Source organism: Balaenoptera borealis, assembly GCF_965194805.1.
Source record: "Balaenoptera borealis genome assembly, chromosome: 1".
Classification (NCBI taxonomy): domain Eukaryota; kingdom Metazoa; phylum Chordata; class Mammalia; order Artiodactyla; family Balaenopteridae; genus Balaenoptera; species Balaenoptera borealis.
In genome coordinates, this window is record NC_138860.1 from 146549922 (window position 1) to 146655016 (window position 105095).

At 43.3% G+C, this 105095-nt stretch overlaps 1 protein-coding gene and 1 long non-coding RNA gene across 2 annotated transcripts; one reads left to right on the top strand and one right to left on the bottom strand.

Moving 5' to 3' along the window:
* Window positions 1-15344: 15344 nt before the first annotated feature.
* PLPP3 (phospholipid phosphatase 3) lies at window positions 15345-100485 on the top strand. Its single transcript, XM_082358953.1, has 6 exons — window positions 15345-16290; window positions 59504-59661; window positions 73722-74002; window positions 74408-74465; window positions 84926-85102; window positions 98540-100485. Exons 1-6 carry the CDS (start codon window positions 16152-16154, stop codon window positions 98663-98665), a joined length of 939 nt encoding a protein of 312 aa, XP_082215079.1. The 5' UTR covers window positions 15345-16151; the 3' UTR covers window positions 98666-100485.
* Window positions 62547-73715, bottom strand: LOC309613397. Its single transcript, XR_014235704.1, has 2 exons — window positions 69705-73715; window positions 62547-67729 (listed from the first exon to the last, which is right to left on the bottom strand). It is a non-coding gene; the product is annotated as an uncharacterized lncRNA (long non-coding RNA).
* Window positions 100486-105095: the final 4610 nt, after the last annotated feature.

The following is a 105095-nucleotide window of genomic DNA, read 5'->3' on the forward strand; positions in this document are numbered from 1 at the left end:
ATATGTTGTCTACAAGAGACACACTTCAGACCTAGGGACACATACAGACTGAAAGTGAGGGGATGGAAAAAGATATTCCATGCAAATGGAAATCAAGAGAAAGCTGAAGTAGCAATTCTCATATCAGACAAAGTAGACTTTAAAATAAAGACTATTATAAGAGACGAAGAAGTACACTACATAATTATCAAGGGAAAAATCCAAGAAGAAGATATAACAATTGTAAATATTTATGTATCCAACATAGGAGCACCTCAATACATAAGGCAAATACTAACAGCTGTAAAAGGGGAAATCAACAGTAACACAATAATAGTAGGGGACTTTAACACACCACTTTCACCAATGGACAGATCAACCAAAATGAAAATAAATAAGGAAAAACAAGCTTTAAATGATACATTAAACAAGATGGACTTAATTGATATTTATAGGACATTCCATCCAAAAACAACAGAATACACTTTCTCCTCAAGTGCTCATAGAACATTCTCCAGGATAGATCATATCTTGGGTCACAAATCAAGCCTTGGTAAATTTAAGAAAATTGAAATCATATCAAGTATCTTTTCTGACCACAACATTATGAGACTAATTACAGGAAAAAAACTGTAAAAAATACAAACATATGGAGGCTAAACACTATGCTACTGAATAACCAAGAGATCACTGAAGAAATGAAAGAGGAAATAAAAAAATACCTAGAAACAAATGACAATGAAAACATGACTATCTAAAACCTATTGGATGCAGCAAAAGTAGTTCTAAGAGGGAAGTTTATAGCAATACAATCATACCTCAAGAAACAAGAAAAACCTCAAATAAACAACCTAACCTTACACCTAAAGCAATTAGAGAAAGAAGAACAAAAAACCCCCAAAGTTAGCAGAAGGAAAGAAATCATAAAGATCAGATCAGAAATAAATGAAAAAGAAATGAAGGAAACGGTAGCAAAGATCAATAAAACTAAAAGCTGGTTCTTTGAGAAGATAAACAAAATTGATAAACCTTTAGCCAGACTCATCAAGAAAAAAGGGAGAAGGCTCAAATCAACAGAATTAGAAATGAAAAAGGAGAAATATTAACTGACATTGCAGACATACGAAGGATCATGAGAGATTACTACAAGCAACTATATGCCAATAAAATAGACACCGAGAAGAAATGGACAAATTCTTAGAAAAGCACAACATTCCGATACTGAACCAGGAAGAAATAGAAAATATAAACAGACCAATCACAAGCACTGAAATTGAAACTGTGATTAAAAATCTTCCAACAAACAAAAGCCCAGGACCAGATGGCTTCACAGGCGATTCTATCAAACTTTTAGAGAAGAGCTAACACCTATCCTTCTCAAACTCTTCCAAAATATAGCAGAGGGAGGAACACTCCCAAACTCATTCTATGAGGCCACCATCACCCTGATACCAAAATCAGAGAAAGATGTTACAAAAAAAAGAAAACTACAGGCCAATATCACTGATGAACATAGATACAAAAATCCTCAACAAAATACAGCAAACAGAATCCAGCAGCACATTAAAAGGATCATACACCACGATCAAGTGGGGTTTATCACAGGAATGCAAAATTCTTCAATATACGCAAATCAATCAATGTGATACACCATATTAACAAATTGAAGAATAAAAACCATATGATAATCTCCATAGAGGCAGAAAAAGCTTTCAACAAAATTCAACACCTATTTATGATAAAAACTCTCCAGAAACTAGGCATAGAGGGAACTTACCTCAACATAATAAAGGCCATATATGACAAACCCACAGCCAACAACGTTCTCAATGGTGAAAAATTGAAACCATTTCCACTAAGATCAACAAGACAAGGTTGCCCACTGTCACCACTATTATTCAACATAGTTTTGGAAGTTTTAGCCGCAGCAATCAGAGACAAAAAGGAAGTAAAAGGAATCCAAATTGGAAAGAAGTAAAACTGTCACTGTTTGCAGATGACATGATACTATACATAGAGAATCCTAAAGATGCTACCAGAAAACTACTAGAGCTAATCAATGAATTTGGTAAAGTAGCAGGATACAAAATTAATGCATGGAATTCTCTTGCATTCCTATACACTAATAATGAAAAATCTGAAAGAGAAATCAAGGAAACACTCCCACTTACCATTGCAACAAAAAGAATAAAATACCTAGGAATAAACCTACCTAAGGAGACAAAAGACCTGTATGCAGAAAACTATAAGACACTGAAAGATGATACAAACAGATGGAGGGAAATACCATGTTCTTGGATTGGAAGAATCAACTTTGTGAACATGACTATACTACCCAAAGCAATGTACAGATTCAATGCAATCCCTATCAAACTACCAATGGCATTTTTCACAGAACCAGAACAAAAAATTTCACAATTTGTATGGAAACACAAAAGACCCCAAATAGCCAAAGCAATCTTGAGAAAGAAAAACAGAGCTGGAGGAATCAGGCTCCCTGACTTCAGACTATGCTACAAAGTTACAGTAATCAAGATAGTATGGTACTGGCACAAAAACAGAAATATAGACCAATGGAACAGGATAGAAAGCCCAGAGATAAACCCACGCATATATGGTCACCTCATCTTTGATAAAGGAGGCAAGAATATACAATGGAGGAAAGACAGCCTCTTCAATAAGTGGTGCTGGGAAAAGTGGACAGCTACATGTAAAAGAATGAAATTAGAACACTCCCTAACATCATACACAAAAATAAACTCAGAATGGATTTAAGACCTAAATGTAAGACCATACACTATAAAACTCTTAGAGGAAAACATAGGCAGAACACTCTATGTCATAAATCACAGCAAGATCCTTTTTGACCCACCTCCTAGAGAAATGGAAATGAAAACAAAAATAAACAAATGGGACCTATTGAAACTTAAGAGGTTTTGCACAGCAAAGGAAACCATAAACAAGATGAAAAGGCAACCCTCAGAATGGGAGAAAATATTTGCAAACAAAGCAACTGACAATGGATTAATCTCCAAAATATACAAGGAGCTCATGCAGCTCAATATTAAAAAAACAAACAACCCCAACCAAAAATGGGCAGAAGACCTAAACAGACATTTTTCCAAAGAAGATATACAGATTGCCAACAAACATATGAAAGGATGCTCAACAACACTAATCATTAGAGAAATGCAAATCCAGACTACAATGAGGTATCACCTCACACCAAGTCAGAATGGCCATCATCAAAAAATCTGCAAACAATAAATGCTGGAGAAGGTGTGGAGAAAAGGGAACCTTCTTACACTCTTGGTGGGAATGTAAATTGATACAACCACTATGGAGAACAGTATGGAAGTTCATTAAAAAACTAAAAATAGAACTACTATATGACCCAGGATTCCCACTACTGGGCATATACTCTGAGAAAGCCATAATTCAAAAAGAGTCATGTACCACAATGTTCATTGCAGCCCTATGTACAATAGCCAGGACATGGAAGCAACCCAAGTGTCCATTGATAGATGAATGGATAAAGAAGATGTGGCACATATATACAATGGAATATTACTCCATAAATAGAAATGAAATTGAGTTATTTGTAGTGAGGTGGATAGACCTAGAATGAAGTAAGTCAGAAAGAGAAAAACAAATACTGTATGCTAACACATATATATGGAATCTAAAAAAAAAAAAAAAGGTTATGAAGAACGTAGGGGCAGGACAGGAATAAAGACGCAGATGTGGAGAATGGACTTGAGGACATGGGGAAGGGGAAGGGTAAGTAGGGACGAAGTGAGAGAGTGGCATTGACATATATACACTACCAAATGTAAAATAGGTAGCTAGTGGGAAGCAGCCGCATAGCACAGGGAAATCAGCTCGGTGCTTTGTGACCACCTAGAGGGTTGGGATAGGGAGGGTGGGAGGGAGACACAAGAGGGAGGGGATATGGGGATATATGTATACATATAGCTGATTCATTTTGTTATACAGCAGCAACTAACCCAGCAGTGTAAAGCAATTATACTGCAATAAAGATGTAAAAAAATTAAAATTTTAAATGATTAAAAAAATTAAAGAAATTAGCAAAGGAAAAGAAGACGCAACATAACTTTAAATTTTAATTTTTGTCTACATTGAATATGTAGTACTTTTGTAATAATAATAAAAAGATTCATTTGTCTGTTTTTTAAAGAAGAGATTGTTAAATTCATGAAAGAGAAACAAAGTTATGGAAGTGGCCATGGAGAGTCAGGAATATATAGACCAACTTCTTTTTCTTTGTTCAGTGAATTAACAGAAGGAAAAGTAGCTGCCTTCCTCAGCAAAGTTTAAGGAAATGTAAACTGGGGAAAACTAGGTTTCAATTAAGGTAAGCAAATTGAAGGACTTTTAGGGCTGGAGGTGGGGGAGGGATCTTGGCTATCATTTTGCACACACCCCCCATTTTTTAAAAATTTATTTTTGGCTGCGCTGGGTCTTCATTGCTGCACGCGGGCTTTCTCTAGTTGCGGCGAGCAGGGGCTACTCTTCGTTGCGGAGCACGGGGTCTAGGTGCGCGGGTTTCAGTAGTTGTGGCACATGGGTTTAGTTGCTCCGTGGCAATGTGGGATCTTCCCTAACCAGGGATGGATCCCGTGTCCCCTGCGTTGGCAGGCGGATTCTTAACCACTGGACCACCAGGGAAGTCCAACCCCCCCCCCCATTTTAAAGTTGAAGAAATTGAAGCACAAACAAATGAAGATACTTGCCCAAAGTCACATAATCAATTGCAACAGAGACAGAACTAACATTCTTGTCTCCACACCCCATGCTGCTTTCACTGATTCACTGGCAGTATGTAGAATACTGTCAGAGGCATAAACAGAGTTAGATTATCTTTATTGGATATCTACAGGTGTGCCTTAAACATCTAGGCATTCACTAATTGTTCACTGAATGAGTAAAAAATTAAATTAGTAGTATGTTATTTGATGTTACAAGGACAAATAAAATGATATCTATAATATACATCTGTCTACTTGACATCCTGAACAACTAATAGATATTTCAAATTTTCCATGTCCAATACTGAACTCCTGATCTTCCCTCCCCAGACCTGCTTCCCTCTCAGTTCTTCTTACCTCTAGGAATGGCAACTCCATCCTTCTAGTTACCCAGGCTAAAAGCCTCCAAGTCATCTTTGACGTCTCTCTTTTTCTCCTACCACACATCCATTTTGTCAGCAAATCCTGTTGGTTCTACCTTCAAAGTATTTCCAGAATCTGACCTCTGTCATCACCTTCTTCACCTACTGCCTTAAATTGACCCACAACTGTCTTTCTCTTGGATTACTGCAATAGTCTCTAAACTAGAGAGTCCTGCTTCTACCTTTGCCCACATCCAGTCTACTCTCAAAACATCCAGAATGATTCTTTTAAAAGTCAAGTCCAATCATCACTCCTCTGACCCCAGCTCTGAAATAGACTTTCATTTCATTCTGAGTAAAGGCTAAAGTCCCTCAGTGGAACAAATGTTTAGAGCAGCTTTAGTCATAGTAACCAAGAAGTGGAAGCAACCCAAATGTCACCCAATGGGTGTATAAACAAAAATGTGGTGTACCCATACAGTGGAATAATACTCGGTAAGAAAAAAAAAGTGGAGTACTAATACATGCTACAACTTGGATGAACCTTGAAAACATTACCCAAGTGAAAGAAGACAGTCAAAAAAGACCATATATTATACGACTCCATTTATATGAAATATCCAGAATAAGCAAATCCATAGCGACAGAAAATAGGTTAGTGACTATTCAGCCCTAGAGGGATTGTAGGAAATAGGGAGGTGACTGCTAATGGATACAGGTTTCTTTTTTTAAATTTTATCTTATTGAACTACAGTTGATTTACAATGTTGTGTTAATTTATGCTGTATAGCAAAGTGATTCAATTATATATATATATATATATATTTTCAGGTTTCTTTTGAGGATGATAAAAATGTTCTAAAATTGATTATATATATATATACATATATATATATATATACATATACATATATATTTTTTCAGGTTTCTTTTGAGGATGATAAAAATGTTCTAAAATTGATTGTGGTTATGGTTGCTCATCTCTGTGAATATACTAAAACCATTGAACTGTACATTTTAAATGGGCATATTTTTTGATGTGTGAATTACATATTTATAAAGCTGTTAAAAAATGGAAGGCAATAGAAGGGAGGAAAGAACATAATAAGAGGAGCAGTATATGTAAAGACTCCAAATTGGGAAGGAACTTAATATCTTTGAGGAATACAGGGAAAGCCAGTGTCCCCAGAGTGTATGAGCAAGGTGGGAAATAAGCTGGAGAGTTAGTTAAGGACCACATTATGAAGGATTTTAAATTTTATCATAAGTCTCAAAGTTTAAAAAGGATTTAAGCAGGTAAGTGACATAATCAAATTCCCATTTCAAAAATCATTCTGGCTGTTGTGTGGAGAGTTAGAAGTGGGCAAATATAGAACCAGAGCAATTAAAAGGTTATTGCAGTAGATAAGGAAGAAAGGATGGTTGATGTTGAGGCAGAGGTAAGAGATAGAGTTTGTGATCTACTTTGGAGGGAGAAGCAATGAAAGTTGGTGACTGGTTGGATGTAGGGCATGAAGGATATTGGTAGATGGAGATTCTATTTACTTAGGTGGAGACCCCTAGCGGAAGAGTGGTTTGGGATAGTATTTTTCCAGACATGCTAAATTTGAGATGCATCTGAAAACAACAAAGCGTCTATGTACATAGGTAGTTTGATATATGGTCTAAATTGGGTTCAGATATTGGCTCTGCCATTTACTAGCACTGTGACATTGACTAAAATTATTTCTTTCCTGATTCCTTCATCAGGAGATAGCAATACCCTCTAATAGTCAAATAGTAGCCTATTGGGTTATTACAGCTTGTTGGTTAAGAGCACAGACTTTGGACCCCAACTGTCTGTTTTGGATCCTGGCTCCACCATGACTATTGTTGTGTGACCTTGGGCAAGTTACTTCACCTCTTTGAATCTCATTAATAAAAGATCAGCTCTGTGCTTTGTGACCACCTAGAGGGGTGGGATGGGGAGGGTGGGAGGGAGGGAGATGCAAGAGGGAAGAGAAATGGGAACATATTGTATATGTATAACTGATTCACTTTGTTATAAAGCAGAAGCTAACACACCATTGTAAGGCAATTATACTTCAATAAAGATGTTTAAAAAAAATAAATAAATAAAAATAAAAGCACCTATCTCCTAGGGGCATTAAATAGTACATGCATTAGATCAGGGATCCCCAACCCCTGGGCCGCAGACTGGTATCGGTCCATGGCCTCTTAGGAACCGGGCTGAACAGCAGGAGGTGAGTGGCAAAGCTTCATCTGCCGCTCTCCATCGTTTGCATTACCGCCTGAACCATCCTCCCAACCCCGTCCGTGGAAAAATTGTCTTCCACGAAACCGGTCCCTGGTGCCAAAAAGTTGGGGACTGCTGCATTAGATAATACAAGCAAAGTGCTTTGGGCTTGGCATATAAGCCCGATATATGTGGTAACTATTACTATTATCTCACAGGGTTAACATGAAGAGATGAGATAATATACATGAAAGACACCAGCGTGTAATAGATGTTCGAAGAATGGGACTAACATTTCTTTCCTTATTTTTCCACCTGAATTTTGTCTTAATCAAACTTTTAGCTTTTATCCAGATTAGATTAACCTGAGACACCCTCTCCTACTGGAAAGCCCACTATACCGCCCAACAGTGTAAGATGGGAGATAAAGCCCGGTTAACATTGCCGAAGAGGGGACAATGGAAAAAGGAATGTCTGAGAGAGGAGGCACAGTCCAGGCTGGGAAGATAGAACGCAATTAGCAAATTTGGAATTCAGCTTAAACAGTGAAGCAGACACTATAGTTGCTGAGAAAAGGAGAGTTGGGTTGGTCTGGGACACTGGCTGCTAAGAGATGAAACTCCACAGCTGTGTCCTTTATCTGATGAATATCAATAAAGCAGGCCTCCTCCCGTGAGGACTCTGACTTGACAATATCTAAATTTATCATTAACTCTTCCTGAAGTGTTTGTGTGTGCCATCCCAGCTGGTCATTCATTCATTCACTCACTGGTTTGATTATTTAGTAATTCAATTAGTTACTAAGTTGACTATTTACTAATTCAAAAATATTTGCTAAGTGCCAGGCGCTAAGGAGACACAAGGTGAAAAAAGACAAAAGTTCTTATTCTAATAGAGTTTGAAGTCTGGTGGAGGAAGACAGGAAAGAAACAAACAAGTAAGATGCAAAAGTTCTTATTCTAATAGAGTTTGAAGTCTGGTGGAGGAAGACAGGAAAGAAACAAACAAGTAAGATGCATAAATTCTATGGAGAAAAATAAATTAATGGCGTCAGGAGAGATGTGGACATGGTGAATAAAGGGCTGAAGGAGGGGAACATTACAACAGAGGGAACATTCAGTGCAAAGGTCCTGCATCTTCCTGTCTCTACCCTCTGTATCCCATTTCCCCACCCTCTAACATTTAAAGAAAGAAAGAAAAGTTTTTGTTGGACTGAAGAAAATAAAATAGTAACTCAAGGTATTAGTTTCTTCGGGTTTCTGCATGTCAATTTCTTTTTTTTCAACATTATGCCTGAGAGATTCATCCATGTTCCTCTGTGTAGATGCAGGTCATTCTTTTTCACTGCTGCATAGTATTCCACTGTATGATATATCCTAATTTATTTAGTCATTCTATTTTTGATTGGCATTTGTGTTGCTTCCGTTTGTGAGCTATCATGAATAAAGTTGCTTTGAACCTTCTTGTACAAGTCTTTTGATAGACATATGCCTTTATCTTTGTTGGGCACATCCACAGGAGTGGGACTGCTGGGTCATAGGATATGCATATGTTCAATTTTAGTAGATATTACCAAAGAATTTTTCAAAGCAACTATACCAGTTTTCACTCCTGTTGGTCCACATCCTCACCAGCACTTGATATTGTCAGGATTTTTAATTGTAGCCATTCTGATAGATATACAGTGCTTTTAATTTGCATTTCCCTAATGTCTAATTATGTTGAGCACCTTGTCCTACGCTTATTGGTCATTCATATATCCTCTTTTGTGAAGTGCCTATTCAAGACTTGCCCCTCTCCCCCGAACCTTTAAAAATTTGGGGGGTTGTCTGTATTTTTGATTGATTTGTAGTTCCTTATACATTCTGGATATAAATTCTGTTTGCAGATATACATCTTTTCCTAATCTGTCCTAATTGTCTTTTCACTTTCTTGCTTGTGTATTTTGGCTGTCATCAAACTTTTTCTGTAAAGGGCCAGATAGAAAATATTTTAGACTTTGTAGGCCATGTGATTTCTGTTGCAACTACTCAACTCTGCCTTTGTGGCACAAAAGCAGCTGTAGATAGCCATACAATTAAATGAATAAGCATGGCTGCATTCCAATAAAACTTTATTTATGGGCACGAAAATTTTGCATTTCATATACATTTCACATATCATGAAATATTATTCTTCTTTAGAGTTTTTTCAACCATGTGAAAACGTAAAAACCATTTTGAGCTCACAGGCTGTACAAAGACATGTAGTGGGCTGAATTTAACCTACAGGCCATAGTTCAGTGACATCGGATGTATTTCATAAATATAAGTTCTTAATTTTAAAATATTCCAATTTGTATCTCTTCTTTTGTCATTATTGTTTTTTATTCCCATATAGGAAATCTTTGCCTACCCCACAGTCATGAATAGGTTCTCCTTTGTTCGATTCTAAAAGCTGTATTTTATCATTCATGTTTACATCAATGATCCTTCTGGGATTAAGTTTTATGAATGGTTTAACTCTTTTGTTTCTATGTACTCAAGTTATTACATGTCTTTTCCAGCCTTATTATGCAGCCCTGCCTTATCTGCTTTGTGAAACTTTCCCTGATGGCCCTATGTGGAACTTATAACTCTCTGCTAGCCTTTTATTCAACAACTACTTTTTGACGACTTATTATGTACCATGCTAGGCACAAAGGTTTGGCTTTTGTCTGAAGAGTACAGGCTTTTGAAGAAACCAATTAAGTCTTTATAATAAAATGTGATGAGAGTCAGGATAATATTGCAAGTATTTGGTTATGTTTTTCTCCTACTAAAAATGAGTCATTTGAGGAAAGGGACCATAAACTTTTCATTTGATTATCTCTAGAATCTAGCATGAATTCTAGTGTAGAACAGGTGCTCATGAAAATGTGTGAGTGATTAAATGAATGAATAAACACCCATATATATACAGTGAATAAATACACACATAATGTATGTGAATAGGTATACAGAATATGTATACATATGAATTCAGTAAATGCACATAAATGTATATGTATGTGTATACCCACACACAAACACAAAACTGTTCACATCTTCTACCCTTCTTCCCAGACACACACAGCTAAAGTGCCACTTGGGGAAACCACTGATCTTTCCCTTGTGCACCTTAGACAGAGGACAAATTTATTCAGTGTGGATTAATGATTAAAGTCTCAATGGCTCTTTTATCAGACTGCCCAGGTTCAAATCCAGGCTTTACCACTTAGTAACTTCATAATCTTAGACTAGTTTCTTAACTTCCCTGTGCCCCAGTAACCTTATCTGTAAAATGGGAAAACCTTCCTCATAGAGTTGTTTAATGAGTCCATACATATGAGATAATTAGAGACCTAATTATCGGTCCTCAATGAGGACAGTAATTCTTGTCTGCTTTGTTCATTGCCATATCCCTAGCTCCTAAAATTGTTTGGTACATATCAGATACTCAATATATACCTGTCACATGAATGATAAGTACTGGATCAGGAAAATATCAGAAACTCTGGGCTATTATTATTTCACATATGATATAAAAATTCTGAATTCCCATTACAACCATTCCCCATCCCCCAACTATGACAATTTTCACTTTGGGGGTCCTAGCATTTTTCTACAATGACACAAGGTGGCAGCATCGGTCTCCTTTTGAGTTATCAGCCATGCTCCAGTTTTACCCATTCTGGAGACAAACTGCCACATCTTTATTTGCAAGTTCCTCTGTCCATTCTAGATTGCTTTTTTTTTTTTTTTTTTAAATTTAATGAACAGCATTCACTCTTTGAATTATCATAAAGTTAGCTCTTAACTGCTATAATTTCTAGCTAAAGTAAAGGTGACTGCTTGTAGAAAGGTAAACATATTGACATGAATTGAGGCTGCTGTACAGTAATACTACTGTTTTGTGTTCTCAGACTCCCTTTTTGTAACAAATAACTGCTTGACAAACAATGAACCCAATTCTTGCTTTTCAGTGACACAAGGTGCAACAATGTTGTTCCTTTCCAAGTCTATAAGAAAATACAAAACAACATAAAACTTCTCCATCTTTTTAGTACAGACGCGAGGCTAATTCTGCAGTCCCTCTGAATTACTCTGTGAAATCATGGTTGAGCAGCAGAAATTTCTGAGCACCTTTGAGGATGTAAAGAAAAGAATTTTAGTTTAGAAATTAAGAGATCTGGCATTCTAGTCCTTCAGGAATCTCCTTACCTCCAATTTTAAGCAAATCTCTTATCTTTCAAAAATTCAGTACCTTCATTTCTAAAACGAAGATAATAATCTCTGCCTTATCTACCTGAAATGAGATCAGTGAATGTAAATGCCTTTATAAACTGTGAAGGGTTCTATTTTACTCCGCATGAGCTAATGTTAGAATCATTTCCATTTTACCTTCGAGGAAAACCATTTCTATCCAGTTAAATGGGCTTGCCTCAGTTTTGTCATCTATAAAATGGGCTAATGATAGCAACCCCCCCCCCACCTACTTCGGTGAACTGTAAGAATAAAATAATAGGTGTGAAAGTGCCTTTAAAATGAAAGTACTCCCACTTGTACAAGATTATTAGTTTAAGCAAATAGCTTTTCTTGAGTTTCACAAACAATCCTGAAGAAAATAATGTGTAACTAAATTGTCTAAAAGAAATAAGCTTGTTTGATTCAATACCTTCAGAATTCTCAAGAAATTGCACATTTCAAAAAAAGATAGATATAGAGATGCTGAAGGTGTTTTTGCATCTAGGGAAAAAATGAATAAAATTAAATGGTACATTCAGAGTTAGTACTGGATAAACACCTTTTAAGATCTCTGCCACATCTTTATTTGCAACCTAGGCAGTCTGATATAAGAACCACCAAGACTTTAATCCTTAATCTATACTGAATAACTTTTAATATCTGTGTTTAAAACAGGTATATTATAGAAATAAAGTGCTCATTTAAAATATTAACATTCAATTAACATTTGTCAACTACCTATTGTGTACTAGGTATTTTCAAATGTATTATTTCATTATTAATGTTTTATCCCCAGAACCAGAGAAAAATGTTAGTCCCATTTAAAAGTTGAGGAAATTCAGGTTCAGAGAGGTTGTTGAGCATATCTCAGATCAAACAGCACATCAAGATGTTCAGACCTCAAAGCTTCTGCTCCTTCCTGCCTTTTCTCCAGAGTGTTACTCTGGAGGCCTCTATTTAGTCCAGTGGGAGCACTCGTGATATTGAATCCAACACTTAGAGCAGCAAGCCAACTAGTTTTGTTTAGTAAAGACCAGAGATGGAATGTAACACTTTTAAAGAACTTGGATAAATGGGTACTTGTTAGCTAAAACTTAGGTTTCTTTAAGTGAATTTCAATGGCTTGGGAAGTTTGGGCTCTGACCTTTTGACTACACAATTTTATGTAAAGGAACTCAGTTACCTTTCCCTTAAGTATTTCCAGAGCCAATTCATGCCTTTTCAAAAAATAAAAAATGATTAATTATTAAATGTTAGGGGTTAAAAAGAGAGAGAAATAAAATTATGAGGTAACGAGAGATCTTAGAAATGAAGGCCATTTAAATCTCTTGGGAGGTATCAGTTATTTAAGAATGATGTGCCGTTGTTGCCACACATAATAAGTTAATCTTAAAAAGGCATTTATCCCTGCTGATGTTATAGTTTCTATGCAGACTAGTTTAGTGAACTGGATGTCATTTTCAGGTATGCATTCTGGTGGGCTATGTTTACCAGGAATTTAGATTATGTAATTACTTTGAAATGACACCATTCTAAACTATCCAGTCTGTTCTGTTGCATTTTACTTGCTAATTAGACTCTTCAATTTTAGGATTTAAAGCAAAGAGGCCTTCAGATGTATCTGGGGAGGCTGTTTTATTTCCTAGTACATAAAGAATGATATTGACACTATATTTATGACGAGTTCAAGTCCATTTTAATGAGTATCTGTAGTGTTCTGTTCCCTTGAAGAGTTATCCAAATGTAATAATTGTTTGCACCCAACGACATGCATCAATTAACACTATGATCTTTTTGTTATGAAAAAAATAGCCCACAGAGCCTTGTAAATGGAAATATAAAGCTCTTATTTAAACATCCATTTATTTTCCCTTTTATTCGCTCCTGGAATAACAGATTTTTATCTTTCTTAATAAGTAGTTGAATTTAATCCAGGGAACCTTGAAGCCAAAAATGTTCCTAGTATTCAATCTAGTGCCAGCTGAAGTTTACCATCAATCTTACCCAGTAACTTTAAAGAGCCCAGCAGCGACTGCTGAGTTATAATACCATTTAGCTACAGTAAAAGTCTGGCTTTTAAAAATGTCTGTTCTTAAATTAATAAAAGTCATTTCACAGAGAAGGAAAAACAGACAGGAAATGTAAAGGGAGGTGACTATAAAATTCAAATAAGAACAGAGGACTCTACAGTGGAATATTAGTGGCTGTCAGTGGCACAGATGCCCTAGGACTTTTGAAACTCAAAGGAGGGAAAGATTAGAGTGGGCTGCTGAAGTTTCAGGGGTTTGCTCTTACTTTTCATTTGGGATTCCAAAGATGTGGCTTGGTGACTTAGAACTTCAAGGATGATTATCATAACAAGGAGCTTTGAGTGGGCAAGGGAAGACACCAGGATCCCAGAATTCCTTTCAGAATGTCAGTAATGGTGAAATCGGTTTTGTATTGTTTCTGCTATTTTAACATGTCAAGTGAAGGTATTTCTCATGGTAAAGCCGTCTAAGGAATTTGTTCTTCTAGTTTCCCTGGCTTTTACTTGCTGCTCTTTGATTGAGAATGCTGTGTATGATCTGCAGCTAGATACCCCAGCTCCAAAACTGTCTCAGAGATTCAATTACTCTTGCTTCCAGAAGACAGCGATTTTGCCTTTCTTTGCCAGCCCAATTGTTGCTGTGCAGTCTGGACTTAAGCTTAATTCTGCAGGCGTCAGACTCTGTGCGAGGTACCTGGGAGATGCTTTGGAGCTGATAAACTGTAGAGCGGACTAGCCTTTACTAAGTATAATGCCAAATCAGACTGTGATGAGTGCCACAAGAGTGTTATAAATAAAGTGTTGAAAGTGAAGTTAATTCTGTCTAGAGATCAAGAAAGGGCTCATAGAGAAGGTGACATTTCAGAGTACCCTAAAGCAAGAGAAGCATTTTGGTAGTTAGAGGAGGGATGGATGTGCATTACAGGCAGAGGGAAAAGGAGGACGGGGTGTGGAGTGGGAAAGGACTATTGGAGAAAGGTCAAGTGGCTGCTGGTGGCTGGATATAGGGTTACTGAACCCCGGAACAAGTCAGGATAAAAAAAGAACGTGAACAATATAACATATAAAAAAGCTACAACTATTTCTATTTCTGGATGTACAAAAAGAGACATCTGGAAGAAATGCCTATTTATTGTACTGTGTGCCCAGTTTTCTGCTAGGCACTACAGAAGATAGAAGGAAAGGCCCTTGCCTTGGAAATGATTATAGTCTACCTGGAAGAAAAATTAATTCACATAAAATAATTAATTTAAAAGCATATGACAGCCTCTAAGGCAAAGCATTAGATTGCCCCAAAAACTACCCCTCGTAGTTGTACAAGCAGGCTGGGGGCCAGCTGAACTAGCAGGGGGTTGTAGGGATTGGGATTCGTTCACCCTGGAAACAGGAGTAAAAGTCATAGTTAACACCTATATACCTGGCACTGTTGTAGGTGCTTATATGGGTTAGCTATTTAAGTCTTCACAATTACTCTATTTAGGAGAAACAGTTATTATCTCCAGTTTACATATGGGGAAACCAAGGCACAGAGCCATGGCCAAGATTCCAGTCCACAGGGTCTAGCTCCAGAGTTGTGCAGTCCTTTTCCTGTTCGTATCCTCAGAATCTACCCCAGTACCCGGTGCTGGGTGTTAAGATCTTTAAAAAAAAAATTTTTTTTGGAGTATTTTCGGGATAATATGATTCAAATCAAAATGAAGACTTGAAAGCCCCAAATGTGTCAGGGAGGAGAAATGCTTTTGAGCTGCACAGCCTCAACTTTTGCCTGACCCAAGGCCGGCAAGAAAATGTTTCTTTTTATTCTTTTACTTATTTATTTATTTTTCCTTTTGTGACACTTTAGTGTTTCTGAACGCTAGGGGCTCCCGGATTCTCTGGTTTGAGAGTAACTTTTCCTTTTAGGATTTTTTTTTTTTTTTTTTTTTTGGAAAGGGGTGGGGGAAAATGTGGCCTTAATTATCCTACGTCTTCGGCTGCTTAAGGAAGGGGCTGTGCTTTCGGAATCTCTTCTGAGCCAAGTAAGGAGGTCCCTCTCTCTTTTTAAAGGACCTCTTGAAATAAAACTGCCGAAAACAAATCCAGGCGATCACAGCGGCAACTGCGGCGGCGGCAGCAGCAGCAGCGAGGAGGAGGAGGAGGAGGAAAGTTGGAGTTCGGCAGCGCTTCGGCGTGGCTGGGCTCCGCGCAGCTCCCATTCATTAAGCAATCAGCCGCGGAGGAAGGTGGTCAAGCGCCCGCGCTGCCCGCTCGCTGCTTTGCACACAGACACGGGAGCCCCGCGCGTCCGGAGCAGCGCGGCGCTGCAGAAGTTTCTGCTCGGGAGTTGGCTCTCTCCCCACTGGACTTTCGAACGATTCGGGGTTGAGGCAGGAAAAGCAGAGGAGCTCCAGGGGAGCAGAAAGCACCACCGCCTGCCGTTGGAAGCGGGCAGCGGGGCCGCACTCTCCCGCCGCGCCCCGAGCAGCCTCGGCCGGGAGGCGACCCGGGCGTCTGGGTGTGTGACTGCTGTCGCGGGGCGTCTTGACCAGCGCCATGCAAAACTACAAGTACGACAAGGCGATCGTCGCGGAGAGCAAGAACGGCGGCAGCCCGGCGCTCAACAACAACCCGAGGAAGGGCGGCAGCAAGCGGGTGCTGCTCATCTGCCTGGACCTCTTCTGCCTCTTCATGGGTGAGCCCAGCCCCGCTGTCCCTCCGGCCCTCGGCGCCCGGCGCGCGTCCCAGCCCGACCGGGGCTCCGCGCCGGGCCGCGTCTCCCGGCTGCGCCGTGCTGTCCGCCCCGGGGGCCGCCCGCAGGCTTCTCGCGGAGCCTTCGCGCCGCTCCGGGTCCCCGGGTCCCCGCCCTCCCTGTTCCCGCCGCCTCCCCGGCCTGTAAAGGAGTGTCGGGAGCGCTGTAGGCTTTCGCGGGCCACTTGGACACCGAATCCTAAAAGCCGATCTCCGGTTGGAAGCCCGGCCAGAGTCCCACGAAAAGGCTCGGCCTGTTAGGATAGGGGAAATCGGTGGAACCAGGACCCGGAGCCGGCGTAGAGCTGGTTGCCCCCCATCCAAGTAAGATGGATCTCCTGGAGCGCTGGGCTCCCGCCTGGAGAGCGCTGCCTTCCCCCGGCCAAATGTAAACATCCAGCCCTTCCGCCGGGGCTGCCTGGGCCTTTTCACTTGCCGCTCTCCTGAACGCCCCCCGGGGGTTGGGAGGGTGCTCTCGAGGGGCGTGATGCGGGGTACCGATCCAGCAGTCACTTTTTAGGCGCCTACTGTGTGCCAGGGAGTACTGCCTCTCCCTGACTCGGTGCAACACGGGCGAGGAGGTCCATTTCACCGATGAGGCAACTGAGGCACTGGGAAAGCTAGCCACGGTTCATGCATCGGGACCATAATTAATAATTAATTGCACTCCCAGAAAGCTGAGGCTGTAGCCCGCTTCTGTTTTCCAAACTAGTTGGAAGCCACAGCTGGAAGAGCAGGAGTAAATGGAATGGAGTGGGAGGGTAAGGAGGCTTTATGAACTCGCCCCCGGGGCAGGGGGTGGCTCTTGACAAGAATCTACAGGAGTTCCAAGGTTGAAGTCAGTGTAGATTTTTTTTTTTTTTTAAGCGAATCATGGTGTTATGGGAAGCGTGCAGGACTTGTCATCAGGACACCGCCACTCTGCCACTTGCTGGGGGTGCCACCTAACTGCCTCTCTGGCCTCAGTTTCCTCATCAGTTGAGTGAGTGGGTTGAACTAGATGCTCTCTAAGGCCCCTTCCTGCATTAAGAACTCGGATTTGGTCCAGGAGCTGTTCTGCCAACTCTGCTAACTGAAGAAACATCTGTGTTCCCTGTTCAGTTCCCTTAAAATAGAACTCCTGCACGGAAGCTCAAGTCCCCTTTGAAATGGATTTGTCCATGCAGAGTGTGCAAACCAGAGACTTCTTGGGCTGGAGTCCAATGACCCTGTGTTCATGACTCTGTAGCAGGATCTTTACTGAGGTCCATCTGTCCTTGGCTTGACTGTCCATAGCTAATTTTGAGAGTCAGAGAAAGAAGGGACTCTTGGAGTTTAAATATAAGAATGGCCCCCTTTAGATATGCAGAGACAGCTGAAGATCAAATTGTGCTCTGCGGAAGGGAAGAAAGGTGACTGTAGTTCAGGTGGCAAATCCCATTCCCACCTCTTCGTATCAATTCAGCATTAAGATGTTATGTAAAGGAATTGTCACTGGGGGGCCTACCTTCCTGAAGGCCACTGGCTTATTATGCACAGTGGGGAGATGAGTACTTAAAGTCTCCTTGCCAAGCTATTGAATTTTTAAGAGACCTTCCCTGGTCCGGGGGAGTACCAGGAACACAAACACATTGAAGCTGTTTGCTGTAAACTTGTCTGGGGCTTCCCAGTGTTCACTGATGTGTTTTGTTCCCTGGTGGTAGGGTGAATTCTTTCTAGACTGTCTATTCCCTGTACCCTCCTACCTCCTACTTGGTGATTAGGAAAGCAGAGCTAGAACACACTTGACAGCCTTCGGACAGTTTTATTGTACTCCCCTCCTCTTTCCACTCTTCTGATTTCAGAAGGCAGTCCCACGAGATGGTGTATCTTATCAAAGGAAAGAGTGTGAAGGAATTTGCAAAAAGACACACCTGTCAGCTATAGTTTAGTGGGGGACACAGAAATCCCAAGACACTGTTGTGCATTGAAGGTGTTAAGTAAGGTGTATGTTTGCACATTTCAGCTCTTCATCTGCCCCAACTCTCCCTTGTGTCCCCTCCAAAGCAAATATTCTATACCTAGCTGTTTGTTAAGTTTACTCACTATTGGCCTCTTCGAGCAAATGATTTTTGTTTACTAAAAAAAAAAAGTGAATAAGATACCAGGACCTTGTATTTTACCATAAGGAGCACACAGCTCTCCGTTTTAAGGTATGTGCCTTGCCATTAACATAATGTCAACCAAGTCATTTTCAAAGTGTCTCCCCTATGCATAGGCCAAATTACAATATCACTAATTTAATGCCTCTCGACCACCCTTAATAGGAGACACTGTAAGGTAAACATTTACTTGAGAAATTTATGCAGGAGAACTCTATTTGGCTTCTAAAAGAAAATTATTAACACAACATGTGATTTTAATATTCCACACATCACAGTCCTAAAAAATTGTTTCTACTTGGTTCACTTTTTGCCTGGGACTGTCAGTATGATTTAATTTTTATATAGTGTATTGATCATATGGTCTGGATTACAAGGCCCTAATATATGAAAAAGGGAGACATTTTTCTGTTTATTCTCTCACAGGAATATATACCAAGCTTCCTCTCCTTGTGTCTGGAAAAAATAAAAGCTGATGTGCAATATACATGTTATGTAAGTGGAAATATGCAAGCAGTTTAACTTGTTTCACATACCTTTTTGGAATGTTAAATTCTTGGTGAAAAAAACAGAAGTCCACTCTCCTTTGAGGACCAAAGGAATCTGGTGGCAGAGAATCACCAATGGGAGTTTATGTCTCAGAAAATAGCTATCTTTGCCGATTATTGCTTTTAAATAAACACAGTTATGAATCTTTGCATAGTAGTTTTTCTGAAATCGATTTTGTTTTCCTTTCAGTTGCATAAAAGTATGGCCTTCTGTTTTTTTATGTACTCCTTCTGTTCTACCAGGTTACAAGAGAGCAGCAGACAATATTCCCAGGCAAAGAGGAAGGAGCATCTACTGTCTTTCTAAGCTCTGTTAGCCTCTTTTTCAGATGCATTAGTTTACGTACGTTTCACTTCAACTCTGATGATGAGATTGTCTCCATTTTATAGATGAGAAAACTGAGATTCACACTGAAGTCAATTTGAGTTGATCTCTAATCCTCAGTGAGCATGACTGGAGTCCATCCCCCTTTTCTTCCCTCATCTGAAGAACCCTGAAACTCAGATCATTAGAAAATTCTAAAGCTCGGTTTACAGAAAGTCCTGCCTCTCCACATTTTCCAGTTAGTCATTTGCACCAAAGTAGATGGATAAAGGTGGTTCAACTCTTCTGCTCAGTGATACGGTCTCGTCGCCCCAAGGTATCGTTTTGATTTGGGGTTGTTCTAACACTAAGTAATTCCCAAATTTTGAGGGCGCCTTTTTACCCCATGAGACAGTGGTTCAGAAGAAAGCACGAATGGCAGTGCACGGCTGTAGCACAAATGCAGGGATTTGGTAAATCCATGTGGAGCTTCTCTGCTCTGTCCCGTCTCTTCCTTGTCCCCCTCCCCAGATATTTACTGAGTGCCTCCTTCCAACCCATGCATTTTGAGGGGTAGGCAGAGTTAGACAGGTCCAGCTTTTTGTCCTTGGGCTTTGTTCAAGGTCCTTCATCCTCTGAAGTCAGTTAGCCCATCTGCGAGGTAGTGATCAGAGTGGCCACTCCATTACATTGCTGTGAGGATCAGAGGAAATATTGGATGTGAAAGTTATTTGTCATCTCTCAAAACTTGGGCAAATGCAAGGAATTTATAACCCAGAGCCCTTGATGAAGGTTTTGTGGTTGTCTTTATATACTGTGTCTCAGAATCATAGGTAGATGAGACCATGAAATTAAAAACTCAATAATGATATTACAGTGAAGACCATAAAGCATCCACTTCCAAGAGGAGGTCACATTGGCCCAGTCAGTAAGTTGAAGACAGATGATTTTTATTCATTGTTGATCTAAACTTCAGCTGAGAAGGCAACCCCTAAAATTTAGCAGCATTTTGAGCCATCTAATCTTCACAGTATACTCTGAGCCCTCTTTAGAAAAGGTTCGTTTGCTCAGAAAGACTGTTCCTCTTTTGGCTTTTGATACCGGAAGGTGGGGTAACTGAGCTTATGGTGGAGGTGGGAGACCTTTGAAGGAACAGATGCTCGGGCAGGTTTGGTATGAAAGGCTTAACTCCTGTGCCATTCCCTACCAGGAAACACAGTCAGTGAGGCAAAGAGAAAGAAGCTCAAATGGGTAAAAATAGAGAATTTGTTTGGTCAGCAACTATGTTATATAATTTAGTCATTCTAGAATGTTTTTGGATGCTTCTTGATTTGCAGTTAAATGGCAGAGATAAAATTCTAAAACTGGTTCCATCTATGGGATAAATAAAATTATCATGTGTTATTATTAAACTCTTCACCTTTAATAGTGAGAGGGAGGCAGTGTGATGTAGTGAAGAGAACCGGAGACTTGGAGCCAGAAGTTCAGGTTCCAGGGCGGCCGATGCCACCAGTTAGTTGTGTGGTTGTGGCCAAGTTGATTTTTTGGGTCTCAGTTTTTTCTATCAGTGAAATGACTGGTTGGACGGAATGATATCTAATGTCAAAGGCTGCCATACGACATTCTGGGACAGATTTCTAGTAGAGAGGAATGACGCCTGGATTTACTGAATGTCTACCTGGTACCTGGTACGTGCGCTGTGCTTAGCTCTTGGTTGTCTCTTAGCTCAGGGAGTCATCACAAGGATGAGGGCCTAGAAATAGGAGCTCTGGTCTTGTACCGCCACGTCGCTGTGTGACTTTGGGAACATTCCCTTGACTTTTGTGGGCCTTGGTTTCTTGATTATTATCACAGAGGGAAGGGATTAGATCATCTCTCAGACCCCTTCTAGCACTAACGATTTTATGAGTCTGTGCTGATAGATAACTGTGATGTAGAAACACAGTCATTGCTTCTCATAGATTATTTATCATCAATTGAATTTTTATGTTTTCGTATCAAAGAAGTATTGCTGACAGTTAGCTTAAATTGGGGTTCATTCAGGAGGGAAAATGAGCACTGTCTTTTCCTCGAGTTCACCCAATATGCTGAGAAACTGGCTAGATTTTCCCTGGCCAGATGTGTCCTCTCATCTGCTTCCTAAAATTTATAGGAATTACAAGCAAACAAGGAAGCAAGCCCAACAGGTGATTTTTCCCTTCTTTTTGTTACTCAGTTATTATATTCACTAAGTATGTGTTTTTAATAACCCAATAGGTTTTGATAGCTTAATCTACCATGTAAACCAGAGAATATAGAAACAGATTTTCATTAAGTAATGGGTGAACCTCCCAGCCAAGAAGCATCATGCATGGGTTGAAATGAGGAGGGAGTCTCCTTTTCGTAGGTAAGCCCTGCTGACTCTTCCAGGATGGTTGAAAACCTTTATTGTCTGGATTGGCTAGTTTTTTTTGTTTTTCGTTTTTTTTCTCCTTAGTTCTTCCATCCCTTTCTCTTATACTTGAGATATACCATGGGGGTATAGCTGCCTTTGTGGGAGGCTGTTAAAGCCAGAGTTGGTGGCCTTTTCCACTTTTAGCCCTTTTGACTTCCTGTCAATTTGAGATTCTTTCTTTCCCCCTTCCTGTGCAGTTGTTTGGGCTGGCAAGCCCTGTTCATAGCATGATGCTAATGATACCATGGTTGAGGGCTTCTTCCCCGTGTAGGCAGTTATATTTATGGAGACACCCTGCCCTAGGTGTCATTTCAACCTGGTACACATTATTTGAGGAGTGATAATTTGGGGGATGCCTACTGTGTCAGTACTTCACCAACTCAGCTAATAAGGAGACCCATCTGGTGTGACATGCAGATTCTCAGGCTCCTTCCTGGGAGATTCAAATTCATTAGGCTCTGGACCAGGGCCTAGGATTCTGTTTTATAAAAGCTTCTGGTGATTCTTATCAGGCCAATTTGAGAATCACTGTGTTGTTTAATAGCTAATGTCTTAAAGGCAGTTGAGGAAGGGCAGTTGGTTTATATAGAGGGATCGCATGTTCTGGCACTTTTTGAATTGTTAGGTTGTCTGTACTTTTCTTTCTGTTTGTGGCCAGTACACCTGTCTTTTCCAGTAAAGATATTCAAGATACCTAGAGATTATCATACTAAGTGAAGTCAGACAGAGAAAGACAAATATCATATGATATCTCTCATATGTGAAATCTAATTTAAAAAAATGATATAAATGGGGCTTCCCTGGTGGTGCAGTGGTTGAGAATCTGCCTGCCAATGCAGGGGACACGGGTTCGAGCCCTGGTCTGGGAAGATCCCACATGCCGCAGAGCAACTGGGCCCGTGAGCCACAACTACTGAGCCTGCGCGTCTGGAGCCTGTGCTCCGCAAGAGAGGCCGTGATAGTGAGAGGCCCGCGTACCGCGATGAAGAGTGGCCCTCGCTTGCCGCAACTAGAGAAAGCCCTTGCACAGAAACGAAGACCCAACACAGCCATAAATAAATAAATAAATAAATAAATAAATAAATAAATAAAAATTTAGAATACTTAACTGCTAAGAAAGGTTAGTTATTGTCTATTAAAAAAAATGATATAAATGAACTTATTTACAAAACAGAAACAGACTTGCAGATATGGAAAACAAACTTATGGTTACCAAAGGGGAAACGTGGAGGGGAGGGATAAATCAGGAGCTTGGGATAACCATACACACACTACTGTATACAAGATAGATAACCAACAAGGACATACTGTATAGCATAGGGAACTCAACTCAATATTCTGTGATAACCTATATGAGAAAAGAATATGAAAAAGAATGAATATAGGTATATGTGTAACGGAATCACTTTACACCTGAAACTAACACAACATTGTAAATCAACTATACTCCAATTAAAAAAAAAATATTTAAGATTGTTAGAATTCTTTCAAAAGGAAAAATTACCTCTGGGTGCTGGCCTGAAGGTCTGATTTTTAGTGCAAGGACTTGCTGGTGTCTCCTAACTGCTAAGAGGCTGGGATTTTTATTTATTTTTAAACTGAGTTCTCTGTAGTGTTGTAGGCCAAGTGACCACTTTGGATAAATGAAGTGTTAACTCTATACATATTTTCTTTTGAGATATTGAAGTTTGTATATGAGTAAACAGTGAAATGAATGAATTAGACTTCTAAAGAGAGCCTTTAAAAGATCAAAGTTAGCTTGGCAAAGTATTGTAGCAACAACGCAAGCTTTGGATTCACCCAGGTCTGGGTTTGAATCCTGACATAAAGTCATCTACACATGTGGCTTGGGCAAAAATTATTTAACCTTTCAGGCCTCAGTTTCCTCATCTGTAAAATACAAAAGCAAACCTTATGACACTCGTATATGGTGAAGCTCAGATGAGATCACAAATCTGAAAGCACTTCGAAGAGTTAAAAAGCACTAAATCATTATCGGGTATTATGTGGCTCTTATTATTCATAGTAATAGTAGAATTTTCCTTTCCTTCCCAGTGTTCTTACTCCTCGATGGTTCTATGAATTTAATTTTTTGGCAGCAAAGTTGCCTGAAATATATTAGGGGAAACAACTGTGAAGAGAATCCCAAGAAAAAACCAGATAGAGGGAACACAAATGTTTTCTATTAGCCAGAGAAAAGCAGTGGCAGGTTTGGGAAAAGTCACAGTGCGGGAACCTCAGGAGTCTTTGGTGGTTACCTTCTTCCCCTCTGGAAGGGACGTGGCTATATCATCTTAAGGGAAAGACAAATACACCTTTGTCGGGCAGGGAATTTTGGACAAATAGCCTATTTTAGGGTCAACTCTTATATGTGTCTTTTGAAAGCCCAGAGGAAGAAAAAATAACTAAAAAGAGCAACATGATTGAAAATAATCAAAATGCTTGTCACCCAGGGCACGCTCCATATCTCTTGAGGAGGGGAATAACTGTGGTAGTGAACATATTTATTGTTCAGGCCAACCATGTAATATAGATATTAGATTCCTTTTAGAGAGGAGGAAACTGCAGTTCAGAGAAGTTAAGTAACTTGCACAACGGTGCCCAGCTGGTAAGTAGTCACTAAGTTTTCCAGAACTCTTGTCAGCTTACCTTGCTGCCCACTTTTCAATGCAGTTAATGCAATGAAGACTCCCTCTTTTCTATTCCATTTCACTTATTTCCATTTTCTTGAGTCCAAATATGTACAAATATGTTCTGCAGGGCCCAATATAAATAGTTGCAGAACAGCTTGGAGTGTGCTGACTGAGTCTCTCGGTGGACGTAATAAAGAAAATTCCATCGGAGCAATTCTTTAGTGCCTAGATTCATGGATGCTTTAGAATTTGAAAGTACCTTGGGGATTTCATTATCAACAATACCAAGTCATTTTTTATCTCAGTCAGAAAAATCGGCCTCTTTGAACAGGGGACAGGTGGGAGGTCCAAGGGGGAAGCCCAGGCTTTGGGGACAGATAGGTGGGAGTTTGCTTAGGGTTATTAGCTGTACGTGGTTAGGCAAGTTGTGACTGTCTCTGAGGCCTCGGTTTTCTCATTTGTAAAATGGGATAATATGTGTTGTGAAGTTGTGAGGCGATGCCTGGTATAGTGTATGGCGCTGTGCACTCACCAGCTGCTGTTGTCATTGTCACCACGTCCTAGTCAGTGCCCTTGATTCACATAGGAAGACTTGGATGCTTGGACTGGTTAGTAATTGTCTGGTGATAGTGAAAGGGCAGGACCTAGAACCAAGGTCTTGCCTTTATACCATTTTGCTTTTCTGGTGTGTACTTGTCAGTTTGAAACTTGATTATCATGTATGAGGTAGTTCTCCAGAGAGCCCTATTCTCATTTTTCTCTTTCCTGGGTCAATTAAAAGAGGAACAAGACAAACAGGTTTAACTTTTAACCCAAATCAGAGGGTGATAGTTTAGTGAGGGCAGAGACACATGGGGCAAATTTAAGGATTAGGCAGCTTTTTTGATATATCACTTTTCTTCCAACTGGCCCTTGTTCTAGAAGGTGCTTGTTACCAAAGATCACTGCTGACTGATTTGAACTTGAACAGGCACCATCTTTTTCAAATGACGTGTCCCAGGAGAGAAGAAAGAGAAGCCCACGTTTTCAAAGTGTTTGTTTTTGACTGAGGAGGAAACTGAGTCTCAGATGAAATGATTTTTTCAAGGTCATGCATGAGCTGGTGGTCCCAACATTCAAAAGAAGGCTAGGTCAGTTTCTGAAACATCCTTGTGAAACTATTCTTCCTTTAGGTCCAAGTTAAATTATAAATTATGATGTGCATTAAAATTCCCAAATTTAAAACAAACCAAACCAAACAACACACATAACATCCAGTTGGCACCTTATGAAAGGATCTTGATGATTTCTGTGTGCTTTGAGAGTATACGTTGCAATCACAGTATTGGTGGGAAGTGTGTTTCTGAGGTTTGTCACAAATTAACAAAATTATATGCTTAGAGAGTTTTGCGGAGAAATGCAAATCAGTGTAAGCGCCTTGTCATAATAAGCAGTATGCTTTGGTTCCTGTTTATGTATCCCTAAAGCACATAATACACATGATTATATTGACACGAAGGAAGCTGTTCTCATTGATGGTTTCTTTATATCTGGCCCCCAAATTAGCATCAATCAGTATAATTTCTAAAGAGCCTATTTAATTAAGTCTATGTTTGCACCTGTCTTTCAAGTATGTCTTGTCTTCTGCAGTTCTTTCTTGAGCATCTACTATGTGCAACACAGCTCAGTCCCTTCTTCCCCTGGGGTGGGGTTGGTGGGTGGGGTTCCTTGTGCTTTATGAATTCCCACGCTGGGAAAGGGTAACAGACTTTTGTGTAATTTTACACACTTAGTGCTGCTGATTTGGGCATGGTAAGGGAGGGGCTATAGCTGCACAGTGAAAAGCAATGAGTTTGCCTGAGGGCTTGGAGCTGGGTCTTGTTAGAGAAATAATAGCCTACATTACACGGAGTGGGAAAGGGTATTGCAGCAGAGGGAGCAACGGATGCTGAGACTTATAAACAAGAACGTTTTTGGGAAGGGTGAGTGGTTGGAGGCTGGAGTGTAAGTGCTGTGTATTTGCACTGAGTTGGCAGGGAAAGAGCATGTTGGGGATGAGGCTGGAGAGATAGGAGCCAGATTAAAAAGGGGAGCTATAAATGGCAGGCCGCTAAGGGACTTGAACTTTAATTTGGAGGACCAGTGAATGAGGTTGTATTTTTGTTTTCATTTTTCTTTTTATTATGGAAAATTTCATACAGAAACCAAACCCAGTATATACCTAGGAGTGGAATTGCCGGTCATATGGTAACTCCGTGTTTAACTTTCTAAGGACCTGCCAAACTGTTTTTCCATAGTAGCTGCACCATTTTAGAAGTATCGTAAGGTTAGTTAAAATGTGTAAGGAAAAAAAATTACAAAAGTTTTACAGACAACGTTTGGCATTAACATATTCATGAGCAGTTTTTAAGAGGGGATTAATTTAATCTGATTTGTGTTTGAGGGGAGGGAAATTGGAGGCCAAGGAGGGAGATCAGTTGGGAGGCAGATTAGAGATGAACCTGAGGTACTGGGGACAGAGAGGAGAAGGATGGGTGACAAGGAGATTAAAGGAGATTGGGGGGTGGTGGTGAGGGGGATGGTGGTGGCAGTGGGGTTCCTGATCTCCTGGTTGGGAGCCTCTGAACCATGGTGATGCCTCTCCCTCCACAAACACTTTAAATGCAGTGTTTGTAGAAGACTTACGAAGCCTGTATTATAGGATTAGTAAGTGCTTCTTTATGTTCAGAGCCTTATTAGAAAGATGAGGCTGTAAGTTTTTTATATACATAAATTATTTATTTAATTAATTTATATTTTGCTCTGGAATCTTTAAATTTCTCAAAGCCCCTTAAAATAAATGGGCCATTGGAAATCCTCTTGGTTTAGAGAAACGGTTTTCCTTGAGTTATAATGGTATTTTTAAAACAGTTTTGCTGAGATCTAATTCATGTACCATAACATTCATTCACTTAAAGTGTTCAATTCACTGGCTTTTAGTATATGCACAGAGTTGAGCAACCATCACCACAATCAATTTTAGAACATTTTTATCACTGCAACAATGAAAAAACTGTACCCATTAACTGTCACTCCACATTTACCTTCCTCCTCCCCCCATCCCATGGCAACTACTGATACACTTTCTGTTTCTTTGCCTTTCACTCAGCATAATATTTTCAAGGTTCATCCATATCGTAGCGTGTATGTTCAGCATGTGTGTTCAGCAGGTATTAGTACTTCATCTACTTTTTTTTAACATCTTTATTGGAGTATAATTGCTTTACAATGGTGTGTTAGTTTCTGCTGTATAACAAAGTGAATCAGCTATACGTATACATATATCTCCGTATCTCCTCCCTCTTGCGTCTCCCTCCCTCCCACCCTCCCTATCCCACCCCTCTAGGTGGTCACAAAGCACCGAGCTGATCTCCCTGTGCTATTGGACATAGATTTTCAATTCTCATGGTTATATTTACCTAGGAGTGGAAATGCAGGACGATATGGCTACTGTGCTTGACTTTTTGAGGAACTGCCAAACTATTTTCCATAGTGCCTACACCATTTTGGAAGTATCTTAAGATTAATTAAAATATGTATGGAAAAAATACAAAAGGTTTACCGAAGACCTTTGGAATTAACATATTCATGAAACCACTCTAGTGCTGCTTTGTTTGTCAGAGAATTTTTCACAAAGAAACAAAGTTTTCAATCAGTTTAGCAGTGTCACTGGGTTTAAGATGAGTGAGCACAGAACAATAAAGCTGCCTGAGGAATAGATGCTGGTAGTCAGCTAGACCCCCTCACCCGCTGAGTAACATACTTCCACAAACCAGGGTGTGTCACAAGCAGATTCCTGCTTCAGCAAAATGAAAAGCAGCCTTAGATCTTCAGAGTACCCTGAAAACAGTTAGAAGTACAAATATTAAAAATCTATATTCCTTGGATTAGCCTTACGATATTTTTAAGACCATGAAATAGAACTGTAGTTCCTGATAAGGTTGATTTTTTTTTTTCCCCCCATCCCCTTTCCACCCTGGAGATATGGCTGTATACATGATTATCATCTCAAAAATTAATATTACTGTGCATCTTTTAGATTCATGTGCTGGATGCTGGGTGATATTAAAGAGTATAAGACTCAAGCACAGATCTTTAGAAACTGGTTGGAGCGTCAAGTTGAAAATTACAGTGAAGATTAAGCTATAAGTGCGTGAAAAATTAAACCACATATAATACAAGAAGGTGAGGAAAAGGCACTCAACCTTTATTATTAGGAGTTTTAGATGATATCTCACTTAATCTTTGCAATAACAGAATAAGGTAGATGTCAATAACCGGTTTTGCAACTCAGAGAGGGTAAATAATTTGCTCAAGTTCACACAGCTAATATGTGTTAGGCCTGGGATTTGGACTCAAGCAAGCCTGACTAAATAATGACAATTGCTAACATTTATTGAGTGCAAGTATGTACCTCTCACTGGGCAAAGCAGTGTGCATGCGTTCTCTTATTTAATTCTCCCAATGAGCCTATGAAGTCTTTATTACTATTCTCTCCATTGACAGAACTGAGGTTCAGAGACGTTAAAAAATAACTCACCAGAAGTTACACAGCAGGTGAGTTTGAGTTGGGGTCAGACCTGAAAAGTCTGTCTCATGAGGCCCTTCTTTTTTTTTTTTTTAACATCTTCATTGGAGTATAATTGCTTTACAATGCTGTGTTAGTTTCTGCTGTATTACAAAGTGACTCAGTTATATGTATACATATATCCCCATATCTCCTCCCTCTTGCTTTGAGGCCATTCTTAACTGTTAGGCTCTCCTGCTTTTGTTCTTCAAGTGTTTCTGAAGCCCAGGTTTTCCCCACCATTCCCTGCCAGCTTTCACATCAGCAACACGTGATGAATTGTCCAAAATGAGTTAGACTCATGATTCTCACCCTGGGTTCTCTGGACCTGCCAAGGTCTGTTAGGGCAATCACAGGGCATCTCGTGCTCTTTTTAGGACTTCAAACAAAAATACCTAACACGTCCTGTACATTTTTCAATGATTAACTTGCCTAGACTAACTGAGAACATCAGCCTCTGCCTGGACTGGTCAAAGCACTGACGTTCTGTGCTGTGATCTGAATGTGGTGTGACACTGGCAGATCACTCTGGTCTTGCTGGTTATTTCCACTCATCAGGGGATGTGATTGACACTTCCCATGCTTTGATTAACAGAAGTGGAGAAATGATTTAAATATAGTTTACCTGGTAAATAAAGACATCTTCTAGATGTCACAGAGGGTCAAGAAGGAACTGCAAGGCATCTTTGATGGTGAAAAGGTTGGACATTCTAGAATGGGCAAGCAGCTCTGTGGATTTAGGGCAGAGGAAGCCCGCTGGATCCTGGGAAGGCTTCTTAAAGGAAGGAGAGACTTGAACAAGGCCTTTGTCACTCATATCAGGGAGCAGTAATGGGTCTCTCTGCTAGTGACCCTGTTTGTCCCGTGGGCTCTGTCTGCTGTCTTGGTGGTTTGGTGTAACCTTTGGGTCACACTGAGAAATTGTGAGCTTCTCTGGTTAGTGGCTGTGGATGCGGCATCTTCATTAAATGCAGTAAATAGAACTTCCCCCAGTGGCCTCTTCCCCACAAATGACCCACATTGTTGTAAAGTTAGCAACCACTGACAGGAAGTGGCAGGAGTGCTTCCAGCCCCACAGTGGATTTCATTAGACACTGGCCCAAAGTAGCTGTTTTGGTCATTTTGACTTTCGTAGGCTTCTAGGGAGGAATGGCCTAGTACATTCTTTCTCATCTTTGCATGTGTCTTGCTGTCATCTTCGCCTTAGTGGATATTTTGATTAAATGCCTAGTGTCTTCTTTTGAAGCAGCCATATGTATCGCAATCAAAGGGAGGAACTTCTGGCAGGCTGAGATTTAAAAATATTTCCAAAGGTGTCACCAACTTACAGTAGTCCTCCCTTATCTGCTGTTTCCCTTTCCATGTTCTCAGTTACCCTCAGTCCAGAAATATTAAATGGAAAATTCCAGAAATAAACAATCATAAGTTTTAACTTGCACGCTGTCTGAGTAGCGTGATCAAATCTCTCGCCAGGATCCCCAACTGGTGACATGGTCAGCTACTGACATCCAACCGTCCACATTGTTATGACTTGATGATCCAGGATCACCCGATACAGATGGTCCTCCTTCTGACGTATCATCAGAAGGTCAATAGTAGCCTAACGCTGTGTCACAATACCTACGTCATTACTTCACTTTATCTCATCACGTAGGCAGTTTATAATCTCGCATCATCACGAGAAGGGAGACTACAGTACAAGCAGATATTTTGAGAGAGAGACAACATTCACATAACTTTTATTACAGTATATTATCGTAATTGTTCTATTTTATTAGTCATTGTTGTTAATCTCTTCCTGTGCCTAATTTAAATTAAACTTTATCATAACGATGTATGTACAGGAAAATTCGTGGTACGTATAGGGTTCGGTACTGCCCACGGTTTCAGGCATCCACTGGAGCTCTTGTAAGTATCCCCCGAAAATAAGGCGGGGGGGCTATTATACTTGAATCTTTTGTGTAGCAGTTTTCTCATTTAAATCTGTTTGAAGAGAGTGGCTCCAATGCCACAGCAGGAGGGATGATGGGTCCCACTCACCCTAGTAAACCTTTGCTTTGGACGGTCTGTACTGTAGGCATTGTGTGAATGCAGAATTCTCTGGGGCTGGCTGGGAAATTAAAGTATACTTCTTGAGTCAAAGCATTCAAAATACAGGGCTTTCAATCCCAGGGGAAAATAAGCCCTCTTGATTTTAGGGTTTAATTTTCCAAAGGCCGCTGATGGAGTTGAAGACCTTTTAATTATAATTTTGCTTTAAATTGGTTGTTTGCGGTTGTGTTGACCTCAGCTGTGAAATCCAAACATTTATTATTAATTAATAATCCCTTTCATTGAATAGTTCTACCAAGTGATAACATATGCATCTGAGAATTTGAACGTAAATATCCTTCTTGCCTCAATTCATTTTTCTCATTCTAGCTCTTTCTTCAGCTCCCCAGCCCTGAAAAGCCCGCAAAACAAAACACCCAAACCACCCAACCCAGGATATCATTCTCCAAATGTCAACAGGAAAAAGTCTGGGAAAGGAACATTTTTGAACCCTTGCACTATAGTCAGGCACATTCACGCATCTCATCAAAGCCTGCAACTGTGGAGGGGAGATACTGCTGTAACTGATTTTACAGATGCGGCAGTTGCCCTTGGGAAAGGTCGAGGAACTTGCTGGGGCTCCTGCATCTGGAAAACGGTGGCATGCCTGGGACAAGAACCAGCCAGCACCTGTGTCTCCTCTTTCCTCCCACAGTGAAGACTCGCCTTGAAATTTGCACCGACTGCTATTTTCAATAACAAGCATATGAACCAAGCAAGCCAGCCAGAAAATTTTAAAATGAAATGACCAGACCTTGTCAAGTGTTCAAGTGTGATTTGCGGGTTAAAGCCTTTTGCCCGTTTTAGTATTGCCTGTTTCTTTGTAAATTCCTAGAGGATAAAGATTAGACTCAAAACCTCTGGGCTGGAAGGGGGAAGGGCATGAACTTTGCTGTACATCCCTGGCAGGCAGTCATGCAAGGGGCTTGTTAACTGGCTTGAATTTCACAACAACCTGTGGAGGAGGAGGGGGTTGGAGTTCATTTCAGTTTTCTCAGAACCTGGTCGGCTCTGCCTGTCTCAGCTCTTTTTGGTGGGTGGCATAACACATTGTATTAATAATTCAGCTACTTCATCACTAGCAGAGACTGTTTGCTGAGATTCCAGGGGAACTGCTTTGCTAGAATCTATTTGGAGCTGGTAGCTTGGACCATGCATCCGCTTTGATTGAAAATATGTCACAGAGCATCCCAACTCCAATTCTGTAGAGCCTGAGAAGAAAAGGGCAGAAAACCATGGCAGGGGACTACTTTGCCGATTTCGTACAGAAATGGCATGACTTTGGGGGATAGCAACTTCGGATTGTATTGTTAATTCTTCCTATCGGTTTTCTCCAAAGGAGTTAAAAAGGCAGGGAAATGCAACAATTTGAGTGAAGCAGCCTACACTTGGGTTAGAGGCTCTGTGTATTTCCCAGGCTATTGCAGGACTCCTATTCAGCTGGGATTTGAATGGGAGTGTGATTTGCATGAGAGCAAGTGTATAAAGTAGGTCTTTTTTTCCCTTTCCTCAAAGAAGTTTTGTGGCATTTCTTTTTCTGACAGAGTTGGCATGAAGCTTTGACAAACACAGACCAATGGAAAAGTTAAACAGGACTGAGAGCAAGCCCGTTTTGTCCAGATCCTTCACAATTAGAATGCAGAGCAGCTGGCAGGAGGCAGCTTAGATCACAGGAGTCATGGCAAGCGCTGTTCCTCCACTGTGGACTGGTGATGAATGGGAAATGCTCACAGAAGCAAGGGGAAAATGGATCATTGCCTATTTATCATCCTCTGTGGTCAGGGGAAACTACAGATGAGAACAGTCCTGGGACTCAGCTGTCCATCTTATCTGTCCTTCGGTATTTATTGAGATAAATACAAAGAGATAACAAAGAAATACTAGAGGCAGATCCTGCCCTCAAAGTGTAGGAGAGAAGTTGAGAAGATAGACACACATTCATTCTTGGAGAAAATGTGGCCAGGTGTCTTGAGCTGATCATTAAATGAAATTTTAAAGAGTCTTAGAAAGTCTAAGAGGCAGCTCCACACTGATCCTGGGCTGTGTTCCCAACTTTGCTGTATTAGCTGGGTGATCCCTGCCACTTTAGGAATGGTAAAATGGAGATGATGATTCATTCCCTGCCTACCTCATGGAGCTATTGAGACCAAGGGTATGGTATCACATATATATAGGAAAATGCTTTGAAACTGTAAAGTCATATTTGTACAATGGATATATATATGTGTCTATATATATATATATAGTCTTCTGAATCTGCTCTCCTCCATTCTCCCTATTTCTATCCCATTTTAAGTGCATGCTGTCATACACCTATATCTGAAAACATTCCTTTACAGATCTTATTTTTAGGGGGATAGTGTCCCCCCGTATATTATTTATGCAGTAACTATACAGGAATCGTTTCTCAAAACTGTAATTCGGATCACATAGGCCCTTCTCTTCATGATTTTTATGACCCCTCGTGGACTACAGAATAAAACTTACTAGTATATTTGAGACCCTTCAGAATCTGGCCCGCACCAACCCTTTCTGCTCCCCATTCCCTTCCCATCCCCCTCCACTTCCCCCCTTTATGCCCTTGTCCCAGACATCTCCATTCTGTGGCTCTTCCAGGAACTTTCCCACCAAATCATTTCTCTTTGCTTGATACGTGTTACTCACCTCTTACAATCAATTCAAGCGCCACCCCCTCTGTGAAGACTTTTCTGATTTCCTCTGGGCAGAATTAGCCCTTCTTCAGGCTATCATAGCACTTTGTATTGACCTTTCTTGTGTCAAATTTTTTGGCTTGTTTTATGGTTTTGTACAGTTCCATCTTAATAGATTATGATTCCCTTGTATATAACAGGTGCTTGAAAATTTTTATTAAAGTCAAGACATTGAAGAAAATGTCAATAAAAGATTATTTTAGTAAATATAGACAAGAAGCAAAAAGAAAAATAAAATTTTTGTTGCTTATCCTACCATAGTCCTAAGGTAGCCATGGGCACAGTATCTCTTCTTCCTATAAATGGCTGAATTATTATTAAGTATAATTATAAAGCTAAACACTGGATGCTTAAGACATACTTCCTGCAAATCAGTGTAATGGAATGGAAAAAAGCCTTCGCTTTCTAGAGTTTATAACAGCCCATAATAAATAACTAACCTGAGATATTGGGCGTATGTAGCTAACTAAAGGCAGCTAGATATTTTAAGTTCAATTTTGCATTCATGCAGTGTTTTGAACTTGATCAACAGACTGAATTTGTACCAACCATAATAGCTTCCATTAAAAAAGAAATTGAACTTACCCTAAAAGCCAGGGCTGTATTTTAGGATGAGTGATTTTTCTCATCCTAGTGGTGCCTTAAGGAGAGGCTCTGAATGAGGAGAGCAGACACATCCTGTTGGGGAAAGAGTCACTTTAGCCAAGTAACTTTCCCTCTCTGTGACTCTGTTGTCTCATCTGTGAAATGGGACAGTTAAATCTTCCAGCATGGAGAATTCTCTTGTTCTTTTGTCCAACTGGGCATTTCCTCTGAAATCTCTATCTCCGTTCCTTAAAATATTATGAAGTTCACATTGAAGGAGGAAGGGAAGGATTTTCTCCTTTCATATCTTTTCTGTTTGATCATATTGCTGTACTTTTTCTTAATTCTGTCCCTTCAAAAGTATTTGGTTCATAGCTTTTACCATTGGAAAAACTTAAAAACAATCCCTTTGTATACTAGGACACTGCACATTTGTATGTTTACCTTTTTAGGTATTAATCTGGGTTAATCTTGCTTTTCATAATTTTGAGAGGGCTGAGAATGTAGTACCAAAATGTCTGATTCAGAAGAGAAGGGAACTAACAGTACAGAGCACCTAATGTGTTTTATTCGATCCCTGTGATATCCTTGTGGAATGGGCGGATTACTCCAATTTTATAAATGATAAAACTGAGGCATGAAGAGGTTAGTTACTAGGAATTAACCCCAGATCTGTGTATCTTATTTCAAAACTCAGGCTTCAAGACCATTTAATCAATCTTTCTACTTTCACCCGCATCTGGGGCAATCCCTCTAAACCATCTTTTCTTGGTTAGTGTCAAGCCTCTGCTTAATAATTTCAGTGATGGTAAATTTTATAGCAGTTCTAATTGTTCAGAATATTATGTTAATATAAAATCTACCTTCCTATAAATTTAACCCAGCATCGGCTATGTTTGGTACTCTGCTGGTAAGTCGTTATTAACATTAATAATCATATCAATCAGTTTCATAATTAAAAGCTCCTGAATAAATGGTGGTGGTACATCACTTCAAGCAATATTCATTGAGCACCTTTCATGTACCAAGTACTGTGCTTGCTGTTGGGGTCTAATGATGAATTGGATGTAGTTCTTCTAGGGTCTTCTAGAGGAGACACTGGTCAGATGCAGCTCTAGAAATACAACACAGACACAGTACAGAGGTAACAGAATCGAACTGGGGGGCCTGGGGGCAGTCTCGTCACAGTTGTTTGGATGGGCAACTCAGGAGAATGCTCTTAGGCACCATTGTCAAAGAAGGCATTGCACTGAAGACCTTTCTTGAGCAGAGTGGTTCCTCTGCCTCAGCTCTAACCATTGGTACAATGACCACCCTTTAGAATAATCTTAGAACGCAGGATTGGAGGGGCCTAAGCATCAATCGTTTTCCCCTGCCCACTCCCTTTGAATAGATGGGAAAACTAGGCTCAGAGAAGCTCAGTCTCTTAGAAAATGAGTAAAATCCAGAGCAACTAAAACCCTTACCTTGTGCAGGTTCAAGTTTAAATCGAATATTTGCCATATGTTAAAACATCCCTTTATGCTGTGGATTTGGTTATTCTGCAAATCAGATGATGACCCCATGTGTCATAATCTACAGAGCCTTTAAAACCTTAACATAACATCCCAAAGCACTCTTACAGTAAAAAATATTCCAAAAATATGATTGTGTTAAAAGTGGATAACCCTCCCACCATCCCTCCAGATTCCACTCCCCAGAGGCAGCTACTGTTAACAGTTTGTAGTTCCTGCCAGCCTTATTTTGAATACACAGGTCTTCTCACTGGCATCCACCTTCATCCATATTGGTTGTTTCCTGGACACACCCCACAGATGTCTGCCTTCTGGCCTTGGGTCATGCCTTTGCTCTTCCAGCACCTTCCCCTTCTTCTCTGCCTGTGGGAAAGAGTATTCATCTCTCGTCTGGTTTCTGCTCAGCCCACACCCTCACTACGCCAACCTTGGGGAACTTTCACCTTCTCATTTCAAGTCCTTCCAGCTGTGACACTAGGTAGCGACCTTCAATCACTTACTTTCTCTTGGGTTAACTTTCCTTCCCTAAATAATGGGGCACTTGAGTTAGATGATCTTTAAGCTCTGCTGAGGTCATCAAATATAAAAGACTTCACACTTAGGACATGGCTTCACGGTTAGATGTCTTGATCCATGTTGAATTGCTGAATCCTGTACAGGGTTGCGACATAAGAGGAGAGATAAAGAGATTGACCCTAAGAAGTTCCCACAGTTTAAGCTCAAGAGTTAGAAAGTTTTAAACTTTCAGAGGCAATGTGGCACAATGGAAAGAGGATGTGTCCTGGGGGACAGTTCTGGACTCAAATCTTGGCTCCACCATTTGCTAGCTTACAACCCGAGGCCAGGGTTGTAACCTTTCTGAACTTCAGTTTCCTCATCTGTAAAATAAGGACAACAATTCCTATCTGACAGAGTGTCCCAGGATTGGGAGATGCAGACAGCAGGCTCTTCCACATTAATCTCTACCCTACTCCCTTAAAACCTTTTTGTTTAGAAACTGTTTTCTGTCACAGTTGGCAAGCTTCACAAGGAATAAGAGAGAGTGCTACCTGGATTTATAGGATGTGTAGTGTACAGAGTACGGATTAGATGCAGTTTACCTGATCTGCCAAAAATAACTTTGGAGTCCTTCCAGGGAATCATCGAGCAGCTGTACAGATGTAGTTACCTTTCTGTCTGCGCTTGCTGAAGGAAGGTGTTTTCCAATTTGGAGAGAACATGTTGGAAATTTGTCTTTAATGCATTCCAGTGTTCTGAGGCAAAACTTGCCCAAGAGATTGAGCAGAGCCTATGAACCAATATCATTTAAAGTTCATTAAAACTATCCTTTTAATTGAATACAATGGAACAAGAAGTTCTCAGTCTTCTGGTAGCAATGAAAGACTAAAGAGTCAATTTGCAGTTGTTTTTGCAACTCTTAAAATAATACTTTCTCTGCCCCTCCTCCCATGAAAAGAGTTTTTAGCTATAGACATACCCTCACACTGAGGATTTTGAAAGCTGTGAGGACCACAAACCTGCTGGCAAAGGCTTCTGCTGCCAAGGCATCAGAGTTCTCAAAAGCAAGAGGGTTCAAGCTCAGGATGCGCTGATTTGGAAATAGAGTCCAAACAAAGGGCCTTTTGAAGCAGGAAACTGGGCTTTGGCTTCAGCACAGAGCAATGTGGGATTGGAAAAGCGCCCTGGGACTCTCTGAGGAGAAGAGGGACTATGAGATGGATGGGAGGAAGTATGAAGTTTCTCCATACAGTGAGATTTGCTTTCCAAAGCCTCGAAAGTTGCTTTCGGAAGCTGTTATCTTTCCTCTGTCTGCTTCATTGGCATGCCTCTAAAATGTGGACTTAACAACGTGGTATGTCTTTGAGCAGAAAAGTAAAATGAGCCTCCAAGGTACACGTGGACGTTCCCATTCTAGCAACATGCCTGACCTGAAGACCAGTGGTTTTCTTTCAAGACCCAAAGCAACCACATTCGTGAATTCATTCATTCACTCACTTAATTGCAATATTTACTGATCACCTGCTACGTGCTAGCTTGATGGAGCTATAAAGTTAACCAGCACAATTCCTGCTCAAGGAGCTCAACGTTTAGTTAACCAAAACTTAAAGTACTTCCCAATGTGTTCACGCACACATGACTTTCCTCTCCTCCATCACGCACACAGGATTTTACATTTGACCTTCCCTGAAGTGAAACTTCTAATACTCACCTTTACAGATATTCTAAACAGCAACACACTGACCAACAGAAGGAGTCCAGTTCAGGTAGAGAAGGGCTGTAAGCACGGGGGAAAGCTCAATGATGGAGCTTAAGGAAGAGAAAATAATTTAAATTCTGGTGGATTCTATTCTTCATTTTTTTTTTCTGTTCTTTATTTTTTCTTTTCTTTTTCCTGTTCCTTTTTCTTTTTTCTGGCCATGCGGCTTGTGGGATCTTAGTTCCTGACCTGGGATTGAACCTGGGCCCTGGCAGTGAACCGAGTCATAACCACTGGACCACCAGGGAATTCCCTGTTCTTCATTTTGATATATCTAAACTTCACCTATTAAGCACAAACTTCCATGACCAGAAAAGACCCACTTCCTGTCAAATGCTTGATGAGACGGAGGGAGGGGTGTGGAAACACAGGAGTAGGAATAACAGAATGAAAAGGGTGGGTTTTGCGGAACCCCTGGCAGGAGAACTTACGCTGGAGAGCCTGGGAGCTGGAACCCGTCACCGTAGAAGAAGCGCAGCGGCTTTGGGTTGTACATTTGGAAAACTGATTTTTCTGGAACAGAAAGGGCTCAAAGATGTGAGGCAAAAAGGGACAACCTTTCATGTATTAGTGATCTTAAATGTTTGCTCTATGCCCCAAATGTGTATCGATAAGGTAGCCCATGTGTTCGTGTCTTCCAAGAGTCAAGAATCCAAGCTTACTCCGTCTCTGCCTTGTAGCGTTATTTATGTGCCAGTTTAACTATTGATTGTTCCTACACAGTAGTTTTACAGACATAGGCTTGATCAACCAATGCAAACATTCTTGAATTCAGAGGTGCCAGGGCCTTGAATCTGCATACAGGTTCCCCTAATATTAGTTGGATGTTGTCATCAGATGTAGGGATGTCTTGATTCCCACTGAAGGTGGTGTTTTTGATGACAGGACTTAATCAGAGAAGTGACAATGTCTGATTGGTTGACTGAACAACATTTAGAAGAAAACTTTCTGGTGTGTTTACAGATACCAGGCCAGACACATAGCTTTTCTCTTGCTGTTTGGTTTTTTGTTTTTTTTTTTTCTCTTGCTCTTTGAATTAGAGTATTTGTATGGTAGATTAAAATTTGGGGAAAATACTGTATTCCTATGTATATTTGGAGAGGTATAGAGAATAAGTGAGGGTTTATGTGGAACCTTGACAGTGAAATCTGAGGCAGGGACCTTCTTTTTTTACTTCTCTATTTCTTTTTTTTTTTATAATTTATTTATTTAATTTATTTTATTTTTGGCTGCGCTGGGTCTTCGTTGCTGCGCACAGGCTTTTCTCTAGTTGCGGTGAGCGGGGGCTACTCTTTGTTGCAGTGTGAGGGCTTCTCATTGCGATGGCTTCTCTTGTGGCGGAGCATGGGCTCTAGGCGCGTGGGCTCAGTAGTTGTGGCCTGCAGGCTCAGTAGTTGTGGCTCGTTGGCTGTAGAGCACAGGCTCAGTAGTTGTGGTGCACGGGCTTAGTTGCTCTGCAGCATGTGGGAATCTTCCCGGATCAGGGCTTGAACCCGTGTCCCCTGCATTGGCAGGAGGATTCTTAACCACTGTGCCACCAGGGAAGTCCTACATACAATTTTCTTTTTTTTTATATTTTATTTATTTATTTTATTTTTGGCTGTGTTGGGTCTTCATTGCTGTGCGCGGGCTTTCTCTAGTTGCGGTGAGCGGGGGCTACTCTTCATTGTTGTGCGCGGGCTTCTCATTGTCGTGGCTTCTCTTGTTGCAGAGCATGGGCTCTAGACATGCAGGCTTCAGTAGTAGCGCCACACGGGCTCAGTAGTTGTGGCTTGTGGGCTCTAGAGCTCAGGCTCAGTAGTTGTGGCGCATGGGCTTAGTTGCTCCGCGGCATGTGGGATCTTCCCAGATCAGGGCTTGAACCCGTGTCCCTGCATTGGCAGGCAGATTCTTAACCACTGTGCCACCAGGGAAGTCCTACATACAATTTTCTATGTTGCTGATAGTCACCATAATGAACATTATTTTGTCTTTACTTGACCGTATGACCCTTTACAATCATTCAGAATTAAGCATCACCCTTTAATCACACATATGTTTCTCTTTCACTCCCTTTCTCTTCTCTTAACGCTGGTATAGGTACTATTGCCCCTGTTTTGCTTGGACGGCTGTGACAGTACCATAGACTGGATAGCTTAAAGAGCAGAAATGTATTGTCTCAGAGCTGTGGAGATAGAAGCCTGAAGTCGAGGTGATGCAGGGCGATTCCTCCTGTGGGCTGTGGGGCAAGGACCTGTTCCTGACCGCTCTCTTTGGCTTGTAGATGGCCGTCTTCATGTTCTCATGGCGTTCTCCCTGTCTGCCCTGTATGCGTGTCTCTCTGTCCAAATATCCCCTTTGCAGCAGGTCACCAGCCATATTGGATTAGGACTGACCCTAATGTCGTTACTGTAATTTGATTACTACTGTAAAGACCCCACTTCCAAATAAGGTTATACTTGGAGGTCCTGGGGGTTAGAACTCCAATATATGAAATTTTTGAGGTGGGGCATAATTCAATCCTTAACACCCCCCATTTATATATGAGGAAATTGAAACCCAAGCCAAGTAGCTGGAGATTTTAATTTTGGCCTAAGTGAATCTGTAGTGATGCATTATCATCACATCCTGTTTTCTCCCCATGACTTGAAAATACCATGAACAAAGGGAAAAAAATTTCTTTGATCTGAATTTAATTAGCGTGAGACAATGTTTGATGGTAATTAACTGCTAAATTTAACTGAGTTTGACTATTTGAAACCTGTGTAAATCATGTTATTTAAAAATGGTGTTAAGTACAGCACACTATGCTTAGTTAAAATGTTTTATTGCTCTAAAGCATTTGCTAAACCTGTTGCACAGACTCTTCCATTCTTATCTGAAAGTACCAGATAAGTAGTGGTACTTATAATACAGTGACCTGTAGGCTTTATAGCACTCCATCAATTCCCTGGCAACTGGACCACACTTTATAGCAAAACCAATCAGTATTAGATATTGGTCACCAATTTTTATCTTGTTTGTCTATCTTTTTTGTAGATTCCTTTTAGTTCTTCATTTTCCTTCTCCTGCATTAGTGATTATGGCAAGCCACACACAAACACTCACACGTACACACACACACTTGCACACACACATACTCATACCCCATACACACACACACACACACACACACACACACACACACTATTAAGCCCCAGGGAAGGCTAGAACCAGCATAACAATAACCGGCTAATGTAGCCAGTCATGGTGCAGTTGTACAGCGCGTGGATACCTGTACCTGTGTCTCTTTGTCACTGAGTGCACTTGGGCAAGTCACTACTCTTCTTAATTTCCTCACATGAATTTAAAAAAAAAAACGATTTGACTTATGATCACTGCATCTCCCCAGTTGCTCTTACATCTGTGCTTTGTTCATTATAGGTGCATAATAAATATCTATTGCACAAAAATGAATGAAAAGAAAGTGAACACATAGTGTCCACAGTGTGACGTGAACTAAGGAAGATCCAAGTGACATTCCGTTCAAACCAGCATGAAGTGCTGAGAAAATCCCCAGTTATTTTCCTTTAGCTGGAAATCATCAAACCTTGAAAAGACATTGGAATTTTAGAAAACTCTACATATACTGATGCCCTTGCCTGCTTTACAGGAAAGGAAGACCTGCCACGTGGGGACATAGGGCTACCCTAGTCATCTTTCTTCATTCTAATGTATTTTGTGGGGAAACCAGGAGCCATAACCATAGCTTCATGAATTGAGTGCACTCTGTATATGATACTGTACCTCTAAACTTCGTAGTAACCCCTCCACTGGCCCCATGTTACAGATGGCCTGGAGAGGTTAGCAGCTTACCCAATGTCACAGGACTAAAGAGAGGCAGATCCAAACTTCAAAAGCAAATCCATTTAACCCCAAAAGCCCGTGCTTTTCTTGATAGTCTGTATTGTCGGTCACCCACTCCCATCTCATAAAAAACCCAAAGGCTTGGTGACGTTCATGATACACATTCAGTAACTCTTTGTGAAGTACATAGTAGACTTCTTATTGGCCAAGATAACACTTGTGTCTCTCCTTCTTACAGAAGACACACCAGCCCGTATTCATGACACCAGTAACACCGACTGAGCATTTCAGTGCGCTAGGCATTGTATGAAACATTTTTCTCACACAGTATCTTTTTTATGTCACATCCCTATGAGAAGTTAACTGGCATGTTTAAGGTGGAGACAGGACCCAGGTGTGTCTGACTCCAGAATACACACACGTGGAGCTGTACCATGCTACTCTTTGCCATGTGCTTCAGTAGCCAACAGATGGATTGCCACCCCCTTTAGCCTCATACTTCTCGTCTAGACCTAGTTATGCTTTTGAATAGTGCTGTGCGTTAAGATAACCTGAGAGAGTCTGAGACTAGCAATGAGTTTCAGAGAGGTGTAGGAAGCAAGGAGGGGAACAGCCCCAGCCTCTCCTGGAGAGCAGGCAGTGTTTATTTGAGTTGTGCTGTCCGGGACCTAGCTTGGCATCCAGGCTGTGAGAAGCTTTCATACATCTTATTCAGGGCGGATGGGGATGTGTCTAGAGAATGCAGAAGGTTTTACCTTGGGAAGATGCTTGTCATGTGTCAGTGAGCAGGGAGCTTTAGATGTAAAGACCTGTTCTCCAGTCCCTCTTCCCCATGGCCGCCAGGGTGCTCTTTCTCAAACACAACTTGTCCATACTGTCTACCCCAAACGTATTCCTTTATTTTGAGTGTCTGCTGTGCACCCAGCAATGTGTAGAGGATGAATAAGAAACACCGTCCCTGCTGGCTAGGAAATCAGTCTTGTTGGAAAGACATACCCTCAAAACATAATTTTGGAGCTGGTTAGAGACCATTTAGGCTAGCTTTTTTCTTAGCAAGGGCTCTGGAGAACTCTGGTTCTTCTAGGTTGTACATCTCCCTGTTGAAATTCAAAAGTGAACTCTGATGAAGTCTCCAGGGAGAACAATTTGTGCCAAATATGCTTTGGGATATAACCGAGTAGTGCAGGCTCCCCTCTTTAATAGATAAGGGGGCTTGGCGAGGAAAAGGGACTTTCTGAAGACACTGAAGAATCCAATGTTGGGCTCCAAGACCCAGCCCTGGGCTTATTCTGCTGTACAGAGGCCCCCTAATGTCACTCCCCACTCTGCTTCTATCTCAGACCAGGCAGTCCTAAACCACATATTTTCTCCTGTATCTTGAAACCATATGTTTCGTAGGTTTTTTTTCTCCCCTTCTAAGATAGGCCTCTGATGTTTGGTGTCTGAAATCGTTCTGTTTCTTTTTCAGAGCTGTTTTGGCAAAGACATTGGAAAACTAGATTCACAACGAGGCAGAAGAGAAAGTGAGAGGAGGCTTGCAGGTGGGGACCCCTAGTAGGAAAGATGGGGTTTCTATGGGAATGTTACCAGCCCCCTAAATAGGGGAGCTCTTTGAGGGCAGGAGCCCTGTTTTATTCATCTCAGTATTTCCCAGTCCCAGCACAAAATAGGCGCTCAGTAAACCTTTGATATTCAATATGCTTTAAAATTTTGTTTATTTGGTGTGTGCATATAAAAATTCCATTGTAAAACCCCTTGAATTCAAACATGAAACGGTCTTTACTTTTTAGAGTAGTGATTCCCAGATCACCTTGGGATAGAATCATCTCAAGGTCTTATTATAAAAGGAGAATTCTCAGGCCCTCGCCGCAGAAATTCTGATTGAGTTATTGAGTGGGTTCTGGGCAGTGCCTGGAATGTGTTTTTTAATAAGTGCCCCTGATGGTTTGGATGATTGGCCAAATCTGAGAGTCACTCTCCAGAGGATAACATTGTTCGATCTCCCATGTCACCCTTAAAGACAGACATGAAAATAAGCACTGGCCTTCAGGCCTGGAACCTTAAAACAAACACACACACAAAGAGCTGTGTGCAAAGGAATACAGAAAGGCTATATGCAGAACAATTGGCCAGTATAGCCTGGGTCAGATGGAGAGGGGCGATGGATAGAAATGATTTGCAAGCCTAATTAGACCTGCTCCCCAGTGCTCAAACCTGCAGCTCTAAGCCTCCTGCTAATTGGCAGTCCCTTAATAGATTAGGACCTGGCATCAGGTTTGCATGTTATTATAAACCACACACAGAAAAACCCAGTGGCTGAGGAACTCCTGCCAAACCCAGGCCTGGGTTTTTGTGAGGCTTTTGAAGCGCACTGCTCTTTCAGTATTTTGTATAGTCAGTGTACTAAAAGGCATCAAACCATTCCTTTGGATGGGATTTGTGGAGGGCGAGTTTGTGGAATAATTAATTCCCCAAGACCCATTCTGTCATCTTGATGGACAGGCTGGAGACCATATATGCAGCTCTGCTCTCAGCAGTCCTTGGTGCCTGATAGGAGAGATGGTTTCTCATGGATCCTGTCCTATCCTTAGGCATCTGTCCCCCTCCCCTTTGTGCGCTTGCAGGGGAAGGAAGAAACGTTAAGAGCGCATCTGCTAGAGCTGGGCTGAATGACACACCATCTCAGGAAATCCTCACAGCAGCCCTTCCAAACTGCGTGACATGTTTTGCCAATGAGGACGTGGAGGTCCTGAGAACTCATTAGTCCAGGGTCACACCACTACACCTGGCGGAGAGGGGAGGGACTCGTACCTGGGTCTGCTCGCTCCAAACCAAACCAAAGCTGGAAGACCCTTTTTAATTTTTCTTGGTGCTCAGTTGATGAATCTGGGCAGTGTAAGGGTTTTTCTGAGACCCACATCCTGCACGGGAATACTTGCTTGCATCCCTGGGTGATATATGTACTGTAAGTGCTCCCCTTCCTCCTCAGATTATATAATAGGGTCCCTGCTCAGGAGGTGAGGCTGCCATCACAGAGAGCCACGCTGTGCAGAGGGACCGAGCGGGGCTGCAGAGGGTGGCTTTGCAGGAGTGCGAAGGCCTCTGACTGGCTGCCAAAGGCGCAGTCAGGTATTCCTGGGGCCTTTGAGCAATTCCAGGGGCCTTGCCCTCTGCTCTTGTCTGCCCAATTAGGTTCCAGTGGGGCCTCCTTCCATTTTTTTCCAAGTGCATTTCCACAAAGGGAGAGCTGTAGTGGAGGCCGAGATTTCTATGAAAACCTTCCATTTTTCAGGCAGACATACCAGGCAGCTCTCATGGCGATACTATGGTGAAGGAGAATAATGTTATTTGGCATTTCGCCCTTTGAAGAAAGTGTATGTGTGTGTCGGGGGTGGTGATGCGGGTGGGACAGGCGGGAGAGGATAGGCAGAGAGAACAGTACGGGCTTTGTAATTTACTGCAATAGAGAGGTCAGGTGGGCAGGGTCATGAGGAGAGGAGGGTTGCAGGGAAGGTCTCAAAGCCCCCTCCTTGGGCTTCAACACCTTCTACTCCCCCTTTTCCTGATTCATTCACTTTGAGAGGTTGCAAAGGGGATGTTGAGGAGTTTTTATGTTTCTATTTGGAAGAAGGGCTCTAGACGTTCTGTCCTTCTGAGAGAAGCTGGCTCCTTGCTGCTTTGCAAGGATTAAGGGCCTGGCTTCCAGAACCGTGGAAGAAACATCCCAGGAACTACCCTTTTCTCTCCACAGCTGAAAAATGCATCATGGAGCAGTGGCTTCCTGGAGAGTTCTGGCGAAAGAGCTTCCCTCTGGAACGATAGGGTTACTATGGCAAGCCACCTAGGAGTTCTTGCCTGCACCCCGCTCTCCCACGTGCATCTGGATGACCACATTTTGTTTCCCTGATCCTGGTGAGGGAGGGGCGGGGCTCTCTGCCAGAGCCACCAAGGGCGGCCCCAGAGCACAAGGGTTTCTACCTCGGGAGGGCTGACCCATTTACGAGAAGTACCCCTTCTGAGGTCCAGTCAAAGGCACCTAAATCCTTGAACCCTGGAAGGCTTTGCTTGGCCAGGCTACCTTCACAAACTTAAAGTAGCCTGCTCCCCAGTTACCCCAGCCGGGATAGTGGGCAGGAGGTGATGCCCATCTGCTCTGTAAAGATGCCGTGGAAAGAAAGCCTTCAGTTTGTTCAGACGATGCCCTGCACTCCTTGGAGAAAGGTGAAAACTTTGGAAGGTCCCTAAGACACCTGGTAAGACCACCTCTTTCATTTTGCACATGAAGAAATAGAGCCCAAGAGAGCAGAAGTGCAATGATATAGATAGTTAGCAGCAGAGTTAATACTGATGAATACAAGTTTTTATTATCAGTTACCATTGGTTAGTATTTGTTTTTAAGGTGGCCTTGGCTAGAGAAACTTTGACTAAATGCCCCAAACTCACTTGTGCTATCTTATTGCTACCAGGCATTACTTCACTGAATCAAAAACTAGTGTGGAGATCATTTTCCTTCCAGAATATTGGCTGAGCTGACCCAGCTCAGACTACTTGAGACTCTTTCTTGCTCAGTAGGTGAAAGGTTGGCTAATTTACTAGAACAAAGTAGAATGACCCCAATGTATCTATCTGCCTTCAACTTACTATAATTTATAGCGATCCTAGTGATGATTAAGTTAGAAATCTTTTTCCTCCAAGGAAGAAATTTCTTCTGGATTGAATAACATTTCTAACTCTCAGTTTTTCCTGTTTAGCATCTTTTCAGCATCTATGTGTTAGGAATTAGATAGGCTTCCTCAAACTACTTTTCTCATTTTGCCTCAAGAGTAAGAGGTGGGTAGGGGATGAGGGTGAAACTCTGAAGCAGTTTTTTGGGGGTGGGGGAGACTTTCCAGTTCTGGATTTTTCTTTCTGTTTTTTTTTTGTATTGCTTTAAGTACATCATTAGCATTCAAATAACAGCAAGGAATCTTTGAAATGCATTTATTGAGCTAGTCTATAACCTGGTATTGCATACCTATTGGCTGCTGAGTCATGTGCTAAAGGGCATCTTCCGTGCTCCCTGAATATTTTAGAAATGCCTCCGTGGAAGTTCCTGTCATGTGGCATCATGGGCAGTTGTCCCCAGGGTATGCTTTCTTAGAGGGCAGGGACCACTTCTTATTCATTTTTGTAGCTCATAATTCTCTCAGTGAGGAGTTTCCTCCTTCAAAACAGGCTTTTTCTCCTTCACTTTCTTGCCACCCATTGCAATTTGGAGGACTCAGTGGGGCATGCACCAAGCCTCAGATGTCTGGGAGAGAAGTTTGACTTGTACTTTAATCAGATGTTCTGTAATGCCATTCACTCCCGGGATATGTCTAAAATGAAAATATAGCCTAGAAGGACAGCACAGAGAGAGGAAATAAACTACAAATTAAAAAGTGATTAGTGAGTGTTTAGGCAGAAGGTCAAAGGGATTATTTTGGACTTCAAACTTTTCAGCTTTCAGGGCTTGTATTCAGTTACAAAATTACATCCCTGAATTATTTGTGCAGGTGGCAGCTGTCAGATTTGAAGAAGGTTTCTGTGTTTTACAAAAGGAACATTGACAGGGCTGGGAGTGGGGAATATGCTCCTGGGGTGAGGGCTGTCTTCTCCACCGCGCACTGGAATTGCTCCAGTCTTGCGCAGCTCGAGTGACAGTCCTTGTCTGAGCGGACACAGCGGTGTCCAGGTTGGTCAGGCGACCTTCTTGAGGAAACCAGTCAAGCCGGTTGATTGGCATGGAAACAGCCTGAGAGTCGATTTTCAGACTGGGAGTGCAGGGAACGAACCTTTGTTAAATACCTACCGTAAGGTATTTCATCCTCACAGCTCTTCAGAGTGGCTCTTGGCGTCCTCTTTTTACAGTTGGGGCCCAGAGAAGTTAAGCAATTTGCTGAAGATTGCCTACATGATAAGTGGCAAACCTGGTTTTCAAATCCGGGTCTGTTGCTTTCTTGAAATCTGTGCCCTTCCTCTTACTGGGAACTTTCTTCGTGGCAGAGATTCCCAAGAGGATCACAGCAAATGGGTTAGGTCGGGGTGTGCTGAAAATCATTAATCATTAGAGAAATGCAAATCAAAACTACAATGAGGTACCACCTCACACCGGTCGGAATGGCCATCATCAAAAAATTTAGAAACAATAAATGCTGGAGAGGGTGTGGAGAAAAGGGAACCCTCTTGCACTGGTGGTGGGAATGTAAATTGATACAGCCACTATGGAGAACAGTATGGAGGTTCCTTAAAAAACTAAAACTAGAACTACCATACGACCCAGCAATCCCACTACTGGGCATATACCCTGAGAAAACCATAATTCAAAAAGAGTCATGTACCAAAATGTTCATTGCAGCTCTATTTACAATAGCCAGGACATGGAAGCAACCTAAGTGTCCATCATCGGATGAATGGATAAAGAAGATGTGGCACATATATACAATGGAATATTACTCAGCCATAAAAAGAAACGAAATGGAGTTATTTGTAGTGAGGTGGATGGAGTTAGAGTCTGTCATACAGAGTGAAGTAAGTCAGAAAGAGAAAAACAAATACCGTATGCTAACACATATATATGGAATCTAAGGAAAAAAAATAAAAAGGTCATGAAGAACCTAGTGGCAAGATGGGAATAAAGACACAGACCTACTAGAGAATGGACTTGAGGACACGGGGAGGAGGAAGGGTAAGCTGTGACAAAGTGAGAGAGTGGCATGGACATATATACACTACCAAATGTAAAATAGATAGCTAGTGGGAAGCAGCCGCATAGCACAGGGAGATCAGCTGGGTGCTTTTTGGCCACCTGGTGGGGTGGGATAGGGAGAGTGGGAGGGAGGGAGACGCAAGAGGGAGGAGATATGGGAACATATGTATATGTATAACTGATTCACTTTGTTATACAGCAGAAACTAACACACCATGGTAAAGCAATTATACTCCAATAAAGATGTTAAAAAAAAAAAAAAAGATCCTTTAGCCCCTGGCCTGCAAGGTAGGGTGGGTGTGGCACTGAATCACTGAGCAGCAGCCTCTCTTCAGTTTACCCCTTGCAAGTATCTTCTGATAGTGTCACTACCTAAATGTCTGGGGAACTCTGAAGATTAAGTGTCTTAAAGATCATCCAGTTCAACCACTCATCTGAGACTTGAAGCTGGTTGGGTTCTCCATAATTTACTCCTGGTGCAATTGTCTGCTCTTTGTGAGGGTATGTGGTACTGTGTTGCTTTGGGAGATTGTGTTAAAAAAACAGGATTTGGGGATATGAGAGAGATTAGATTAAATTCAGAAACAGGGGGAGGTGTCGGGGAGAATCTAAGTGGGGGGTCATAGAGTGTATTGGGGGCGGAGCCATATCCTCGGAATTTTAGTCTGTTTCCTATACAATTATTCAGTAGCCATGCGTTGAACACCCACTAAGTGCCAGGAATTATTCTTTGCGCTGGGGATACAGAGATGAATAAAATATGGACCCTTTTCTGAAGAGACTCTCAGCTAGTGAGGAGACTTACCAGAAAAGAGTCATTACAGTGCTAGGGGGTGGTGGGTCTCAGCCTTCCCATCTAGTAAATGGAATAAATGACACCTCAGATCTCTTGTAGTTCCAAAATTTTACCAGTGTATTACTGAAATGTTCCTGACTCCACTAGAGTAAAGTTTGTTATACCAACAATTATCTGGTGGATTTTAATTTGTAAATTCCTTCTCACTTGGCTTTGACTTTTTAGAATGAATGAGCTTCTATCAGGAAGAGGCTTTGTTTTCATTTTAATACTATTGCCTTGAAAAATAGAACACTCGGATACCTTTACTTAGTATCACATAGACGTGTGTAAGTTGGGTCCACTTCTTTCTTCTGAAGCATAACCATGTAATTTATTAACACGTCCACATTGTTTAACTGGCCAGTAAGGCAGATTCATTCTGGCCCTACCACCAGCCTCATGGAATAAACTTGCTAAGGCCTTTGTAGTTCAACAAGCCTTGGCTTCCAACCCTCATTCATTTTTTTTTCTTTTTAAACATCTTTATTGGAATATAATTGCTGTACAATGGTGTGTTAGTTTCTGCTTTATAGCAAAGTGAATCAGCTATACATATACATATATCCCCGTATCCCCTCCCTCTTGGGTCTCCCTCCCACCCTCCCTATCCCACCCCTCTAGGTGGTCACAAAGCACCGAGCTGATCTCCCTGTGCTATGCGGCTGCTTCCCACTAGCTATCTATTTTACATTTGGTAGTGTATATATGTCCATGCCACTCTCTCACTTCGTCCCAGCTTACCCTTCCCCCTCCCCGTGTCCTCAAGTCCATTCTCTACGTCTGCGTCATTATTCCTGTCCTGCACCTAGGTTCTTCATAACCTTTTTTTTTTTTTTAGATTCCATATATATGTGTTAGCATACGGTATTTGTTTTTCTCTTTCTGACTTACTTCACTCTGTATGACAGACTCTAACTCCATCCACCTCACTACAAATAACTCAGTTTCATTTCTTCTCATGGCTGAGTAATATTCCATTGTATATATGTGCCACATCTTCTTTATCCATTCATCTGTCGATGGACACTTAGGTTGCTTCTGTGTCCTGGCTACTGTAAATAGAGCTGCAGTGAACATTGTGGTACATGACTCTTTTTGAATTATGATTTTCTCAGGGTATATGCCCAATAGTGGGATTGCTGGGTCATATGGTAGTTCTATTTTTAGTTTTTTAAGGAACCTCCATACTGTTCTCCATAGTGGCTGTATCAATCTACATTCCCACCAACAGTGCAAGAGCAACCCTCATTCATGTTACTAACTATGAGAACTTTGGCAAGTCACGTAGCTTCTGAGCCTCAGTTTCCTCATGTCTGAAATGCAAATGTTATTAGCTGCCTTGCAGTGATGACTTGACACAATTTTTGGATTTGAAAACGTTGATAGGAGGCACAGTCTTTGGTTAAGTTTAAGACATATGCACATGCACGTACTCATCCATATATGTCTAATGTAGCCATTACTTATCATGGAGGACATTGTTGAATCAAGAGTTCATTATTTCTATTCTTATGGCTTCAGCCAAGGACTTTATGTTCTCTAGAGTAGGGATGGAAAAGCCAAACGTCTCCAGGGGCCAGGTAGTTAACACAGATGACGGAAGTAGACCAGGTATAGGAAGATTGACAGTACAAGCTCAATGGGAATGGAACTGAGGCACAGCCTTGGTGTCAGGGAGACACTAGGGCATGATGGTGCCCTGGAGAATCTGTGCAGCCAGTTACGACTGCCTGCACTGATTGCCACAGGGCGGTAGAGCTGGCTTAAGAAGCTGAAATCTGAATGTTATGTGAGACCTCTTGTTATTAAATGTTGACAACGAATTTTAAAAATCTTAAACACTGGGTTGGCCAAGCAGAACATCTCTGCAGGCCAGGTTCGGCCATGCACTGCCAATGTGTCACCTTCAACCTAGAACTTGGTAGGACCGTGTAGCCTGATGGGTTAACTTGGAATACCCTGACGGCCTTGGATATCCTACCCGCGTGACTTTGTTCTCGTAAGGCCTCCAGTAATGCTTCAGCTCTTCATTTTTGGCACTGCATCTGGCTCCGGTCTTGCCTTTTGACTATCTCGATCTTTGGCCCTCCCAGGTGTCTGATGTCCTGCCAGTCTCCATATTGTTTATTTTACCGCCACGTGAACCTGGTGTTTTGTGTACACCTGGATAGCATGGCTTGGATGGGAGCACACTGCTGACGAATGTATGTTTAACTGTTGGAAAAATAAGGAGAAATGTTTTTTCACCCTTATTATAGACTTACCTCCCATTCAGCCTCCTGTGATCTTTGAGAATATGGGGCAGGGTTCCTGCTGTGATATTTCTTCTCTGTGTCAGGGTGCCAGGTCCTGCTAACCACTATCAAAGCCCCTTCTGTTTACACAATCCCAAGAAGTCCCTGGAATTAAAGGATTTTATGAGCATGCTTTTCCCGTGGGATCAGATTGCACTGGGGAAGAGGCTGGTGGGCCCGTGGCTTTTGACAGAACTCTGATCACATCTTATCCCTGCTTAAAAGCTTTCCATGGCTTCTTGTCACATACAGAAGAATTAACATTTATGGAGCCCAGCGATTACTGGTTGTTTTATAAATTGTCCCAGTTAGTCCTCAGTCCACTCTTTATGTTGGGAACTATTACACAAAGGCCAATTGCACAATGATGCAGGTGGAGTTCAGAGAGGTAAACTGACATGCCCAAGGTCACGCAGTAAGCATGACAGGTGATAGAAGTGGAATCCTGTCTGCCTGACTCCGAAGCTCCTGGTTAAATTGGAAAAAAGTAACTCTGCCAGAGTGGGTTACGTAGCTGAGTGACTCCTTTGTAGAAAAGATATTTATATTTAGGTCCTGAATCAGAGTCTGCCAGTGGTACTTTAATCCAGATGTTAAAAACATTACTTCTCAGAGTTGTCAGGAAGATCAGAGGTGATCATTTATGTAAGAGCTGTAAAACCCTCTGCACGCATGTGATTCTTGCTCTGTACTAGTTCTGGGCAGTGTATTGCAAATGAACACATCTGGGTCATAAGGGAGACTGAGGCAGGAGAGTGGCCGGATCTGTACAAATCCATCTCAGCATCTAAGGAGGAGCCTTGCTTTTTTATCCTTGTTCAAGGTCAACCTACACTTTCTGGAGCTTTGTAGCTTTGTGAATAATCTGCATAGATAGAGTTCATGTATACTTAAGGATAAAGGCTAACTGGCCCTGTCTCTGAATGAACTTTAGAGTCAGAGTATTCTATTACATACTCTGGTTACACCTCTTATCAGCATAGTGGGCACTGAGGCAAATTATAATCTCTGACCCTCAGTGCTTTGGCTATAGACTGATAATTAATTTAGAGGATTGTTTGGAGAGTTAAATCAATTGATATATCCAAACCTCCTGGCACATAATAGGTGCCCAATGAATGTAAATTTACTCTCACCCTTTTAAAAGAGGGATCAAAAGAGAGGAAGGAGGTCTTGGGAAGTGACCCAGTTTTACCTGGGGCAGAGGAATTGTTAGTTCTTCAGGCTCTAGTAGTCGTGTAGTACTAGAAATAAATCTCTCGTTTGTGAAATACATAATGGCAACAAAAGAGGTCTGGAATTCTCTCAGTGAAAGGTATGAGTCATGGGCTGTTGGTTGATTTTTTAGTTCTTGGTGGATATGGCAGCCCTTTAGAAATCCAACTGCAAAAGCCAAAACAGCCAGAGCTGGGGGTTTTAAGGTGGCTGATGTTATTTATTTTAAAGGATAAAATGTTTTTATTTTAAGCCCTTTCAAATAAGAAAGATCATTCAAAGTCCTTTTTCATGCCCACGATTAGACTAAAGACAGGTGTCTCTTTGTCATGGAACCTGAGATTTTTCCAAAGTTGAGGAACTCAAAAACAGTGCTCAAGGTTGTGTCCTGAGCCCCTCACACAGTGCCCAGAAACTATACTCAGGAATTGTCTATACATGCTTGTGGAATCCAGCTGAGACCAAGGACTTGGGCTCAGGAAACCCAGGGAGCAGGATTGGATCTGCCATTCCTTTCTTCATTTCTGCCATGTGGTTGCTTTGAGTTCTGACAGTCTTCTTTTTGTAAAGAAAGGGCCTGAACTTTCCAGTACCGAAGAACTGAGCATTTGTCAAAGAGAACCTCTAGACCCAGAATACTGCATGTTCACACCAGCCAACAGCAAGTGTTTTTCATGGCAGCCTCTTTCAAAGGTGGGAAATGCATTCATAGTAAACTTAGTTTGTCTCATTTGGATTGTGTCCAGTCTAGAAATCTGGACAAATATCGTAAACTAAAGAAAGTTTGCACACTTCTAAGACAAGTAGCAATTAATTACTTTAAATAGAAACCTTGTCACTTACAAGCAACATAAATATTTGTATTTTGAACCTCTAAGTAGTAGTTGGGCTGACCATTCTGGCCTTAAGTGATTAAAAAAAAAATCAGGTGGTCATATTTTAACAGGGAAGACATTTATAAAGAAAGGGAGGGTCAGGTCATGGAGTAAGAAAACATGAGCCAAAAGAAAGACAGATCTGGGTTCAAATCCCAGCAACCAATAGACTCACTTGGGAACCCTGGCCACGTTACAAAACTACTGGTTTCAGTTTTCTGTTGGGTGCAAATGAAAATAATGGCCTGTAACTTTTCAGAGCTGTTGTGGTGATGAAAATACATTAATTCCTAATTAGATTCTAAACTCCTTGAAAGCAGAAGCCCGGCGTCGTCCATCTGTGCTTCTAACATCTGGGCCAAATTGGTGCCATTTACTTGCTTTGATTTCAGATGAGCTGCTTAAACTTTCTGAGCCTTAATTTTTCACTTGTAAAGTGAGTAAAACAGTAAAGTTGGTAGAACTCTATACCGTAGGTAAGATGCATAAATTCCTGTCACAGAATCATTTGAGCAACTAGACTGTGCTTGATACCTACACACAGATTCTATATCCAGTATTATTTTGTGAGCAGATATGTAGGCTTTCTGCAGATATTAGTTTAATTATCACTCACACAGATGCTCGACTTGTCTTATTTTAAGGTAACTACAGCTCTGGTGAAGTAGAAAGTTGGACAACTCTGGAAAAGGAACTTGAAGGACATGGTCCATAGGAGCAATGGGAAAATCTCTCCCCGATGCTCTGATTTCGGTCATGCAAAAGTGCAAAAATTTCTCATTCACTCTCCCACCCCCACTCTTTTCCTACTCTCACAAGAGCTTTCTAAAAAGCACTTTGAGAGCAGGAGGCTGTGTTTAATTTTGCACCAACTTGAAGCTGTGGCTGGAGGGAGCAGGGCTCTGGGGCTGGGTCACTTTGGTAACACTTCCCACATGACTTTATCAATGGGTGGGCCACGGAAACTTATCCCATGTTTTCTTACACCCCACCCCCAAACTGCCCAACCTGCCCGAGTGTTCGTTTTTCAAAGCCCAAGAACTTTCAAAGGCCTGAACCCAACACAGGGGCTTTTCTTCATGCTTTGATTTTCTGCCCATTATGTGTTTGTCAGTGAGTTCGTATTTCGCCTCCTCTGCAGCCTACACATCCCAAGAGGTCCCTGGAGGTTTAGGAAGTTAATTGATCCTTGATTAAAAGAAGGAGAAATGCTTGAGTTGAGGTCTAGAATCACCAGATAGCGTGTGTGTGTGTGTGTGTGTGTGTGTGTGTGTGTGTGTGTGTGTGTGTGTATTTACATACATTTTGGTTCTGCTTTGCAGAAAGCTTGTAATGTACCTTTCATTATAGATAAATCTAAATTCCAGGATATTGGCTTCGGAGTTTTCATCATATTCAGTACTGTCGTGTGTGGAGCACAGTGAATGTTCAGGGAGCAGGAGCCAGTGCTGTTGCCTTGACTGTTCCAAACAAAGCATTTTCTTCTTCAAAGCCCATGAGATTTGCTGGGCTTCAATTAATGTATTAAACTCATAGGTGCCTCCTTCCCTCTATTTTAAGTGACTCATTTACTTTAGAAAGCACCCAGGAGTCAGAGCATTTGAGTCCTGTCCACCACTACCGCTGACAGAGGGACTCTGGTAAGTCACTTGAATCCCTTTGAACCTTAGGGTGACTTAACGTGTTAGCTTTTATGACTGCTCCTCCTGTTGGCCTTTGGGCCACTGGAAGGTTGGGACTCCAACTCAGTAGCCCCATCAGTGCTGAGAACAGAACAGGCAGCAGGTTTGTCAGATTTGCCACAGTTTATGTGGGGATCCTTGGTACCTTGTGTCTCTCTCCCAGCTCTGTAGCCAAACTTAAAATTGTATTCTCGTGATGACAATGGCCATCAGTTTTGTTGATGGCCTATTGCAGTCCCTAAACTACACTGTTTTTATGAGTGTATTTAGCCCCTGGACCCCAGAAACCTACGACTCACATAAGGGTCAAATTAAGCCTCCCATCCGGGCCATCTTTAGTGTCTCTAGTAGAGTGTTCTTTTGTGCCCTCGCTGTACTCTCTACATCCATCAGTCCTCACACTAAAAATGTTTTAGTGCACTTGTTTTCATGACTTTCTTACAACACCATGCACCTCTTGAGGGCAGGTACTGTACTTTGATGTACTTACCCCTTGATTCCCAGTGGCTAGCACTGGGAATTTTCTTAAAATGAAATGATCAGGGACTGTAGTGATTGGTAATAAAGATGGTGCCAACGTTGGAAATGGAGATCCTGTTTTGGAAAAGAATGCCTCTTCTCTGTCGTGGAGAGGCAAGGCATGGTGTTATGTCTCTTGAGGGCTGGCTGCCCCATTGGGGGGACATGTTCATGCTTTTCCCATCAACTGAAGGGGATCTGAGGTTATTCTTTTCCCGGAGCCAAGTCAAGATTTGACTGGCATCACCCCCAATCATACCACAAGTTTGTAGGGGAGACAAAAAAGGCCACTGGGTTTTCTAAATGCTGTCTCCACGCCTTTCAAGAAAATAAAATGGACCATATTCCGATCCAACTTCTTGTCTGTTTGTGGTCATCATTCACATAATTGGAACCGGAAACCCTCCCCAAGCCTTGGACAAGGAAGGAAGGAAAAGGATTTGGATTGTTCCCAGGTTAAGAGTACAGAGGAACTGACCAGACAGATTTTCTTTCCTAACCTTCTCTGTGGGACTTTCCCCTCCTTCTTCCTTTTAGCGTTTTTGAGTGTCCACAGTGTGTGCCAGACTCGGTGCTGACACTACCCCGTGCTGTTGCCTGGTTTCTTCCAACTAAAACAACTTCCTGTACTGATTTTATTCCATGATATGTGTCTTCCCCTGCTAGATTGTAAACTTCCTGAGGGCAGGGCTTGTGTCATCTTTGTAGTCCTTGTACTTAGTAGGCATATTTAAGACTCAATAAATATTTGTTGAACGAATACATTATTATATCCTCCCAGCAATCCCAAAGCAAGATTTTGTTTTTCCCATTGAGCAGATGAGAGGGGGGGTTTGGAGGTGGAAAGTAACTTGCTCAAGTAGTAGGGAGCAGGGTTGAGATCATTAACTGAGTTCAGTCTGACTCCACAGCTCTTTTATATGTGTTTTATTGTCCTTAGGAACATATGTTTTACAGGCCTATCATGTGAACACTAGTAAAAATAGAAGCTGGGGGCCTTAAAAGCGGAACACAAATGTAAGGAACTTGGGGTCTGTTCCCTTCCTTTTATTAGCAACGCTTTGGCTCCTCGGCACCACAGAGACTGTGACCGGGCTCAGATGTGAAGCTAACGGTGTTTGTCACGATGCATGGAACTTTAAAAGTGGACTATTAATATCATGCTGCTGGCTTCACAGCTCCTTTTCGTAGCCAACTTGGCCACATTTCAAAATGTGTAGGCAGTGGAATGAAGACGGCTCAGGCCCACGTGATATCTTTTCTCTCCCAGCCCCAAACCCAAGAAGATCAGCTAACTGCACTTGCCATCTCTAAGCCGGGACATGGATTCCCTGTTTCCCTTTCTTCCTCTTCTCCATCGCAGAGACCGAGTTTCAAGAGCTAATAGTTGTTGCCTTCCAGGGCCCCTCTGTGTTTACTCTCCAAAGGTCAGGCACAACGCTGTGGTGTGCGGCTGGGCTTTCTTTTCAAAGCACCAGTATGAATTTGATAAAGTAAATTGTTGTTCTAGCAGGAAGCAGTTGTGTGTGGGGGGGTGGGGTCACAAAATAAATAGCCGTAGAATTCAAATAAATCCAAAGAATAAAAGCAAATAAATCCATGTGTGTATGCACAGTGATACATAAATACACTTTTTAGAAAGTGAGCATTTTTATCGCTGCCAGTCTGGACCAAAGTCATTGAAACACTGTGGAGTTCATGGTACATTTTTTTTTTTCTTTAAGGGGCCGTCCGGGCCTTCCAGCCACATGACATGAGCTTAATTCTTTTTGAAAAACATGAAAATGGAATCTTATCTTTTAAACGGCTGCTTATCGTGGTTTTTTTTTTTTTCCACTAATGAAATTCATATATGGATGAAACCAATTTGCAAAGTTAAATTAGGGATTTAGGCCCTTTGGGGTGGACTAAGAGACTCTGAGTGATCTAAGCATTCTTTCTGAGCCTCTATTCTCTCCACTGGCAGATGAGTGATAGTAGTGCTTAAATGATTTTAAAATGACCACTCGGGGTTGTTGGAAGATTCAGTGCAAAAATGGATGCAAAATACCTCACACGTTGTTGGTGCACAGCAGTGGTGGGCTGTTACCTTCGACAAGATGGTTTTCATGGTCTTCCTTAGTCCTGACATTCAGTGGCTCACCTTGCACTTTTACTTTACCTTTTACTCACCATTGTGAGGTGGCCTTGGGGCTAGGTATTGAACTTGGATATAGGGGAGGAAGTGTCTTTCCAGCCTAAAGAAGAGCATGAACCAAGACAGAGGCTCTGTGTCCTGTTTTGTTGGAGGGTGTATCAAGGAGGTTCAGGTCATGGGGAACTCTGGAGGTCATACTTAGGGATGTCATCTTGTCCTGTGCAATGGGGAAACATTGAAGAAGCTTGAGCATGGCCATGACATACTTACGGTCAGGAAGCAAGCTGGTGGATGTGGGTAAGAGGCACGGAAGGCCAGGAGACCAATTTGGAAGCTGCCGCCGTGTCCAAGAAAGAGGTATTGTGGGCCTTCACTTTTTGCTTCAGGCTTATGAGGGCATTTCCTGGCAGGTGATGGAATCCATTTTCCATGACCTTCAAGAGAATGGCATCTGAGCTGGATGTTGATAAACTAGCAGCAGCTGCAAGAGTGCCTCAGTGCCCCTGATTCCCTTGGGCTCTGCTCCAGGTCTGTAAGCAGGAAGGCCCAGCTCAGCTCTGCTCAGTCTTGTCAAAGACTCTTTGAACAGTGAAAGAAAAACACTGGCAATGGCATTCACTAAGCAGCTACTATGTGCGAACACTGTGCTAGGAGTTTTATGTGCTTTGTTTCCTATTCCCCTTTAGTCATCACCACAATTCATTTGTGGGGAAACTGAGGCTCAGGAAGATGGAGAGAGAACCAGAAGTCACATTGCTAGGAAGTGGTGGATCTGGGGTTCAAATTCAGGTTGTCTGATTCCAGAGTCTTCAGAATTCCAAGCCACAAAGTCTTGGGATGAGCTTCTCAAAGGGGGAAATGTTTGACTTAAGAGAGGAAGGCACTTGGAGGCATCATGAGACATCATTAGATTTGGGGCTTTGTTAGTAATAATTACAAATCGGGCTTTGATTTTTAGCAGGATGTTGTAGAGCAGTGGAAAAGCTCCTGCCCTGCCACTTCCACCGCCTCCCTCTGTGCTCTTGGACAAGACAAGAGGATCACACTGTACCCTTCTTAGTGGCAGCTAAAGTAGGGAAGGGGGTGCATGTAGAGAAGGCTCTCTGTAGGCTGTAGATCAAATGCAAGGAATTAACATTGCCGTCGATGTTGTTATCTGGGGTGGTCTTTGCTGTAGGTCATTCTTTGGCCTCCTCGCACTGATGTTTTTCCCTCTCTCTTGTTTTTTTCTGGTATATGCGATGATGGTTCCATCTGGACCAGCGGGCCTGCCCTTCCTCATCATCGAAACAAGCACCATCAAGCCTTACCACCGGGGGTTTTACTGCAATGACGAGAGCATCAAGTACCCGCTGAAAACCGGTGAGACAATCAATGATGCTGTGCTCTGCGCCGTGGGGATTGTCATCGCCATCCTCGCGGTAAGCGCCCAGACCGCCGTGTGCAAAGCACGTCGTGGACTATCCAAGCTAGTAGAGGTTTGGAAGATCGAGTAGAATTTCATTTGATTAACACTGTTTCATGCAGTTAATACTATTACTAAAAGTATTTTAAAATACTAAATATATATATATATATATATATACTATAAGTATTATAAAAGTATGCTAAGCAACCTTCTACAATGCTTTGCATACCTTATCCTTACAACAATCTAACAAAGTCTAGATATCGTTCTTATCTTTCTTCTACAAATTAAGAAGCTGAGGTCCGCAGAGTAAAAATAATTTGCCCAAGGTCACATAGTTAATGAGTGGTTGAGTTGGGATTTGAACCTCATTGTCCCTTACCCCAGAGTCTGAGCTCTTAGCCATTGTGCTATAAATCTGAGCCCCAGAGGATGGGAGTAATACCTTACCAAATATCTCAGGCCTTTTCTGTGTTCTTTCCACACTCTCGTGGTGCTGCTCTGACAGTGGTAATGCCCCTGACATTCTCTAGCATATTGTTTAATTCTCTCATCCAGTGGCTGTAGTGTCAAAGTGAAAATAGAATGAGACTTGCAATCCAGGGACCTAGGTTCCAGACCTGGCCCTCCACTGCCAAGCTGTATGTCTTTAAAATCAGGGGTGACCATCTTGCTTCAAAACTTTGCAGTCAGAAGTAAAAGAGATGATGAATATTGAAGTAATTGGCAAACTCTTAATTGCTGACCAGGTTGCTCATACTCCGGTGTAAAATCTAGACTTACATCCAGATCTTCCCTTAGAGGATGAAGCCCTCATCGAAGATGCCAAAATGTGCCACCGACTTGACAAGGTCCAGAATTACTTTGAGCAGTGGTAGCCTCATGGGAATCAGGGTACGGTCTATCTGGGCTTTACTTAGAAGGTCACTGCCCTGTTTTAGACGTGTCCATTTAGGGCAGGGGAGGGGGAGAGTAACTGAGGGTAATCCAGTCCTATAATTTGTAGTTCATACGTTTTCACAGCCATCCATTCCACACCTCCAGTATTTTCTAAATTTTTTCTTTGTCCTTGAACCTCAGCCATATGGGCAAAGGGTATGGGATCACATCCACCAAGATCGAAAATCTTTGTTTCAAATCCTTGAGTCATCTTTGTATTCATCCTAGCCTGGAAGCTTATCTTTGGCCTGTAATAGCAAGCCAAGAAGGAAGGAGTTGATATTCAGAACACTGCATGTGAAATAAGGGCTTAGTATCCCCCTCATTCAAATGGAAGATCAGAAGCTTGGAGGGGTTCAGTGACATGCTCAAAGTCTAAAGCAAGTAAAAATTCGAGCCTAAACCTGGCTTATTCCCAAACCCTCTGTCCATCTTGCAGGCTTGATTTAGGCTTGGAGGTTGGCTATCCTATCCAAGTGCTCAGTGGGATGGGCAGTTAGCTACTGTTGCCTTCTCTGCATCAAATGTAAGCTGCTGATGGTCATGGAGCACAGTGCATGAAGTTTTTCTTTTGACTTCCCCACTCTGGGGGTTGCTTATAACTTTGAGACCCCTCTTTGTTTTTTAATAACATCGTAAACAAGGCACGCAGTCAACAGTTTGACATTGGGGAGGGGGCAGGGAGGCTAGTAGAATTCTTTCCAACCTTTAAAAGAAAAACAGTCCATTTGGCAACTGAAGTAGTTTCTTAAAGGTGGACTAAGGATCTTTGTGTTCAGAAGCTGAGAAGTATAAAATCTAATTTTACTCTTTGCTCCAAATTAACAATGCGGGGTTGAGTTCTCTAGGAAGAATGGCTTTGCCTGGAAAAAACGTCTGAATACTTAATACAGTATCTTGTGCTAAGGTTTGAACAGGTGTTTTTTGACACTTGGAGGCTCAGTTAATTGAATGCTTTTAGAAGCCGACTCTAACCCGGGAGGGGTTGAGATAAGAATAGCACAGTGTCAGGGTTGTTCTGTGATCTTCATACTCTTTACGTGCGATTATCAGTGGCTTGCCTAGTGGGCTGCTCCTAGATGTGGTGCCGTGGAGAGAGACACTCTTCAGAGGCCTGGGGCCCCTCTGGCTACGTGAATTAGGTGAATCCCTGGGTCTTCTAGGCCTCATTTTCCTCGTGTGTAAAATGAGAGTGCTGTTTGACTTCACTCCTGGGGATTGCTGTGGGAATCAAATGCTATCCCTTCCGTGGGCACATGCTTGGCTGCAATGGGCTGGGTGGACCCAGGGTGCTCAAGTAGCCTCTTTGAGGTCCATCCTTCCTTCCTCAAGCAAAATTCCTGGTCAGCAGCTCTTTCCCTGCTGTTTGCTAAGAGCCCCTTCTTCCTCATGAGATGCTAGCATTTCTAAGAAAAATCTGCTTTGAAGAGCTTAGTTGTGGCTGGCCTCTCTCCTCGTGTCACGTGGATGTTTTAATTAAAATGCTCCCTGACCTCCCAGGTTTCCTGGAAATGGTCATGTGCTGTGGCCTTGGTTATATAGGAAGGGCGGCAGCGATGCTTCCTTCTCCCACACAGGGTTAGCAAAATCGGTTTGGTGGGGCTTCCCTCTGGTTCGGAAAAAGGCCAGCCAAGCAAATGCGGCAATAATTGGTGTCCTTTGTCAGGGGCTACTGTTGTGCCATGGAAACCTGAGACCGCGTTCAAGCCTTTTTCCCTCGTAGAAACCCCCGCCACCCTGACACGAGGTTTTCTGGTGCCTCAGTTTCTCATGGGGTTAAAGTCATAAGCGCTGGTTCATCCCTGAGCTCCTCTGCTATGGAACGTGTAGCAAAGGAATGAACCTCACTGCGCTTGAGTGGGCTCATCTGTGAAATGGACATTCTATGTCTACTTACGAAGGTTTTCAGAAATAAATGAGCTAAAGTATGGAAAGTAACTTAGGGCCCGACACAAGCAGTATAGTAGGTAAATGGTCACTATCTTTATTGTAAGTGAGTAAACAGTCACAAAGTCGTGAAGTGACTTACCCAAGACCTTATACCCGGTATAAGTAGCATCAGGAAAGGACCTCCAGTCTTTGGACTCGTCACATCTCCCGCTCTTTCCTTGTAGTTTATTCGTCAGAAACCGGGTCTCTTGACTCTCGTTCCAGTGCTCTTTGCAAGAAAACTTTTACCTCCTGATCCAGCTGCTCCTGCCTTTCAGTTGGAGGCATGTGTGAGAGGTGGGCTCCTAATGAGGTCTGCTTGCCCGCTCACCTGCCATTAAGGACCGGAGCACTCAGGGGAAAAAGGAAAAGCAAAGACCTTGGAGGAAAAGTGACTAATTCCCATTAATATATATTCTCAATTCTGGAAAAGCTATACGACTTGAATTCAGCAGTAATAGCAACCCCTCTCTCCCACTGTGACTGGCCAGAGAGCCTGGCTGGCCCCGTCCAGAATCTGCTTCTGATCAGAGGGCGTGAATGACAGTCAGGGAGGGTGGAGGGGAACCCAGAGCTGGAAATCTAATCATCCTGCTACTTTCTGTCCCGGTCTCCTCCCACCGAATGTCAGGTTTGTTCAAAACAACAAGAGAAGCCTTTTCTGATTTGGATGCCCTTGTTCCAGTCTGAAGAGTCCCCACAACAAAGGAATCGCATGCCAGTGGGGTTTAGAGTGTGGTTTAGAGATGCACATATCAGAAGTTATAGAGAAAGCAGACACCTTTCTATGGCAGGAGATGTGGAAAAATCTAGTCATTTTGACCTCTTTTTCAGATGTAGCGCAGATTCTGGAATTATAGCATAATAGGAATTCCTTCCAAATCCACAAGGCAGTGGTTCCTATCCCTGCCTTGTAAGGGTTTAATGACTCTAGCAGCAGTGAGATTAGGAGCAAAAACAGTACATATCATCTCCTATCTAGCTTTCTCTCGATTTGCCTTGTACCGCGCTGTGAAGAGAATTATGGGCAAAGATCTTAATATGGAAAAATGCTTAGTATTCTTTTTAAATAAACGTGAGCTCAGTGCTTGCCTTGGTCAGACCCTGAAAGGGGTTTAATAAAGATTCGTAATATCTAGGAGTTGAAGCATGATGAATCACAAGTGAATCCCCTTCTCCCTCTGGCCGTAAAAACACTACTTTTCCTCAGATCCCATTGATTTTGACCTCTGTCATGATATTCCTGACTAGAGAAAAAGCTCAGGCTTTGGCATCATCTGATTGAGGTTCATGGCCTAACTTCTGAGCTTATCCATTCTGTGACTTGTCCTTCAACTTCGAGCAATCCATTGACCCCTTTGGAAAAGAGCTATACCTTCCTTTACTGTAAATTGGTGACAATAGTTCACCAACTCCATAGGCTAGTTCTGGGAGTCAAATCAAGTGACATTATGTGTGTCATCAGTGAGAATCAGCCTTTTCTTTTCTGTAGTGTCGTACTGTAGCCTTTGTACTGTGCATACAAAGTAGCCTTCGTATGCATATTCTTTTACTTGTACTTGGTAGTGATTCTAGGGGGTAGATTGGTACAGCTAAGGCAACTGGGAATCAAGATATGAAGTGACCTTCCCATAACTAATGAGTGGCAGGGCCAGACCAGTAGTCCTCCGGATTCTAAGGCAAGGCTTTTTAAAAAAATAATGACACCACTACTGCCTTCTAAAGGCTGCCTCCCCTTCCACAATTACTTATCAAGCCCCCAGGGCGTGGCAGGTGCTGGGGATGCAGTGTTGAACCTCAGCCCAACAATCTGTGTGTTGTCTCTTGTCACTAAACTGCCAGAAGCTGCCCCATCTCAAGCAGACAAATAGCACCTTCAATACACATCGCCTTGTAATGTGTCCACATCTTGTCTCCCCAGCTAGATAATAGGTTCCTGCAAGGCAGAGATCAGGTCTTTTCCTCCTGCGCATGGTAAGTACTAAATAAACACCAAGCAAATATCACCTCTTCTCCAGGAAGCATCCCTTGGCTGCCTCCTCCCCCCACCTTCCAGAGGTCCCAGAGGTCCCCGGGCCCACCGCTATCGTTGCAGTCACTGTGTTGAACTGTCATGTCTGTTTGATTGTCTATGTCCTCGTTATCCTGCTAGCTGCATCACGGTAGGGACCGGTCTGATTTGATTTTGTATTGCTAGTGCAAGGCACAGACTTGGGTGCTCAATATATATGTTTGTGAAAATCACAGAGAAGGTCATGCATTTTGGGCAGAAACTCACAAGCATTAGGCCAAAAGATGTCAGAGGACCTAGGAAGCAGGGACAAGTGTCCTGTTTATCTCCCTAAAATCTTCACTATGGTCCCTGATGCACATGGGGGCCTGCTTTCTACCACATGCACATTTCTAGCTGGAGAGACAAGAAGAAGAGCTTATAGCTCCGAGACTTGTTTATTCAGGATCAGGCTTCAGTTTGCCCACATCTGGACTTCATTACTTCCTCCCCACCCCCCCATCTCCCTTTATCTGAGAGAGCACTGCCAAGAAAACAAGGTTCCCCAAGATTGCTTCCTCATTAAAGGTTAGCCGAGTCTTCAACTCTGAAAAACATGAAGTCGAGCTGGCCCAGTGGTGCCTTGGTGGGAGACCCAGTTCCCCAGTTTACAATCCACTACATCTGTGCAATTACCAAGACCACCAACAGAGAGTGGCCGTGTTAATCCTTCAACTGTGTCATCCTGGATCAGACAGCTACAGAGTTCTTCTGAGACCTTCTTACCCCTGGTGGTGAGGTGGGGGGAGGGGCCCTATTTGCAATGTAACAAACACAGGCATTGAGATTAGGATTTAGGTTTCTCCCTTTCCCCTCCACGCCCCACACTCTGCAGAAATTCTTCCTTAGTTACTATCACTCTTAAGGGTTCAAGTTTATTTGGAATATGTATCTAATATGAAGGTGATGATATTCTCCACTTTAAGTGATAATGCTTAGGAGGCTGGGAAATCTGTTTGCGTGAGCCAGTGTTAGGGGATGGGGTAGAGGGTCGGATACCATTGATGAACTATCTAGTGGGCCTGAAACTAATATGCCTTATCTTAAATCCTCTTCAACAGCTACAGGGGGTAGGTATTATTTACCCCATTTTACAAATGAGGGAAGGTCCTGAGGCTTACAAGGGGGATGTGGCCGGTGTGAGGTTGCTCTGCTTAATGAATGGGGAGCAGGAATGAAAACCCAGGTCTGTCTGGCTTCAGAGCCGAGCACGTGAACTGACATTGAAGACCCCCTCTGTGCCAGGGGCTATGCAGAGTGTTCTTTATTTAGTGAGCTAGAAAATCTTTAGTTCCTGGTGTAGAGAGCTCAATGTATAGAGGAAGACGAAACATCTAGACCACCGGGCAGATGACTGCCCGAGACTGACAGTGTGGGATGGTGTTTTGTAGCAAGTGGTTTGTACAGCATCTCTGGGTGAGACCTTCCTTAGAACAAGCAGGCAGCTTCTAGGCTTCCTCTTGGCCTAGAAGCTGATAGACAAGACATAGATACTGTCCTTGGAGCTTATGGTATAAAGGGGAAGCAGGGCAAGTACAAGACTGACTATACCATTAGATCCTCAAGGAGACTAAAGAATTGGTCTGAGAACTAGAAGAGAGTCAGGGCTGTGCAGAGTGGTGGGCCCCAGAAAGGTGAGAGCTTCAAAGACAAAACAGGCCAAATGCTATAGATGGTCTCAGGTGTAAATAAAGTGCTATGGGAGTTGAGAGGAAGATCACTGAAGGTTGTTTTCATTGGTGAAGGCTTCATCATCATCATCATCATCCTTCATGGAGCACTTGTCCCATTTAATGTCACAACAACCCTTGAGCTCTTGGTACTGTCATCATATCATCCCCCTTTGTACACATAAGAGGGCTGAGAGTCATAGAGCTCAGTTGTCCAAGACTCTTGAGTAAAAGAGCCCAAACTCTAACCCAGTGCACTAGTCGGCACTTGAGCTCTACTTTGAAGCAGAGGTAAGACTTTCATCAGAGATCCTGATAATCCAGGCAGAGGGGATGGCTTCACTATGACTGAAACAATAGGGTGTTTTCAAGAATAGTCGAGCCAGACCCGTTTGGCTGGAGAAATAGGGTGTAAGGGAGTAGACAAAGATAAGGTAGGAAGAGATAACTGCAAGACTGTGAAACTCCTTGAGTGCTGAGGAGTTTTTAGTCCAATTAATTGCCTAGAGGTTGATGAAAGTATTTTCAGCCTACTGGGCCAATTTTCCAACCAAGGTTAAGGATGAGGCCTGAACCACAGTGGTGGTAATACAAGGGGAAGAGAGAGACAAAAATGGATGTGAGACACCTGGCAAACGTGAGATGAACAGAATTTGATGACAGTGGGGTAAAGGAGACGGAGGGGTCTACGATTTCCTGTCCTTGCAGTTCTATGTTTGGTGGCATCTTGAGTAGAAATGAAGGGAAGAGAAGTGAGGTTTGGGGCAGAAGTTGGAATGAGTGTGACTTGGTCAGGTTGACATGCTGATAACATCGGTTTGATAACTAACTACTTGGATGATTTGGCAGAAAATTGGAACAAGACTGATAGGGGTAAATGGTAAGCTGGAACTAGAGAGAGACAGATGCCCTTCTGAAGGTCATCTTCACAGAGGTAATCATTGAAGCTATTGGAGCAGCTGAGATCACAGTGAATAGGCAAGGATACAAACCTAGGAAGACCTACCTTTATCTGGTAGAACCCAAAAGTGGAGCCACTGGAAGAAGAAAGGTGTTTGAGAAATAGGAAGAAAAGCACAGTGGTGATATTAAGAACCTTAGGAAATTCAAGGTCAAAAGGAACCAGAGGTAGGCAATAGGCAATGCTACAGAGAGAACAGTCGGGAGACTCTTGCATAGATAGGCAGAGCTGGTCATCTAGGAGACACATGGCTGTGAGTCCCTGACTTTGGAAAATACGATGCTTCATGCTTCAAACTGCCTTCTTTGTAAAGCTGGCTTAGGGCTTAGGGCAGCCACTACTGATTTCAACCATAAATAGCTTCTATGGTGACCTCTCTCTGGCTTCTTTGCTGTCCATTATTCTAGATATTGGAGTTTTGACCTACCCATAAAGCCCAGAAACTCCACTGGTGGCCTTGGACAGATTTAGGTTCCCATTGCCTTTCCCGATCTGTCAGGCGCTGATCTCCTGCCAAGAGGTTGAAGACAACCTAGTGGGAGAAGAATGGGATATTAAATTTCTCATCAGTTATTTCTCATCACTAAAGATACTGCATTTCATTGTAGTAGATGGAGCATTCAGCCCAAAGAAAACACAGCTACATTTATCTCCATCCTTAGAAGGAGGACCCAGATACGTTACATTTTCCCTTTCCCTTGGGACTGAGATATAATGTGAAGAAAAGGATCCTCCATTATTCTCCATCATTTAATGATTGTTGAATGAATGAATCTCTTCTGGGCTGAGAGAAGTTCATTAATCCACAGAGCTGAGATGTGAAGGGGAAGCTTGGTGCTCTGTGGCTGGCAGGGATCTAGATGTGCAGGTGCCTGATAGGGTTACGTGACCTTCCCCGGTGCTCAGGGAACGTCTGTCTCCCTGGAGACATCCATCCTGCCACCACCTGCTAGGGCTTCTAAGAGAAAGCTAGCTTGACGCCATTGGACAGAACACGGGAAGCCCAGGCTGCAGCGACAGCCCTGCCCCTGCCCTTTGCCTTGTACCTGAGGGTGATTCAATGGCCTCTCTGGCCTTCGTCATACTCACTTATAAAGTATGGATAATAATTTAGTATCCATAGGGTGTTGTGAGAAGCAGATAACACAGTGGATAGGGAAATGTTTTGCAAGCCGTAACAGGCTATGCGGATGTTATCATTCAAGCAGATCAGAATATAGGGAAGTTTGTCCTTCGAACTCAGCAGGGGAAGAAGATGAGTTCTCAGGCTCTGAAAGATGGATTGTTGGGACACTGTGTGCAAAAGTCTTTTCTTGGGAAAATCTATAGAGTGGACTGTTGTAAATAGCCCTCACTGCCTGGCATTTAGACTTCCCTTCTGCTTTGTTCCCCTGAAAAAGATGTCCTAGATAAAATGGTCAAAACCAACATCTCCATACCCATATTTTCTGGTTCTACCCTGGAGGGGTGGTACTTCCACATTCTTTAGTGTGGAATGTTCCTTTCCAAGGAGCTCTTAGAACTATCTTGGAAAAGATGTACTTGTATAAAAGTACAGGCATTTCCTGGAGATATTGCAGGTTCGGTTGCAGATCATCACAATAAAGCGAATATCGCAACAAAGCAAGTCACACGAAATTTTGTTTCCCCAGTGCATGTAGAAGTTATGTTTACACTAAACCGTAGTCTATTAAGTGTGCAATCGTATTATGTCTAAAAATCAATGTATATGCCTGAGTTAAAAAGCACTTTATTGCTAAAAAAAATGCCGACAATCATCTGAGGCTTGCAGGAATCATAAGCTTTTTGCAATGGTAACAGTAAAGACCACTGATCACAGATCACAATAACAAATATAATAATAATGAAAAAATTGGAAATATTACGAGTATCACCAAAACGTAATACACAGAGACATGAATTGAGCAAATGCTGTTGGAAAAATGGTGCCGATAGACTTGCTTAACGCAGGGCTGCCACAAACCTTCAGTTTGTAAAACAAAACAAAACAAAACAAACAACCAAAAAACCCCACAAAATCTGCAAAGCACAATAAAATGAGGTATGCCTGTGTTAATTTTTTGTTTCTCTTTTTCCAAGGGCAGAAAAAAAAAAAAAAATGTTTGCATGGCTCTTCTGCTAGGTGCTAGGCATTTGATATACCACCTTCTTGAATCCCCTGGCAATCCTGCCAGGTAGACATTACTCTTTTTTTTTTTTTTTGAGCTTTTTAAAAAAAATTTTTTTATTTTATATTGGAGCACAGTTGATTAACAATGTTGTGTTAGTTTTAGGTGTACAGCAAAGTGATTCATTTATTTATATACATGTATCTATTCTTTTTCAAATTCTTTTCCCATTTAGGTTATTACAGAATATTGAGCAGAGTTCCCTGTGCTGTACAGTAGGTCCTTGTTGGTTATCTATTTTAAATATAGTAGTGTGTACATGGCAAGATATTACTCTTAGACAAGGAGACCTAAGCCCAGAGAGGTGAAGTCACTTACCTAGGTCCAAGGTAAGAGATGGGATTCAGACCAAGGTTTTTCTGGCTCCGAAGTCAGTGCTTCTTTCACCACCATGTGCTCTCTTCTTTCCAAAATGTCTCTCCTAATGTTTTTCCAAATTTCCCCTCCGGAACAGTTCGATATTTGTGAATATGTGGCCAGTTGAGCTCTTGTACACCAGAAAAGACAGGAAGAGGAGCTGTCTGAGAGTTGGAGACTCCCTCCCTCCAGACTGCGGCCATTCTCGGGCAAGGACTGATTGACTGATCCCTTTCTCTCCCCTCGTAGCTTAATTGCAATGCTTTCCCACTTTATTAGTTTCCAGATTCTGTGCCAAGTGCTTTAAAAGGCAGGTAGGGGAGAATTCTTCTCTGCTCGCTGGCAGCCTGCCATCACGCCCAGACTCTGTTGCTTGCTGTTTCAGAAAGGGATCGACATTGAAGGCATTTTTCTCAGCCGTGAAATTTACATATCACAACCTTGCTGACTAAAGCAGAAATGAGGGCTCCAGGGGCCGGAGTATGGGAGTGGGGACAGAGCCTTTGCAGGGGGGAGAGGGAGGGGGAGGGAAGAGCTTATTTTATTACCCGGGAATAAAAACATTGTGAGTAATGAATAAAGTCCGAAAGCAGTAAATCTGGAACTCCAGAGTTACGTGTGTAACGTGTTGGAGAACAATTTAAGCCCTCGCCTCTTCTGCAGAAGTGAGGTATTTGGGCAGCCCGAATTTCATTAAATGGTCTTTTAAGGGTTAGGATTACAAGAAGCCAAACCCGGCTGGTTCATAATGATGATTTATGGCTGTGTTGTCGACTCCCCGACCCTTCTGTACAAGGGGATGGAGAAAATACATAATTTGTTGCTCATTAACTCCAAGATCTGTCAGGGCTGCCCCAGAAGCCATGTGGTCCTGGAGTCATGTGTCTGCTAAATGGCTTCAGCCTGGTCCTGTCCTCGAAAATACGCAGTTGCCATTCTACAGTGGAAATTGGTTTTAATAACAATAGAAATAATAAAATGATCTCGATGTATTTCTTCTGTGGGTCTTTGAACTTGAGAGTCAGAATATCTGGGCTCTGTTCTTAACACTGTAAGCTTACTAGCCTCACATCCTTCAGATAAGTCACTATTTCTCAGTGCCTTAGTATTCCCACCTGTAAACTGGGTATATTGTCTTCACAGGTTGCAGATTAAATGAAACTGTAAGTTGCTAAAGAACCATAAAAGATTGCTAGTATTATTAGGGTTGTTATTGGGAATTTGAGGGGCCATCAAATATTCTCTTTTTTATCTTCCCATGAAAGGAGGAAGCATTTTAATTAGCAACTTGCTATTTGCAAGACTGTGGCACTGAAAACTGAAGTTTTAGAATGAAGGGATGTTAGAGCTGAAAACAGTCCTTGAGGTGTAATCAAACCCTTTCTCCCTAAGATGACTGACGCAGGGAGGTGACTCCCCTGAGATTCATCAATAAAATGATGTAAGAAACGCTGATATGCAATGGGAACCCTCATGTTCTTTTTCAGCATCAGATAGGAAATCACGCTCAGGCCATGCCAATTTAGAAACAGTTTCTTAATCTGTGGCAGTGGATGGTTCAAGGAACTCAGGAGCAATCCAAGGGCAGGGATCATTCATGGGGCTTTGGTTCTGCTCCTTGCCTGTGGTGTCATCTCCGAGGAAGTACCATTCCTCTGCTACTGCTTATTACCTTTGTTTGGTTGGGAGGCTATTGTGGAGGTGGCACAGGAGAGCTGGGAATAAATGTCATTGCAGTTATGAAGGAATGAATCACGGAGTCTAGCGCCCTCATTTTGCAAATGGAGAAACTAACTTATCCCAAGTCACTCAGTGAATAGGGACTTGAGCCCTGGCCCCTTGACTTCTAGTTTAGTGCTTTTCCCCCCCTGTGTCTCACGTCACGTGGGCATGATTTATAAATAAAGAAGAATAAGAAAGAGAGAACATGATGGTGGTAACAAACATCTGCAATGTGTTAGCCTGTAAGGTTACATAGGGTAAAAGTATAAACAGGTTCAAAAGGGGAATTAGACCATGAATGGTAGGAAGGAATGCTGGGTGGAGAGATAGAACACCTGGGTCTAATCTTTAGATGTGAGTTAAATTCGGACCTCAGTTTCTTCCATATATAATGGAGCCTTTCATTTATGACCGGCTAGGCTTCTCAGATTTTAATCTCTGCAGCATGTTGTCAAAGGACTCTTAGTAATGTTTAGAGGGCATTTCCAATTTTGCAATAAAACAACTGTGAGGACCACCGTCCTGCTCCCTTTCATTCATCTGTTCATTCAGCTGATCGCCCTGTTCTCCCAGGGAATGGCTAAGCCAGGATGCCAGACCGGACTGGCCTTCGATCATCTCTCTCTAATATAGAGTCATATGATCTAGGAAACTCAATATGATCTAGGAAACCAAAGGGTAGCACTTAGAAATATCAAGTATTTATAAACACAGAATCACTGTGTAAATGTTAGCGGTGCTGGTAAGCTGCTCTCATGACTGCACCTGCTCGCCCCTGGGCCCAGCTGGCATTTCATGGCCATCCTCCCCCGAGACTTGCACTTGGGTCAGATCCCTAGCCTCGACGCCTTCCCCAGCTGTAAAAGAATGACGGGACACTTTGAGAAGGACTGCCCGGATGTGTCAGTCTGTTGCTTCCCTTGTGGTCGCGAACATGCTCTCTGTTCCCTGAAAGGGCAAGTGTGGCTCATCAGCCTTCCCTGGGAGGAAGTGTGAAGGGGACTTTGTGGTGAGTGGTGAGTTGAACATCGCTGTCCCTGGACCCTGGTTGCATCCAGGAAGTGGCCAGGGCTGTGCTGCGGAGTTAAGACGAGGGCAGCGGGCTGTGTGGTGGTGCATCACCAGCGCAGAACTGGTCCTCGGCCGTGTAGGCAGCATAGGAGTTTGAGTCAGCTGCCCACCCCCCATTCTTAATGTGAAACCCGACAGTTTTGGTTAAGGTGCTTTCCCTCCCCCAGCCTCAGTCCACCCCCTGGTGGTCCTGAGGAGTTCATAAAATAAAGTATATAAAAAATAAATACTGGTATGCAATAGGTAATCAATAGTTGGTGGCCCTTTTTTTTTTTTTTTTCTTTTTAAAGTAGTGATAAATCGCCCCTAAGCATTAAGGAGTGGGCACAGTGGGATGGAGGAAGGGTATGAAAACCCAGACTTGCTCACTGCCCTTCAGGATGGCGGAGACAATGAAGGTGGCCTTGGGCATTCACAAACTCTGAAGTGCCTTGTATAAAAGTTTCTTGGTTGGTAGGCCAGTGTTCTTTTCATCATGCGCTACTTCTAGAGAGTAAAATGAAAGAATCACTTTCTATGACCCAGGGCATTTCCCATCCATGTTACCATATTTCCGGCAGTAACTCTGCAGAGATGTAAGTTATTTCGGAAGGACGCCAGGTAGGTGGCAGAGCCTGGATTCAAACCCAGGACTGGGTCTGGGGGCATTCGCCCTTTCCCACAGAAACCTCGGCCGTGGCTCAACATGGCACAGACTGAGGCCCGGTGTAAAGTTAGATCATTGTTGGTGATCCTTTACTCCAAATCCCAGAATCCGGAAATTTGCTTAGGCCCTCAGACCATGACCTTGATTCTTCAATAGCTAAGTCATTATTTGTCTCTCTCTTTGTTTTCAAATATACGTGTGTGTGTGTGTGTGTATAATATATTTTTATATATTATGTATTTTTGTATATTATATATTTACATATAAATATATTCGATTGCATATTTTTCTTGTTACAAAAGTACTATATGGCCATGTAGAACTTTTTTAAAAAAGGAAAAAATGACTGTGTTAGCACATTAATCTTCTCTCCTATGCATATTTATGTCTGTATACTTCTTAAATAGAAAATTGGGATTTTCTAGATTATAACTTGCAGTTATGTACTGAGTATCTCTTATGTCAGTAAATATCCTTTACAGCCTCACTTTCGTTGATGGGTCTTGATACTGCCTAACCCCCCATCCATTGTCTTTCAGATCATCACAGGGGAATTCTACCGCATCTATTACCTGAAGGAGAAGTCCCGGTCCACGATTCAGAATCCCTATGTGGCAGCCCTCTATAAGCAAGTGGGCTGCTTCCTCTTTGGCTGTGCCATCAGCCAGTCCTTCACAGACATTGCCAAAGTCTCCATAGGGCGCCTGCGTCCTCACTTCTTGAGCGTCTGCAACCCTGATTTCAGTCAAATCAACTGCTCCGAGGGCTACATTCAAAACTACAAATGCAGAGGCGACGACAGCAAAGTCCAGGAAGCCAGGTGAGGCCCCACCTCCCGTGGCACTGTGTCCATGCCTTTGCTGTAGGCAGTTCAGTGAGCACCTACTTAGTAGGGTACCAAGTTCAGAGCTGGGCCCCGGTTTAGATGGATGAGTAAAGCAGAGTCCACATTCTTAAGGAACTCACAGTCAGTTGATTGAGACAGATAGTAAATAAACAGTTACAATAGAGCATTGCTAAGTCCATTCCTTCATTCATTCTTTCTTTGTTTCGTTTATTCACACATTCATGGGTGCCTGCTGGGTTCCAGGCAATCCACTACCAAGGATGCAGAAATGAACAAGGCAGTGCTGCTCTCGGGGTCACAGTCTAGGGAGGGAAGATGGACAGACGTGTATCGGGGATATGAATACGGCCCTTACACTGCCCTCTCTTGCTCTTCCAGGAGGTCCTTCTTCTCTGGCCACGCCTCCTTCTCCATGTACACCATGCTGTATTTGGTGGTAAGTACTCTGATTCCAGTGGAGTCCAGCCCCAGCTTAAATCCTGTCTGTGCAAAGAGCCATCAGAATCGTTAGGGACAGACTTCACTGAGAAATCTTTGAAAAAGAGGTTAGATAGAAGCATTAGCTTCTATTCTGAGCCCTGCCACTGAGTTAGCAGAAGTTGTTTCACTTTCCAGACTTTTCCCATTTTTCAAATAAAAATAATATTTACCATGGCTGGTTGATAAGGATTGAGCACCCATTTTGGAATGATTAAGTGATAAAGACACTTGTATAACACTTTATGGTAATAAGCACCGTTTTCTGAAAATCCATGAACTCAGTTGATCCTTTCAGAAGCCTTATGTTATAAGTAATATTATCTCTATTGTGGGAAAGGATTACTAAGTAAGTCTTAGAGAATTAAAGCAAACTGCCAAAGTTTATGTAGACACCAGAACTATCGCTCAGATCCATGCCTTCTGCCTGAATTCCTCGTAACGTTCTCCGTGCCATTCCTCCCCCACCCTCTACTGATGGAAGGGCTTTAAAAATCATTATGTGACTACAGAATCCTTCTGCATCTGTGAGCGCACGTGACCTCATAATAGCACAGTGAAGTAGGAAATCCTTGGCCCCATTGCTCAGATCCAGAGACCAAGGCCCAGAGAGGACCAGTAGTGTGTTGGAGGACCTTCAAATAGTGGTAGAGCCATGGTCTGAGGTCCCCTGTTGGCCTTGCCATGCCACGCTTCCTGGAGATGCCGGGATGGTGCAGGTGAAGCGCCTTGCTCCCCTCCAGCTGCCACACAGACAGACAGCCGCTGGTCTGTTTCTCTTTGTCAATTAAATATGGTCCCACTGCCTTTCCTTTCCCCTTGAATGAGGTCCGTGTGCCAGAGCACTTCCTGCTTTTGGCTGCTTTGATGGAGTTCAGAGCGAGAAGGCGCTGAAAGGTCAGATGTAGCTCAGAGGAGCATAAGCTGTTTGGAAAAAGAACATTTTGATTTCAACTTATTTGAAAAGCATAATTAGGAGTTGGAAAAACAGCAGAGAGGTCTTTTTGTTTTGTTTTGTTTTTTCCCCCAATCCTTTCCAAGTCTGGAGGCCTCCAGGCTTCCTGTTACCTAGGATACAGAGCTAAGAGGTAGGTCCCAACCTCTAAAAACATTAAATGTGGATTTTAAAAATTCACGGAGAGCACTTCCCACCATTCTTCATTTTTTGTTGTTGTTTTAGTTTTCGCTTTGCTCTTAGGAAGGACAGTTTAGCAGCAATATTTTGTTTTCTGTTCCATTTATATTTTACCCAGGGCTGGAAGCAATTTTACAAAATATAATTTCAGTGTTTTGTAAAGTAAAAGTGCTAACAGGTTTCTGGTACCTTCTATGTGCCAGGCACTGTCTCGCACTCACGCTATACCTTTGGATTCTCTCAATAACCTGGTGAGATGTGTTTTGATTACACTGTTTTCAGTTTCAAACAAACAAACAAACCTGAATCTAAGAGGTATTTGAAGGCTGGTCCTTAGGACCCCAGCATCGTTGTATGTTCTTTTCATTGTGCTGCACGACAAAAAATAAAGCCAAACAAACCTCTGCAGGATAAACTTACAGAATATAAGCTCCAACCCTAATTTCAATGTTGCTTGAAGGGGACCTGCCTTTCTTCAGATCTGCTTTAATGGATGAGATGCCCCCCTACCCCCAGCGCCCATCACCTCCTGGAAGCTCTGATTATAGCAAGAGCTCTCTGCGGGGGTGATGCGTGAGGAGTAGATTGTGATTGAATGTTTATTTGCATCTTTGAGGGAGGAAAAAATTATAGTGCCTTTATATTCCAGGAAGGAAGAAAGGAAGGGAGGGAGGGAGGGAGGGAGGAAAGAAGAAGAAAGAAGAGAGCCTCCTTCATCCTTCATCTCTGAAGCATATCTTTACACACACGCCCCCATGCACACACCACACACTCTTCAGAGCTCTTGCAAACATACACACATTCACAACTCACAGACACCCACATATGCAACGTGCAAACACAGGGCTCTCCTTTTAGCTCTAAGATTATCTTGTCTTAAAACAACCTCTGAAGGTAAGGGCTAAGAAGTAAGGAGGACAGTGCCCTTCACCAGGCCTCCTTTTGATGTGATATTACACAGAAATCTCAACTCTTTGAAAGTCCAATTTGCAAGGCTTTCTAAAGGAAGTTTGAAGAACACCGTTGCCTCCTGTCTGGGGAAGTGGGAAATCCTGCAGTCCGTCAGAGAAGCCCCTAGACTCCTCCCACAGGGCTTTTATATTGGGCTGCAGGAAGTGCCGGAGCTGCACTCGGCCTCCCACAGAGCCCCGTGCGCTTTTATGAAGGCAGCCTGTGATCCGCAGCTTCTCTGGAGCCTTGGGGAGAAGCCCGTTTGAACCGGCTGGGCATGGCATTGACAGTGTTTGCCTTTAGAGTTGGGCAGACCTGAGTGACTCTGGCCATGTCAATTACGAGCTGTGGAACCGGGAGTTGATTACTTAGGTTTCGAACCTCAGTATACTAATCTGTCAAAGGGGAGACAGTTGTGTCTGTTTTTGCAGAGTTGTTGCCACTTTTCTTCTCTAGGCCCTGCTTTCCCCATCCGTCAAATGTAAGGGTGGAATTAGAAGGTGTCTTCTGATTTCTCAGTCTCTGTGGTTCTGTTTAAAAGCAGTTTGGACTACGTGCTGAAAGAGAAGATGGGAAGCACTCAGAGACAGTTTCGCGCAGATTCCCATGGAGTGCAGAGAGTGGCAGACCAGAAGCACCAGCCATCCCTTCACTGGGCCTTTCAGTACCAGCCACCATCTAGAGCCTCCCGTGGCTTTGGAGGGCGCTCCATATTAGGTTTTGATTTGTAAAATGGATAGCTTGGAAAAACCATGCTCCAAACACCAAATTATCTCCGGGCATGGAAGCTTAAGGACGAGGTTAAGGCTTGTCAGAGATTAATGCAAATTCTAATCAGAGAAATCCCGCAGCCTATATAAACATAAACGGTGCTGCCTACCCTTGAGCCCTGGTCTGAACTCCCGAGGACCGCATCTGGATTGGCCCCGCGCCTCCATGGTCAGGGACTGAAGATGACCTGGCTGTCTGGATAAAATGGCAACACAGGAGCCAGGCACCAATTCACACAGCACACCTGGAGTTAACCTCTGTTGTACCAGGCACGCTGCTGCCTCCTGGGGCTACGAGATGAATCAGACCTGGGCCCTGCCCTCAAGGAACTCACCTATGCTTTCAACATTCATTATGCAGCATGTATTTAGTGAGTGGCTATTATGCACCAAGCCCCATGCCAGGGGTGGGAATATAGCGCTTGGCAAGGCATGGGCATGGCCCTTGGGGAGTTCAGTCTAGAGGAACAGGTAACAGGTAACAGGACAGTAATGATAGTCTGGTCCATGCTACAGGAGGGACCGGCGTGTATAGGTTATTATGGAAGCTCAGAATTGTGGCACCCTAGCTAAGCTGGAGTGGAGGGCAGAGGCCGGGGAAGGCTTCCCTTAGGGTAGTCACGGGATGGTGGGAGGGTTGGAAGGACTGCCCGTGCACAGGTGGAAAGGAGGATGGTGATGTGGGATCTGCAGGTGTTCAGTTGAGTAGGGCTTTGATGGCTGGTCGGAAGGAGGGCGTGGAGGGCGCACGGAGAGCTGAGAAGACCCTGGGGGTCCCCAGCCCCAGCTCCTCCTTCTGCAGCTCAGATCAGGCAGCAGCAAGTTCGAGTGAGGCCTTTCTTGGACTACCGAGCTCCTCTCCTGGGAATCTGCACCTCGCCCCTCCCCTTCCTCAGGACACTTTGTCAGAGAAGCCTTCCCTGGACGCCCCCTCCTATACTCCCTAACTCCCTTTGCAGCCTTATTTTTTCCCCCAGTTTCTCACCATCTGACATACTCTTTGTGTATCTCCACCAGATAAATTATAAGCTTCATGAAGGAGAGGATTTTGGTCTCTTGATTCACTGCTGTCTCTCACTTCCCCAAACAGTGTCTGATACTTAAGTATGCAATGAACGTTTGATGAACGAATGAATGGATGGATGGATGGATGATGGATGGATGGATGGATGAGTCCCGCGTCTTTTGACACTCCCAGGCCGTGCTTCTTTTCCATTCCAATCAGAATTTTGTTCATCTCCTCATCACTGACTTGATAGATCACAAAGGGCCTGTGTGATGTAGGCAAGGCCTTTGCTGCCTCTTTGCTGAACTGTTTACCTTTGGACACTTCACTGTGGTGCCCGTGAAAACTGTTGATGTGTCAGAGGGTTTGTTGGGTACCAGGGAAGTGGCTGTGCTCTGATAGCCATGTTCTCTGGCCTCTGGTTGTTAGTCATTGAGCTTTTGTTCAACATGTTTAGAATCCTGGAGCAGTGGGGTCTGGTATGCCCACGAGACCATGCCCACAGATCCCGGGAGTGTCTGGTGAAACCCCTGCCGGGAACAAGATTGTTGTTTCCAAGAGGGAATAAACCACAGCACCAGATGTTTTTCCTCTTCTTACTCTCTGCCTCATCCATCCATCCATCTATCCATCCATCCAGCCAGCAGTTTCTGAGTACCTGTTCTGTGCCAGACCTTGTGTGAGCACTTGAGGACACCAAAAGAGCTCACATTTTGTGAGGAAAGCCTGAAAAATATTTAAATAGTTGCAAAGCAGTTGGCTAAATTCTCTGATAGGGGTGGACTGAGGGATTGGAGCCCAGAGGAAAGGACTATTAACTCTGCTCTGAGTCAGTTCACAGGCTCTCCTGAGCTTAAGATCAGGTCAGAGACTCTTCTATTCTAACTCTTACAAAAGCTATACACCTGTGTTTGAGACGTGCATGCTATAAAAGTGTGTGACAGGTGAATTAGAGGAGCCTGAAGTTCCATATGTCCCATTCAGGTTGTCCTTTAGTCCATGATGCCTGTATAGTCCATTCAGATTGCTTCTCCAGAGACAGAAGTCCAATACAAAAGACCAATACTCGACATGCAAAGTGCTAATTCCCTAAGGAAGCCAGGTGGTTTTGTGGTTAGAGCATGGACTTAAAAGAGGCAAATCTTACTCAGTGGAAATCGTGGCCCATTGTTACCTTGAGCAGGTGACATGGCCTCTTTTGGCTTTGCTCTCTTCATCTGTAAAATGGGCACAATGGTGTCTGCCTACCAGGATGGTTGTAGCAATTGCAGGGGATAAAATTTAAAGCACCTCGCTGGGTGTCTAAGTGTTCAGCAAACCGGTAGTTTCTTTTTCTCCCCCTGATAGTGGCAGAAAACAAGATCCGATTCCCTTCAAAAGGAGGAGAAAAGTCAACTAAAAACTCCTCTTTGTTCTGAACGTAGTTGAATAACTTCCCAGTTCTGCACCACATAGAGTCACCAGGCACGTGAACCTGAGCCATGGAGGAGATGGGAGAAGGGAGAAAGTTTCTCCCATGGGTGTCAGCGATCTGGACAGACTTCCAGGAAGAAAGAGGGCAGGGACAGAGGAAGGACAAAAGCCTCCTTCTCACTCTTAGCAGAGAGCTCCCAAGAGCAATGGAAATGAAGCCAGAGGACAGTACAGACCTGTTTCACCAGTATGCAAATTGTGTAATGAAACACAAATGACTTAGCAAGAACCAGTGAGACTCACCCCAGTCTGACTTGCTGGTTCAGCCCCGAGCTGGCTTGAACTCAGCCAGATCTTTCTAAGGAGGTTTTGTTGGAATTCCACAGGATCCCAGTTTTGAAGCTCAGACCAGGAAGAAGAGAGCTCCATTTCTGGAGTGAGTTCTGTGTGCTGAGGACTTTCATATACATCGGGGGGCCGGCGGCGGGGGGACAGACATACACCTTTCTATTGTAAACTCCGTATCTACAATCAGCAGTTTTATTTTAGCAACTGGAAGAAAAATCTTAGTCCCAGAAAGGGACTGAAAGATTATATTCTTTTTTTTGTGAAGGAACTTATTTTATTCATGTCTGTGTCTTTCACAGAGTTTTTAACAGAATAGATGCTCACACAACATTTTTTTTTTAAGTGAACAAATCTCCTTATGTTACATATGGGAAAGCAGAAATCCAGAGAAGCAGAGTGCCTTGTCCAGGGTCAGACAGCTGGTGTGTAGCAGAGAAAAGATTCAAATCCAGTTGCTCTGTTTGCAAGTCAGGCACTTTCTGTGGCATCGCACTGATGCACAGGAAGTGGATTCTCTGAACCCAGAGGCCTTCACCCAGGTGGGGAATTAAAGACAGAGAGGACAGGACCTCAGGGCTGCAGATGCCCAGGAGAGGTCAAGCTGATTTAGGCTTTCTGGTTTTGTCCAGCTGTGCTCACCCCTTTCTTAACCACCCTTTTCAGGGTGCCTGGGACTTTGCTGAAGCCCCTGCAGGAGTTTTGATTCTGGGAAAGGCTCCTTGCTATTCGGTCTAGGACAGGGCATTACATCCTTGGGGCCACAAGGTTTGACTGCCTCTCCTGAATAAGGGTTACCTGCCCCTGTGGAGTGGGAATGAATGGAGCCTCCTGACCCACATAGTATCCCCAGGTCAGGTTTCCAAGGGAGCAGGGTGTTCCAGAATGTACTCACTGATTCTGGTGAGGCCCGAGCCTCTGGCCTGGAGTGAGTGCCTCTTGTGAACTGGGCTTTCAACTGGCAAAATCCAATCCATTCAGCACTTAGATTGGGGCGGGGCAGAGGGTGTTATCAGATCCTTTGATCAACCTCAAAGCCTGTTGCCCTCAGCTGACTTTTCAAATCTAAAGTAGTCCTTGGGTGAAAGGTCATTGTGCAATCGCTTTCTTTAGTAATTCACTTGTGTTCGTGAAATCAACAGTCATTGAGTCAATCTCATCTATCAAAGCGAAACGGTGACATCGATTTCTACGAAGAGTGCCTTGAGTCCCTGTCTCATGCCAGGCAGGGTCCTGTGATGTCTCATTTGATCCTGGCAACCCTAAGAGGGAGATGTCCTGCCTGTTTCACAGAGAAAGAGACTGAGGCTTAGAGAAGTTAGTAAGTGGTAGAGCTGGGACTGCTCTGTCTCACCCCAAAATTCTCTTTGCTACTGCTGTGCCCCAGCTACAGACACCAGGATCCACCCTGAGATTTTGAGACATTTCTCAATAAATGTGTCAGTTACTGATGAATCTGGGGGAGCCAGCTTCCATCTGCCCACTCATTCCATGCCTGACTGCTTCCCGAAGGGATTCTTTCCCCCAAGGTGGCCCCTCACTTCTTTCTTATTCCTGAGCACTCCCTTTCTGAAGCTATTCTGATGACAAGTCTCTTCCTCCCTCCTCAAGTTCCTCCTTTTTTCTTATATTAAGCTCCAGCCTTCAGTATCTGAGTCAGTGGAAGGGGAGATGTGTGCCTCGTCCGGTTGGGAAACCCACCCTTCCTCTGTCCCACCCTGATCTCCAGGGCCCGTGACCTAAAGTCTACATGGAGGGGGCAGGGAGAGATGGAGGATTTTGAACAATCATTTTTTGAAGACCTGCAGATTTTTAAATTGAGGGAAATGAGAAAACCTTGAGGTTATTAGGTCCAAATTAAGAGAAAAAAAACCATGGTTAGAGAATAAAAGCATCTGTTTTATGAGCAGTACATGGTGCCAGGCACTTAGCACCAATCTGTGCTACAGCCTGTAAGATAGTGGTTGTTACACTTATTTTACATGGGCAAAAACTGAGGCTCAATGAGGTTTTTCTTTTTCTTTTTTCTTTTTTTTTTTTGGCTGCACCCCACGGCTTGAAGGATCTTAGTTCCCTGACCAGGGATCCAACCCACACCCTCAGCAGTGGAAGCATGGAATCCTAACCACTGGACCACCAGGGAGTTCCCCAATGAGGTTTTTCTGGTGAAAACCTGTGCCCTTTCAGTTACCCACCCCACCCCTGTCCATTGCCAAGTCTGGCTGGAGGAAGGCCAGACCATGGTGGTCACACTACATATGGACTAGTCCTTCTTCAGTGAACTTGCTATTGTCCTAAAGACCGGGTTGACTTGGAGCTATCAACATCATCCCCATTCTCACTCTCAAAAAGGAAGAGATTTCTTTGATTCATGATTGGAGAATCTGCTGTTTGTTGGGTCATTTCAGCAGAAATGAGGGAGTAGCCTTTGACCTGCAGATTATTTTTTTCTGGTACGGAGTACCTTGCTTAAAATCATTTTTCACCATGGCTTGCAGTACCATTTCCCAATTGTGATTCATTAGGTAGATACTCTGTCAAAATAATAAGTCTTGTAAGTGATGAAAATAAGGATTTACTATTTACCAGTCTTTTTTAAAAAGACCCTTAGTATTCCATGGAGTATGGTTTGGGAAAGACTGACCTACTAAATAAAGGCCACGTTCATTAGTTTGACCTCCAGTACCCTTCATGAACTGCCCGTGCTTGCCTCTGTAGCCCTGTGTTTCACCCCCTCCCCCATCCCCTGCCCCATACACCCTTTTCTGCTATTACAGAACTTCAAGAAGTTCACTGCAGCTCTGATTGCTGGCTTATAAGCCTTTGCTCTGCCTGGAATACACACCCCCTCACTACCATCTCCTTAACTCCTAGCAAATACCTATTCATGTTTAGGATTCAAGTCAAGTATAGCTTCCCCTTAGTAACTGACCTTGCCCCCCCAACTTCTTTCATAGTTTCTATAAAGCCCATAAGTGCACTTACGTGTTTTCATATGTTCCCCCAACTGTATGCTCGTAGGGCAGGAATTATAACTTCTCATTTCTGTGTCCTTAGCACCTATCATAGTGCCTGGCTTATTTATTGAGCTATTTGTGTGTGTGTGTGTGTGTGTGTGTGTGTGTGTGTGTGTGTGTGTATTTATTTACTTATTGGCTAGTTCCACAGGTTTGGCCTTTTAGGTCAATTTTAGAATAATTTTTTAAGGTTTTTTCTCCAAACCTTTTTAGCATGTTCCTAGGAATCTGATTAAGTTTTCATATTAACTTTTGAGTTTATAAATTGAGGGTTCTTATAAATGGGTGTTCTTGTAAATAAAAATCCTAGCTATCTATTCAAATTGTCCTTTACGTCCTTGGCTTCATAAAGGCTCTATGCAGTTCTTGGTAAGCTAATCACTATTTATATCATCATCTTGGCCATTATGATGATTTTATCTCTTCTTTTAGATTTTTAACTGGGTATTTTTTATTTTTGCAAAACGACTGGTTTTTATCACTTGTTTAGTGGCCAATAGCATCAGTGCATTCTCTTTATTATTTTTTATTTGTTGTTCTTACATTTCCCAATAATACATTTATATAATTTCATAGTGATTATAAAGTTGCCTGCTGTTTTCCAGGCCTGGGTTTTTTTGCAATTGTCTTCCAAGTCGTTGAGGTTTCAGTGCTAGAGGTTCTTCCTACGTGGGCAAGAGTGACTCTGGAATCTTCCACTCTTCTGTCTCCTCAGGTTCGCTGCTGGCTTCTCTTTCCTGACCACCCAAAGGAAGGTGTCCATTTGTCTCAGGAAGGGCAGAGTCACTCCCTTGCCACTGTCCGGGTCTATCTTTAGGCCGTCAGCCCCTCCCCTCTGCTCTCTTCCCCTCTCTCTGGTCTCCCAGTGCCTTGCTTTGATTTGTAGTCGGAAGTTCCCCTCGTCCCGTTGCGTCTTCCCCCTCATTTCCCAAGTTCCCACAGGAACCTGAGAAGTCTGCTGTGCCCAGAGGTTAGAACGGAAACTGCAGCAAGATAACTCCAAGGGACAATGCCCAGTTGACGTCATTGCAACTTCTTTGCCTCGGCCAGAGCGGCTTTTTGGTTTTTTTCTTCCATTTTTCTTCAGGTTACTCTTCTACCCACCCCAGTCCAGTCTCTGTCAACCTCTCTTTGAAAGCTCTCTGGCATTGTCTGGTTGGTTTATGTGTTTCCTCATATTCTAATGCAAAACCCCTAGTTCCAAGTGGTGACTTAGAAGCTTGTTCTTTGATAGAGTTGCTTTCTTTTGAAGCAGAAGCATTCCCTTGTGACTATCATAATAAACCACCCTCCCCCGCCCCCCCATCATCATGCTTGTGTTTCCATGACACTCCTGAGAGGCAGATAGTGTAGGGATTGTATAGCCATAATCTCCAGGAAAACACACATGTGCATTGAATGAGTTGTTGTCAATTGTAAAAAAAGAAACCTTTACTAACCCCGGTTACTATTCTTTAATTGGTTTCAATCAAGCACATGATAAAAGGAAACTCAAGTTCCTGGAGGGTCTCGTACATGCCAGGCAGCGTGCTAAGGCCGTTCTCATGAATTCTTTTCCTCGGCTCTCTCTAGCTTACCTCCCTAGAAAAGCTCCATTTGTCTTAGTGTTCAGTAGGGGAATGAAGACGCAAGGTTTAAAAACATGGGCTTGAGGTCAAGTCCAAGTTAAATGCTCTTTCTTCCAGACGGTTCCATGTGTGGGAATGTCATGTGTGTCAACCTGGGGCTAGAATGCAGGAGAGCGGCCACTCAGTGTCTGTTCGTTTTGTCTCCTCCCTCCAGCTGTACCTGCAGGCCCGCTTCACTTGGCGAGGGGCCCGCCTGCTCCGGCCTCTCCTGCAATTCACCCTGATCATGATGGCCTTTTACACAGGACTGTCCCGCGTGTCTGACCACAAGCACCATCCCAGCGATGTCCTGGCGGGGTTTGCTCAAGGAGCCCTGGTGGCCTGCTGCATAGTAAGTAGCCTCTTGTCCTCAGCACACAAGCAGGGCCCTGGATGGCTTGCTTGTTAAATGTTTCCAGCTCAGTGACCAAAGCCAGGGAGCTCTCAGGCCTCTTCTCTGCTTGGTGTCTGAGGAGCCATCCTGCCCCAGGAGCCCTTCAGTGAAATGAGGATAATTCCTGCTTCTTTCCAGCCTGGGAGGTTTAATCCAACAGATTCTGTGACTCCTTTTCTCCAGAAATACGGAAGGTTCGGGCTCACAGTTGCGATAGCAAGAGGTCTTACATGTTATTCTACTCACTCACTCTATCCATGAGGGCAGTCAGGGTTCAAGAGGGCAAGAAACTTGCCTCAGGTCACATGTCAAGAGTCTAAGTCTCTGACTCATATGTTGCTCACATGCTGCTTTGGTGATCACTTACTATTCAGAAGCACTTCCCAGCTTCTTGGAAAACATCTGCCCTTCCCACTGTGACCTTTACAGGACTTGGTCAGACCCTAAACTAGGTGTTGGCTGGGGAAGAGGGAGTTTGGTGAAGGCTAAGCCCTCTCCTAGCCTGAGGGCTTTGTACAATCAAGTCACAGAGCTTCCTAGAGAATGGCCTTGGGATGGACCACATTCTGACTGGCCTCAAATGACCTATGCCTTCAGTACTTGCTCCCTGACTCCCAGTGAGGGGGGATGAGGCATTCCACCTCCGAGGCTCTATCTCTTCAGGAATCTCTGCTTTTTTTTGCCTGCTAAGTTTTTTGTTTTTAAGAGTCAAAAAGAGAAACTTCTTTTTTTTTTTTTTTAATCTGTACAACATTACATTTCATGCTAAAATTTTGAGGGGTTTATTCAGCAAACATGACTGAGCACCTCCTCTGACATTGTGCCTTCCTGGGCCCTACTCAGGGGCACTCACCCTGGTCCAGCAGGAATCCCAGAACACAGTACTGGCTGGGTGTTCGAGTACCACAAATGCAGCTTGTATTGTTAGTTTAACCCTTGCTCATTGCCGGTAAGAATCACGAAGTGAGATCTAGGCCAGCCCCCTGGTCCTTTCCTGGCTTTTCAGCCTGGCTGCAGCCCCACGTCTCCCTGCAATAACCACCCTGCTTTCCTGCATTCGTCACCCTGTGTTGAAATTGTGGATGTGTGTCTCCCTTTCGATTGTTCCTCAGGGACAGGGACCCTAGTTAACATATATACGTTATTCTCCCTGTGTCACCAAGGCCTCTCGGAGAGTCTAGCTCAGAGTAAGTGAATGCGTGTGTAATCAACACAAAGCTAGTACTCTTTCTTGAGAACATTCTCTTGAAGGCAGAGGGATGGATAAGGCACAGCCCTCACTTCCAAAACAATCCCAGTCTAGTTGCTCACAGCCAGGCCAAGCACAGGAGCCGCAGTACAACGAGGGGCTGTCATGGGGACTAGCCGGGGCACTTCGGCAGCCAGGCGAGGCAAGAAGAGGGCCAGGGAGCCGGGGCGATCAGAGTGGACACCACAAAGAAAGTAGCATCTGAGCTGCCGGCCAGCCTCATCCCAGGAACCCTAGTCTAGGCACTGGCTGTTTTGAGGGCTTTATTCATTGCTTTCTTTCGTTTTTCTTTTCAGTCAAGGCTAGAAGGGAGAGAAATTGGGGGAGCAGACCGTTAATGAGGGCAGCTGTCACTGAGAGCTTGTTCTCTGAAGCCTGGTCCTTTAATGTGAAGTGACAGTGGGGGATGGGTGTTTGCACGACAGGGTAACCCTTTGCTGACCGTGCCCGCTGAGCTTTGCTCTAGGCAGGAGGTCAGCCCACGGGGGCCTGCTGTGGTGTTTCCTTCTCGGCGCCACTGCCCTAATTAAAGTCTCCTGCATCCCCAATTAAAAAAATGGAAAGGTTGGGGGGGGGGGTCCTTCATAGCCTTCCTCTCTTTTATAGAGGACTCTCTACGCACAATGAGACAAAGTGTCCGGGAGGACCAGGGTTTATTTTCGAGGAGGGAAATGAGGGGTCTGACTTTTATCCTGTTTGGCTCGGGTGCACTGGGGCACTGGAGCACTGGATAGGAATTTGGGCCTAGCGTTTGTCAAGCATCTACTCTATGCTAGCTCTGTTCTGGGTCCTTTACTCATCGGACACGAAACCGTTGTATACTGAGGGCATTTTACAGATGAGGTAACTGAAGCTCGGAGAGATGACTCAAGTCATCTGAGGTCAGAGCTAGTCGACAGCGGCTCCCGGGATGATCACTGACTCCAAAGCTTTGCCCTCTGTGCTTGGCAAGGAGGCATGGTCACCGGAGCTGAAACGGCCAGAGTCACCCGAGGCATAAGCAGCATAGGCAGTTGCTTACAGAGCAGAATGTAAGGGTGTCAGGGGCCTTCCCAACCCTTCGGGCTGATCCAGTTGCGGCTTTCAGTTTGAAAGCCTGTTTTACAGTGTCAAGATGGCTTAGAAAAGGGTTATAAATATCTTTCCCTGTCCCACTTAGCTGTGAACACATGAGGGTAGGGACTCGATATTTATCATTTTTCTCCCAGTGCCTGACTTCCAGCTGGTCCTCAGGAGCTCACGGTCCTGGCTGGCTCGGCACTCCAGCTCTGAGTGAGCCATTTCATTTAAGCCACCTGAGCGGCCAGGGCAAGGCACTGGAGTCAGCCTAGGAGCTTGAGGATGCTCAGCTTGGGGAAGAGAAGGCAGTGGGTCACTTCCCATCAAAGGAAGTGTAAGGATCGGGACCCTGAGTTGAGCCAGAGATGGGTCTGGGGAACCAAGAGGCCATCTGAGGACACCACGTGCTGGGGGAGGGGACTGTGAGGTGGGCGAAGGGCATCTGCCTCACGGGTTTTGCAGCTTTATCAGATGCTTTTCCAGAGTCGTACCGGGTAGCTTGCAGCCTAGGCAGGAGCCTGTGGTCTCTGCTCTGCTGTGTCTTGTAGCAGAACTTGCCCCCAAGAATCAAGGCTGTCCTGGCACGTACCAGGCAAAGCCGAGTTCTCTTCTCGCCCGTGAATGGGGCTGATATGAATGGATCTTAACACGGGGACATTACCTGCGGTTGGTTAGGAGGACCAAGAAGAGGCAGCCCAGTAAGGTACAAGGCCACCGCACAGAGGTCAAGGAACCCAGAAGCCATTTCCCACTCTGCCTGATAACCTGAGCCAAGCTTCGATGGACCGCCATCAACAGGGAAATCATATTTGCTAACACGCATTGAGAGCTCACGCGCCAGCCACTATGTTAAGCACTTTACGTAGACCATCTCCAGTCCCCCGAAGATCCTATTTTGAACCCTATACCCATCATTGTCCTCACTAAAAAGATGAGAAAACAAGGACTAAGAAGGATGAAGTAACATGGAGAGGGGAGAGGGTAGAGGGTCGACCCAGGGCGGTCCAGCAGAGACAGGTCTGAAGACCCCAGACTCTTGTAAGACCTCATCTCCTGCCCTTCTCACGTCCCTTCACCTCCAGGCACATGAAACTTATCAAGATTGTTCAACACCCTGAGCTCTTATCCTAGACAGCTGTCCCCTTTTGATGGAGCACACAGTTCCAGTTTCACCCCATCTCGGATGAAACCTGTGTTAGTTCCCCATGTTGCTGCTCTGACAAATTACTACAAACTTAGTGGCTTAAAACGACACAAATTAATTTTCTTAGAGTTCTTGAGTTCTGAATTCCAAAATGGGTCTCAGCGGGCTAAAATCAAGGTGTTGGTAGGGCTGCGTTCCTTCCGGAGGCTCTAGAGAGAGTCTCTTTCTTTGACATTTCCAGCTTCCAGAGGCTGCCGGCATTCTTTGGCTCGTGGCCCCTTCCTCCGTCTTCAAAACCAACAGCGTAGCATCTTCATCTCTCTTTCTTTCATTCTCTCTGGCCTCTGCTTCCATCTTCACATGTCCTTCTGTGATTCTGACTCTCCTGCCTCCCTCTTACGAGGACCCCTGTGATTACATTGGGCCCACCTGGATGATCCAGGATACTCTCCCCATCTCGAAATCTTTAACTTAATGACATCCGCAAAGTCCATTTTGCCATGTAAGGTAACGTATTCACAGGTCCTGGGGATTAGGATGTGGGCATGTTTGGGGGGCTGTTGTTTAGTCTAGCATACCTTCTCTTGTCTTTTCTGACGACAGATTGCCCAACTGTCTTCTAATGCTCCCATAATCCTTTGCATGTTTTTCCTGCTGTGACATTCAGCCTGGTTCTGTCGTAATTGTTCAACTGTCTGTCTCCCCAACTAGACTATGGGTGCCTTAATGGCAGAATCCATGGCTTAACCCTCTGGTTGTTCATTATCAGTGCCTGGTACAGTGGCTGACACACAATAGCTACTTGATAAGCATTGGCTAAAGAATGAGTGATGAATTAGCCTGTGACCCCAGGCAAGACACTTCCTCTTGAGCCTAGTTTCCTCATCTGTGAATTGATCTTGGAGACCCTCAGCTCCATGACCTTCTCCCACAGAGATTCTGAGGCACAGCCGACTTTGGACTTCGTAGTAACTGAGCTGGACCTGCCTTCTCAGATGGAACTGTCTCCATGCAATGCCCATGTAGGTGGCCTCTTTTTGGGGATCATGACATGTCCTTAAGTTCCCAGCGGGTACGGTGCATTGCTCCAGAATGTTGGCTCAGCCACTGCAGAGCCTTGGGCAACAGGCCATGACAGCCAAACACTTTTACCCGGGTCTGTTGAGAGTAAGTCCTGTCACAGCAAAAAGACATGTCTAGACAAAAATCACATGCCAAACAGGAGAGGGTTTGGTCCCCTCCCTCACTGCTTACTAGCTGAACGCTTTCCAGAGGAGGAAGGCAATGGCAGCCAACACAGACAAAAAACCTACACGGTGTCGTGAACTCAACACAGAGACACGGACACGCAGGGGCAGAAGGGCAGGCACACTGATGTACATCTTCACGCATGTGGACGGAGGTGCACAGGACAGAGGCACGTACCCAGTCGTACCCAGACACAGACATCCATCCTCTTTCCGTCACCAGCACTCAGAATCACAGATACACAGACAGGCCAAGGCAAACACAGGCTCATGCTCACCCTCTCAGTCTCCTCTCTCACAAACACACACACACACACACACACACACACACACACACACAGAGCCACCCCTCCCAAGATGTGAACTCTACAGCTGGGCTCACCATTCCCACCCCTGGCGTAACCCAGGGACCCGGACGAAGGGACAGACATCGGTTCATTTCCTATCTGGTGACAACTTGACTATCTGGCCACCTCCTCCCTGACCCTCCAACAGATGGCAAATTATGGGGCCCTGGGAGGGGTCAGGGCAGGGCCAGGCCGCCATTGCTGTGGGTGCAGCAGAGGAAGCAGCTGCTCGTGAATTTCATAAACATGCAGCAGAGTCTTTCCTGGTTTTCCTCTTGCAGGGTGTGTGGCTCAGCCAGCAGTCACTCTTTTGTGTGCTGCTATCTTCCTCCAGGATGTAGGGATGGGCAAGGATATTCTTTGTCTCTGCTGCAGTTAGGTGACCCTGGGAGAAGGGACAAGTGAGAATGTGAATGGAAGAAGGGTTCAGTGATGACAGCCCCCCAAGGGGAAAATGGGGCACAGAGAAAGGATGGGACACACCCAAGGACACATGGTGGCGGAGTAGGAACCAGATCTCGGCTCTCTTGATCCTATCTCAAAGGATTAAACTAGTAAACTCCAAACACATGTAGTCTATGCCCTGAATTTGTGATATCTCCTTCTGTAACAGGAGATTCCCATCTGTTTCCACTGGATTCATTCCACTACTGCCTGGGCACAGGGGAATGGATGAAATGACCTCCCGAATCACTTCTGGCCCTGCAAAAGCCTAGCTCTTTGCCCAGAAGCCCTGGGGCTGACCTTGTCATCCTGGGCCTCTACTCTCAGGTGGGCAGGGGTGCCAGGAACCCCTGGGTGTGGGAGAGAGAAGGAAGCAGAGGCAGGGGTAAACTTTGCCCCCCAGTAGATAATGACAATTTGCACAGTTCTTCTAAAATCTCCTTTCTCATTCCCCTGCTGAGATGAATGGGGTAGATGATGAGGCAGAAACTCAGAAGGGGGAGTTGTATTCCTGCCACTTAGGCATATTGGGCAAGTCACTTCCTCTCAGCTGCCTTTTCCCACCCCATGATGTGGGGATGATACGTCTTAACATCACCTGATCTTTGGATTGAGGATTCAATGAATTAAAGGTGCGTCATACTTGACACATGCAACACATTGATCGGATGTGTATTGCATGTTAAGTATGGTGCCTTGTTTTAAATATTCACAGTTGAAAAGAATTGGTCCTTAAAGAGCTTAGAGTGCAGTAGTTTCCCAGCCATGATCCATAATAAGAAATACATTATAACCCAATAGAGGTACCCACACATAACTAAAATATTTCACAAAATAAGACTTAACGCTTACTGTATGTGATACATTCTAACATTTTAAACTTAACCCTTAAGAATGCTGGTAGTAACCGCCCAGTAAATTGATTTTAAACTTACTAATGACTTGTGACATGCAGTTTGAGAAACACTGGTCTACTGGGGACAGGCACGTAAACACACAAGTGCAGTAGAAGGGCACAGCCGTTAGGATGGGATCCTGTCCTGGGGACAGTGGGGGCTTGAGAGAGGGGAGAGCTCATTCTTCGTGAGGGTGCTGGAAGGCTAGAAGAATTCCTGGAGGAGGAGAATCTCGAGCAATGAATGGATATTTTCTGAGATACAAAAGATAAGGAAGGGCATTTCATGCAGAAGGAATAACACAAAGACATGGAGATGGATGGGAATATGGTATATCTTGTGACCCTAAAAAGGTCAGAATAATGGAACTTGTGGAATATTTGGGGGAAGTCAATAATAGTAGCTCTCTTTACCCTTTCAGCTTCAAAAGGTAGGATTTCTAGAAGTAGGCCCCTGCCTTCCTCCAGCCCCTGTCATTCTTGGGTACCATGTTCCTGAACTCTAGCTGATACTGGATCTAGCATCTTAGTGACCGCCATCAGCCCTCTGGGTCCTCCTTACCAGAAACCCTCCTTTGTATTAGCCAAGAAGTGCCTTCCTGTGATACTCCTTACAGGGCTCAGACACCTATTCTCCCCCAGAATTGCCCACGACTTTCCTCTGCTGCTCCAAACCCTCCTTCTTTTTACGGGACCAGCTCCCTTCGTGACCCTCAGTAGCAGTGATGGTCATGAACGATGGTAACTGAGGGAGGATTTGAAGAGCTCTTTATAGGTATGAAGCGTTTTCATGTGAATTCTTCCATTTAAGCCTTACAGAAACTGTGAGAAGGTAGATTTTTAAATAATGATAGCACACAAATGGAGGGCAGACCCATCCTCTGAAATCATAAACCTCTTCATTTTGCATAAATGCAAGTCTAGACTAGAGTGCGACTTGGCCTGGGTCATGCAGCAGTAGCAATTTGGGAACTAGATCCTGCTGCCTGACTCCTTGTATGACACTCTTTCTACCTCATCAAGTTCCCTTTCAGGTATACCAGGAAATTACTCAGTACGGACACTGACAAGTTCCCGTGCCAGAAAGTCACTGAAAGGCCTCTACTGAGGTCAAAAAAATAATTATTGCAATCAAGTAACTCCCAGTTAGTCAAAAGACAGGGCTGCCAAAGATGACTTTTCTTTAGACGACACTTATTATACTTAGGGCATGAGAGTGAGCTGAGACCCAAGGCAAAGAAAATTATTCCTTAATCAATGAGATTGTTTATTACGGTAGAGCAGGATGCCCAAAGGATATCCCAAGACCAGGGCATCAGGGTGTATGCAACAAGGGCAGCCCATGGTTTCTATCCTCACAAGGGGGGGTGGACTAGATTTATTGAGGCTACGCTTGCTGGGCTCTGAGCACAGTTCATTCACTTGAGTATCTCATTGTCTAAAGGGGAAGCATGACATAGCATTTATAGCATTATGTCTGCACTCGAGCCTATAGGCCTCATGCTAAGACGGAATTTCATTAAAAGTTCAGTGTGGGTGCCAAAGAGAGCAGATTCGAGCAGCTTAAGGAAGGGTTCATGGAGCCCAGTGTATAGATAAGGAAGCTGCTCTCAGAGAGATTACAAGATGTCTAAGACACACAGCCAGTGAGTGGCAGGTCTACGGCTTGAGCTTGTCTGTTCATCTCCATGGACTGTCCACTAATGGCTCTCCTCACTTGAGTCTGCATAACAAACACCACTAGTGTTTGTTCAATGCAGATTCTAGGCCACACTTCTAGTAGGTCTGGGTGGGCCCAGGAACCCGCTTTTTCAAGAAGCACCCTGCTGATTCGGAACTAGACGATCTGAGGATTACACTTTGAGAAACACTGGAATAGACAACCCTGTTTTCTTCTGATTCTGATTTCTTACTAACTCTTCCACTCTTATGTTTATTTGCTCTGTGTTGGCATCTAAGCTCAACGAGGGCTTATAAAAATTTCGATATATAAGGATGTGGTGCCTGTCTTTCAAGGACTTCTCTTACACACTCTCAGGATTTGAAACACTCGGACTCCAGAAATATTTAAAGGACAATTTTGTTGTCATAATCTGCCCTTAACAAAATGACACTCAGGGCTTGCTGACTCAGCAATTTGCAGCAATGGGAGTGGAAACCTGGCTGCAGACGAGACTTTTTGTTTCTGGCCAGTGGTTCTTGGTGAGCTCCAGGCAGGCAGCACCTCGGCCAGGCTGGGCTGTGTGCTCTGGGCACTGGCATCTCCAGAGCTGGTGAATGCCGGCAACGAGACATTGGAAGCATCTTCCTTTTTGATTGTGCTGACTCATTCCCCAAAATAGCCCCAGAAATTATTGGACTTTGAGAGCATATCCTATCCGTCCTGTGGAAAACTCCCATCTCATATGGTCTTCATGTCTGGCTTGAATCTATACAGGCTTTCACCTCTTTGTCCATATTCTCAATCATTTCGATTTTCCCCTCTCTAATTTTCCTTGTTTCTAGTTCCTTCTCTTGTTTCTTTTCTTTCCACCCAAGGGGCAGGGGAAGAGACGTGACTTGATGTGGGTAGGCACTGAACATACAAGCCAGTGATCATGGCTCTGTTTATTAACAAGCCCCACTTGCTCATTTTGTGACATCATATAATCCCTTGAGTAAACCTCTGAGGTAGGTATTATATCCCTCATTTAGGTATTTTGCTGAAAATGGCAAAACTTGGATTTAAAGACAAGTCTGTCCTACTACCAAGAGCAAAGCCTGTCATCAGTGCTACATGTGTAGGATGGGGAGTGGGAGATGGTGACCCAATGGCACCGTAACAAGAGTCTCCATTTAGAAGGAGACTCCTGTGCATTTCTCATCTCATCACCGCCAACAGGATTCCTCCAGGCAGGAGTTGCCTTGTTTGTGTGTAGGCTTGCTCTTGGTGGAAGGGCTTCATTGTCTTGAGTGCTTGTCTGAATCAGATTACTACACCCTCAGATCACAGAAAAGCTTGCCTTTCTGACTCAGGAGAAGGTCAGAACCACTTTCCCAAGCAAATATCAGAATATCAGAATATTAGAAGGCAGAGGAAAGCAGAGCTGTAATTTTTTCCCTAGCATAGTTACCCAAACTTTAAGAGTTTCGTTGAGAACAAGTGAGAGATTTCTCGAGTTGAAAACAAAACTAGAAATAAAAGCATTATGTCCCCCTGCACACATACGTGCCGCCTCCATCAACGGCAGTTGTGTCCTCAACGTTTCAAAAACCCATCTCTTCTTTGACTTCACTGCATGGTGATCTTACAGGACTCATCCTCTCCTAGATTCTGCAACAGTGTCCTGACCGGGACCCCTGCCTTCAGGCCCTCTGCTCCCTTTCTGACACCTTCTCCTTCTTAGATAATCATGATCTTAATGCAAGTCTTCCCAACGTGCCGCTTCCCTGTTTCAGCCTTGACAGTGGCTCCTCGGGCTGTGCCATACCCCTTCTCAATATCTGGCTCCCCCGCCAGCCTCACTGACTGCTCAGCCCTCCCTATACTGAGCTTCCTGCGGCTCCTGAACGAGCTGGGCTCCCTCACTCCTGTGCCTTTGCACGCGCTACTCCCTTTGCCTAGAATAACATTCCTGGCATTCACCACCTGGCTTACTCCTACTTATCCTTCAAAGCTAAGCTCAAATATACCTCCTTTGGGGGAAGCCTTCTAAGGCCCTCTCCCCTCCCCTTCAGCCTGGGTTAGATGCCACATTCTCTGTGTTGCTTTAACACCCCGGCTTCCCTCTGTCATAATCCTCAGGACGCTATTGTACCGCTCTATTTACCCGGATCTCTCCCTCGTTGCCCTGTGAGCTCTTGGAGGGCAAAGAACTCTCTCTTCTGTATATTTATCATCTCAGGGCTTTGGCACAGACCAGATGTTCAATAAGTGTTTACTGATTGCACTTTTCAAAAAAGCAATTTGTGAAGGCAGAGGAGAAGAGAAATGGAATTGAAAGCATATGCTCAGGGTAGGAGAACTTAAAACTCTCCGTGGTGCTTCGCACATAGATTACGTGTTTGCCAAGACTGTCGTCTGATGGGCTCTTTCACACCGCAGTGGGGCTGTGGGCTGGGAGTGGGTTTGTCCCTCAGACCTGGGGTAGCCACCTAATTCGTGTAGACCCTTCCCAGCCTGGGCCTCTGGGTTTTCTTTCCAGGTGGAAATCATCTTCTGCAGGAAATAGAACTGGCCTTTCCTAGTCCTTTTTGTATTCTGCTGTTCAAGCATGAAGACGGAGCCCTGTTTGAGTCTTGACAGGATCGTGTTTCATGATCCCCCAAAAAGTGTTTGTGTAACCTCAGGCCACGCTGAAGGCAAAATACAGCTTAAGGGGGGATCCTGCTGGACCCGACTCCCACTTTTTATCTTGCCGCTGGGGTGTGTGCATGTGGCGTGGGAGGGTGTGGTCCCCCTGACATCCGTAGGCGTTCTCCGTGCTGATAAGATCCAAGGCCAGAGTGCTTGCTTCCAGTGGAAAGAAGTGGAGGAATTCAACAGAAAACATTTTATAAGCTCCTGGTGTGTGCAAGGCTCAAAGCAAAGGGCTATGGGTGATGTGGGATGATTAGGGATGGGCTCCATCCTCAGGAAGCCTCTCATTAGGAAGAAAGACTGATGGGCAAAGTTTTGGAGACACGAGAGGACGTGGCTTACTCTAGGCCCAGACACGACCTTGGTACCCACACAAGGAACGCCTTTTATTGAACTATGTGCCAGATACAGGTTCAGTTCTTATCGAGTACATTCTTGCCTTTAACCTTCATTTAATTCCTATCTTGCAGTTCGGAAACGGAAACTCTTAACATGTTGTGGATATGAGCTCAGGAAATTAAATTGGGAAGTCAGCCAGTAGATGGAGGTGGTGTCGGGATCTTGAAGGGAGGGATGTTTGTGTGAGAGTGTCCCCTGCTGTCTTTGCCCTCAGCAGATGGCACCCAGGCTGGGAGAAAGATCTCTAAGATATGAGATCCGTAAGAGCCCTTATTTGGTGGGGCTCGCTGCTAGGCTGGAGAAAGTGGAGTTCAGAGCCAGCGATGGAGAGATTGACCGAAATCTCTTCCTCTGGGACAAAGTGAAGGAGGAAGGGGAAGGTAATTTCCAGGTAGAGATGAGGACATGGGCTCTCCACCTGTCAGAGAAGAGTTGGAAAGTTTAATGATCTCCTATAACTTTAATCATGTTTGTTCAGATTTCCTTATACTGGGGGCACCTGAAACCCCCCCTTCCCCGCCTGTTTGTAAAGGGTTCCCGTGCAGGGGAGCCTACGGCCTCCTGGCAGGGTTGGGTACAAACCTTTTCTCTCCTGGTTCTCAAGCTGGCCCTGGCTACGAGACAAACCTTCCTGTGCCACGGTTCTCAAGCTGGCCCTGGCTACGAGACAAACCTTTCTGTGCCACGGTTCTCACTGTTCACACCTCCTTAGAAAAGAAAGAGGCAAAAGGCTTAATTTTTTCCTTTGCAAAATGGTACATTCAATAGCACTCAGGCTGCAAATGTCTTAAAATGTTCCATTTCTTGGCTAATATTTCACTTTCTTGCTGTAGGATAGAAATCGCCTTCTTTGTGTATATATATATATATATTTTTTTTTACCAAAAACTAGTAATGAAATGTTTAAGTAATATATATATAATGGGTACAAAAATTCAAAACATACAATACAAAGGATTTTATGGTGGCCAATAAATAAGCCTCTGCTTCCCATTTGCCTTCAAGTCACCCCATTCTCCTGGGGTGACCAGCATCACCTGTGTCTTGCTGTGATTTTGATTGCACTTTGCTGATGGCTGTATCACTACAGAGAGAACACTGTGGAAATTGGTTCAGCAGAGGATCCAAGTCACTTCTGTGGCCAGGTCCTGGCTGCAGAGCCTTGGTATTGGTGCAGTCTTATTAAGAACTTCATTTTCTTGCCTATAATGTGCCCTGAGTGAAGTCACAGGGCCGTCATTATTAGCGAGCACATGACCATCTGCAGGACAAAGACTCTTCCATCCAGAAAGCCGTTAGCCATAGGAACTTTGATGTGTTTTAGCCGCTAAAACACTAGTGGCTAAACTCAGCCATGTGTTTCCTATTAAATTACATGACTGACAGCTGCCTCTTATGGCTACTTAGTACAAACTCCTGTTGCTTAATGGCTCAAATGGATATCTGTGTATTTATTTTGCCACTTAATACAAAGCATAAATTTTTCTTACTCTGGTAACTTAGCAAGTTCTTGAATCTTTCATCATAAGCTAACTGAGACCGGAACTCTGCCCAAGCCATCCTTATACCCTTGTGGGTAAGCGTTCAAGTAAACGTTTCTCAGCGATTCTAAGAACGACTCCGTGAGGGCACATGCTCAGGAGGAGGAAGGAGGTTGGGAATAAGCGATAGGAGAGTTTTTGTTGACCTTTCCACCGGGTTAGTTGCTGACTCCTTCAGCCAAGAGACCCTGGCTTCTTGACCCCCATCAAATTGTTGACATCACTGGGTTTTCAGGAAAAAGTGATCACGACTGCTTCCTTGCTCCAGCTCCTGCTGATAGGAATTCATACTGGCTGATCTCTTTTGGTTACACCCTAGATTCCTTTGTGAGGAAAGAGAAAGTATCACGGACTAATGACGGTGACTAATTATGACTTGCTTCCTTTGTTTGAGAACTTATCCTTCACTGCTACTCATTTACCTTGAGAAACAAGGAAGTGGGGCTTGCAGATAGGGAGCACTGAACTGAGAGCCCAGGGAAGTGAGGTCTGCCCCTACCATGGCCGTGCAACCTCGGGCGTGTCACTGCCTTTCTCTGGGCCTCAGTTTCCCTCTCTGTACAAGAAGAATTGGACTCTGTGGTCTCCTTGGTCCTTCCCTATTTAAAGATCTACAGTTTGGGGGCCCCTTTCTCTAAAATCCATGCTCCTATGGCCTTCCCTTTGCCTTTGCCTCTCCCCAAGGCTCGGATGTCAGTGACTGATTGGGATCTCTGATTTTGTGCTTCTAGGTTTTCTTCGTGTCTGACCTCTTCAAGACCAAGACGACACTCTCCCTGCCTCCTTCTGCTATCAGGAAGGACATCCTTTCACCTGTGGACATTATCGACAGGAACAATCACCACAACATGGTGTAGGTGCCACCCACCTCCTGAGCTGTATTTGGAAAATGACTGCTGACAGCAAGTGTTTGCTGCTCTCCTATCTCATCAGACAGTAGAATGTAGGGAAAAACTTTTTGCCCGACTGATTTTTAAAAAGGAAAAAAAAAGTCTTACCTTGTGGCCTTCCAAAATAGGTAGTGTTCACCTATATGGAAACAACAGCAAACTAACAGCAAGTGCGGGAATCCTGGATGTGCAGTTGGTTTAAGTGTTCATGTTCTAGTGAACACAGGCTTGTTCTGGAACAAACACTAAGATGATTTGAGTAGAGCCTGCCGGTCACCTTTGTGACCTGAGGAATCCCAGGCCTGTTGGAAAAGCTCAAATTCACCTTGTAGCACACGATGCCAGAAATAGCACTGAATCAAGAAAATAGCCATTGGGGGCTCCCCTGTTGTGTCTCTCTCTGTCCACACCACTCGATTCTCCACTGTGACTTTGGTTCAGGAATCTTATTTGTTTGTTTGTTTTTGTTTTTAAATATAAGAAAAGAACAAGTTTGCTCAGTCAAGCGATCAGATCCTGAATCCAAATTCCCAGTTGTGAAGCCTTATCACTCACTTCCTCAGCCCGTAGGCCAGCAACCACAGCCCCTCACTTTAGTGATTAGGTGACTCTTTGTGGATGAGTGAATTTCACAAATAGCACAATTTCAGAAGAGCTCGAGGGCGCAGGCCCTCCTGTGTCTTCTCTTGATGCACCAGCCTGTGATGCTGAAATGTCAATTACAGGATGCTGATGTTGTGTACATCAATCACCAGGGCACTGCCACGCTCAAGTATCACTACTTAGCTGGTTAGCTTCGGTTACTGCTTTCTTCCTGGAAACCCTTGCTGGGTGCCCACCGGGATTGCCTGGAAGCGCCCGGAGACGAGCAAAGATGTGGTCTGCCATCAGCTGATGGAAAGCAGCCTTCCATGCAAGAGATGGAGGAGTGAAGGGGGCAGAATGAAAAGTGAAGCAACCCTTTGGCTACTCAAAGTCTGAATGAGCCAGAGTAGCAGACGGTCTCACATCCCAGAGGCTGCCCTTCCAGATAAAGGAGGGTCTCTGGGGGGTCCGCTCTTGCTAAGCTGTGTAAAGCACTATTGTCTTGGGGTTGATCTCTAGGGCAGTTCTTGGTAGGTTCTGCTGGGCAGAACACGTGGGTTAAATCTCCGTAGAGTTTCCTCATCCTCTCTCCGTAAGTGTCCTTCCAAGCAAGGTCCCACTCGAGGCAGCAGACAGGGACCGCTTCTACTGAACCTTTGAGGAAAGGAGGAAGGAAGAAATGCTTTCAGATCTCGGATGCAAACCTTTCAAAGGGCTAAATGTAACCACATGGGTCAACCACATACACATCCTTACAACAGAAGCCGTCCTTTCATTTCAACTTATAGCAAGCTATGATTTTTATATATAAATATTATATAAATAATGTATAAAACATTAAAAGTTAACTATGTAAAATATTATTTCTGAAACAATTTTAGCTATATCCACTATGACTATAAACTGTGTCTCGACCTGTGTTATTTACATTAGCTGCTTACAAAAGCATGGAGTTCATTTTTTTTTTTAATATCAACTAAAATATTGTAGTTCTGTGCTAGACATTGTTTTTACAATGAAAGAAATAACTGCAACTAGAGAAAACTGTATAAAAACATTAAATTGTCAGTATTTTTGTAAGGTTCCATTTTGTAAAGAGAATAATATTCAAAGACTTTTGTAGAATACAAAGTGAAAACTTGTATCTGCGAAACTATACTTGTATTAAAGGTGCTTTTTAAATAAAAGCTCATAACAACTAAGGAGGGAGTTGGAAGCTTGGAATGATTGAGGGGGTTGGTCTTGGGTGGGTGGGTGGGTGGGAGGAGGGGGACTTGAAGGCTGTGCTCCTCGAGGGGCCTCGCCTCCCCTCAGGGCGTCACCGTGGGATTCTCTCAATGGAAAATAGGGTGGCCATGGTACTGTCGATAGGGGTGCCCCAAGCTCTTTCATCTCTGAGAGCCTGTTTGCAGAGGGAACAGAGAGAGCTCTGGTCCTGCTCTCCTCTCAGGCTCTTCTAAAGAGCTTTTGTATTCGAAAGGGGGGTTTCCTCGGGACAGGGGGAGTTGTGGGTCCCCCAAAAGCAGATAAGGAGCAGACTCTAGATAAGGTGTGCTTCGGGAGGTCACAAAGGGAGTCCTTTACCCAGCCGGCGACATCAAAGGAAGGAGGCTGCACCGCTAAGAATGGCATTTGCCTCCTGCTTTCCTTCCCTGTGTCTCCCCAGCCTGGAAGAAGAGGGGAAGCTGGATGTTCCCATTGTTTAAGCACCTGCGTGCCAGGCGCTGTGGCCTATTTGTCGCTTTTGATCCTTCCAGCAGTTCTTATTTTGAGAAATAAGGACTACTAAGGAATGCAAAGATGATGTTTAAGATCGTAGAGGAGTGAACTGCAGGCCAGAGCTTGGATTCATTTCCTATTTTGCTGCTGTAACAAATTACCACCAACTTGTGGCTTAAAACAGCACAAATGTACTATCTTCTCGTTCTGGAGTCTTTAGGGGCTCTGTTTCCTGGCCTTTTCCAGCTTCTAGTGACCATGTGCTTTCTTTGGTTTGTTTCCTCTCTCTTCAAAGCCAGCAACGTCGGGTCGAGTCCTTCTCATTCTGTCGTCTCTCTGGTTCTCCTCTTCTGCCACCGCTTCTACATTTAGGGCCCTGATGATGGTATTGGATCCACTCAGATAGTCCAGGATAATCTACCTATGTTACAGTCAGCTGATTAGCAACCTTAATTCCATCTGCTACCTTAATTCCTTAATTCCCCTTTTGCCATGTCACATAACATATTCACAGGCTCCAGGGATTAGGACATGGACATCTTTGAGTGGACCATTATTCTGCCTACCTCTGGCCGCCAAAGATTCACATCCATCCCACAGGCAAAGTACATTCACCCTATCCCAACATTCCCCAAAGTCTCAACACATTATAGCATCAATTCAGAATCTCAAATCTCATTATCAAACTACATCATCTAAATAAGGTAAGGATGAGGTTCTGGGTTTAATCCATCCTGAGGCACAATTGCTCTCCATCTATGAATCTGTGAAACTTAAGAAATAAGTTATCTGCTCCCAAAATTCTATGATGGGACAGGCATAGAATAACAGTTACAGACATTCCTAGTCCAAAGAGAAAATGGAAGGAAAGAGGGAACATCATTGGTCTCAAACAATTTTAAAATGCAGCCAGGCAAACACCACTTGATTTCAGGGCCTGGGAATAAACCCATGTGGCTTGTGGCTTCCTTTCTGCCACCAAGGTCAGCCTGCTCTTCGCTGCTACACAAGCCTCACTCAGGTCCCTGTCCTAACTCAGCATTTTTTTCCTGTAAGTGGAGTTGTAACTTTGGACCTCACGATGCAGCGAGGGAGATTCTTAAGGCCAGAGTCCAAAGTTTTTCCTTCAAATCTAGGGGAACAAAGTTCCAGATAGACAAAATAACTTCCTGGCAGGAGGAGGGGGATACACAGCAAGTTAGTGGAGGAGCTGGGGAGACCAAATCAAGTCATTCCATACTGCTTGTCTCCCTGTCTTCCCATTATACCTTTCCGATAACACTTCGGGAATTAAAATAGTCTCAAAGAGAGAGAATGCCATTTCATGGGCACTTAAGGAAAGACGGGGCTGTGCCATAGTATGGTGCAGCTCTGGGATTCAGATCCAAATTATTTCAGTTATTTGTTGATTAATACTAATTAAGTACTCTGTACCAGGCACTGGTAAACACATGAGGTAGGACAGTGGATAAAAGGAGCGGGATCTCGGCTTCAGGGGAATTATGGGCTAGAGAAGAACGCAAAAAATCAAATAATCACACAACTAGGTAATTAAGAAGTAAGAAGGGTGTTATGAAGAAAGAATACAGGAAGCTATGAGAGATGTCATTTGGAGGACCTGTCCTATCTGATGGTGGTTTTCCTGAGCTCTACCAAGGGCCAAAGCCTGTTTACACCACTTATCCACACCAATGACATGAATGAAAAGAGCTCTGCCAGTTGTAGGTCTAGGAGAAGAGACAAGTAAGTAATTACGGTAGCGTGATAGGGGAGGAGGAACACACGGGAAGTGTTGCAGGAGCATAAGTAGAATAAGTTAGACTTTGATGTCCTCCATGTGGACCCTCTCCCTATCTCTGGTAAGCATCCCTTCTAGGACATCCAACCCTGAAAAAACATTCCAGCTTCTGCATGAACCAACCCTTCCAATGACGATAATTTTGCCTTCAACAGCCCTTTGCAGTTTTCTGAAAACTTGAGTGCACACATCACATTTGGATTCTCCTCACCTCCTTAGGAGAAAAGACGAGGCATGAATGGCCCCAGATGTCAGAGATGAATGTAGGCTCAGGGAGGCTTTGGTAGTTTTCTTTTGATACCAAAACAGTTTGTAAATAATAATGAATAAGAAAAAGAGAGACAACCTATTTTTAAAACTTTCTAAGAGAGGATATACAAATGGTAGATAAACATAGAAGTGTGCTCAGCTTTATTAGTCATGGGGAAATGCAAATTAAAATCACAGTGAGATATTAATACATACTGTGACATCCTTGTCTAACTTAACAAAAAAACTGATAGTACAGATGTTGGTGAAGAGGTGAAACAACTGAACTTTCATTCACTGCAAGTGAGGATATAAATTGGTACAGCCATTTTGGAAACTTCGGCAGTACCTACTAAAGCCAATAATATGCATACCCCATCCCCCAGAAATTCCACTCCTAAATATACACCCAACAGAGAGATGTATGTATTCTCACCAAAACTGGAAACAACTCAAATCTCCATCAACAATTGAGTTAAAAAGTGAAAATTAAATATTAAAAAGATCATTAAAAAGTGAAATTAAATATTCACACGAGGAATACCATTTAGCAATGAAAATGAACAAACCCCTGCAATGCACAACAATATGAGTGAATTTCACAGAAAGAATATTGAGTGAATGGAACCAGGCACAACAGAATACATACTGTGTGTTCATTTTTATGAAGTTCAAAACAGGCAAACTCACAGCAAAAGAAACAATTAACAAAATGAAAAGACAACCTACTGAATGGGAAAAAAATATCTGCAAACCTTATATCTGATAAGGAGTTAATATCCCCAAATGTAAAGAACTCATACAACTCAATAGCAAAAATCAAATAACCCAATGTAAAAATGGACAATGGACCTGAACAGACATTTTTCCAAAGAAGTATATGAATGGCCAACAGGTACATGAAAAGATGCTCTACATCACTAATCATTAGGGAAATGCAAATCAAGACCACAATGAGATATCACCTCATGCCTGTTAGAATGACTAATATCAAAAAGACAAGATATAACAATTGCTGGTGCAGCTGTGAAGTAAAGGGAACCCTTGTGCGCGGTTGGCGGGATGGTAAACTGGGACAGCCACTGTGGAAAAACAGTATGGAGGTTCCTCAAAAAAATAAAAGTAGAACTATTATATGATCCAGCTGTTCCACCTCTGGGTATATATCTGAAGGGAATGAAAATACTGTGTTGAGATATCTGCACCCTATGTTTATAGTAGCATTATTTACAATAGCCAAGACATGGAAATAACCTAAGTGTCCATCAGCAGATGAATGGATAAAGAAGTTGTGGAATATAGAGACAATGGAATATTATTCCTCTATAAAAAAGAAGAAATTCTGACATTTGCAACAACATGGATGGAACTGAAGGGCATCATGCTAAATGAAATAAGTCAGACAGAAAAAGACAAATACTGTATGATCTCACTTATATGTGAAATGTAAAAATAACAAAAAGAAAAAGAAAAACCAAACTCATAGAAAAAGTCATCAGATTTGTGGTTACCAGAGGCAGGGGTTGTGGAGAGGTGGAACTGGATGAAGGTGGTCAAAAGGTACAGACTTCTAGTTACAAGATAAGAACTAGGGGTGTAATGTACAACATGATGATGTAGTTAGCACTGCTGTATGGCATATAGGAAAGTGGTTAAGAGAATAAATCCTGAGTTCTCATCACAAGGAGCAAATATTTTTCTTAATATATTTTTTTTGTATTATAAGAGATGATGAATACTAACTAAACTTATTGTGGTAATCATTTCACAATATATGGAAGTCAAACATTATACTGTGCACCTGAAACTTATACAGTGCTGTATGTCAATTATATCTCAATAAAACTGGAAAAAAAAGAAAAAACCCAAAACAAACAAGCAAGAATAATACATTTCAAGGAGTTCAGTAAGAACAGAAAATTCCAGGGCAATGATTATACCTTGATCAGAAAAACACACTTGAACCAAAATAAATATTTGTACCACTTGATTCCTAGCATTGAATTGGGCCTGGTAGGAAACCAAGGAAATTATTTGACTGTCATA

Excerpts from the sequence above, each read along its gene's own strand:
- PLPP3 (XM_082358953.1), top strand. The coding sequence starts at position 16,152 with ATGCAAAACTACAAGTACGACAAGGCGATCGTCGCGGAGAGCAAGAAC. Across the intron at positions 74,003-74,407 it reads AGCAAAGTCCAGGAAGCCAG|GAGGTCCTTCTTCTCTGGCC; the intron begins GTGAGGCCCCAC and ends TTGCTCTTCCAG. Across the intron at positions 85,103-98,539 it reads CCCTGGTGGCCTGCTGCATA|GTTTTCTTCGTGTCTGACCT; the intron begins GTAAGTAGCCTC and ends TTGTGCTTCTAG.